We start from the raw sequence: 130,299 nt of genomic DNA, 5'->3' as shown, positions 1-130,299 counted from the left end.
AACAACAAAGTCTCCAATGGAGACGTTACTGGGCCCCCTCGAGCAAATCGACGATCAACGGGAGGGCCCTAAATGCAAGTGTCCATAATGACTTTCCAATTGGCCCTGAAGTTCTAGCATGTTAATTCTTCACTCCTGGACTATGCCTTTCAGTGGGAGATGGAAGTTTTTCAGAACTGAACTGTGGAAAATGACATTTCCTTAACTTGACGCTACTTTTAAAATCTGAGGGTATGGACCAAAAGAAGAGGAATATCAGATTGGAAATGATTTGACAGCTATTATGAGAGTAATGACTAACTCCAAAGATGGCTTCACTGAAGAGAAAGCATTTTAAGATTAAGGAGAGATTTTATCAGAAGATCCCAGAAAAGTTCTTTTATTAGCAGGTAAAGTTATTCCTGCAGAAGTGTATACAACAGAACACTGCTATGTTTTATATATTGTTTGTATTTTTTGGCCTGAGATATGGGTTTTAAATGGACATTGTCTGTACCAGCTTCATTAAAATAAACAAAATATTTGTAAAAACCGTAAAAAAAAATAATCAAAAGGACACAAAAGCGACTAAAGAAAAAGTGTATATGATGGGATCCTTTCTTCAAGAGAGCACATCATCTCTTAGAGGAGATCACAAATCACAAATCACAAATCATCCTGTAATTCGTTGATTACCTCGAGCAGGCCCCAGTAACGTCTCCTTCATCCTAGCCCTGAGATTATATTCAAGGCTCTTTAGGAGAATGAGACCCATCATTGTTACTGGTATTTGGCATATTGGGTACGCCACGGGGAGTTTGCCAGACTCTGCCGTGTGGGCAGGCTACATTCGGTAGCCTGCCAGTTTGTCAAAGTAGGAATGAGATGTCATAACAAGATGCCGAAGCCGCGAGGTTCCGGGAGCTGGTTTTTATAGTCTCTGAGTCTTGGCCGCTGATGGGATTACATGGCGCCAGGGGGCCAGTTAGTGGGTGTAACCCCCGCCTACTGGAATTTGGAGGATCTGGGTGGAGGATCCTCCACCCAGATCCTTTGAGGAGATAAACCTGTAAATAAGCCAGATTCGTGGCTCCTATTCTAAAATATTAAAAAAATGTTTTATATTGCTCGAGATAAAGGCCCTCCCGTTGTTCATCGATTTGCTAGAGCGGGCCCAGTAACGTCTCCATTGAAGACTTTGTTGTTACTGTGTTTGGCATATCTGTCGTGCAGGCGAGATACTCTCGGTAGCATATATAGTTGATGTTATTATATGTTATTATATGCCTGTAGCACTGTAGCACTGTCCTCCCGTTGTTCATCGATTTGCTCGAGTGGCCCCAGTAATGTCTCCAATGTGAGACTTGTTACTGTATTTGGCATATCGAATACATCAAGGGTAGCTTGCCAGGCTTTGCCGTGCGGGTGAGATACTCTCGGTAGCTTGCGGGACTCTCCGAGAGGGGTGGAGGAATCGAATTCAGGTCGGCCATGTTGGCTGCATGCAAGGCAAACGCCCTACCGCTGTGCTATCGCTCCAGCCATGTAGTTTTATATTATTGTTGAAATAAACAATCAAGATCAAATTTAATTTGGCATGTCAAATATTATAATTTTTGAGAGGCATAAAGAAAACTTCATTAAATTGTGATGCTTAGCCTGGTTCCTAGAAAATAAATAAAATAGGATAGACATGAAAAAGCAAAACAAAATAAAAAAAAAACTGTTCTATATTTTGCTTCATTAGAATTAAATTCATTCTCTCTCCCCTTGTTTCCAAACTCTAAAATAAAGTCTTTTTTGACTGTCTAATGTCTTGCTGTGCAAGCTTTACTTTTATGCCTTTAATTTCAGGCCAATAGAGACGCTTCCTTATTCAATTTAACTCTAAAACACGACATAGTCTGTTTCCTATGTTTCATTTTCATATGTCTGTTTCATATACACTCTCCTCACAATGATCAGATTTTGATTTTCTACAATGAGTCACCTCTGCAGTAAATACTTTATCCCCTCCTTCGGTTTCTGATTCACTACCCAAGTTCACCCCTCTGAAGGGCATATTCCTGGCACCTAAACCTTACTCTGTGCCAATAGATCGCCCTCACCTCGCAACACAGGCACCTACCATTCTTTGCCTACACAACACTTTTAGGACTTAACTGTTGAAAATGGAAGAGAAAGAAAGAAGTGTGACACTGCTGGCCAGGAACAATAACTAAAGAAGTAAAGCCTCCTCCACCTCCACCCTCACCAGATAAGACTCTTCTGTCACTGCCAGGAACCCCAAAACCCCACTGGCTGCCACACCACCAGTCAGGAGCACCAACAAAAGCCACCTCTCCATAGTTTATGATGATAACAACCCTTGTGAAGGAGAGACACGTCTGAGATCCTGTTATGGCAGGCAACTGTGTCCACTTTCCCCACCATTATCAATATTGTTTGGAAGTCTTTGCCACAATAGTAAGACAGGAAAATGAAATAAAAGTCATTTAAGTTGGAAAATAGACATTAAATTATCATTCTTTGTAATGACATGATACTACACAGAGAAGATACTAAAGACCACACACATACAACACACACACACCAAAAAAATACCTATACCTAAAAAATCAATGCAAACAAATGAACTAGAAGAGAAAGAAATCAAAAGGACAATTCCACTTAAAATAATGTCCAAAACCATCATGAACCAAGAAATCAACAAGGGATATGAAGGCTTGTACATTAAAAATTGTGACACTTTTGAAAGAAATAAAAAGGGATATCAGGAAATGGAAAAATATACCATATTTATGAATTGACATAATTAACCATCCTACACGAAACATTGCACAGAATCAACACCATCCCCACAAATATACAAATGATATTCTTCAAGGAGTTAGAACAAATGATATTAAAATTTGTATGGAATAATAGCACTCCAAGAATAGAATCAATTATGAAAAATATAAGTTGGGAGATTACACTATTAGTTTTCGATTATATCACACATTTATAGTAAACAAAACTGTGTGGTTCTGGAATAAAAATAGCCTCTCAGATAAATGTAATAGAATTGGGAACCCAGAAATAATCCCTCAGATTGATCCATGACGAAGGAGCTGAGGAAAATGAAATTGAGCAAAGAGAGTTGCCCCAACCAATTATGGTGGACAAACATAATAATCACTTGTATAATAAAAAATTGTATATGTATCTCACAGTATGCATAAAAGTTAACTCAACATGAATTAAAGATCCTGATGAGATCAGAATCTATATAAACACACATTTAGGAAAACATGGAATTCTCCTGAAAGTAGATCTCAACAGTGTCTTCAGTAGTTTGGCTCTATGACCAGAGACAACAAAAACAAAAACTAATGAAAGCTAACTAAAAAAGTTTTACACGGCATAATAAATACTGGCCAAAATTAATGCTCTAACACTAAGAAACGTAATTTTTATTTTGCTTATTTGGTCACACCCAGTGATGCTCATGGGTTACTCCTGGCTCTGCACTCAGGAATTACTTCTGGCGGTGCTTGGAGGACCATAGGGATGCCAGGAATCAAGTCAGCCCTGTGCAAAGCAAACCCCTTGCCCAAATGACCTGTCGCTCTGGCCCAAAGAGACATAAAATTAATGAAATAGTTTTACTCATTAAATATTAAGTTGCAATGATGCAACATTAAGATATACAAAACTATTGTTTAAACACAATAAAAGCAAAATGCAAGATCTTATATAAAAATAAATGTGAATATAAATAAAAGTTGTAAGAATATGTAAAATATAAATACTTCAGATGTTAGAAAAAGTACAACTGTAATTTTTAGAGTTAATTTTTACTAAAATCACCATGATTCTAAATAAATAAATAAATGAAATGAAAAAAATGCCCTACTGAGTGGAAGAAAATATTTGCACACAATATATCAGGTAATACACAAATATCCAAGATATATAAGGCATTTACCAAGCTCGACAACAACAAAATAACTCCATCCATAAATGGGGAGAGGACAGGACTAGAGAAGTGGTATCAGGATTAAGGCACTTGCCTTGCACATGAATGACACACAGTCGATCCACAGCACTGTGTTTGGTCCTCTGTGCATATCCAGGACTGAGCTCTGAGTACAGAGGTTATAGTAAGTCTTGCACATCCACTAAGTCTCAACCCCAACACCCCTCCTCAAACACACACCCACCAAATGAGAAGAGATGAACAGACACTTCCATGAAAATGACATACAGATGCTCAGTATTCAGCATATGAAATACAGTTTATTATCACTTGTTATCAGGGAACTGTAAATCAAAATGAGAATATCACACCAGTAAGAATAGCATATATCAAAAAATATTTGAAATAGATATCTGGTGAAAAAGGAAACCCTCTTTCACTGTTATTGAGAATGTCATCTAGTTCAGGCTTCATAGAAACAATATGGAGACCTTTTTATAAACTTAGAACAGCACTTCTATATGATCCCATGGTCCCATTTCTTAGCATACATCAAAAAATACCAAAACACTAACTTAGAAAGGTGTATACACATGGGTATGGTCCGCCAGCAGGTCAACCTGTGCCTATGGAGTGAGTGCATCAGCAGCCTGATGGTGCCTTCAGACTCCCAGATACCTCAAAATTGCTGCTGCGCCTTTGGCTAGACCCCCAACAACTTGGGGCCAAGTTTACCAAGAAATTAAATGGCCAAAATTTAGGCATGTGGGAGCCATACCCACAAACCACCTCCGGCCCAGCTATATAAGCTCATTTATTGACCTTATTTCAGAGACCCATAAGTCTCGAAAGAGATCAAAAGATGCAGTTAGGGCCTGTAGTGCGGAAGCAGGTGAGAATTCGTTACTGAGATCCCCAGCCCACTTGGATCGGGACTGGGCTTCCTCCCCAAAGGTTCCCAGTTTTTCAGTAGCTTGACAGTCACACCCACAGACTGCCCCCACACCATGCAATCTTATCAATGGCTAAGATGTAGAGACTATAAACTGAAGCTTCCGGAAGAGAATGACACAGAATTTTCTGGACATTATATTCTATCCATAACAAGCAATACAAAACAAATTGTCTAGCATTGCCTTTTTGGCAAGTTTGAGTGGTGGTGAAATTAGTGTCAAAATATCAAATGTAACCAAAGTAGAGAGAGAATATGGGGAGAAATTATCTGTCGCACAACCAGGAGAAGGGTTGGAATGAGGGGATGGGGAAGGGGAATACTGAGGATTTTGGTGATGGAAAATGTGCACTTATGAAGGGATGGTGTTTGATGATTGTGACTGAAGCTCAAAAATAAAAGCTGTGTAACTGTTTTTCACGGTGAATCAAAAAAAGGGGTAGGGGAAATAATAATAAAATACTAAAATAAAATTAAATATTCTGAATAGAAAAAGAAAAAATAATGTAGAGTTCATGCCCAATTCAATCAGCTTAATCAATGGCTGAATTAATAGCAATAGTCCTACATAATATATATACATATATACATATATAAAAAAAAAGCACTGTAGCACTGTCCTCCTGTTGTTCATCGATTTTCTCAAGTGGGCACCAGTAATGTCTTCATTGCGAAACTTTGTTGTTACTATTTTTGGCATATCGAATACGTCACAGGTAGCTTGCCAGGCTTTGCCCCGAGGGGCAGAAGAATCGAACCCAGTTCAGCTGCGTGCAAGGCAAACACCCTACCCACTATGCTATCGCTCTGCCCTCCCCCCCCCAAAAAAATGGTGTATATAACTCTATGCTCATTGTAGCACTAAATATGGTACCCAAGACATGGGAAGAAGTCAAACATTCAATAAGAGATGATTGGATGGCATATATATATATATATATATATATATATATATATATACATACAGTGGGGTACTACACAGCTGTAAGGAAAAAAATGAAATCATACAGTTCATTACAACTTGGATAGGACTGAAGAGCACTGCGATAGGTGAAATAAGTCAAAAGGAGAAGGACAAACACCAGGTGATCTCATTCATCTGTGGTATATTGAAAAACAAAACAAGGCAAGAGAAAATATAGAAAGAAGACAAACCATTGACTTTTGATTTCAAAACAGAAATTACCAAACAGTGAGGTAACGGGGAATTGGAGGAGAAAGAAGGGAACAGGAAATGACATAGCATAGTGTAGGTGGTAGAAGGTCTTGGGCATAATATTTCATTGTTTGGAGGGCTTTGGAGGTCACTTTCTGATTCAAACTTGGGGCTTACTCCTGGTTCTGTGTTCTGTGGGGACCATATGCAGTGTCAGAGACTGAACCAGGTCAGCTGCTTTAACCCTTGTGCTATCTCTCTGACCCTTCTGAACACTTTGATGGTGGTAATGATGCAATCATTTTGTTAATCAAAACCATGAAAGTTAACATTATTGTGCTTATGTCACCTAAACTTGAAATAAATAAGTAAACAGAAATATTCAAAGGGTGAGAGAAAGAAAGTGCAAGAGAAAATGTTCATTTTATGCCTGACATACTTACAATGACTGGGTATTAGAGCTGTTTCAGAGCATTTGTGAGAAAGTAAGGCACTTAACTTATACTCAGTCAATAAAGGTTTGGTCCCCGGTACCACATATGATCCCCTGAGCCCATCAGGAATTATCTCTGAACACAGAGCCAGGAGAAAGCTCTGAATACCACCAGGTGTGAATCCCACAGAAGAAAATGAATGCTTAGGGAGAAGTTCTAAAACCTACTGATGCTTAACTATAACCTTGGAGATAAATTATTACCCAATAGCAGTCTTATGCATCAATTTTTATAAAGTTACTAGATTAAGTTAAGATGGAGTCTATGTCGAAAGTCACCACCCTATAAGGAACAATTAGAGAATTGTAGGAAGGTAGAGGATTTTGAGGATCTGGAGAAAGAAGCAAATAAGAAAGACCATCTAATGGTTTCACCTTTATCCATCAGAGAAAGAGATGCCTCAGGTAGAGTGACTGGGAGTCAAAATTGTCAGGAGAGTGAGAACAGGCAATTAACAAAATAATTCTTATTAAGAAAGGGAGAAATAAATCTAATAAAATACTGGCAGATTATTAGGAACCACATATTGCACATTTAAAATTCTAAGTTTCAGGTCCTGATAAAAAATTTTCAATGTAATTGTTTTAAATTTATTTTTAATATTTTAATTTATTTTTAAGCAAAATATAGAAACAACTAAAAAGAATAAACAATAAAAATTGTGTTTGAATAGTATGGTTTTCCTTTCATATATTCTGCATTTCTTAAATTTGAAAATGAGGGTTCAAAAAAAAAGGAAAAAAGAAGAGAAAAATTATTAAAACTATAGTAAAATGCATTAAGTTCTGTGCCCATTTATTCCTGGCAATAATTATGAAGTAAGATTTCTCTGATTTGCCAAACACTAAAACATAGCTTATGGGGCTGGAGAGATAGTACATCGGGTAAGTGCCTGCCTTGCACATGCTTGAACCAGGATGGATCACTGACATCCCAGAAGGTCTCCCGAGCCCAGAGTGTTCCCTGAGCACAGAGTCAGGAATAAGCCCAGAGCATTGTAGAGGGGACTCTAAAACAGACAAAAATAAAAATAAAAAACATTCAAATAGCTTTTTAAAAGAAAGAAAATGAAGGGTTTGGAGAGACATTACAGCAAGTACGGAGCTTGCCTTATATGAGGCCAACCCAGGGTCTCAAGCTTCAGCAGGGTTGAAGAGCCAAGAGTAAGTGTCCTGAGAACAACCAGGCATGACCCTCAAACAAACAAGTTTTTAAAATGAACTTTTATCATGTTCATAATATAAGTAACTAACTACTCTATAATTTTCAAAATGAAATAAAATAAATGATGTTTCAGCACACAGCAATTTCTGGACAGACGTAACAAGTACCACAGAGTTAATTAATCCAGAAATTTATTTACTCAGAATTCTGCACACTAAAATTCTAAGATCACTATTTGTGAAAGTGGTTTCTTCTGAGACTCTTGGGTTTAGAGATGATTGGCTTCTCCCTGTGTTTCACATGATCTTCTCCAGCATGTCTCTGTGCACTAATCACTTCTAATGAAAAAAAAATCCATCATGCCATATGAAGGGCTTCTATAGGGGAAAGTTTCAGGAGATCTCCCCATTGCCTCCTTAGGTCCTTTCACTAGTACTAAAATAAATTGAAACAGAAAAAATAGGAAGAGAAAAACTCCAATTTAATTTCATGCACAAGAACACCCACAAGTTATGGAACCTAGAAAAGAAACAAAGCATTCTTGTTTATATACAGCCATTTAGACAACAAAGCAGGAAATGGACAGGGAAAGACCAAAGTTTTGGTTTAAACAACCAATTCAGTGAGGTAGCAGAGCTGGTTTTCACACTTCCTATCTGCCTCTGACAACAGCGTGCTACTCCATTGGTACAAGGAGGTTATGCTCCACATGAAGATTTATTTCCTGATTTAGGGACAACCTAAAAGAGCTCTGGAAAAAAATTCTTGCTTTTAGAGAAAATGGTATTTAGAGTTTCATTTATTCATCAAAAGTTTGTTTAGTTGGAAAGAATCAATACGTTACTTTGGCATATTTCGTGGCATCCTGATCTTCAAACACATTGTGAGCTGCCATGGCTTATCTGGAGGCAGCACATCTTAACTGGAGACAGATGCTTTGATCAAACTGAGTGTTACCCCAATATTTCTATTCTTGCAGTTTTTTTCTATATTTTTGATTCACAATTTATTAACCATATGACTTAAAACTTCATCCGGTGAATAGTTTCTAATTATTGCTTTACTTTATTGATAATTTTCTGTGCTGGTAATTTATTATGTTTACAACTTCCATCACTGAAATAGCTGTGCAGTAAAGTGAAACTAAAGTTACTTGTTTTGCATTTCCTGGAATTTCCTCATTCTTAGGCTGTGCAGTTCCCACACAGCCTCAAAGAGCAAGAGGCTCCGGGACCAGAAAAGCCTTTAAAACTTACGCCTTCATTTTTGAAAAGACTCTGATAATCAACTCTCTCCTAACCATCAGAAGATAAATAAGAGAGCAAATGCTAAATTAGCCATTTCAAATTTCTGATTAAAAGTGGAAGTTTTCAGGAAAATCCTGGTAAGTATCTGAATTGTTATACTCTTCTGCTTATGAGGGTAACTTTTTTTATAAATTCCAGATTTCTTCTTTTTATAAAATAAACGTGTTGTAGATAAACCATGACTCATAAAAATCAAGAGTAAGTAGAAATATTAGTTGATTAAAGTATATCAGTATACGTAACCAAGGTAACTTTGGTTTGGGTTTGTTGTTGTTGCTTGTTTGTTGGGGGTTTTTTTAGTCACCTTAAAATACACAGTTACAAAACTATTCATGACCTCCACAATGTAACCTTGTAAATTTCCTTCTGAAGACCAAAGTACTGTCAAGTGCACTTAGAACAGTGAGCCAGTAGTGGGAAAGATTACAAAGGGACAGTGCAAAAAGTTTAGGAGTCTGAGCATCCCTTCAAAATGATGAAATAAAATGAAATTACAGGCTTAATTTCAGGAAAATAAAACTGAACTTGCCTGTATGTGGTTTTACTTAGTCAGACCATCAGAGGATGTGTGTTAACACAACTAGAGTCAGAATTTTTCTCACACAGTCAGTCTAAGAAAGAATTCTGCAGATCAGAGCAGTTTCTCAGAGCATGGATTCATGAGGTGCTACCCTGGAATTGAGGTAGGGTAGGCATACATCCTCACCAAGCTCTGTTGATTTGGTACTTGTCATTCAATAATTTAAAAGGGAGAATAAGAGTTATCTCTTGAAAATGGAATCAATTCTTTTGAAATGATTAGTTCTATTACTTAGAAGATTTGTGCCACAGTTGATTCAGAAAAGAAATCCGGGTTTGATCTTCAAGCCCGTGTTTTCCTTTGAACACGTATCTCACTTGCCTGCTTTTCTATATCTTTGCTTGCTTTTTTCACCCAGAGAAGCCCATGTTCTCTTGTACAGCCTTTTCTCTTTTCCCCTCTTATCTAAGCAAGTTTCATTCAGTAAAATCTATCTTGCTTTTTCACAAAAAGAGGAGGATCCCTAGAATAGCAAGAATTATTTTCAAGTATGCTCATAATTTGTACATAACAGTTGTGATAGTATTTATCCTTACTTCATGCCAACAACAGATGCTCTTAAATTAATAAACTTTAAAACAATAAACTATTCCTTGATGAAGGGGTGGAGATGGGGGCGGGTATTGATGGAGGGAAGTAAATACTGGTAAAGGAATTAGTGTTGAAATATTGTATCTTGAAACCAAATCATTAATAACCTTGTAATTTCATGGTGACTAAAGTTAAGTATATTTTTAAATGATGAACTATTCTAAGAGCAAATATAAAGTGAATGCAATAAACTCAATAAACTCAGATCACTGTATGTTCATAACTGCTATCATGTGGATGGTAAGAAACTTCTAATAATAGGTCCAAGTATATTACTATTATTATTATTATCGAGGTTGTGTTATACCGGGGTTCTAGATTTCCTGTTCAGAGAGACCAGTTCCACATGCGAGAATGCAAAAGCAAAGGGACCTTTTATTTCTAGCTCATGCTAGGGTCCAAAGCTCATCCAACACAGTGGAGTCTTGACCAGGACCCCGACTCTAGTTCCAGGGAACATTATATGCCATATCGTTACATAAGCAATGTTGGCAGTTTTCCCAAGAATTGCGATAAAGCAGTCACAAGTCTATGAGCTAATTGGTCATGCCCACCTGCTGTGCCCAGAGATATCTTACTTATCACAGGACTGGCTAGAGGCATCCAGTGGATTTCCAGCTTCAACCAAGGACAGTCTAATGGATTTCTTTGGGGTAAACTGAAACTTAGGCCTACTGCGCTTTTTTTTTTTTTTTTTTGCTGAAGTGCAGCCTACCAGTGACACATGTGAGGTTCTTTCTCGGCCTCACAGTTGGGATGGATGGGGCGACACTCTGCTATTCTCAGGCTCTGTGTTCAAGGAAGGGAACTATACGTGGTGCAGTAATACCCCTCTGGTCCAAGTGTATTATTGAAGAGTTTTGTATATCTTATTATTATAAGTTATCGTCAAATTTTTCATTTGATGCAGGGAAAATACCAGATTAGGAAATATATGCCAGAGACTTCTATTTGAGAATAATACTTTTATCTTTCTAGACCCTGTTGGCAAAATTTGAAGAAAATTTGAATATACCCAAGTGGGTGTGTAGAGAATGGGTGTAAGAGGAAAGAATAGACTGCCAAGGGGAATTTCCAATATGCAACTTTCTTTCTAGAATGTTGGGACTTTATTAAAACTGCTCAACTTCCTACTTTCCCTTCTAGCTAAAATAGAAGGGAAAATCCAAAGTCTATCCTTCATGGTTTAGAGAGGTTGATGTTCACAAATCACAAATCATCCTGTTAATCATCAATTGCCTTGAGCAAGCCCCAGTAACGTCTCCTTCATCCTAGCCCTGAGATTATATTCAAGGCTCTTTAGGAGAATGAGACCCATCATAGTTACTGGTATTTGACATATTGGGTACGCCACGGGGAGTTTGCCAGACTCTGCCCTGTGGGCAGGCTACATTCGGTAGCCTGCCAGTTTGTCCAAAGTAGGAATGAGATAATAAGATGTCATAATAAGATGTCCGGGAGCTGGATTTTATAGTCTCCGAGTCTTGGCCGTTGATGGGATTACACGGCGCCAGGAGGCCAGTTGGTGGGTGTGACCCCGCCTACTGGAATTTGGAGGATCTAGGTGGAGGATGCTCGGCCCAAATCCGAGTAGGCTTGGAGATCTCGGCCCCGGAACCCAAGTGACTTTGTTCAAATTACTGAAAATAAGACTGGTTCAGAAAATGTGCTCCTTAGATGGGAAGAGAGTATATCTACGAAGATGGCTGAACCAGGACAGAGAAGAGTTACTCATATAAAAGCAGCTGATCGAAACAGTGGAGGGGCTGAGATCTCTAACACTAAGAACTCAAGAGTAGAAAGGGACAAGCTCTGTGGGCTACCAAGTATTTGAGAAATAGGAATGACCCAACAAAAACTGATTTTGAAATGTCAACAGTATTATGAAGTTGGTTCACTCAGAGGGAAGACAGGAAAAGAACATATGTCTTAATTTTCCTCTCCCCTAGATAAATCTTCCTTTTTTGCTCTTTTTGACTGGGTGATTGAAACTAGAGTTATTTCAGTTCTGGACTAATAGTAAGAACAGTAAAGTTATTTCACTAGGTTTCTGTCTGAAATTCAAATCAAGTTAATTGATTAACAAAATAAGCAAAGCACTTTAACCCTCAGACGTTGCTATCTTCAAAAATTCATTACTTTCAAGTCACGGCCATGGTCCTCCCGTTGTTCATCTATTTGCTCGAGTGGGCCCAGTAACGTCTCCATCGTGACACTTGTTACTGTGTTTGGCATATTGAATAGCTTGCCAGGCTCTGCCGTGCAGGCTAGATACTCTCGGTAGATTGCCGGGCTCTCCGAGAGGGGTGGAGGAATTAAACTCGGGTCGGCCATATTGGCTTCATGCAAGGAAAACGCCCTACCTGCTGTGCTATCGCTCCAGTCCAAAGAGAAAATTCTATTTATTCAGCAATCTGAACTTAGAAGCTACAAGGCCCCAGGCACTCAAAAATAGTGAACAAAACATTTAAAACTCTTGTTGTCCTCATGAAACACGCAGAATCATGCCTAGGGCAGACCACTAGTGATAAATCAGTTAAAATAGATCACGGTCACGGTCCTCCCGTTGTTCATCGATTTGCTCGAGCGGGCCCAGTAACATCTCCATCGTGAGACTTGTTGTTACTGTGTTTGGCATATCGAATACATCATGGGGAGCTTGCCAAGCTCTGCCGTGCAGGCGAGATACTCTCGGTAGCTTGCCGGGTTCTCCAAGAGGGGCGGAGGAATTGAACTCGGGTCAGCCATGTTGGCCGCTGGTAAGGCAAACGCCCTACCGCTGTGCTATCGCTCCAGCCCAAAGAGAGAATTCTATTTATTCAGCAATCTGAACTTAGAAGCTACAAGATTCCAGGCACTCAAAAATAGTGAACAAAACATTTAAAACTCTTGTTGTTCTCATGAAACACGCAGAATCATACTTAGGACAGACCATTAGTGATAAATCAGTTAAAATAGATGAAATATTTTATTATGATAATCCTTCAGTAGTTTTCTTTTGGGCTTCAAAAGGGACAAAAAATATTGAAAAATAGGTCAAAATTTTCAGTAGGCTGGCCAAACATGGCCTGTGTGAGAAGGTGACATTTGAAATAAGAGTAGAGGAAAGTGTTGGGGTGAGGTCTGATTTCTGGCAGAGGAACCAAGATTAGCACCAGAAGCAGAAGTAAGGAAACTGGCCTAGATTCAGAGAAATAAAAGTAAGGTGTAATAATAAGAGGATAAAGGGTGCTGGGTTATCTCAGGAGTCCTAGTAGCTCATAATTGGGAGTTCAGCTTTCACTTCAGATCAAAGAGAAATCTCTTGCAGACATTGAATGGTACATTGGTGTGCTGTTCACATGGAGGAAAGTTCATCAGAGAATCCTAACAGTGAGAGGGAGCTGGTGAGTGCGCTACTCCTATAAACTCAGGAGAAAAGATGGAGGGTTTTGCACAGTTAGTGGCGATGGAGGTGGGAGCTAGTGGGTAGATCCTAAACAGGTGTTAAAGATAAAATGCCTATAGGATTTTCTCCACATAAAAGCAGAGAAAGAGAATATCTTCCTGCAACATATTTTGGATGATTATTTTACTAAAATTATTTTAACACACAAAGAGATGCTTTCTAGGTAAAAGATGTTCCTTTTATTTCTTTTCCAAATTTTCTATATGTTTAAAAACTTTTATGGTAGAAAAGGAAGTGTGAGGTCTGCTCCATGAACAATTTCTAAGCAAAGTTCAATTAATTGTAAAATAAATTGTTCTAATCTCTCTATATCCCTCTCATTCTTCTCTCTTTTCCTTTTCTTTCACTTGTTCACTCACTTTCTCTCTGTTGCTCTTGCTCTCTCTATTATAGCTCTTCTGTAGAAAAACTGGAAAAAATATACAATATTACTATATTTATACATCCTCATAGATGCCCTCTAGGGTGACTTGCAAATTTTTGATAAAAGACAACAAAACTTTCATTTTGTGATCAAAGAATACTGAGGCCTTATTTCAAGATGCTGAAATAAAAAATGAAAACTTTCAGAAAAGTTCGGCATGTTTGAAGATACTGAATATTAGCTTCATCAATTTCTTTTATCAGCCATATTCAGGTAGATGATAAGTCCATTGTGGTGGGAAAAATTTTGTCATTGGCCGTGGGCCTAGTGTAGTACCATAGTACCCCTAAAATAACCATTTATACTCTTGTAAACCAATGTTGTCACAATAAAAAATAAATTTAATGAAGATAAGAGCTCTTTTTAAAAAGTAGGTCTTAAAACTAAGGCAAAACTTAAAAAACAAATATACTTTAAAGCATATATAAGTTATTTCAACAATTTTTTAATTTCAGAATCATGATTTACAATATTGCTAATAATAAATTCCCAGGCATATAATGTCCCAACATTACACCCACCATCATAGTTTTAGTGTCCCTCAACTATTCTCTTCACAGTCTCCCTATCAACCCACAATCCCCACCCCACCCCTTGGGCAAACAGTTTTGTAAACCAGCTCTCAGGGTTTGTTACCAGTGGCCAATTTTTATTTCCTTATTATGCTTCTTTATATTCCAATTTGTTCTTCTCCCTCTGACTGACCATTCAACATGATACCTTCTAGTTCCAACCATATTGCAACAAATTGCATGACTTCCTCCTTTTAGTTTGAGTCACTTTCTATTCTATTTCTATTTCACAGTTTATTTTTCCTTTAATTGTTCTTGGACACTTGGATTGTTTCCAGATCTTAGAATAGTGAATAGTGTAGCAAAAGAGGCACTTTTTTTTTCAAAATTTGTTTTTGAGCTCTTAGGGTAGATGCAAGAAGTAAAATTTCTGGTCATGTGGAAGCTCAATTCTTAATGTTTTCAGGTCCCATATTATTTTCCATAGAGGCTTACTCAGAGAACATTCCTACCACCAGTAAACAGGGATTCCTTTTCCCCATGTCCCCACCAAAGCAGAGGTTGTTTCTACTCTATTCGATGGGTACCAGTGTAACTAGACCAGAGTGCTATGTCACTACTTTTGTGATTTGTGTTTCCCTCATGATAAGCAGTGATGAGCGATATATTTCCATGTGTTTACTAACTATCTGTATGTCTTCTTTGAGAAAATGCCAAGACAATTTTTAAAGGACTGAGAAAAATCAGTGCTTTGATACATACAGCACAAGATGCAGCTTGTACTGACAACAGAATTCTTTTTGAAAAAAATTTTTAACTAAGAAAGCAAGGAAAAGAAACTTTACAGAGAACATAGTGTTTTGGAGGTGGAAGTCTCTGGGGATAAGGCTGGCTGCCACAGGAAAAACGTAGATTAATTGTTCAGTAATTCAAGTACACCAAAAAAATTGATGCATGTGCATCTGTGCCAAACTCTATATGCCACATAGCTCAAAAATATACCTAAAGTTTATGACTAGGAGACCCGGAGAGGTAACACAGCAGGTGGGGTGCTTGCCTGGCTTGTGGCCAACCTGAGTTTAATCCCCACGACTCCATATAGTCCCAGCATCACCAGATGTGGTTCCTATGTGTAGAGTCAGGAGAAACCTCTGAACATCCCCAGGTTGGCCCAAAAATAAATAAAAAGTTTATAACTAAAAATCAAACCCTCCTAAGTTGAGTCATCATTTTACCTAAGGCTTTACTTCACTGCTAACTTGCACAGAAACAACCTGAAGAAGTACATTGTAAAAACATGCCCTTCTGGAAAAGGAAACTAACTTGCTTTTAAGTTTCGGTTTCCTGGGAATATCAGAGCAGAATGTGGGCCAGTATTGCTGGAACATACTTTTCTGAGAGGCTTGAATACTGAGCCAGCTACTGAGGCCCAGATCAGGTGGGCACTTGGTGATTCCCCTGACAGCTATTCACAGATCCTTTCTGATCATACCCAAAGAAAGTGGTAAAAAGTGATCCTGAAATTAAGTACTCGCAAGAAGAGCTCTAGAGTTGAAAATTTTCCCAGGACAGAATAAAGAAATAAAGTTAAAGTCTGACTCCAGTCAGAGCAACTGACATCTTTGCCTATTTTAGACAGAGGTTTCAGGTGCTTTTCTTTTGAAGAGACATTATACAAACAGGCAGCAACAGAAGAAATCCTTCCATATTAAAAACAGACAAACAGATTGGCTGAGAGGAAAGAGAACAGCATTTTTTTAATTCATAACTCTTTTCCTTTTGTTTATGCTATGAAGTTTCTTATAAAATATAAAGGTTCTTTGTGTTTAAAAAATGTACCAACCTGGGGCCAGAAGAGATACAGCTCTTGTAGCAGTCTTGCTTCACATTCTCACTTGTGGCCTAAGTTTCACTCCTAGCAATGCATGGCACCTCCCAGAGGGCCTGAACAACCCAGGACCAATCACTGCACCTCCGGAAGTAATCCGTACAAAAATGAATATTTGTAGGGCCAAAGGGGTAGCCCAAAAATCTTAAGTGCAAGCTTTTCATGGAGGGAGCCCAGATTTGACCCATGGAACCACATGTTCCCCTGAGTACTGCCAGAAGTATTGCCCCAAATTACCAAATCAGGAGTAGGCCCTAATCACTGTCAGTTCTGGTCTTAATACCAAAATAATAACAATAATTATATATGCCAACCTTACAGTGTAGAAATACAAAGAACAATCATATAATGTTTAGGACTGTGAAAGTAAAAAATAGTGAGGAATATTAAATTTCTCTATACATATCAACAATCCATCATCTAAGAGAAGGTACATTTATTGAACCAAGTAATTATATCAAATCATTACATAAAATACTTTTGTTGAAATTATTGGCATCTTGACAGAATTCCAGCCAAATATAAATTATGTCATATAAATGTTGGTAAAATTGTTAGAGTGCATAAATCACACATTGAAATGTTACTAAGTATATCAAATTACTCTACTATCTCCATTCCCAGGGTGAGGGATGGCTGCTGCAGGTTTTTGTTTGTTTTTGGTTTTGGTTTCCTTTTTTAACATTGTAACGGGTCTTCATTTTTGAACAAAGGGAGATAAAATAGAGATAAAAATATGGGTTTGAGGTTGGGGAGATAACTCAATTGACTGAGTGCATGCTTTGAATGCAGGTCCTCCATTCAATTTCCAGAACCACGTGGTCCCCAGAGCACCTCCAGGAATTATCCCCAAATACTACTCTGGTTGTAGCTCTGGAGCACTGACATGTGTGGCTCCAAAACAAACACATAAATAAAATCTAATCTCTATTTTTCAAAGAAGTAGTTAGGGAGGATAAATGACAATTACACTACTTGAGAAGGATACTTCCAGCTCCCTGGTTGTTTTTGACAGAATTTAAGCAATTTTAAGAAAGAGTGAAAACTGTATCCTGTGAGAAGACACAAAGACAAGGCCTTCTATCATGCCCTCCACACATACATGCACATGTATGGATGTGTGTACACAGTGTCTTTGGAAGGAAGCTGGTAAACAGAAAACCATGTGTACTTCTTGCAGAGTTCTAGAATCTAGTTGGAATGGCTGCTATAACTTGATAAAGCTTAAGAGAAAAACATCTTTCTTAACAATTTGAAAGTTGCTCCAATAAGTGAGTATCTTGAATTACTCAGAGAAGAGACTACTTCAGCTAAACAGGGTATATGGAGAGTGATAAAAAGCATCTCCAGAGGATGGTTCATTTAACCCAGAGCAATGAGAGAAGTTAAGTACCACAAGATAGTATTGAGGCCCTGTGGGTTGTGATGACTAATATTGGTAGAAAATCTTGTAGGAGAAGCATACTTCTTGGGGGATTGTAAGAGAGATAGCAAAAGTTGATAAAGCCTATTAAGAAACTCAGCCCTTCAGATAGAGAAGGGAACACCAAATAAAAGTGTTGGGAGGATCCTCCCAGGATGGGAGAAACATGCTAAAAGTAGACTATAGACTAAACATGATTGTCACCCATTGCCTCTTTTGCAAACCACAACACCCAATAAGAGAGAGAGAACAAAAGGGAATGCCCTGCCACAGAGGCAGGGTGGGATGGGGGGATGAGGGGTGGGAGGGATACAGGGAACTGTGGTGGTGGGAAATGGGCACTGGTGGAGGGGTGGGTATTTGATCATTGTACAATTGAAACCCAAGCACAAAAATGTGTAAGTCTGCAATTGTAACTCATGATGTCTCACTATAAAAAAAAAAAAAAAGAAACTCAGCCTTGTAAATTTGCCTAAATTTGAAAAACATGTGCTTATTGAAATTTTCTATTCCTTAAATGTATCACAATGGAGACATTACTGGGCCCACTCGAGCAAACTGATGAACAAGGGAGGAAAGTGCTACAGTGCTAAATGTATCTGATATAGGTAGATTCTTTGTGTGTAAATGTCAAGAGACTTTGAAAAGCTGTAAGACAATACTCCGTAAAGTAAATAAATACAAAAATGAAATATTTAGCAGCTTAAAAGCAAAAATAAATCACTTTTTTTTTTTGCTTTTTGGGTCATACCCAGCAATGCTGAGGGGTTACTCCTGGCTCTGCAGTTAGGAATTACTCCTGACTGTGCTTGGGGGACCATATGATGGGAAGTGAACTCGGGTCAGCCACGTGCAAGGCAAACACCCTACCTGCTGTATCATCACTCCAGCCCCCAAAATAAACCACTTTTAAGAATAGATTGGATAAACATATGCCAAGACAAATTTAAAATATCTAGTTTTTCCTTGTTTTTTTTTTTAAAAATCACTGAGCTCACAAGTTGTATAAAAGCAAGTTGTGATGTTTTGCCTCAGATCAATAATTTACCAACTCCTATTTTGATTGTAAACACTAATGTTATATATAAGATTAAAATGCTTTATTAAAATTAAAAATATATATCTAGTTTTTCCTTTGCACTCATTTTTAAAAATTTAAACCATGCCAATACCATACAAGAAATACAAGGATCATCATATAGAAATTAATAATGGTGCTATTCCATATCAACCAGCAGGTAGGGCATTTGCCTTGCATGTGATCAACCTGGCCGACCCAGGTTTGATTCCTCCGCCCCTCTCGGCTACTAAGAGTATCTCGCCCTCATGGCAAAGCCTGGCAAGCTACCCGTGACGTATTCGATATGCCAAACACAGTAACAAGTGTCACAATGGAGACGTTACTGGGCCTGCTCGAGCAAATCAATTAACAATGGGAGGACAGTGACATTGACAGCCATATCAACAAAATGAAGGATTATAACTATGACTATCACAAAAAATATGGAATAAGGATCTGACAAGATTCAATGCCCATTTTTTTAATACAAATAAATAAGCATAGAAAGAAAGTACATCAATATCACAAACTCCATATGTAGTTATATTTGATCTAGTTTCATGTTATATAGTAAAAATTTGAAAGCTTTTCTTATAAAATCAGGAAAAAATAATAATTTCTGCAATCCAAGATACTAATCAGCAGAGTTTTAGAATTGTTGCTGTTCTGTGGCTTTCAAAATCCTTTCCTGATTGCTTCTAATTGAATTTGTATCTTGGAAGTTTGGCTTACTTTAAAATATGAGCAATCTTGATCTTTGGTAAGAAGTTATAAGTGTAAATAAAGGGAGACAACTTTGACTAAAAAAACAATAGTATCTGTCCTCTCATCGAGCAATTAAGTAATAAAAAGAGATAAAAGACATAAAGACAGGAAGAAATAAAACTGTAACTATTTACAGATGACATGATTCTACCCTCAGAAAACCCAAAAATATTAAAACAAGATATTATAAATAATAATGAGAAAACTTACAAGAAATTATATTTCTTTATGCAAAAAAATGAGAGCCACCAGAAAGAAATTTAAGGGAAAAAAAACCATTTGCAATGGCATCATAAAGAATAATACAGTAAACTACAAGATACATCTGGAAAAATTGAAATTATAAATTAAGATGAGATATTCCATGCTGATGGAAAATTAATATTGTTGAAATTCACATTGTTTAACATTGTTTTATAATTTTTACCTTGGAAATTGTAGAAAACAAATGAGGCATAACTAGAATATATAATCATAACATGATCTTAAATAGTCAAAACAATCCAAGAAATAAAGAACCAAACTGGAGTTATTACACACCCCATATTTGAACTATCCTACCAACCAAGAAGTGACTCTTGAACAGAGAGCTGGGAGTAGCCCCCAATCTTCTACCAGGTATGGTCCAAATGCCCCAAAAGAAAAGATGTTCATAATTTCTTATTATTATGAAAATGAAAGCCAAAAACTACATTGAGATGGTTCCTCATACCTGTTAGAATGACTAGTAAACAAAAAACAAGAAATAGCAATGGTTGAACAGAATGTAGAAAAAGAAACCTTTGTCCATATTCATGTAAATGGGATACCAGTGAACACAGCCCGCTCAGAGAGAAGTAGGCAAACAATTCCAGTCTAGCCCTGCCCTGCTACAGGACCTGAAAGCTTAAAAGACAGGCAGGCATTGAAGGCTGGTTTGAACCCAGGTACCAATAAACCATTCCTGCGAAGAGTGTAGAAGCCCTGCTAGGCTCAGCAGCTACGCACTTCTTTACCTCTTCATAACTCTCTTCTAGCATAAAAAGACATTCTAACACAGGCTCCTAACCACACAAAAACACAAAATAACTCCAAATTACAAAGGTCACAGTGGTAAAGCAAGGCAGAAACCCACCAGGTTTGGTGAGTAAAGCCACTAGCCCAGTTGATTCAATCAATAATAATGAGGTATATAATCTCTCCAATAAGGAATTTAGAGTGGAACTGTTAAGGATGCATAAGGAACTCAAAGAAACAATGGAATGCACTGTTAATAAAACACAAGAAGACATGAAAGCAGAAAACAGGAAAATACAAACAAAAATACAATCAGAAATGACAGATCTCTTATTAGTGGGAGTATATTATTGCACATTGTGAAAAAAACTGTATTAACATTCCTCAAAAGATTAAGAATAAAAACTCTATATGACACATTTATCTCATTATGAACACTCCCAAAGTTTAAGACCCACTAACTTGATGAGACCTATTCATGCTCATGATTACTGAAACACTATTTGCAGCATCCAAGAGCTGGAAGCTACATAATGGATGCTTAGATAGAAAGAATGTGGTATATATACACAATGGAATATTGCCTTAGAGACGTAGATATAGACAACATGGTGACATAGAGGGTATTATGCTTAGTGAAATAAGTTAGAAGGAAAAAGACAAGCACCACATTATTTTACATATTACTTGACCACATAAATAAACTAACACAATAACAAAAATAGGAGACTAACACCCAAGAATGGCCAAGATTAGTACCAGGAATTTTACTCCATGTCTTGGAGGCCAACCACACATTCTAGGGGAAAAGGGAGCTCAGATAGAGAAGGGAACACCAAATAAAGGTGTTGGGAGGATCCTCCCAGGATGGAAGAAGCATGCTGAAAGTAGACTATAGACTAAACATGATTGTCACCCATTGCCTCTTTTGCAAACCACAACACCCAATAAGAGAGAGAGAACAAAAGGGAATGTCCTGCCACAGAGGCCGGGTGGGATGGGGGGATGAGTGGTGGGAGGGATACTGGGAACCGTGGTGGTGGGAAATGGGCACTAGTGGAGGGATGGGTATTTGATCATTGTACAATTGAAACCCAAGCACAAAAATGTGTAAGTCTGCAACTGTACCTCATGATGTCTCACTATTAAAAATTTTTTTAAAAAAAGGAAGAAGAGAAAACTTCTAGGCAATCAATTGGTCAAATAATATCTTAGACTATTAAGCAATACAACATCTAATACCATTTAATTAAAATAATAGATTTTTAAAATAATGGACTTTTTAGCAAATATACGGAGATATAACTGCAAAAAAGGTTAATTCTTTTTATTAATTTGTTTAGCAGAACTTATGAGGAACCATATAGGGTAGTCAGAATGAAAACCTCTTGCAGACAAAGCATGCAAACCTCCCTTTAAGCCATCTTCACAGCCCCCAAGCTTAGTTCTTTTATCATTAGAAAACCTTGTTTACTTTGTTTACTTAAGTAATCAAACATTAAGTATACAAGTAAGTAGGCATAACATGAAATACAAGATATTATCTGTGTTATTCATATGTGATTGAGCTAAGATTAGAATCATTTTAACATGGCTTTATAAATGCTAAAAGGACAATTTTCAAGATTTTTCTCATATGCCTTTCACAAGTCTCTATTTATTTTAGTTTGTCATTTATTCCCCTTTTTATTTAGAAATAATTACTTTTCATCATTTGCATTTCCCTTAACAAAAAGTATCATTAATTCTAACTTCTCTTACTGAAAATATACATACTACTTTCTTGCATATAGAGTTATCCCTTTACAATTCTGTTATCTCTGACCAAATATATTAATTGGAATTTTTCATCTTTGAAAACTTAAATTTTCCATGAAGGGTAATAATTACATTGTGAACTATATGTTATATAGCATTTTATGTTGAGAAAATTTTACAAATACTTTTCATAATTTCTAGAATCATTATTTCTCCAAGCACAAATTTTCAATAAGGCAAAAAAATTCTTCACAACTAGACCCAAATCTTTTAAGCTTTTTAAATATGAGGCCAAAAGTAATTAAACTTAGACTTATTTAACAATGTTTCAGTGTTTTATCCTGCTTGGGTGTGATCTGGACATTCAATTATTTTTTTCCATTGTTTAACTTTACTTAGTGAAACTTCAAATAAATAAAATATTTTGAACCTAATATCAAGTAGACATGTCATAAAACAACAAAATTTTTAAAGTTGATCTATGCCCTCATCTCAGTACACCTATTTAAATAATTTATTATCATTATTGAAGTTTGAAAACTAAATAAGACAAAGCTAGGCATTATCCTATTATTTTTATTAGTGAAAACTTTGTAACCTAAGAAAACATAACATTACTTGACTAATGATCCCAGACTGAAAGATGACTGTATCACATTTAATATTCATATCCTGAAGACATGTCTATATAAATTAAACCAATTTAAGCTAGCTTTTATTTATTGAAAGATATCCTAGGTCATAAGCTTGAAAAAAGATTTTGGATGTGTTTTAATATGCCAGAAAATTTTAGGAATTTTAATGGGAAAGAATTTTCAACTTTTGTGTATGTCATTGGCGATTGGTAGAGAGAACACATAGTACGTGGTGCACAGGGATCACCAGGTGTTACTCAGGGGAAAATCTTAAGTGCCAAGACCATGTTTTCCTCTTGGATAGCATTCCCATAAGCCTGGCGTTTTCTATTACTGAAAACTTAAGTTACTTTTTGTAAGAAACTTTGGCAAGCATCTGCCCCGTGAAGTCACAGTACAAGAAAGGCAAGGATTCACTGTATGCCTGGGAAAGACGGCGTTATGACAGGAAGCATAGTGGTTATGGAGTTCAGACTAAGCCAGTTTTCCAGAAAAAGGCTAAAACTACAAAGATTGCGATGAGGCTTGAATGTGTCCACACTCAGACTTGAGTCCAACTGCGGTTCTAAGATAATGCTAGCCATTAAGAAATGCAAGCATTTTGAACAGGGAGAAGAAAAAAAGAGGAGACAGGTGATCCAGTTCGAAGCATCATCTTTTATTATGAAGACAGAAGTCCTGGGCTCTATAGGAAACAAATAGTGTTTAGGGAGGGAAATGAAGTAATATCATGAATAAACTCCCTGAGAGGGAAAAAAATGAAAATGACAAAGAGTGCCAGGATCAAATATCTTGGCTATTGTAAATAACATTTCAATGAAATATAAGGGTACATATATCTCTTTAAATTATCAGTTTTTATTCTTTAGATTAGTTATAATTAGGAGTTGACTTGATATGATAGATCTACTTTTAGTTAATTTGAGAAATCTCTATTCTGTTTGCTTTAGAGACTGGACCAATTTACTTTCCATTAACAGTGTGTTAGAGTTCTGTTTTTCTCTTTATACCTGCCAAGACCTGCTGGTTCTGGCGTTTTTAATGGTGTCCGTTTTGAAAGAAGATAGTATCTCATAGTGATTGTGATTTGTATTGACCTCATGATAATGATAATGAGCATTTCTCATGTGCCTGCTGACCATTTGTATATTCTCTTTGGCAAAGTGTCCTAATATATTCAGTCCTTTTAACTATTGAGGGGAGCACATGCCACACATTTCGCAGTACTCGGGAGCTATACCTGGCTTTATGTCAAGAGCCACGCCCGGTGGTGCCATACATAGATAGTTCTGGAATTTCAGCTATCATTGCAGTGGCATGCAAGGCAAATTACTTAACCTCTGTACTCTCTCTCTCTCTCTCTCTCTCTCTCTCTCTCTCTCTCTCTCTCTCTCTCTGCCTGGCCCTCTTATCACTATTTGTTTTGTGGAACTTTCTTTTAGAGTTTTGTAAGATTCTTTTAAATCATATATTAGCCCTTTGCCAAATGTACTTTTTGTGATGCAAATACTTTTGCCTATTTAGTAGGATTTTTTAATTTTAATTATAGCTTCTTTTGCTGCGAAGAGGTTTACAGTTTGGTGATTTTCATTTTTTCCCTCTTTCATGGAGTTAAATCCCTGAAGACATCACTGAATCAATATGAAGGGGTGTTTACTTATGAAATCTTCAATGTTTTTACAGTTTTGATTTAATATTCAAGTCTTTAATACATTTGAGTTAACTTCTTGTTCTGGCATGATATGGTGATCTACTTTTTCTTTTGGATTTGGCAATCTAGATATTCTAACACCAACTAATTTTCCTGTACAATCTACATTTTTTAACACCAATAGAGGAAAAAGACCCTCCTTTCAACATTTTTTCCTTCTCCACATACTCCTTTAACCCTTAACATAAATTAGTTGTATTATAAATATAAGTGAGGATTTAATTCTGGGTTTTTAATTCTATTCTACTCTGTATGTCTATTTTTATTCCTATACCACACTTCTTTCTTAAGGATGGGGACAAAATGCCAGGGATTAAACCTTAGGGCCTCCCATAAGCAAGGTGAACACTCTACTACTGAACAACATTCCCAATCCCAATATCACATCCTCTTGATAACTATTGATTTCCTCATAATATATTTTGCAGTTGAGAAGAATGATGTCTCCATAATTTATTCCCCACCATACTCATAATTGTTTTACATTTGAGGGATTGTTGTGATTCCATGTGTATTTCAGAGCCATCTGTTCTATTTCCTAGAAGAATGCCACTGGGACTCTGATAAGACTTGCATTGAATTTATATAATGTGCTGTATAGGATGACTATTTTAATAATGTTAATTCTTTCACACATGAATACTGAATATCTTTTTATATTTTTTATTTTTTATTTAGATTTTTATTAGTGAAACACCATGAGGTACAGTTGTAGATTTACAAATTTTTGTTCTTGGGTTTCAGTTATACAATAATCGAATACCCATCCCTCCACCACCACTGATCCCAGTATCCCTCCCACTCCCCATCCCCCCCATCCCACCCTGTCTCTGTCTTCCATTTCTTTCAATCATCACGTATAGTTTTTGATATACAAGACTTTTACCTTTTTCATTAAGTTTATTCCTAAGTACTTAATTCTTTTTAATTAAATTGAAAATGATATTTAAATCACATTTTAAAAAATCTTTTACTAAGTTAATCCTAAAAGAGAAAATCATTATAAGAATAAAATGGGTGTAACCTTAGTTAAAAATCATTTGCTTTTCTCATAATAACAATGGCAATCATCTAAGATATCAAAGCACTGATTAGGACTATACAATACTTAAATCTCAAACAGTTTAATACATGAACTTTAAGCTTTTATATATGTTGCTTATAAGATTAAACACATAATTGTGTGACTAGACTAATAAAGTATAATGTTAAAATAATATACAATATTGTTACTTTTTCCAAGGAAGAAATTTGCAGCATTGCTATGGCTATGAGTGAACATATAAATCTACCTGAAATGACCAAAGACTGGACCAAAGAGGATGTGAAACAATGGGTAACAAAAGAGCTTAAGATTGCTGAGGAATATGGACAGATTCTGCTTAATGAAGAAGTGTCAGGATTATCCCTTCAAGAAGCAACTGAGGAAGACCTTAGAGAAATGGGACTTCCACGAGGTCCAGCACTTTTGATAAAACGCGCTTACAACAAATTGAATAATACTTCTCCTGAAAGTAACTCTCCAAATTCTAGACAATTAGATTCTACAAACCTCTCCAAAAAGAAAAGTAAAAAAAGGTCACAAAAAATAAAAGAGGAAAACTCAGTGTCATCCAATAGTGATCATGATCTAAAGGATTCATTAAATACCAAGGAACAAGAATCAGTTCCTATAGACAAAGATCCATTAAACTATCAAGCAATAGCTGAAGACCAAAAGGGTAAGCTAAAAACAGAACAGTCCACTTGTGTGCCATATCCTTTTGATCAGTTCCATGACAGTCGATGTTATATAGAACATCATATTCTACAACCTGAAACAGGACCACGCAATCTCATAGACCCAATACACGAGTTCAAAGCCCTCACAAATACAGAATCAGTTGAAGAAAAAGACATTCAAATGAAATTCAGCAATGAAGTCTTCCGATTTGCATCGGCTTGTATGAATTCACGGACCAATGGCACCATTCATTTTGGAGTTCTAGACAAACCCCAGGGAGAAATTGTAGGTGTGAAAGTGACCAGGAAGGATTCTTTCATTGACCACTTTAATAAAATGATCAAACGTTATTTTGAAGATAGTGAAATCAAAGAAGCCAGGAAATGCATTCGTGAGCCAAGGTTTGTGGAAGTCCTACTGCAGAATAACACATTGTCTGACAGATTTGTTATTGAAGTAGATGTTATCCCAAAACACTCTGTATGTCAAGATAAGTATTTCTACACCAAGATGCAAGAACTAGAAGATGGAATATGGAAACAAACTGAAAACACTTCGCTGTTTGTGAGGGAGGGAGCTAGCACTAAAGATATTCTGGCCAATGAAAGGACCCGTGATGTAGCTTTCAAAGCATTTCTGCAAGATTTAAAGTCACTAATGACAATGAGAAAAGAGGCTGAAGAAAAATATGAGGTGAAAGTAAATAAGCAGGAAAGTGAAGGACAGAAGTTGATTAAACTTCTCATCGGAAATCGAGATTCACTAGATAGTTCATACTACAATTGGTACATTCTTGTAACAAATAAATGCCATCCAAACCAAACAAAGTTCTTAGATTTTCTGAAAGAAATAAATTGGTTTGCTGTGTTGGACTTTGATCCTGAATCTGTTAGTAAGGGGGTAGTAAAAGCTTTCAAAGAAAGTCGAGCAGCAAATCTTCATTTTCCAAGTCAATATGTGGAGGGGAAATCAACACAAAATGAGACTGTTTGTAGCCTGAATCTTTATCAACAAACCAGCTGGATTTTCTGCAATGGCAGATCAGACTTGAAAGATGAAATATATAGGCCTCTAGAACCTCATTTATGGAATAGAAAAAGAGCTTCAGAAGTCACAAAACTGACATTATTTCTCACAGATGAGAGTATAATGGCAAGAGGAAAATTTCTGGTAGTATTTCTATTACTCTCTCCTGTAGAAAGCCCAGGAGATCCACTCATCGAAACTTTCTGTGCTTTCTATAAAGCTCTCAATGGAATGGAAAACATACTGTGTATCTGTGTAAATTTAGATATTTATCAACGATGGAAAGATCTACTACAGGCAAGATTGATATTGGAAAATGAATTAGCAAACCACACTATTTCCACCTTAAATTTAGAATTCCTGAACAGTACTATCCTGAAACTAAAATCAGTGACACGATCCTCAAGAAGGTTTTTGCCCTCCTATGGGTCCTCTTCAGTTATTCTTGAAAAAAAAGAAGAAGATATTTTGACTGCACTGGAAATTCTCTGTGAAAATGAGTGTGAAGACACTGACATAGAAAAAAATAGAACTAAATTTCAAGAATTTAAAAAATCGAAAGAAGAACAGTTTTATCGGGGTAGTAAAGTGTCTTGGTGGAATTTCTACTTTTCTTCTGAAAACTATTCTTCAGCTTTTGTCAAAAGGGATAGTTATGAAAACCTAAAGAAGCTTATAGAAGATTGGGCAGAGTCTCCTAAACCATTATTTGCAAAAATTATCAATCTGTATCATCATCCAGGTTGTGGGGGTACTACATTGGCAATGAATGTTCTCTGGGAGCTCAGAAAAAAATTCAGGTGTGCTGTACTAAAAAACATAACAGCTGACTTTGCAGAAATTGGAGAACAAGTGACCAAACTGATTACCTATAAGGCAAGCAGTCATCAGGACTACATTCCTGTACTTCTTCTTGTGGATGACTTTGAAGAACAAGAAAATGTCTGCAATCTACAAGATGCCATCCATTTCAGTTTAGCAGAGAAGGATTTACGATATGAAAAAACGCTAGTAATTATTTTAAACTGCATGAGATCCCAAAATCCTGAAGAAAGTGCAAAGTTAGCAGACAGTATTGCACTAACATACCAACTTTCTCTCAAAGAACAGAGAGCTTTCGGGGCCAAACTGGAAGAAATTGAAAAAGAACACAAGAACTTTGAGAACTTTTATTCCTTCATGATCGTGAAAAGTAATTTTGATGACAAATATGTAGAAAACGTGGTTAGAAATATTTTTAAAGGACATAATGCTGACAGCAAAGAAACACAGCTCATTTCTTATTTAGCTCTACTCAACTCCTATGTTACTGATTCTACAATTTCAGTGCCACAGTGTGAAATATTTTTGGGAATCAGGCACACTCCATCACCTTGGGTGCCTGAAAGCATAGAAGACAAGATGGGAACATACTCTACACTTATAATAAAAACAGAAGTCAAAGAATATGGATATGAGGGCGTACGCATCATTCATTCCTTGATTGCTCTTTGCTGTCTAAAAGAGTTGGAAAAAAGCTATCGCTTGGATAAGAGTCGAATTGCACTGAATATGTTAAGGGAGAAACTATTCTATGATTCCGGGATAGGAAAAGACAAGTTTCAACATGATGTGCAAACTCTTCTTCTTACAAGACAGCGTAAAGAGCATGGAGATGAAACAGATACTTTGTTTTCCCCACTAATTGAAGGTTTAGACAAGGAAGATGTTGAAACTGTCTTAACTGCAGGAAGCGATAGGTTCCCCAATAATGCATTCATTTGTCAAGCCTTAGCAAGACATTTCTACATTAAGAAGAAGAACTTTGACACTGCTCTGCTTTGGGCAAATCAGGCCAAAATGAAAGCACCTAACAACTCCTATATCTCAGATACACTCGGTCAAGTCTACAAAAGTGAAATCAAATGGTGGCTGGAAAAAAATAAAAACTGCAAAACAATTTCTGTTAGTGATCTAACATATTTCCTAGAAGCTGCTGAAAAAGCCTCAAAAGCTTTTAAATTGTCCCAAGAGCAAACTGATAAGAAAAACTGTGAAACAGAGGATTGGTTACTAAAGAGGTTCCCAAGAAAATATGACATGTATAATACAGCTGGCTTCTTGGGTGAAATAGAAGTTGGTCTTTTTGCTATTCAGATTCTCCAGCTCATTCCCTGTTTTCACAAAGAAAATGAATTATCAGAAAAACTTATGGCAAAATTTTTATTGGGAAAGGTAAATGTTCCCACAAATCCAAAAAGTGATTATTATTTGGCTCTTGGAAAATTTACATCTTACTTACAAAATTTACAACCAGACTTAAAAAGGTGCTTTGACTTTTTTGCAGATTATATGGTTTTTTTGAAAACAAGGACTGTCCATAAAGAAATTACAGAAATCTCATTAAGAAAGAAAATCGGTCGTTGTTTCATGAGCTATATAAGCATTTTCAGTCACTCAGAATTGGGTACAACACAAGCTCAAGAGAATCTGTTACTCCAAGAGGAAAAGTGCAGGAAAAAACTAGAAGGATGGAGAGCAGATAGGTTTTCTTTACTCCTAGAATATCTTAATCCAAATCATAAAGATGCTGCAGCCACCATAGAAAATATAGTCAAAGAATATACCTTCTTATTGCAGCAAAATCCTCAAAACCCAATGAGAAAGGAGAAACAAAACTTCATCTTGGCCAACATTATTCTTAGTTGTCTAAACCCCAACTCAGAATTTATTGAACCACTTGACACATTGAAGGAACTTCTCCGGGAAGTGTTACAACTTGCAAAACTAGATCATCATTATCCAGATCCTTTTTTCTTAGCCTGCCTCCTGTTTTGGCCAGAAAATCAAGTGCTAGATCAAGATTCCCGATTACTGGAAAAGTATGTTGCATCCTTAAAGAAATCTTTCAACAGACAGTATAGGCGCATGTGCAGGTCCAAGAAGGCAAGCACACTCTTCTATCTAGGGAACAGAAAGGGCCTCAAAGGTCTTGTTCACAAGTCTGAGATAGAGCAGTACTTCAGTAAAGTACCAAATACTAATATTCTATGGCAGAATGGAGATGTATGGAAGAAAAAAGAAGTCAAAAGCCTCTTGTGTCGTCTAACTGGTCAGGCTGAAGGCAAGCAAATTTCTATACAATATGGAACAGAGGAAAAAATAAATATACCAGTGATATCTGTTTATTCAGGACCACTCAGAAGTGGTAGGCACATACAAAATGTATCTTTCTACTTAGGATTTTCCATGGAAGGTCCTTTAGCATATGATATAGAGTTTATCTGAGGGGAAAAAAATTAGTTCAAATATATTTAGTCATATACGTATCATTTTCCCTCTGTTCTCATAGCATATTGATGAAATGACTAACTTACTTCTAATCACAGTGCTATTGTCTCCTCCAAAGAATAAGCCTTTATAGGACTTAGCAGAGTTGGCACAAGTCAAGTTGTTTGTAAACATGCATTTCAAAAGAATGATAGAAGAGTGCATTCTCATATGGAATTTGTTGAATTTGAACATAATTTTGATATTCTGAATTTATAAAATACTATGACAGTACAAACTAACAAAGTGACACAAATACTAAACTTTATTACTGACATCACTATAAGTACATTGGGGAGGAGCCAGAGAGACAGTACAGTTAGTAGGGCATTTGCCTTCCACAAAGCCAACCCAGGTTCAATTCCCAGCATTCCATATGGTCTCTCGAGCCCGCCAGGAGGAATTCCTGAATGCAGAATCAGGAGTAACCTCTGAGCATTGATGGGTATGGCCCAAAAATCAAAAGAAGAAGCAGAATAGGAGGAGATTCAGAAAACTAAACAATCAGAAAAGTCAACTTTAAAGAAAAATAGAGGGATATGAGAAGCTCTTTCAATATTTCTATAGCTGTTCAATGTAATGATAGCTAGTTTATTTTGTGTTATTTCAAGATAGTATCAAATCTATTACAAATCAAATGAAGATTTATTTCTACTAAGGACAAGGAGACACTCTCTACTACTAAGAATCACAGATGTTCAATGTTGGAAGCAGCTTCCTAGAAAAGCAGATGAACTTCTAGTGACTTGATGGGTTCAAGCCAAAACGGAATAATCATCTGGAAAGTGTGCTATAAAATAGGATGTCAAACTCACTGTGATTAGGGGACAGTTCTCCAATTCATTGTGGCCCAATATTTTATAAATTGCAATAAAACTAAATTGGAAGAAATGAGAAAGAAAAAATATAAGTTCTGTGTTTTGGAGACACAGAAGTTGGGTCACACTGACTGTGCTCAGGGATTACTCTTGGTTTTGTACTCAGGGATCACCTGTGTTGAGGTTCAAACCCAGCACACAAGGCAAGATAATACAAATGCTGAAACTGCAGTACTATCCCTACAGCCTTAAAGTTTAGTATTTTAATTTTCATATTTAATCAAGAAAAAGTTAAATTTCTATTATTAGCATTAGAGCAAACAGAAAAGGGAAACATAAAAGAATAACTAAAACTGGGATTCATTGTAAATGTATTTTTAAGATAAATATGGAAAAATTCACCCTGAGTATTTTATTGTCTTCAAAGGCAACAGAAAAAAATTATGAGTGATTTAGAAATTTAGTGATTTAGAAATATAGTATATTTTATGCATATAGAAATATATGCATACATTAGATAAGCAATAAGCATGTTCAAATCTTTAGTGTTCAGTGTGAAAAATGAGCTTGTTTCTAACATAGATCATATTGACAACAGTGCAATTTTCAAAGAATGATGTAAATCTAACCTAATTCTCTGTTTTTATTTTTAATATCTTTCATAATGAAAAAATCAGCTTTACGAAGTGAAGATGATATGAATGGGAAAAAGAAATTTTAGGGCCTGTATGCAACCCAGAGATGGAGCACTTGTCTCACATGTATTAGGCTCTGGATTTTATTCCTAGAACTGCAAAAAAAAAAAAAAGAAAGAAAGAAAAAGAAGAAAAGAAAAAGAATTTCATCATGCTCAGAATATTTGTTCAGAATGATGCAAGTGAAGCTGTATTTTTAAAATTCACTTAAAATTCTCTAATAGTTACTGTTAGAACAGTGTATCATATACATTTATAATTGTCATTTTTAATTCAATGAATTTTATATCTAAGAAAAATTAAATATGGATTTTCATTGAATATTTAAGAAGTATCAATTACATATTCTGATCACTTTATGACTTATTATAGGCCAATAAATCTTTAAAATTTATTTTGTTGTTATGAATTATTTATTTATATATTTTGTTTGTTTGGGGGGGTCACACCCAGCCATTCTCAGGGGTTACTACTGGCTCTGCACTCAGGAATCACTCCTGGTGGCTATTGGGAGCATAATTTACTAAAAAAAAAGTAACAAAGACAACTTATTTGATAGAAATTAGACAAAACATTCTCAAAAGAGAATACTATTCAATGAAAAATAAAATAACTGATATGTAAAACACTGAGGTCCATCTCAGTAACATTGCACTAAATAAAAAAGACAAATCACAAAACACTGCATAGCACTTGTGTTCAGTGTATCTGAACATATATATGTGGGTCAGGTAAAAGTAGTCTAACAGTGAGCAAAGCAGTAAGAGTGCTTCCCTTCGCAGGGAATTAGGAGTGATTAAGAAAGGACAGGGAATATTATCCATGGTGGTGGAAAATGGGCACTGGTGGAGGGATGGGTATTTGATCATTGTATGACCGAAACCCAAGCACAAAGATTTGTAAATCTACAACTGTACCTCATGGTGCTTCACTAATAAAAAAAATATATAATAAAAAAAAAAGAAAGGGCAGGGAATGTCAGAAAAGGTCTGTATTTAGACTGAGGTGTGAATTACTATACATTAACTGAAGTGTATAGTCTGTCAATTTGTCAAATTTTTACATTTCATGTGGGGGCTCTCCAATTTTATCTCTACAAAGGTAAAACCAGAATAAGGAATGTAAAACTAAAGAGTCCACAGCAGAAAGTTAATAGTTTTTAAGCTGTCTTCTGCCCCCGCGCCTGGCTGTTCCTCGCCGGGGCCCCTTGGAGGGAAGCGGGTTGAGCTTTCCTCCCCGCCCCGACCAGGGCTTCGGCAGCCGAAGACCTTCAGGACCAGCCACCACCATGCTGAGACCACTCTCCACACACATGAAGGTACTGGCAGAGGGACAAAGCCACGCGGGTTCCGGGGCCGAGATCTCCAAGCCTACTCGGATTGGAGTTGAGCATCTCAGATCCTCCAAATTCCAGTAGGCGGGGGTCACACCCACCACCTGGCCCCCTGGCGCGGTGTAATCCCATCAAAGGCCAAGACTGAGAGACCATAAAATCCAGCTCCCGGAACCGCGCGGCCGCGGGACATCTTTTATGACATTTTATTATTTCATTCCTACTTTGAACAAACTTGCAGGCTATTGAATGTAGCCTCCCCACAGGGCAGAGTCTGGCAAACTCCCCGTGGCATACCAAATATGCCAAATACCAGTAACAATGATGGGTCTCATTCTCCTAAAGAGCCTTGAATATAATCTCAGGGCTAGGATGAAAGAGACGTTACTGGGGCCTGCTCGAGGCAATCGACGAATAACAGGATGATGAAATGAAAAAAATGAAAAAAGCTGAATAATGGAAGAAGCAAGGGTTCATTATGCTATTCTGTTTATTTGGCTTACATTTGAAATTTTCCAAAGAAAATATTTGTATATTATGCTACAATAGTCTATAAATGATGTGAGAAGTGGAGGGAAATCGCGCGCGTGTGTGTGTGTGTGTGTGTGTGTGTGTGTGTGTGCATATTCATAGACTCTAGATGTTAGCAATTTTTTGTTTTTGTTTTTGCTTTTTGGGTCACACCCAGCCGATGCTCAGGGGTAACTCCTGGCTCTTCACTCAGGAATAACTCCTGGAGGTGCTTGGGGGACCATATGGGATGCTGGGAATCGAACCTGGGTGGGCCATGTGCAAGGCAAACGCCCTACCCACTGCGATATTGATCCAACCCCTAGACTGTTAGTAATTGTGAATGGAACATAAATGGTATCTATGCATTGTTTGCTTGTATTTATTGTTGTTTCTAACTTTTTATATGTTTATGTTAAAAGTTTTAAATTTTGTTTTATTTAGAACCAGATTGAGTAGTGCTTAAAAATGATTCCCAGCTTTTTGCTGGTATTGCTCCAGGCAGTGCAGTACTCAAGGGAAAATGTAGTGCTGGGATGAACTCAGGGCTCCCCTAATCAAAGAATGCACTGTAAGCATCTTGAGCATACGTTCTACCCAACCCTGTTTCTAGCTTTTGAAATTAAATACATATTAACTTTTGGATTTAGAAAAATACCATGAGTATTTTTAAAGGAGTAACTACCAAAAGAAAAGATGATCTGAATCAATAAAGAGAGGAAAAAATGTGTTGAAGACTCAGGGTAAAACTTTTCTCAGGTTGAGCAACATGCTGCAGAGTGCTTCCGGATCTTGAACACAGTTGTCCCATCTGAAGCAATGTGAAAATGGACAGGTGAGTCACAGGCTCAGATGAGCCTCATCCATGAGTGAATCTTCTGAGAAACTTGGCTATGCAGGTTTTGTGACCACAATCTATAGACTCACATGAAGTCAGGAATGGGCAACCTCCCCCATCTCCCTGTTCTTCCAGGAGCCTGGCAGTCATACCCATGAACTGCCTCTGACGCTATATAAGCCCATTAATGGCCATGCTCTAGAGACTCACAAATAAATCTCAGAAGAGAAAGAGAGCAACATATTGCAAAGATGCCTCTGGACCCCAAAGTCACCATCCAGTTAAAAAATTAACTCCAGCTTTATCACCCAATTAAAATTTTTAATCTCTTGGAGTGACATCTCATACTTTGTACAACTGGAGTACCGAGAGTAGCACACCACCACATTTGATGTAGTATAAAGTAGAAGGCAACCAACCTCTATCTATCTATCTTTCTCCATATATATGCATATATATATGTACATTCATAGATACACACACAGGGCTCAGTCTTTAACAACATGTTAGTAATATCTTATACAAGGACTTAATGACTCCAGAGTGAGGGTGAGATGTAATAATGTTCACAGACTTTCCTCTAAGGAAACATTTTTGAATCATTTTAGCAGATTATCCATAACAAGCAATATGAAATAAATTATTTAGGTTCTGCTTTGGGGACAGGCTTTGGAGGTTGAGGTAGAAAAATTCAAATTATGGTGTTGGATGGTGTAATAGTTATGGGATTGGTGTTGGAATGTTGAATGTGATGAATTATTGTGAAAAACTTTAAAAAATAAATTTTAAAAATTAAAAAATATGAAACCTTAATAAAAACTTTCCTCAGGTTAAGAAGCTTCTTGAAGTTTTATAAGATAGCAGTATAGTAGTTCTTTTGTTGGGGGAAAAAGAAGGATATGAAAAACGTAAAACTTTTTGAAGTTCTGTTTCCAAGAAAAATTTTAGAGGAATTCAATAAAAAAGAAATCTTCTAAAATATCTTTCTAGGTCTTGACAAAATTTTCTGTCCTTGTTATTTTTAATAATTATGCCAGAGAATAGAGGAAACATTTTCCTTCTTCTGCAAAGCCCTAAAATTTGTTAAAATAAAAATGTTGATCAAATTGTATCCAAAGAGCTTATGTTGAAATAATCTTCTCTTATGAAAGTTTTAGTATAAAAGAAGAAATTTCCTTGATGTTTAGGAGAGAATTCCCTCAAACATATATTGTATCCTTGAGAGAGACAAAACAGAATCCAGGATAAGTGAGCTTAATTGAAACAGGAAATGGATGATGAATGGAAAACCAGGTTGAGGTCACAGATGGCAGGGGTGTGGGGACGAAATTCAACAACTGAGTCTATTCCTTCAGGTGGTAAGGCATAACTGGTTTCGTTTTCCTACAGTGTTGTTTCAGAACCAATTAGCTCAAGAAGTTCATATGCAATAGCAACACTGGCCAAAGGACAGATGAAACAACAAAATCCACAGACAATATATACAAGTCATATTCATTTTTGTTAAGGGCAGGTGGTACTTTACATCCAAGGGTTGAAATTGGTCTGAGGAAGCAAAAATATTGTACATAAAAATTATTTTAGAGACATTTTAAGTTAAAACATACCCTTTGTCCTCACATACAAACAGCCTTCAATACTATTAAATTGGTATATTACAAACAGCCTCCAATACTATTAAATTGGAAATCTTTTCAGACCACGATGCACTGAGGATAGAAGTGAATCACACACAGACACAGAGAACCAAATCAAACACCTGGAAACTAAACAACTCACAACTGAACAAAGAGTGAGTCAGGAAGGAAGTCAAGGATGAAATCCAAAGGTACCTGGAAACAAATCAGAATGAAGACTCGAGCTACCAGAATTTATAGGATGCAGCGAAAGCTGTATTAAGGGGAAAATTTATAGCCCTGCAAGCATATCTAAGGATGGAAGAAAGGATGCACATAAGCAACTTGACTTCACAGCTCAAGATCTAGAAAAGGATCAACAGTAGGAGCCCAATTCGGGCAGAAGGAAAGAGATCATAAAACTTAGAGCAGAAATCAACGACATGGAAAACAAAGAAACAATCTGAAAGATCAGTGAAACCAAGAGCTGGTTCTTTGAGAAAATAAACAAGATAGAGAAACCACTAGCAACACTCACAAAGAAGCAGAGAGAGAGAGAACCCTAATAAACCGAATCAGAAATAAGAATGGAGATATCACAACGGAAACCAAAGAAATTCAAAAGATCATCAGAGACTACTTTGAAAGTCAGTATGCCATTAAACAAGAGAACCTAGAAGAAATGGATAAAATCCTGGATTCCTATAATCTCCCAAAGCTGAGTCAAAAAGATATATAATACCTGAATAGATGTATTAACATCAAGGAAATTGAAACTGTAATCAAAAGTCTTCCCAAAAACAAAAGCCCAGGTCCAGATGGATTCACTAGCAAATCTTTCCAAACATTTAAAGAGGACCTACTGCCAGTCCTTCTTAAGCTTTTCCAGGAAATTGAAAAAACAGAATCTCTCCCAAACAGTTTCTATGAAGCCCATATCTCCCTAACACCAAAAGGAAACAAAGAAGCCACAAGAAAATAAAACTACAGGCCGATATCCCTGATGAACATGGAAGAGAAGATTCTGAACAAAATACTAGCTAATAGAATTCAACAACTCATCAAAAAGAGCATATACCATGACCAAGTGGGATTCATCCTGGGGGTGCAAGGATGGTTTAACATTCGGAAATCAATCAACATAATAAATCATATCACTGTCACTGTCACTGTCCTCCCCTTGTTCATCGATTTGCTCGAGCAGGCCCAGTAATTTCTCCATCACGAGACTTATTTATTACTGTGTTTGGCATATCGAATATGTCACGGATAGCTTGCCAGGCTTTGCTGTGCGGGCAAGATACTCTTGGTAGCTTACCAGGCACTCCGAGAGGGGCGGAGGAATAGAACTTGGGTCGGCCATGTTGGCTGCTTACAAGGCAAATGCCCTACTTGCTGTGCTATCGCTCCAGCCCAATCCATCATAGCAACAAAAGAAAAGATAAAAATCATATGGTCATATCAATAGATGCAGAGAAAGCATTTGACAAAGATCCAGCACCCATTTATGATGAAAACCCTTGCCAAATTGTGGATAGAGGGGACTTTCCTCAAAATAGTTAAAGCCATCTACAAGCCTACAGCAAGCATCATCCTCAGTGGGGAAAAACTGAGAGCCTTTCCCCTAAGATCTGGGACAAGAGAAGGATGCCCACTGTCTCCACTACTGTTCAGCAAAGTACTGGAAATACTAGCAATAGCAATTAGGCAAGAAAAAGAGATTAAGGGCATCCAAATAGGAAAGGTAGAAATCAAGCTCTCACTATTCGCAGATGATATGATACTATACTTAGAGAACCCTAAAATCTCTACCAAAAAACTCCTAGAAACGATAGACTTGTATAGTAAAGTTTCAGGCTATAAAATCAATACCCAAAAGTCCATGGCTTTCCTATAGGCAAATAGTGAGAGAGAAGAAAGTGACATGAAGAAAACAATCCCATTCACAATTGTACGCCAGAAAATCAACTACCTAGAAATTAGTTTAACTAAGGAAGTAAAGGACCTGTAAAAAAAAACTACAAAACACTGCTTCTTGAAATAAAAGAGGACGCGAGGAAATGAAAACAATATCCCCTGTTCATGGATCAGGAGAATTGATATTGTCAAAATGGCAATACTTCCTAAAGCACTGTACAAATTCAATGCGATCCCTATTAGGACACCTATGACATTCTTCAAAGAAATGAAGCAAACACTCCTGAAATTTATATGGAACAATAAGCCCCCGCAAATAGCTAAAGCAATTCTTGGGAAAAAGAAAATGGGAGGAATTAACCGCCTGAACCTCAAACTCTACTACAAAACTCTACTACAAAGCAGTAATAATTAAAACAGGATGGTAATGGAACATAGGCAGAGCTGCAGACCTATGAAACAGGGTTGAATATACTGACATCTTCCCTCAAACATATGATCATCTAATCTTTGATAAAGGGGAAAGAAATGCGAAGTGGAGTAAGGAAAGCCTTTTTAAAAAATAGTGCTGGCAAAACTGGACGACTAAATGCAAAAAACTGGACTTAGATCTGTGCCTAACACCATGTAGAAAAGTAATATCAAAATGAATCAAATACCTCAACATCAGACTGGAATCCATAAGGTATATTGAAGACAAAGTTGGCAAAATCCTCCATGACATTGAAGCTAATGGTATCTTCAAAGATGTTACGCCACTGGCCAAGCAAGTGAAAACAGAGATAGACAAATGGAACTATCTTAAACTAAGCTTCTGCACCTCAAAAGAAACAGTGACCAAAATACAAATACAGTTTACAGAATGGGAAAGGATACTTTCCAAATACACATCTGACAAGGGGTTGATATCAAGGATATACAAAATACTACTTAAACTCCACAAGAAGAAAACATCCAACCCAATCAAAAAGTGGGGCAATGAAATGAACAGAGACTTTCTCAGAGAAGAAATCTGAATGGCTAAAAGGCACATGAAAAAATGCTCCACATCATTAATCATCAGGGAGATGCAGATCAAAACAACAATGAGATATCATTTCACACCACAGAGACTGGCCCACATTCAAAAGAACAAAAGCAACCTGTGTTGGCGCGGATGTGGCGAGAAAGGGACCCTCCTTCACTGCTGATGGGAATGCCAACTGGTTCAACCCTTTTGGAAAACAGTATGGTCGATTCTAAAAAAATTAGAAATTGAGCTCCCATTTGACCCAGCAATACCACTCCTGGGAATATACCCCGGAGAGGCAAAAAATTATCGTCAAAGTGACATCTGCACTTGTTTGTTCATTGCAGCACTGTTTACAATAGCTAGAATATGGAAAAAACCTGAGTGCCCAAGAACAGATGATTGGTTAAAGAAACTTTGGTATATCTACACAATGGAGTACTGTGTAGCAGTTAGAAAAAATGAAGTCATGAAATTTACATACAAGTGGTACTACATGGAAAATATCATGCTAAGCGAAATGAGTCAGAAAGAGAGGGACAGACATAGAAAAATTGCATTCGTCTGGGTAACATAAAGTAACAAAATAAGAGACTAACACCTAAGAACAGATGTGATAAATACCAGGTCATTCATTCCATGACTTAGAGGCCAGCCGCACACTCTAGGGGTAAAGGCAGCTCAGATATAGAAGGGAGCACCAAATAAAGGGTGCTGGGAAGATCTGCCCAGGATGGGATATGCATGCTGAAAGTAATCTATAGACCAAACATGATTGCAACCCAATGTCTCTTCTGCAGACCACAGCACCAAAAAGGAGAGATGGAACAAAAGGGAGTGCCCTGCCACAGAGGCAGGATGGGATGGGGGATGGGGGTTCGGAGGGATACTGGGGTTGGTGGGGGTGGAGAATGGGCACTTGTGGTGGGATGGGTACTTGATCATTGTATAACTGAAACCCAAGCACAACAACTTGTCAGTCTACAACTGTACCTCATGGTGTTTCACTAATGAAACAAAACAAAACAAACAAAAACACCAGCTAGTATTAGAATAAAGACAGACCCACAGATCAATAGAACAGTGCTAAATATTCTGAAAATGGCCCTCAAATATATGAACACCTAATAAAGAAGCAAGAAATATTAAGTGGAGAAAGGAAAGACTTTTCAACAAGTGGTGCTGGGAAAACTGGTCAGCTAAGTAAAAAAAGAAATAAACTCAGACCTTTTTGTAATGCCAGACACAAAAGTCAGATCAAAATGGATAAAATACCTCAATAATAGACCTGAATCCATAAAGTTCATGGAGGAAAATGTGGGCAGAACCCTCAATGATATTGAAGCTAAAGGCATTTTCAAAGATGAAACACCACTGACCAAGGAAGTGGAAGCAAAGATAAACAAATGGGACTACATTAAATCAAGAAGCTTCTTCACCTCAAAAGAAACAGTGACCAAGATACAAAGACATCCCACAGATTGGGAAAAAATATTTACCCAATACCCAAATGATAAGGGGTTAATATCCAAGATATATAAGGCACTGGTAGAACTTTACAAGTAAAAAACAACAAACTCCACCAAAAAATGGAGAGAAGTTATGAACAGAAACTTTCTCAAAGAAACAATACAAATCACCAAAGACATATGAAAAAACTTCTTGATTACTTTCAAATTTTGCCACTCTGTGGTCGCTATTTTTCAATTTTTATTCAGATACCATGATATACAATGTTTTTCATTACATCATTTACGGCATATAGGTACACAATGTTCTGGCACTATGTCCATCCCCAAATGATCAGTATTACTCCATCAATATCTCGATGTCCTTTATCACCAACCATTACCTACTTTGCAACCTGTTTTGGCAAGTTGGTGTCTGGACTTTGGTTTTCAGCTTCTTTATGTAAATATGAAAGCATGTGATAGCTGAGTCACATATGATAAGATTAGGTTTTGTTTTGCGAGAAGTCACCAGTATTTGTTCAAATTGGCTATATCGGATTTGTATCCTCAACAGGAACTAAGGAGAGTTCCTGTTGCTTCACATGCACACCAGCCTTTGGTGTCACTGTTATGAATTTGGGCCATGTAATTAGGTGTACAGTGGTATCTCACTGTTGTAATCCATAATTACCTAAATGGCATGTGATGCTTTTAGATGTCAGACAAAACCATACATAAACAGGTGTACCCTATATCTCTAGGAGTAAGATTTCCAAGAGAGAACAAATATGAGGCGGGAAAGTCATTCTTTAAGAATGCAATAACAGAATTTGAAAAATGGGGAAACATTGATTTGGGTGAACTGAGAGGCAACATGATGAAAGTGACATACAAGAAGAGGAAAGGACTGTTCAGGAAGATATGGGACCAGTCCTTACCCTGAGTCTGAAGAACTAGTTAAGTCAGTGAAATAAAATTTATTGTGGGAAGATGAGCAGAAATATAACCTCATCTGGGTTTTATTATAACCTCATCAGAGTTCGCCAGAGAAATATAATATATATGTGCATGTGTAAATATGGGCTGGAGCGATAGCACGGTAGGTAGGGCATTTGCCTTGCACACGGGCCGACCCGGGTTCAATTCCTCTGTCCCTCTTGGAGAGCCCAGCAAGCTATGGAGAGTATCCCACTCGTGCGGCAGAGCCTGGCAAGCTCCCTGTGGCATATTAGATATGCCAAAACAGTAACAAGTCTCACAATGGAGACGTTACTGGTGCCCGCTCAAGCAAATCAGTGAACAACAGGAGGACAGTGCTACAGTGCTATGTGTGAATATGAACATATTATGTATACACACACACACACTTGACAATCACACTAACCTCTCTGCCTGAATATGAACATATTACATACACACACACACTTGACAATCACACTAACCTCTCTGCCTCACTTTTACCAGCAATAAAGTGGAGATATCAATAGAATCTATCTCAGAGGATTATTTTGAAGAGTAAATAAGTTAATATAAGTACTTTGAACAGTGCAGGTACAAAATAGAGCAAATGACCACTAAAACTTTAAAAAATATAAAACTTGGGGGCTAGAGCTCTAGTACAGCAGCTAGGGTCTTTTCCTTGCACATCATGGACCGGGTTTGATCCCACTTAGTTCCTTGAGCCCACCAGGAGTCCCTGAGCACAAGGCCAGGAGAAAGTTCTGAGCACTGAATTTGGTTCAGTTTATTTGGCTCAAAACCAACAAACCCTTGAAACCAGTGTGAGTCAGCAGTGCAAAGGCAGAAAACAAAGGTAATTGAATCAGTATTCTTGCTGTAAAATATTAAGTCAAGTAATCTTATCTATCAGTTCCAGGTAATTCTGTATCTGACTGTGCTTAGAAAAAGTAGCTCTTGAAATCTCCCCCACGGGAAGAACCCAGGGCCTTCAGCATGGGGAGTTAATAAAAGGGAGGGGGGTCCTTAAAGTCCATTCCTATAGGAAAAGCAGAAAGCAGCGGACCTATGGTTCGATGGTTCGTTCACCCTGGAAGAACAATGAACTGCCAACACAAACAATTCCCTATGTGGCGCTCCACCACCACCACCACTACTAGGGGCCATAGCCAGCAAGTGTTGGCCAGGGAGTCTTTCAGATTGTCTCAGTTTGTGACTGAGTTCCCTGCAGCCTATACAGAACAGATGTTAAACCTTTGGGTTTTAATCAAACAGTCCAGAAGGTGGCAGAGTGATGGCTTGCAACAATAGCATTTCGGGAGGACTTGGGTAAATTCAGAGAAACGAAAGTCAAGGAAACTGAAATAAAGCGCGGGGCTCCCTTCCTGCCTAAGCCAGCCACACCCCTTCCCCATCCGCCCGTCCAGCCCCTCCCTCATGTTCAGAGTACTTTACCTTGCTGCAGCTGAGCCCTGGAAAACTCAGACGCGGGAGTAGCGCTGGATGAACACTGGATTGATGCAAATATTTTCTCTTAAATCCTAGGAGGGATACGTTAGAGGTTTTCTACGATGAAATGCATGGTTCCTCCCTCTTTTAGATAGAAGAAAACTTGGAAGACAGTCTCGGTAAGTACATCTATCACTAGTGTTGTTGTTATTGTTGTTGTTGTTGTTTCTTCTACTACTGGTATTCTATAGAAGCATTTTATTGAATAAGAGGAAATCTATTATTCCATGTAAAATTGAATTATACCCATAATAAAATAATCTTTTAGGAATTGAAATTCTAGACTATTCATTATTGTGACAGAGTGCTTTATTTTTGTTGATTTGATAAAATCTGATATTTGATAAAAGCTGCAGTTAAAAACTAGCAACACTTTTATTGATTAAATCCTCCAAGACTTTAGTATCATCTTCAGAAAGAACGTATAATATACATTTAAAGATGTGCATTCAAAAAATGTGCGTTATTCAAAGATCTTTTCCACCATCTATTCCAAACAGCAGTTAAAAAATAAAATGAAAAATAGCTTCTCAGATATTAGTGTCAAATGTAACTCAGACAGACAGAAAAATAGCGACAGACAGATTACTTCCGGAAGTCCTGAACTTGCCCCAGACCTGTAAGGGGACTGGGAGAAAGGATTACATTTTTGAGCAAGGGTTTGATGTTCAATTTCCTTTTAAAAAGCTGAAAAACTCTACAGTTCAATTATTGTGTGTGAATTCCATCCTGTAACAAATTACCTTTCTGGAGGGTGGAGGGGTGATTGTTATTAAGAATCTGGGGAATAAAAAATTCAAACCACTTCTAGTCAAGTATGTGAAATTGAAAGCAATTTTTTGGCATTAATTTTACTCCACAGGTTCACTGTATCTCCCAGTACTTATATTATAACCTTCTCCCTGATTTCATTACCTAAGAATTTCATGTGTGTGACTTGTATCACTTTCTAAATTACCATTTAAAATGTTTTGGAACAGGAGAGAGTATAAAGAGTTGATTAATTTGAGAAATACCTATACACAATGGCATAAATGGGAAAACCACAGGTGCTAAACATCCTAGAATACATTTCCCAGGAGTGCATCTTCAGCAAAATTTATATATATATAAATTTAAAACATAAAATATACGCTTTATAAAGCATATTTTGAAAGGCACATTTAACAAAACTCTGGCAAAGACTTAGGAGACTACATAAGAAAGTAAGAGCTGTTGAGTCACAACTGAAAGATCCAGTGTAGTGAGGAAAACAGTCAAAAGTCAATTCTACTTATTTGCTCACTTTTCTACCCAGACATCCAGGCACAATTTCCCATTGCACCAACGCTAATGTGAAAAGCTGCCTTGATTTTTATAGGTGTATAATGCATAAAGTAAACAATCCATCTAATTTACCACTTAATCTAATCTGAATTATGATGTTTCCCTGAGGAGGCATGGGCTGAGTTTATAAAACTAAGTGCTAGAAAACAGAGGAAAACCAGGAGACCGGTATAATGAGACAGTAAGTGGATGAGGAATTAGAACCCAAGATGAACACTCATGGTGTCCAGAATTGAATTAATCAGCAACCATGGATCATGACATATGATGACCTTTTTCTGTTCCAGTTCCTCTTTTTTATTTTGTTTTGTTGGCAGTTCACAGCTGGTGGTGCTCAGGGCTAACTCCTGGCTCTGTGCTCAGCGATCACTCCTGGCAGGCTCAAGGGACCATACAGAGTACCAGGGATTAAGCCTGGTCTTCCTTGTGCAAGGCAAGTATCCTACTCACTGTATTATTGCTCCAGCCCCTCCAATTACTCTTTTATTTCATTTGTATGTTTATCTTATTACCTATTTTGGAGAAATTTGCTTTTGGAGTGGAGTGTAATGTGTATGAAATGATCAAATCTCCAGCGCCAACCTCCATAAAAATACTTTATTTATTCGTCAGTTTGGCCACTAACCGTATCAAGATACAGATATTTTTTATCAAACCAAAATTTAAAGTGATCTATATGTCACCATAACAATATTAGTGTATTATAAATCTAACTATATTTTTCTTTATAAAGAATTTCACATTTTAATGTTGTCAGCCTATTTTTATTTCTACAGAAACACCTAAATTTAGAATGTTTTGTGTGACAGTTCTTTTCTATGGTCAGGTATTATTCCTGACAGTGCTTGGGGACCATATGCAGTGCTTGAATTCAAAAACAGGTTAGTTAAACATAAGGCAATCAACCTTATTATTATTAGCTCTCAGTCCATTTAAAAGATAGGTCTTACAATTGATGATGTGGGAACAAGTTGTCACAGCTTCCCTCACCCAAGATAAAACATAATTTACATATAAACATTGGTTTGTTCATCTAGAGAAGTGCATTATTTCTAACAAGTTTAAACTTAAGTTGAATGGACTCCATTATATAAAAACACACATATACTCATACATATTACTTTAAGATGATAATGCATGTATTATGCTTCTATTGGGGTTGGAGCGATAGCACAACCGGTAGGGCGTTCGCCTTACACGCGGCCAACATGGCCGACCCGAGTTCGATTCCTCCGCCCCTCTCGGAGAGCCCGGCAAGCTACCGAGAGTATTCGATATGCCAGACACAGTAACAACAAAGTCTCCAATGGAGACGTTACTGGGCCCACTCGAGCAAATCGATGATCAACGGGAGGGCCTTTACCTTTATGCTTCTATTTGACTAAAATTGATTAAAATTTTATTAAAAATTGCTATCTTCAAATATCAATCTGATTTTGGAGATGAACTGAGATATACAGTGTATAATTCTAATATCTATTTTAGCCACCTCATATGATTACTGGGCTGGAGTCATAGCACAGCGGGTAAGGGCATTTGCCTTGCAAGCGGCCAACATGGCCAACTGGAATTCGATTCCTCTGCCCCTCTCAGATAGCCCAGCAAGCTACCGAGAGTATTTCACTTGCATGGCAAAGCCTGGCAAGCTACCCGTGACATATTCGATATGCCAAACACAGTAACAGTTGTCACAATGGAGACGTTACTGGGCCTGCTCGAGCAAACCAATGAACAATGGTGACAGTGACAGTGACATATGATTAACATCTTATGGGCCTACAGTATATTTAAGGATGCTGATTAGGAGTCTGATCTTGTATTAAATTTAATCAGATATCTGGCACTGTCTCCTCCTCCCAGAATCCTTTGGTCAAAAGTTTCACATTGTGAACAGTGAAAAGACCTGATTATACTCCAAGTTTTACCATTATTTCCTGAAGGAAATTGAATCAGTACCATGTACTTTTTAAATTTTATCACTCTGAAAATTGCTCTAAAATAAAAACATTTGCTACCATACTTAAAACTTAGAGGAAAAGAAAGTCTGTAGGGTAAGAGGTAAACATATAAAAAGTCTAATTGCCAACGCCTGTGTGTGTTGAACAGCAGTGCAACTGCTCAATTTGCCTTCCAAGTCAGAATAACAAGAATAAAATTCTCAGGCTTGAATTTTCTACTATGCATAGATTCCATCAGTGATGGTGTTCTCTGCTTTAGCACAATATGATGCACACATGCATACACACACGTACACAACATGTACACACATACACATACCATGCCCAGGTGCTGGATAACTGCTCAGATAACACGTATTATAATTTCTTTCTTTTTCTTTCTTGCTTTTTGGGTCACACTCAGCAGTGCACTCAGGAATTACTCCTGGCGGTGCTTGGGGGACCATATAGGATGCTGGGAATCGAACCCGGGTCGGCCATGTGCAAGGCAAATGCCCTACCAGCTGTGCTATCACTCCAGCCTGATGTATTATGATTTCTTGTAGTTCCTCACAACTAAAGTTCAGAGGGCAGGAACAGGCTGAGATTACACATGTTTGTTGTCTTTCTGCACAAATTAAAACCAACATTGTTTTTTGATTACTTTGAATCACATTGCATTTTCCCAGTGTGACTACTTTGAACCTCCACAACACTGATGCCATCCCTGCACATAACAAGCGTCCCATTCACAGATCAGTACTTGTTCCATTGCAGGTTATTATACACTCTAAGTGCTCTGATCAACCTCATATTCTACCTTTTGTTTGTAAAAATCTTTATCTCTTCTTCATTTTTCAAGGACAAAGTTGCAGGGTATTTCTGGTTGACAGAGGTTCCCTTCACCACAGTATTTTGTACATATAATTTCATTCTTTTCTTTTTTTAAATGTAGGAGTACTGCTATTTATTCAGACACTGTTTAAGCTAACTGAAGCAATCATGACTCCACATTACTTTTATAAAAAAATAATTTTATTGAATATTCATTATTCATTACAAAGATTGATTATTAAAAAGCTGTTCTTAATTGGGTTTCAGTTTTCATACAATGATCCAACACCTATCCCTCCACCAGTGTACATTTCCCACCACCAATGTCTCCTGTTTCCCTCCCACCATCCCCCAACACCCCAACCCCACCCCCAAGCCTCCATCTATGGCAGGCACTTTTTTTTTGTACCCTCTCTCTCTTTTTCCTTTTGTTCATTATGGTTTGCAGTACAGTTACCAAGAGGTCATCATATTTGTTCAAGATATTCAGTATTTTTATCTGGACAGTAGTAAGGCTGGAGTGGCTTTTTAATTGGGTGGCAGCTTTGAGGTGTGGACATGACTGCTGGGCTTCTGGAAGTACAGGGAGATGGGAAAAGGTAGCCATCCCAACCCCAGAAAGCCTGGAGATTTCAGTCAAAAAACCCGCATACCTGAATTTTTAGCAGATTATATCTCTGTGAGGACTATCCTGAGATAGTGGAGTCAAACTGAGGGCATGAGGGTGTTTTTGGATTGTGGAAGCAAGCAGCTGTGGGGATTTCTGCTTGGGTGGGCACCAGGCTAACTCACCTCCTTCGATTTTCCCTGGTCTGTTCAGCCTTGCATGGGTTTGAGATAAACTGTGGCTTTTGATCTCTTTCAATATTTATTTATGGGTCTCTGAAGCAAGGTCAATATAAGAGCTTATATGGTAGTGCTGGAGTTGGTTTGTGGGGTAACTGCTGGTGCTTCTAGGAATATAAGGAAGTGGGGGGAGGTAGCCCATCCCAACTCCAAGAAAGCCTGGAGATTTCAGTCACAAAACCCGCATATTCAAATTTTCAACAGGTTAATATTTTGCTGCAATCTGTCCTTATCTGGTGGAATCCACCAGGGGCATGAAGGCATTTTTGGATTTTGGGAGCAAGTGAATGCTGGGGGCTCTGCTTGAGTGGGCATCAGGATAATCCACTGCCCTCCCCCTCCAGTTTTACTGATCTGCTCAGCCTTGCACAGGTCCGAGATTAACTGCAGCTTTTGATCTCTTTCAAGATTTATTTATGGGTCTCTGAAGCAAGACTGATAAATGAACTTATATAGCTGAGCCGGAGGTGGTTTGTAGGCATGGCTCCAACATACCTAATTTTTGGCCATTTAATTTCTCAGGAAACTTGGTCTCGAGTTGTTGGGGTTTGGCTAGAGGCACAGTGGCAATTTTGGGATATCAGGAAGTCTGAAGGCACCATCAGGCTGTTGATGCACTTGCCCCTCAGGTAGGTTGACTGCCTAGCAGCACTATCCCCACCCCCATCTCATTCTCTTCTAAATTTTGAGGGTTTTTTATTTTTTCTATTTTAAAATTCTCTTATCTTTGATTTTTTAAAATTTGTGGTGGTGGAGAACACACCAAGCAATGCATATGGATTACTCCTGGCTCTATGCTTGGGGGGGTCACCCCCTATGGTGCTTGGGGAACCATAGTGCTGGAACTTGAAATGGTAACTTGCACGCAAGGTAAGTGCTCTCTCTGTATGAATATCCGTATATGACAGCATTGTATAAGAGAGCGCCCTGTGTGCTTTCTCTGGCCCTACATTTTTAATTTTAGATAATTTTATTATGTTGCATCTTAGAAAAATATTTGAGGGTTGAAATTTTGGGGAAACTGTGAGCTTTGTGTATTAATTTATCCAAATGTCTCCCCACATTTGGGAAAATTTCAATCATCATTCTTTGAATGTCTTCTTCCTTTTTCCTCATCTCTTATTCTAGCATCTAGTCATGCATAGATATTACATTTAATGGTATTACTACTTCCTCATTTGACATAGCCTTTATTTATTTATTTATTTATTTATTTGCTCTTTGGGTCATACCTGGCAATGCACAGGGGTTACTTCTGGGTTTGCACTCCGGAATTATTCCTGGTGGTGCTCGGGGGACAGTATGGGATGCTGGGAATTGAACCCGGGTCAGCCGTGTGCAAGGCAAACGCCCTACCTACTGTACTATCACTTGTAACATAGATTTTATTAACCAGTTTTTATTTTATTTTTGCCTTTTATTTTCCCAATTGCAAGAATTTCAAGTGCCTAATTTCAAGGTCACTGACTGGATGATCTGATATTAAAGCTCTCTCTTGAGTTCTCCAATTTAATGATTCTTTATTATTTATATTTCTTTGTTGAATCTTTTGTCTGTTCATATATTGTTTTTCTGATTATATCTAATTATCCATAATAAATACATAATTATCTAATTATATATTTTTCTTGTAGTTCCTGAATTTTCTTCAGGAGTATCATTCTGAATTCTTTTGACAGTTTTGAGATCAGTTATTAGAACTTTGATAATTTTCTTTGGTGTTATTATTAATTGTTCATGATTCACGATTCATGGAGAATTGCATTCTATTGTGGAGGGCACTCCAGGTAGTGCTTGAATAACTACTTACAGTAGTGTATGGAGTTCCCCAGAACTACACCTTGTAGTGCATGGGTAGGAATGAGGTCATGTTGTGCTGGGCCTTGCACATGCAAAGCACGGACCCTGTCACTTAAGCTACATCCCTGGTCCAGTCTTGCATTCTTGTCTAAGCACTTGAAGAAGTCAGTTTCTCTTCCTGTCCTTATAGACTGGCTTAACAGAGAAAGTCCTTTACCATCAACTTGTCCAGAGATTCTCCGTGGGCTGTCTCATACAGTCTGAGCATGACTTTACTATTAGAACTTTTGGGATGAACTGGTGTTTGGGTTTGTAGGGGAAGCTTGACAATTTAATTCATTTGGGTCGGTTCTAGTCCTGAGTTCATATTGGAGGTTTTGGGGTTCAGTTCCATGTCAGTGGACCTGGACCCTGGCACCAAAGAAGTTGATCTATCAATGAGGCCAGAAGGTGAGCCTGGAGACTGAGTTTATGGAATTGTTTCTGCTACTGGGATGATCCATGTGCCTGTTACTCAGAAGCCAGCATAAAGTTGGTAGAGTGGGTTTATAGGGCCTAACTGAGCCCTGGGGAAAACAGAGAGCGTCAAGAAAATCTAACGTCATAGAGGTGGATCCATAGTTTGTAGGAGTCTTCCTAGAGGCCTGGGCCTCAAGGACTGCCTGACACTAAGGTAAGGTAGGAGTCTGTATCCATGGGAGTTACCTGAAGTCTAGGTCTACAGGGTCTTTGATACTAGAGTAGTGATAGCTTCTAAAATAACTGTGAATTCCTCCCTCTTTTACTGTTATCGAGAAGAGGTTGAGTAGAATCAGAGTTGATTCTTTAAATGTTAGAATTTCCAGTGAATCTGAATTTAGCGCTTTTCCTTTGGGAAACCACCTTTTTTTTTTTTATTGAATCACTGTGGGAAAGGTTACAAAGCTTTCAGGTTTAGATCTCAGTCATGCAAATATCAAACACATTTCCCTTTACCAATACTTATTTTTTACCATGAAGAACCCCAATAAAACCCCACCCCCACCCCTCCCCATCCGTGTGAGGCAGATGAATTCTAGTTAACACTCTATCTGCTTTGATTAGATTCATTGTTTCAATAAAAGATTCACCACTATTATTTAGAGTTTACCCCCCCCCCAAATCAGACATGCTGAAAAAGCATTGTGAAATGATTTGCTTTCTACAGCTGGGTTCAAGAATTAAATGTTGGTTTTGGATTTCTGTTATTTTACCTGTTGACCCTGGAAGTATTTCTACTGAAAGTCAGATAGTTAAGAAATTGGTTTCTGTGTTCTGGAGTCGTGGCCGTGCTGGAGAGCCGCTCGTCGGGGGCAACTGGTGGCCTCGGTAGGGCGTGAAGGGCGAACCGAAACGCCCCCCTTCCCATGAGGTTTTAGTCGCCCCCACACCCCCGGCTCGTACCTGCTGTCCACAAGGCTCCCATGTGGCTGCCATCTTTCTTTCCAGAGAGGAGAGGGTGAATGGGGCAACACCCTTTCCCCTCCGGCAGACTTGATGGCCTGGATTAACGCATAGTCCGTTCACTTTTCTGCTCCAAGCTGCCGGGTTCTGCATTAAGTCCTTGTGCTTCTGGGGCCGTGGCTGTGCTGGAGAGGCGCTCGCAGGGGGCGACCGGTGACCTCGGTAGGGTGTGAAGGACTGACCGGAACGCCCCCCTTCCCATGAGGTTTTAATCGCCCCCACACCCCCGGCTCATACCTGCTGTCCACAAGGCTCCCATGTGGCCGCCATCTTTCTTTCCAGAGGGAGGAGGGCGGAAGGGAGCAACACCCTTTCCCCTCTGGGCAGACATGATTGCCTGGATTAACGCATAGTCCATTCACTTTTCTGCTCCAAGCTGCTGGGTTCTGCATTAAGTCCTTGTGTTTCTGGGGCTGTGGCCGTGCTCCAAACTTAACTCTGATTTTCAGGGAGAAAGATTGGGTGGTTTACTTCCCATTGATCACTTTGTATATAGAGAGATGGAGAGAGGTTTTGAGAAAAAGTCCTAGTTCCCGCATACTCGAGCTGTGTTTGTAGAGGCTTCTGGTCACCTGGGTTCCATCTGGGGGAGGCGGGATGCGGCACCTACCCCATCTGGGACTTGCCGGTGATCTCGGCTCTTTTTGGAACCTGTTTTTTTTTTCCCCCTCGGGAAACCACCTTTAAACTAAAAGTCCAGTTGTTTTCTTGCTTATTAAGTTATCAATCAAATGATACATTTCATACTGAGTTGTAGCAGTTTGTGTTTTATGAAGAATTGGTTTGTTGCATTTGAGTTGTAAAATGTATATGTAAATATATGTGTATGAATTGTCCATATTTCCTTGTCCTTTGATATCTACATCGGTTTGAATTGTTATCTATTGTTTCATTTCTGATGTTAGTAATTTGTCTCTTTTTCATTATCATTCTTACTAAAGGTACACCAATTTTAATTATCTTTTAAAGCAGTATTTTTGAGCAATTATTTTACTGATTTTACCTGATTTTTACCTATTTTTTCCATTTTCTGTTTTTAGTTTAGTTTATTTCTGCTCTTATTATTTCTTTCCATCTGCTCTGGTTTTATTTTGTTTCACTTTCTAGAGGTTTTGTACTTTTTTTGAAGTTAGATTTTAGGTTATTTTTAGGTTTCTTTTTTCAGTAGTTCTATTTATTGATAAAACTTCTGACACTATTATTGTGTTTCCTAGAAATTTTGATATGCTTTATTTTTATTCACTGCAATATATATATGTATATATTTTCATTTGAGTCTGTTACTTAGATTATTTTAACTTATGATTATTTAGAATGGTGGTTTTAGTGTTTAGTGTATTCCTCTTTATTTTTCTCTTATCATTTACTAGATTTTATTTGTGTTGGCAGACATTCGGTATGATTTTAATTACTTGAAATTTTTCTTATGATTTATGATATGGTCCATCTTGGGAACTTAAAAAAGAGAGATCTTCGATTGTTGAATTGAGTGTTCCATAAACACAGTTGGAAATTTGGGGGTTATATTGTTAAATTCTTCTATATCTGTACTAACATTTGCTCAAGTTTCAGATCCCCAGTTGTAGAGAGACCAAGTCCACACATGATAATGCAAAAGCAAAGGAACTTTATTACTAGCCCGAGCCAGCACTAGCTCAAGCTAGGGTCCACGTCTCATCCAACACAGTGGAGTCTTCACAAGAACCTCAACTCCAAATCACAAGCAGTTTAGATAGGGTTCAGAGTTAAAAACAGTCTATATACTGAGTTATTTTTAGCATTGGCCTTAATACAACAGTGGTCAGCAATTAGGCAATGGTTAGTAGCAGTTTCTAAGGAAGGTACAGTGACCCTTCATGACTGGCCAGACCCAACTTCCCTATTCCATATCTTGGCAAATTACTCAACTGGGAGTTTACCAGAAACTGCAAGTCCTGCTTTGGGGATGCTGTAACTGAGGCCTAAGTGAGATTTCATGTTGGCTACAGCTTGTCATGGCATCAGTTCTGACATCACGCATTCACTCTAGTTGTTCTAATAAATGTTGAAAGAGAGGTGTTGAAATTTCAACTATAATTTTTGTTTTGTTTAAGATCTGCAAGTGGGGGTGGAGAGATAGGGGAAGGGCTAAAGTGCTGGGTTTGCACGCAGTTGACCCCAGTTCAGTCTGTAACACCACATTTGGTCCCCTGAACGCTTTCAAGAGTGATTCCTGAGCACAGAATCAGAAGTCAGACTTGAGCACTGCCAGGTGTGACACCAGCCCCCGCCAAAAAAAAAAAAAAGTTTAAAAGTTCTGTCATTGTTTGCTTCAATTTTCAGCTGTTTGTGGCATGAACTTTCAGAATTGTTATGCTATCTTAATGAATCGTCCCATTTATCATTATGCAACATCCTCTGAGAAGGAAGTATCATTTTGAACTCTGAAGTTTTCTTTTTCTGACACTAATATTCCTATTTTTAATGTTTACTATCTATACTACTTGTATTACTTGTGTTTTGTATTTTCATTATATATATATGTTTAATATATATCTATTTTAATCAAATCTCTTCTAAATTAGCTGGGTCATTTTTTCAGCCAATTTTATTATTTGTCTTTTTAAGTTTTGTTTTTAGAGCTTTTATATTGAATGTAATTATTGATATTTTAGACTTATACCTACCATTTAATTTTTTTGTTTCTATTTGTTCTTTTAGAGTCCTTAAAATATTTTTCACAATTTCATTTTTATCAGCTTTTTTTTGGGGGGGGGGGATCACTCCTTGGCTCTGCACTCAAGGATCAATTTTGGTGGTGACTGAGGGATTATGTGTCTTGCTGGGGATTAAACTGGATCAGCCACAGGTAAGGCAATTACCTTGACTCCTGTGCTTTACTCTCAAGCATATATATATATATATATATATATATATATATATATATATCACTTTGTATGACTCTTTTTAGTGGTTGCTCTAAAAAGTTGCATTATAGCACAGCGGGTAGGGCGTTCACCTTACAAGCGGCCAACATGGCCGACCCGAGTTCGATTCCTCCACCCTTCTCGGAGAGCCCGGCAAGCTACCGAGAGTATTCGATATGCCAGACACAGTAACAACAAAGTCTCCAATGGAGACGTTACTGGGCCCGCTCGAGCAAATCAACGATCAACGGGAGGGCCTTAATTTATATAAAAGTATGACAGCCTAATGGTTCTAGTATGAATGAAGTTTAGAAATCTAACTTCCCTTTGTATTCCCTCACTCTTTCTATTTATAATATAATGGTCTTAAAAACAGTCACAACGGGGTATGATGCCGCCTGCAGGTCAATCTGTACCTGTGAGGCAAGTGCATCAGCAGCCTGATGGCGCCTTCAAACTTCCAGATACCCCAAAATTGCTGCTGTGCTTTTGGCCAGAACCCAAAAACTCGGGGCAAAGTTTACCAAGAAAGTAAACGGTCAAAAGTTAGGTATGTGGGAAACACACCCACAAACCACCTCCGGCTCAGCTATATAATTGGAGGTATGGCCTCTCTGGTTTCTGATTGAACTACTTAATGGCTATGATCCCAGAGACTCAGAAACAAATCTCGAAAGCCAGCGACTTTTAGAAGAAATGTGTCCGGTCCCTGCAGTTACCGGTTACTGGTGCTGGGCCAACCCAGGTGGGAATAGGTTTTGTGCCTTGGCCTGTTCCCCCTGGTGGCCCAGTGGCCGCCATCCTCCAGAGGCTAATGGACAGTCAGGTTTGGGCCCGCAGTGACGAGACACGCAGGGCCTCACAGGATGGGGGTGGAAACGGTCCTGTTCTCCCCACCCCAACGAGACCCCAAGTCACCGCCCACGAACAGCCTTTCTGGCTCCTGATCAAGCTGCTTAACGGCCATGATCCCAGAGACTCAGGAGAAGATTTCAGAACCCAGCAGGTTTTGGCAGAAATCCCTCCAGACTTAAGTGTTAAAATTTCGGAATTTCAAAATCATGCAGCCACTACTGCAGCCACGCGACATCATCATATGTTATTCATAACCAGCAATAGAAAACAAATTGTCTACTGTTGCCTTTTCAGCAGATCTGAGTGTTAGGGTAAAATCTCAAATAATAATAGTGGGTCTGGTGTCAAAATACTGAATGTGATCAAAGTAGAGAGAGAGTAATGTGGAAATCATCTGCCCCAGAGGTATGGGGAGGGTGTGGGATGGGGGTATACTGGGGTTGTTGGGGGTGGAGAATGGGCACTGGTGAAGGTACAGATGTTTCATTTTATGACCGAGACTTAGACCCGAAAGCTTTGTAACTACTCTAATGGTGATTCAATAAATAAAATTATAAAAAATGAAAAAAAAAGTAAGGTGGAGCGCATGCACAATTCAATCAGCTAATCAGTGGCTGAATGAATAGCAGTACTCCTACATTAAAAAAAAATAGCCACAACACATGATTTTAAAACCACATTAGATAGAACTTTAGCAATCAAACTAATTTAGGAAATCAAAAGACATTTAGTCTATTATATTTACCAGAATTTTTGATTACTGGCCTTTATTCCCTTCCAAAGTTCTAAGGTTATTCTATCGTCATATTCCTTAGAGAAACTACAGAGGAAGTCCTGAAGAAACTATAACAATTAGACTTTAACCATAATTTTGGTTGCATAGAATGAATCTTTTCACATTCCCACCAAGAACAAAAGGGTTTCTTCCAATTTCTTCACACTTTAACCAAAAATGTTATTTTCTGTTTTGTATAATCATCATTGTAATGTATGTGAAATCAGTTGTCATTGGGGTTCTGATTTATGCTTTTTTTTTAGTTTTGGGTATGGTGATACTTTTAACTGTGATTGACATTTGTAGGAATGTGTTATCAAAACCTTAAGCTGTTTTTTTAGTTTGTTTGTTTGTTTTTTATTAGTGAAGCACGAGGTACAGTTGTAGATTTACAAATCCTTGTGCCTGAGTTTCGGTCATACAATGATCAAATACCCATCCCTCCACCAGTGCCCATTTCCCCCCACCCCCCCTCCCACCCTGCCTCTGTGGCAGGGCATTCCCCTTTGTTCTCTCTCTCCTTTTGGGTGTTGTGGTCTGCAAAAGAGGCATTGAGTGGCAATCATGTTCAGTCCATAGTCTACTTTCAACATGCATTTCCCCTCCTGGGAGGATCGTCCAAACACCTTTCATTTGGTGTTCCCTTCTCTATCTGAACTGCCCTTTCCCCTAGAATATCCGGCTGGCCTCTAAGTTATGGAGTAATCCTCCTGGTGTTGATCTCAGCTATTCTTAGGTATTGATCTCATATTTTGTTGCTTTATATCCCCCAGATGAATGCAATTTTTCTATGTCTATCCCTCTCTTTCTGACTCATTTCGCTTAGCATGATACTTTCCATATTGTACCACTTGTATGTAAATTTCATGACTTCATCTTTTCTAAGAGCTACATAGTACTCCATTGTGTAGATGCACCAGAGTTTCTTTAACCGGTCATCTGTTCTTGGGCTGGCTATTGTAAAGAGTGCTGCAATGAACAAACAAGTGCAGATGTCACTTCGACTACACATTTTTGCCTCTCTGGGGTATATTCCCAGGAGTGGTATTGCTGGGTCAAATGGGAGCTCAATTTCTAATTTTTTGAGAAACGTCCATACTGTTTTCCAAAAGGGCTGAACTAGTCGACATTCCCACCAACAGTGAAGGAGTGTCCCTTTCTCGCCACATCCGCGCCAGCATCGGTTGCTTTTGTTCTTTTGAATGTGGGCCAGTCTCTGAGGTGTGAGACGGTATCTCGTTGTGGTTTTGATCTGCATCTCCCTGATGATTAATGATGTAGAGCATTTTCTCATGTGCTTTTTTGCCATTCGGATTTCTTCTTTGAGAAAGTTTCTGTTCATTTCATTGCCCCATTCTTGGAAGGGGTTGGATGTTTTCTTCTTGTGGAGTTCCACCAGTATTTTGTATATCCTTGTTATTAGCCCCTTGTCAGATGTGTATTCAGCGAATATCCTTTCCCATTCTGTAGACTGTCTTTGTATTTTGGTCACTGTTTCTTTGGAGGTGCAGAAGGTTCTTAGTTTAAGATAGTCCCATTTATCTATCTCTGTTTTTACTTGCTCGGCCAGTGGTGTGGCATCTTTGAAAGTACCATTAGCCTCAATGTCATGGAGGGTTTTGCCAACTTTGTCTTCAATGTACCTTATAGTTTCTGGTCTGATGTTGAGGTCTTTAATCCATTTTGATCTTATTTTTGTACATGGTGTTAGGCAGAGTTCTGAGCCCATTTTTTTTGCATGTAGCCGTCCAGTGATGCCAGCACAATTTGTTAAAGAGGCTTTCCTTACTCCACTTCACATTTCTTGCACCTTTATCAAAGATTAGATGATCATATGATTGAGGGGAGATGTCAGTGTATTCAACCCTGTTCCATTGGTCTGCAGTTCTGCTTTTGTTCCAGTACCATACTGTTTTAATTATTACTGCTTTGTAGTAGAGTTTGAAGTTAGGGAGGTTGATTCCTCCCATTTTCCTTTTCCCAAGAATTGCTTTAGCTATTCGTGGGGGCTTACTGTTCCATATAAATTTCAGGAGTGTTTGCTCCATTTCTTTGAAGAATGTCATGGGTATCCTTATAGGGATTGCATTGAATTTATACAATGCTTTCGGTAGTATTGCCATTTTGACAATGTTCACTCTCCCGACCCATGAGCAGGAGATATCTTTCCATTTCTTCATGTCCTCTTTTATTTCCTGAAGTAACGTTTTGTAGTTTTCTTTGTACAGGTCCTTTACTTCCTTAGTTAAGCTGATTCCTAGGTACTTGATTTTCTGGGGCACAATTGTGAACGGGATTGTTTTTTTCATGTTCTTTCTTCTCTCTCACTGTTTGCGTATAGGAAAGCCATGGACTTTTGGGTATTGATTTTATAGCCTGCAACTTTACTATACGAGTCTATTGTTTCTAGGAGTTTTTTGGTGGAGGTTATTGGGTTCTCTAAGTATAGTAACATATCATCTGCGAATAGTGAGAGCTTGATTTCTTCCTTTGCTACCTGAATGCCCTTAATATCTTTTTCTTGCCTAATCGCTATTGCAAGTACTTCCAGTACTATATTGAACAGCAGTGGAGAGAGTGGGCATCCTTGTCTCGTCCCTGATCTTAGAGTGAAGGTTCTCAGTTTTTCCCCATTGAGGATGATGCTTGCTGTAGGCTTGTGGTAGATGGCTTTAACTATGTTGAGGAAAGTCCCCTCTATACCCATTTTGGCTAGGGTTTTCATCATAAAGGGGTGCTGGACCTTGTCAAATGCTTTCTCTGCATCTATTGATATGATCATATGCTTTTTATCTTTTCTTTTGTTGATATGGTGGATTATGTTGATTGATTTCCGAATGTTGAACCATCCTTGCATCCCTGGGATGAATCCTACTTGGTCATGGTGTATGATCTTTTTGATGAGTAGTTGGATTCTATTTGCTAGTAGTTTGTTGAGGATCTTTGCATCTGTGTTCATCAGGGATATCGGCCTGTAATTCTCTTTCTTTGTGGTATCTCTGTCTGCTTTTGGTATCAGTGTGATATTCGCTTCGTAGAAACTATTCGGAAGTGTTTTTGATATTTCAATTTCGTGGAAAAGCTTAAAGAGGATTGGGAGTAAGTCTTCTTTAAAGATTTGGAAGAATTCACTAGTGAATCCATCCGGGCCAGGGCTTTTGTGCTTGGGGAGACGTTTTATTACCATTTCAATTTCCTTGATGGTGATAGGTCTGTTCAGGTATTCCAGGTCTTCTTGGTTCAGCCTTGGGAGTCTGTAGGAGTCTAGGAATTTATCCATTTCCTCGAGGTTTTGATGTTCCGTGGCATAAAGCTTCTCAAAGTATTCCCTGAGGATCCTTTGAATTTCTGTAGTTTCTGTTGTGATGACCCCCTTTTCATTTCTGATTCGGTTTATTAGGGTTTTCTCTCTCCCCTTCTTTGTGAGTTTTGCTAGAGGCTTATCGATCTTGTTAATTTTCTCAAAGAACCAGCTCTTGGTTTCATTGATCTTTCGGATTGTTTTATGGGTTTCCATCTCGTTAATCTCTGCTCTGAGTTTTATTATTTCCTTCCTCCTGTTCGGGTTGTGCTCCTTTTGTTGGTCCTTCTCCAAGCTCTTAAGCTGTGAGGTTAGTTTATTTATGTGGGCTCACTCCTCCTTTCTGAGGAATGCTTGTAGAGCTATAAACTTTCCTCTTAAGACAGCTTTTGCTGTGTCCCATAAGTTTTGGTTACTCGTGTCCTCATTTTCATTCGTTTCTAGGAATCTTTTGATTTCCTCTTTGATTTCCATTCTAAGCCACTCATTGTTCAGTAGCGCACTGTTTAATTTCCAGGTGTTTGATTTAGTTTTCTGTTTTTGTGCGTGATTTACTTCTAATTTAAGTGCATTGTGGTCTGAGAAGATTGTTGATACAATCTCTATCTTCTTAATTTTATGGAGGCATGTTTTGTGGCTCAGCATGTGGTCTATCTTGGAGAATGTTCCATGTACGCTTGAGAAGAATGTGTATTCAGCCTTTTGAGGATGAAGTGTCCTGTATATATCTACTAAGTCCCTTTCTTCCATTGTTTCCCTCAGATTAAGTATGTCCTTGCTAAGTTTGAGTCTGGTTGATCTATCCAGAGGTGACAAAGCTGTGTTGAAGTCTCCCACTAGTATTGTGTTGCTATTGATGTCTTTTTCCAAATCTATGAGTAGTTGTTTTAAGTACTTTGCTGGTCTCTCATTAGGTGCATATACATTTATTATTGTAAGTTCTTCCTGTTGTACACATCCTTTGATCACTAAGAAATGGCCTTCACTGTCTCTTATGACCTTCTTCACTCTGAAATCGATGTGGTCTGATATTAAGGTGGCTACCCCAGCTTTTTTATGGGAGCTGTTTGCCTGTAGGATTGTTTTCCAGCCTTTGACTCTGAGTCTGTGTTTGCTTTGACTATTAAGGTGTGTTTCTTGCAGGCAGCAGAATGTTGGGTTCAATTTTCTAATCCATCCAGCCACTCTGTGTCTTTTAATTGGTGCGTTTAGCCCATTGACATTGAGAGAGATTACTGTTATGGGATTTTTGTCCCATTGTTCTGTTGAAATTAGGTGTATTTGAGGGGCCTGTCCTGTCTTAAAGTAGCCCATTTAGTTGTACTTGTAACCATGGTCTTGAGTCTATGAAGTTCCTGATCTGTTGTTTGTCTGTGAAACTGTGTGTTGTTCCTTCTATTATGAATGAAAGTCTCGCTGGGTAAAGTATTTTTGGAGAGGCATTTATTTCATTGAGTTTTCTCACTATGTCCCACCACTGTTTTCGGGCCCTGAGGGTTTCATCAGAAAAATCAGCTGTGAATTTTAAGGATGCTCCTTTGTAAGAGATTTCTTTTTTCGATCTTGCTGCTTTCAGAATTTTGTCTCTGTCTAAAGTTTTGGTCATTTTGATCAGGATGTGTCTTGGGGTATTTTTGTTCGGATTTCTTCTAGCTGGTACCCTTCGGGCCTCCTGAATGTGGTCACAAGTTTTCTTCAGCTCTGGAAATGTTGTAGCAATGATGTCTTTGACAGTTTCTTCTTCATCAGGGTTTTCTTCCTGTCCCTCTGGGACTCCAATAATTCTTATGTTACCCCTCTTGGCTTCATCACGATCTTCTCTTGCCATCTGTTCCCGAACTGTGAGTCTCTTTTCCATTTTCTGCTCTTTTCTGGCGAGTCTCTGAACTTCATCTTCAAGCTCACTGATTCTGTTCTCAGCAGCTGTTACTCTGCTTCTGAGGCCTTCCACTGAGGTTTTCAATTCGCCTACCAGGGTTTTCAGGTCTGACATTTCCGATTGCATTTTTCTCATTTCTGCCTTCAAATCCTCTTGTCTTTTATTGGCATTCTTTCCATTGTTTCTTTTAGTTCCCTAAGCATCCTAACTAGCTCCCTTCTGAATTCCTTGTCAGAGAGGTTGTCTAATACTACAATACTGTTGGTGTCTTCTGGGCTTGCCTCTTCAATAAGAAAGTTTGGTGGGCTTTTGTGTTGCTTTACCATTGTGACCAGTGTGCTTTAGTCCTTCACCTTCACTGTTACTATTCTGGTTGAGTGAGGAGAGAGTTCCCGGATCCCTTCAGCTTTGTTGCGGCGGGATCTGATGTTGCCTCAGTTCCCGTCCTACGCAGGTCAAGGGAGAAAACCGGCAATTCTAGGGGATCAAGCTAGCTGCGCATTCCCTGGGGGAGTCTCAAGCCCTGGGGCAGGCTGTACCTGGTTGAATGAGGAGAGACTGCCAGGAGCCGTTCAGTTTTGTTGCCAAACAATGGGCTCGGTTCCGTCCAGCACAGGTTATACTATTCTCTCTTATAGTGGGAAGGGATTATGGATAAATTTTTCTTAAGCTGTTTTTAAATTGGTTTATGTGGGGTTTTTTGACTTCTTATTGTTCAGTTTATCCATTTTGCATAACTCTTTATTAATCTCTTACTAGATATATGGCATATGACTTACAAATATTTTCTACCACTTGTCATTTCATTCTGTTCTTTGAATCTTTTGATGCACAGTTGTTTTGTTGTTCTTCTTGCCTTATAATTGGCTTACAGTGTATAGCATTCCAAGAGTAAAGCTTCAAACTTTCATGTATGTTTAATTGTCACCATTCCCATCACCAAAATAACACCTTTCCTCATTATTTTTCCTTCTTCCCCTTTTGCTCTAGTGACCACCATAAGTTTTGCAAAGTCTAGTAGTTAGTTTTGTTCTTTTTTACTAGCTTATTTGAGTTAGTCATTTATATTTCACATATGAGTGAAACCATCTCGTGATTGTTTTTTAGCTCATTCCATTTCATTTCACACTATCATTCCAGGAACATCAATTTTTTCCATAAGATAAATTTTCTCTTTTTTAATGCCAGAATCATATTTTATAACTTATATATTCAACCGTCTGTCAATGGGCATTTAGGTTGGTTTATGCCATCTTTTGACCATTGCTGAAGATTTTGTTAGCTTCTGTTTCTTTTTTCATGTGAAAGAATTCTTTGAACATTTCTTGTGGTGGTGGCAAATTCTACAAGTAAAGTCATTTATTTGTTCCCAACCAGGACCCAGCTTCTATAAATTACTATGTGAAAAGTAACTTGACAAAATAGTATCCTCATAATTCAGTACCCAGCAAACAATCCAGCAAACTATCTCAAAGCAGTGGAGCAGAATGGCACACAGAACATCTTTCTTTATATGCTTGAGGCACATGCCCTATTACTTTCATTAAAATACACCCCCCAAAAGTAGGGACAAATGAATGGGTAATATACATTAGGTAAGTTGCAGTAAAAGTAGAAGGATCTCATTACCTAAACTATTTGTTCATTTATTCTCTTTCTGCCCCTGTTTTATAAACATTCTCGATTTTATAATTTTGACATTTTAGGATTTTAGGTAAGTGATTTTGATATTTTAGGATTTTAGGTTATTTTACCAGATTCTAGGTAAGTCAATGGATTCGACAGATATAAATCGTGGACACTGGCAGAGACTCATTATAATCACAAAACAAAGAGCTATATATGCCTGACCAAAGCTGTAGCTCATCAGTTAGCCTGACAACATACTCTGGATTTTATATTTGTTTCTTGAGTGGTGAAATGAAAAGGATCAGAAGTGGGTGTTTGGCTATTGCAACAGACAACCCAACTGAAACTTCAAATATATTAAGTGCTTCAAGTATACCTCATGAATATCTAATATCTACATGGCTTTCTTATTGCTTCCTCACTATGTTTAACAGTGTGTGCTCCATTCCTCTACTTCTGTTAATGCCTTTCATAAATTATGAAAGTATTACTTTATACCTAATTTTATACACCCTGTTTTATACATTTTCCTCCATTTAGCTTTATGTAGTCTCCATTGTTTATCTTTTTAAAAATTTTAACAGCAGAATTGAATTTGGTGGGAGAAAGTTGGGGCCATACTTGGCAATGCTCAGGGCTTAGTCCTGGCTCCATCCTTAAGGATCACTTCTCATGGAGTTCAGGGTACCATACATCATGCTGGAGATCGAAGCATGGTCACCTACATACAAAGTAAATTTCTTAACCACTCTAATATCTCTCCAGTCCAAGCAGAATGGAATAATTTTAAGTAATACAGACAACACATACTATTGCAAAAAAAAAATTAACAATGATGAAACCTCTCTTATAAACTGACTGAAATTATCTCCAAGATACAGTTAGTGAAAAAAGAAAAATGAGAAAAATGTTTGATATGTTGCCATTTGTATGGGTTAAATATTTGTATTTGGTAGCATTTCTCTGGAAGATGAAATATTTGTATTTGATAGTATTTGTCTAGAAGGATACAAAAGAACTAGTAATGGTAACTTTCTCTTAGGAGCATAATCACGGTCATTTGTACTATGACTATAATAGGCAATTATAAATTTAAGAAATAGGACCATTTGTTGGAAAAAGTAACTGATTTTTACTTATAAAAATAATAAATATAATTTTTTTTACATTCAGGTAAAATAATGGCAGCACTACCGAATCTATCAGAAAATCCAGATGACTGGACAAAAGAGGATGTAAATATATGGCTAGAAAAACATAACATTGACAAAAAATACAGAGAAATCTTGGTTGCACAAGATGTGAAAGGAGTTGTCTTGAAGTGGTTAACTAAAATGGCTCTTGTTGATATGGGTATACCACATGGACCAGCTATCCAAATAGAAAATTTGTTCAAAGAATTTCAAAAAACATCCTCTGAAAATTCTATCCAGACACATGAGAGGAAAACAAACAGTAAAAATATTCCTGAAGTACAAACTTTGAGTCAAAGTGAAAATGAAGAAAAGTCAAAGAAAAAGCAAAAGGATAAAGAGAAATCACATACAGTTGGCACTGCTACAACACACACAGTAGCCAAAGGTTCTAAGTCACTCAAAAATGAGTTCATAGAAGATGATATACAGGAAAAACAGGTCTCTACAGAAGTGACATGCATAGCATACCCTTTTGATGAATTCAATGACCCATATCGGTACAAAGAGAATTTTATTCTACAGCCTGAAACCGGACCACTCAATCTTATTGATCCAATACATGAATTCAAAGCCTTCAAAAATATAGAAAAGGGCACAGAAGAGGATATTAAAATGAAATTTAGCAACGAGGTTTTTCGATTTGCTTCAGCTTGTATGAATTCACGTACCAATGGCACAATTCACTTTGGAGTCGAAGACAAGCCCCATGGAAAAATTATTGGTGTCAGATTCACTGCTATCACCAAGGAAGCCCTCATAGACCACTTCAACCAGATAATCGACCAGTATTTTGAAGAGGGCCAGGTCCAAAAAGCAAAGAACTGTGTACGAACACCAAGATTTGTAGAAGTCTTACCGTCAGACAGTACTCCATCTAACAAATATGTTATTGAAGTGGATATCATTCCAAAATACTCTGAATGTAAACATGATTATTTCCAGATTAAAATGCAAAATTTCAACAATAATACCTGGAATAGAAGTCCAAGATTTTCAGTCTTTGTGAGAGATGGTGCCAGCTGTAAGGACCTCATAAAAAATAATGCAGACTTCAGAGCATATAAATTAGATTTAAAATCATTAGCGGAATCTAGAAAAGAGGCAGAAGAAAACTCCAGACTAAAAACAAGCAAAAAAGAGAGTGAGGGACCAAAGCTTGTTAGAATGTTGACAGGAAATCAGGACTCGTTAGATAATTCATACTACAGTTTATACATCCTTGTAACAAATAAATGCCATCAAAATCAAGTAAATCATTTGGATTTCCTAAAGGAAATTAAATGGTTTGCTGCTTTGGAGTTTGATCCTGAATCTGCAAGCAAGGGAGTAGTCAAAGCCTATAAAGAAAGTCGAGTAGCAAACCTTCACTTTCCAAGTCAATATGTGGAGGAGAAAACTACAACAGATGAGAAGATTACTGAACTGAATCTTCACCAACAACCCAGCTGGATTTTCTGCAATGGTAGATTAGACCTTGACAGTGATAAATATAAGCCCTTAGACCCAAGTTCCTGGCAAAGAGAAAAGGCTTCTGAAGTCAGGAAATTGATTTCATTTCTTACACATGAAGACGTATTGCCAAGGGGGAAGTTTTTAGTAGTATTTCTGCTGCTTTCTTCTGTGGATGACCCAAGAGACCCCCTTATTGAGACCTTCTGTGCTTTTTACCAAGATCTCAAAGGACTTGAAAATATATTGTGTATTTGTCTTAACTCACACCTATGTCAGAGATGGAAGGATCTACTTGAAGCAAGATTAAAAATACCACAAGATGAATTAGCAAACCAGTGCATTTCTGCTTTAAGCCTTGAAGAGATAAATGGTACTATTCTTAAATTGAAATCTGTGACTCAACCTGAAAAAAAATTTTTGCCATCTGTTGGCTCAACTACTGTACTTCTTAAAAAGGAAGAAGATATCATGACTGCTCTGGAAATTCTCTGTGAAAATGAATGTGAAGGTACTCTCTTAGAAAAGGACAAAAATAAATTCCACACATTCAAGACATTAAAAGAGGAAGACTTTTATCGAGGTGGTAAAGTATCTTGGTGGAACTTTTATTTTTCTTTGAAACACTATTCTTCAACTTTTGTCAAAAGGGATAAATATGAAAAACTTAAAGATATGATTCAAAACTCAGATTCTCCTAAATCAACATGTGTCAAAATTATTCAGCTGTATCATCATCCAGGCTGTGGTGGGACCACCTTGGCTATGCATATTCTCTGGGATCTAAGGAATCAATTCAGATGTGCTGTTCTAAAAAACAAGACAGTGGATTTTTCTGAAATTGGAAAACAAATTACTGATTTAATTACATATGGGACGAGTCATCAGGAATACTTACCTGTATTGCTCCTTGTTGATGATTTTGAAGAACAAGAAAATGTCTATCTCCTACAGTCCTCTATTCAAAAAGCTATTTCTAATAAGTATATTAGATATGAAAAACCTTTAGTAATCATCCTAAATTGCATGAGATCACAGAATCCTCAAAACTGTGCAAAGAACTTCTCAAATAGTATTGCCCTAATACAACAACTATCTCCCAATGAACAGAGGGCTTTTGAGCGTAAATTGAAAGAAATTGAAAAGCAACATAAAAACTTTAAAGACTTTTATTCTTTCATGATCATGAAAACCAATTTTGATAAAAGGTACATAGAAAATGTGGTAAATAATATCCTGAAAAAGCAGGACATCAGCACCAAAGAAGCAACGCTCTTTTCTTTTTTGGCTCTTCTCAATTCATATGTGCCAGAGACAACTATTTCACTATCACAGTGTGAACAGTTTTTAGGAATCACAAACAGGAAGGTTTTCTGGGAACCAGAGAAACTTGAAGACAAGATGGGCACCTACTCTACAATTCTGATAAAAACAGATGTGGTAGAATGTGGGAACTACTGTGGAGTGCGTATTATTCATCCTTTAATTGCTATTCGCTCCTTGGAAGAATTGAAGCTAAGCTATGACTTGAATAAAAGCCGAATTATGTTGAATATGCTAAGGGAAAATTTGTTCTATGATAGAGGTATAGGAAGAACAAAATTCATCCAAGATATGCACACACTGTTGCTCACAAGACAACGCAATGAACATGAAGGTGAAACAGAAACTTGGTTTTCCCCATTCATTGAAGCATTACACAAAGATGAAGGAAATGAGGCAGTTAAAGAAGTTTTGATTGAAGGTATTGACCGGTTCAAACAAAATGCTTTCATTTGCCAGGCTTTAGCAAGACACTTTTACATTAAAGAAAAAGATTTTGAAAGTGCTCTAAAATGGGCAAAAAAGGCAAAGAACATAGAACCTTACAATTCTTATATCTCAGACACACTAGGTCAAGTCTACAAAAGTAAAATAAGATGGTGGATAGATGATAATGGACGAAACAGAACTATTTCAGTTGCTGATCTAACTATGCTTTTAGAATTAGCAGTAGATGCCTCAAATGCATTTAAGGAATCTCAAAGGCAAAGTGAATATAAAGAATGTGAAGCGAAGGAAAAGTTTCATAAGAAATCCAAAAGGCGGTATGATACTTACAATATAGCTGGTTATCAAGGGGAGATAGAAGTTGGACTCTACACAATTCAGATTCTCCAGCTTATTCCTTTTTTTGACAATAAAAATGAACTATTTAAAAAAGATATGATCAATTTTATATCAGGTAGTAGTGCTATTCCTGGAGATGCCAACAATGAATTTAAGTTAGCCCTCAACAATTTTATTCCTTATCTAACTAATTTGCGGCATTCTTTGAAAAAATGTTTTGGGTTTTTTGATGATTATTTTGTTCTTTTAAAACCCAGAAACAACATTAAGCAAAATGAACAAGATAAAACTCGGGGAAAGGTGGCTGGATATTTTAAGAAATATGGAGATATATTTGATCTCTTTCATGAAACAAAAAACAAAGATTTTGGATCAAATCTCAGTTTGCCACTTCAGCTAGAGTTGTTTCGGAGTAAACTAGAAGGTTTAAAAGCAGACAAATTTTCTGGGCTTTTGGGATATCTTGTCAAAAATCAAAACTATACTATAGAAACCATGGAATATATAGTGAAACAATATTCTTTTTTTTTGGAAAAATGTGCTGTCAGGATTCAACCAAAGGAAAAACAAAATTTCATCTTGGCCAACATTATTCTCTGCTGTGTTAAAGCTTCTTCCAAATTATTCAGCCCAGTTAAAAAGTTGAAAGAGCAGCTTCGAGAAATTCTACAACAAGTGGGAACAAATTATCGATGTCCAGAACCTTACTTCTTAGCTTCCCTCTTATTCTGGCCAGAAACCCAAAATTTAGATCAAGATTCTAAACAAATGGAAAAGTATGCTCACTCACTGGAAACTTCTTTCAGGGGGACATATAGACATATGTATCGTACAAAACAACCAATTGCATATTTCTTTCTTGGGAAAGGTAGAAATATAAACAGACTTGTTCACAAAGGAAAAATTGATCAATGTTTTGGGAAGACTGATATTAATTCCTTGTGGCAGAATGGAGATGTATGGAAAGAGAGAAAAGTCCAAGACCTTTTGCTTCCTTTAAAGGGACGAGCTGAAAATAATTGTGTATACATAGAATATGGAATCAACGAAAAAATAACAATACCCATCACACCAGCTTTCTTTGGTCAGCTTAGAAGTGGCAGAAGCATAGAAAAGGTGTCTTTTTACCTGGGATTTTCCATTGGAGGACCACTAGCTTATGACATCAAGATTATTTGAGAGCTTGATCTCTCTACAGGAATTTTATCTCAATACCAACTAACTTTTTATTTAGCTTAAGACATATCTTTTAAATTGGCAACTTTATGACTATAACTCATGATTTTTTTATCCTTGAAATACTTATTTATGTTATCTCTTAAGCATATTATGAGTTCCGAACAGATTTGGTGAAGAAGGAAAGATAAATAGAGAGAATATCAGATAGTTTTCTTGGTTTATATTATACAATCAAAACAAATGTAATAACTTAGCTCTAAAGAAAACAATCACTTCACCTAAATAAATATCTAATCAGGCATATATTGGTAAATTTGTCTACTTTATTCTCAAATGAATTTTTTTTTTTTTAGAATAGGAAAAAATTTATGGTCCCAAGACATTACAGTAGTTAGGAAAAAATTCACTAATGACTGCCTAAAATGACTTCTCAAACTTGAGGAACAACATTAATTTTCATCAAGCAGGCTAGGAATGTACTGTGTAATACCCAAGAGTCTTTCAAAGCAAAGGACCAATCAAATTCTCTAAAGATTTTACCTGTAGAGAACAACAGATCTTGACAAAGTATTCTGGATTGAACAGCCTTTGTGTATTTGGGAGCAGTAGTAAAATTATCTATGGCTAGTAAACTTTTAAACCCCCAAACATCCAAAGCTGATGAATGAAAAAGTTGATGAATAGAAAAGACTGATGAATGAAAAAGACTGATGAAGGAAAAAGACTCTTTTGAAATAACTCATCCACAGGATTCGAACAAATTAGGAGGATAGTGAACAGACACAACCAGTGAGATATAATCAAACTGTACTTTTGCCTAATAAATTTTGCATATGAGCAATTGTCAGTCAGTGGTTACCAAAATGATATAAAATGGATAAAGAACCTAATAAAAGATAAACCAAACTTTCCTTAATCCTGACTAATGTTAACATTATTTTGCCTTAATTTACTGTTGTCTGCATGAAATATTGTAACAATAGTTCCATTATCTTTAGAGTTAATGACAAACCCTGTTGCAGTTCATTTTCATGAATGCCGACTCAGATAATATCTATATGGGGCTGACATCTGAGTCAATGTTTACCTCAGATACTTTGGGGCACTTGCTTCTTTTTTTTTTTCCTGTTTCCTTGTTTGATCGATTTATTCTTTCGTTTATTTTTTAATTTATTTATTGAATCACTGTGGGAAAAGTTACAAAGCTTTCAGGTTTAAGTCTCGGTCATGCAATTATCAAACACATTTCCCTTCACCAATATTTATTTTTCACCACCAAGAACCCCAAAAAACCCCTCCCTCCCAACCCTCCCAATGCCTGTGAGGCAGATGAATTCTAGTTAACACTCTATCGACTTTGATTAGATTCATTGTTTCAACAAAAGATGCACTATTATTATTTAGAGTTTACACCCCCAAATCAGACATGCTGAAAAGGCATTGTGAAATAATTTGTTTTCTACAGCTGGTTACAAGAATCAAATTAGGTCACCCGGCAGTAATAGCGGCTGCGCAATTTTGGATTTCTGGTATTTTACTTATTAAGCCTGGAAGTATTTCGCTGAGAGTCAGATAATTATGAGATTGGTTTCTGTGCTCTGGAGCCATGGCCGTGCTGGAGAGCTGCTTGTGGGGAGCAACTCGTGACCTCTGTAGGGCGCGAAGGACGAGCCAGTAACTCCCCCCCTTCCCATGAGGTTTCAGTCGCCCCATCATGACCCGCTCATACCTGGATTTCCACAGAGCTCTGAAGTGGCTGCCATCTTTCTTTCCAGAGGGAAAAAGGTGGAAGGGAGCAACACCCTTTCCCCTCCAGGCAGGCATGGTGGTGTGGATTAATGCATAGTCCATTCACTTTTCTGCCGCAAGCTGCCGGACTCTGCATTAAGTCCTTTTGCTTCTGGAGCCATGGGGTGCAACTCATGACCTCAGCAGGGCGTGAAGGACGAGCCGGAAACGCCCCCCTTCCCATGAGGTTTCAGTCGTGGGGCGCTTGCTTCTTAACCAACTTTCTAGTATGTAAGCTATTTCTTACTCATCTGACTTGGTTAGCATGGTACGGACAATATAGGTGACCACAGTGAAATTTTGCATGATATCCATACATTCACAATTCAGATCCTAACAGAAAGTCAAAAGTTTATGCGGTCCTGGTATAAAACTGTGAATATAAGGCCCTAGGATATGGTTCAGTGGTAAGGTGCCTGCCTTGTAGGAATGGGGCCATGAATTCAAACTCCAGCACTACTCAATAAGTGAAATGCAAGGCCAGTGGTAGTCCTATTTGTGATCCCCAGGTCTACAACAAAGTGCAAGCACCAAAGCATGTGAGCATCACAAATAAGCGTGTGAGCACGTCAGCCATGTATGTGCAACCATCAGCTATTGAAAAAAAAAACAAAATAATGAAAAATAAAAATTTTGAATATATACTGCTGTCTATTTGTGATCCCTTTACCTCCATAGAACTTGAATACAAGTCATTGGCTATGAAGATTCCCTCAAACTTGTGCCTGAATTTATTTCAAGGTTCTATATAGAAAACGTTAATCTGTAAAGGAAGTTGCAATTAGGGAAGCTATGTGGCTGGATTTTTGACAATTTATTGCCATTTTAAACATTCTTCTGAACGTTGGTTTTGATTATACCTCCCTTGGTAATTCCTTCAGATTCAGGGTCGATTTGTTTATTTAAGAGTTTTCTTTGGTCGTTTATTAATGTGAGCCTGTATCGCAATAAATTTTCCCCAACACTGATTTTACTGCTTTCCCTTGAATCTGATAACCTTCTTCTGTTTTTTTTTTATTGTTCTTCGGGTAATTTTTTATTTTTCCTTTGACTTTTTCACTGATCCAAATGTTAGTTGGAACCATGTATTATTATATAGTCTCTAAATCTTGTTTTTCTTGCTTTATTTTTGCTGTTGAGTTTCAGTCTCTTACCGCTTTCTGAAAAGATGCTTGAAATAATTTAAATCTTGTGTGTTTATCAAGATTTTCTTTGTGACATTAGAACTTGAGAATTTGTTTGCAGAATTGGTCTTATCAAGGGTATTATGGTTGACATTAGTTAGGAGGGTACCCTGACACAATGGTGGAGACATTACAGGTAAAACACTCAAATGGAGGGTGTGGAGCTAGAACATTATATGCATGACACCTTGTCATTAACAAACAGAATTGTAAATCATGGTACTTTAAATTTTAAAAGTAAAACATTATTTGAAATTACCAGCACATGATCTGTCTTTTGAGAATATTCCATGTGCACTTGTGAAAAACATGCATTTATTTGTGGGGCAGGAATAGAAGTTTCTCTGTATATTTATAAACTCATCGCAATTATATTAATGCCACTATTTCCTTACCAATTGTTGGTCTAGATGACCTTTCTAAAACTAACTTGTTGAGGTTCCAACAATTAGTGTATTTCTCTCAATGCGTTCTTTGGGGTCTATTAACCACTGTTTTGTATATTTTGGTGTGCATACAAAGTCTCCAATGGAGATGTTACTGGGCCCGCTCGAGCAAATCGATGATCAACGGGAGGGTCTTTACTTTACTTTACTTTATATGTGGATATATATTCATGATGAATTAACCCCTGAACTATTATATAATGCCTGCCTTGTCTATTATTACCATTTTTATTTGAAAGCTAATTTTATCAGATTATGGGAATAAGAGTTCCTGCTCTGTTCTACTTTTCTGCCTTCAAACACTTTGTTTCACTCTTTCTCTCTGAGTCTTTGTCTTTCTATCTGATGTAAGACTCTTGTATATGAAGTATTAATAGATCCTGCTTTTTTATTTGTTCTGTTTTATATATTTTTTGATTGGTATGTTCAGTCGCATTTAAAGTGATTACATATGGGGATAAAATCTTTTTTCTGACTGTTTGGTATTTCTATTATTTCTTTTTCTATTTGTTTATGTATGTCATTTCAAGTGCATGGTTTCCCCAGATAATTATCTTAATTTTTTCATTTTCCTTAAAAGTGTCTCTGCTCCATACTTTTCTTTGTAGTATCAAATCACTATAATTAAAATAGGAGGATGTTGTCCTCATATCAGCTCATTGTCATTCAATCTCCATAGACTCTATTCCTTTCACATTTTGTTGTTATCTCATGTCACTGTTATTTCTGTTTCTACTTCAGCATTGATATTTATTGCCTTACTCAAAGTTTTATGCTCATTTCTTTTCATGTGGAATTTCTCCCAATATTTGTTATAGTGTAGACCTGATGGTGAAAAATTACAATAACTTTTGTCTGGAAAAATATCTTTATTTATACACCATAATTATTATTATTTTTTAAAATTTTATTGAATCACCGTGAGATAGTTACAAGTTTTCATGTTTGGGTTACAATCACACAATGATCAAACATCCATCCCTCCACCAGTGCACATTCCCCACCACCAATATCCCCGGTATACCCCCCCTTTCCCACCCTCCCCCTGCCTCCATGGCAGATATGATTCCCCATAATCTCTCTCTACTTTTGGGCATTATGGTTTGCAATACAGACCCTGAGAGGTTATCATGTTTGGTCCTTTATCTACTTTCTGCACACATCTCCCATCCCGGCCGATTCCTCCAGCCATCTTTTTCTTAGTGATCCCTTCTCTATTCCAGCTGCCTTCCTTCTCACCTTTGCTCATGAGGCAGGCTTCCAGCTACGGAGAAATCTATCTGTCCCTTAGGTGTCAGCTTTATGTTATGTTGTTTTATACTCCACAAATGAGTGCAGTCCTTCTATTTCTGTCCCTCTCTTTATGACTCATTTCACTTAGCATGATACTCTCCATGTCTATCCATTTATAAGCAAAGTTCATGACTTCATCTTTCATGACGGCTGCATAGTATTCCATTGTGTAGATGTACCAAAGTTTCTTTAACCAGTCATCTGTTTAGGGCACTTGAGTTGTTTCCAGATTGGATATTGTGAACAGTGCTGCAATGAACGTATAGGTACAGATGTCATTTCTACTGTGCTTTTCTGTATCCTCGGGATATATTCCCAAAGTGGTATTGTAGGGTCATACGGAAGCTCAATTTCTAGTTTTTGAAGGACTGTCCATATTGTTTTCCAGAAAGGCTAGAATAGTGGGCATTCCCACAAACAGTGAAAGAGTTTCCATTTTTCCCCCACATCCACCTCAGCACTGGTTGCTTTTGTTCTTTTGAATGTGTGCCAGTCTCTGTGGTGTGAGATGATATCTCATTGTTGTTTTGATTTGCAGCTCCCTGATGGCTAGCAATGTGGAGCATTTTTTCATGTGCCTTTTGGCCATTTGTATTTCTTTTTTGAGGAAACTTCTGTGCATTTCTTCTCCCCATTTTTTGATGGGGTTGGAGGTTTTTTTCTTGTACGATTCTACTGGTGTCTTGTGTATCCTGAATATTCATCCCTTATCAGATGGGTATTGGGTAAATATTCTTTCCCATTCTATGGGCTCTTCCTGTATTTTGGTCACTGTTTCTTTTGAAGTGCAGAAGCTTCTTAGTTTGCTGTAGTCCCTTTTGTTTATGTTTGGTTCCACCTGCATGGTCAGTGCTTTTTCATCCTTAAAAATGTTTTTAGCTTCAGTGTCATGGAGAGTTCTGCCTACATTTTCCTCTATGTTCATTATGGATTCTTGTCTTATATTGAGGTCTTTAATCCACTTTGATCTGACTTTTGTGCCTGGCATTAGACAGAGGTCAGAGTTCATTTTTTTCAGGTAGCTATCCAGTTTTCCCAGCACTACTTGTCGAAGAGGCTTTCCTTGTTCCACTTAACATTTCTTGCTCCTTTGTCACAGATTAACTGGTCATATATTTGGGGGTCTGTGACAGAATATTCAACTCTGTTCCATTGGTCTGCAGGTCTGTTTCTAGGCTAGGACCATGCTGTATCAATCCATGCTGTCTTAATTACTACTGCTTTGTAGTACAATTTGAGGTTGGGGAGGGTGATGCCACCTATCTTCTTTTTCCCAAGGATTGCTTTAGCTATTCATGGGGGTTTATTGTTCCACCTATATGAATTTCAGGAGTGTTTTGTCTATTTCTTTGAAAAATATCATGGGTATCCTGATAGGGACCACATTGAATTTGTATAGTGTTTGAGCAGTATTGCCATTTTGATAACGTTAACCCTCCCTATCCATGAGCAGGGGACATGTCTCCATTTCCTAGTATCCTCTTTTATTTCTTGAAGTAGTGTTTTGTAATTTTCCTCTTTGATTCGTAATTAAACTCTTTGGTTAAGCTGATTCCTTGATTTTCTCGGGTACTATTGTGGACTGGATTTTTTTTAATTAATCAATTTATTTCGAATACCCATCCCTCCAACAGTGCCCATTTCCCACCATCACAGATCCCAGTATCCCTCCCACCCTCCAATCCCCCCATCCCACCCTTCCTCTGTGGCAGGGCATTCCCATCTGTACTCTCTCTCCTTTTGTGTGTTGTGGTTTGCAAAAGAGTTAAGCCTGATTTCCAGGGAGAAACGTTGGATAACTTACTTTCCATTGATCACTTTGTATATAAGGAGATGTCGCACAGCCACGTAAGCAGCCAAGCGGTTTGGGAAAAATGTCCTGGTTCCCGCATGCCATAGCTATGCTTGTAGAGGCTCATGGTCACCGGAGTTCCATCTGGAGAAGGTGGGATACAGCACCTACCCCATCTGGAACCTCCCGGTGATATCGGCTCTGTTTGGGACCTGGAGCATTCTCCGGGAGCTGTGGGGCCCTCCAGCGGCATTGTTTTTTAATGTCTATTTCTTCTCTTTCGTTATTTGAATATAAGAAAGCCATGGACTTTTGGGTGTCGATTTTGTAGCCTGTCACTTTACTAAACTGACCTATTGTTTCTAGGAGCTTTTCTATAGAATCTTTAGGGTTTTCTAAGAATAGTATCATATTGTCTGCAAATAGTGATAGTTTGATCTCTTCTGCAAATAGTGATAGTTTGACCTCTTCCTTTCCTATCTGTATTCCCTTGATACCTTTCTCTTGCCTAACTGCAATGGCCAGGACTTCTAGTACTACATTAAATAGGAGTGGCGAAAGTGGGCAACCTTGTCTTATGCTCAATCTTAGAGGGAAGGCTCTTAGTTTTTCCCCATTGAAAATTATATTTCCCATGGGCTTGTGGTAGATGGCTTTGACTATATTGAGGAAAGTTCCTTCGATGCCTATTTTCATGAGAGTTTTCATCATAAACGGTGCTGGATCTTGTCAAATGCTTTCTCTGTCTATTGATAAAATCATATGGTTTTTATCTTTTCTTTTGTTGATATGATGGATTTTGTTGATTGATTTCTGAATCCCTGGGCTGAATCCTACTTGGTCATGGTATATGATCTTTGATGAGTCATTGGATTCTATTTGCTAATAGTTTGTTGAGAATCTTTGAGTCTGTGTTCATCAGGGATATTGGCCTGTAATTTTCTTTGTGGTATCTCTGTCTGCTTTTGTATAAGGGTGATATTTGCTTCATAGAAACAGTTTGGAAGTGTTTTTGATATTTCAATTTCATGGAAAAGTTTAAAGAGGGTTAGGAGTAAGTCCTCTTTAAATATTTGGAAGAATTCACTAGTGAATCCATCTGGGCCAAGACTTTTGTGCTTGGGGAAACTTTTTATTACCGTTTCAATTTCCTTGATGGTGATAGGTCTGTTCAGGTATTCCAGGTCTTCTTGGTTCAGCCTTGGGAGGCTATAGGAATCTAGGAATTTATCCGTTTTCTCAAGGTTTTCGTGTACCGTGGCATAAAGCTTCTCAAAGTACTCCCTGAGGATCCTTTGAATTTCTGTAGTTTCTGTTGCAATGACCCCCTTTTTATTTCTGATTCAGTTTATTAGTTTTCTCTCTCCCTTTCTTTGTGAGTTTTGCTAGAGGCTTATTGATCTTGTTAATTTTCTCAAAGAACCAGCTCTTGGTTTCCTTGATCTTTCGGATTGTTTTTTGGGTTTCCCTCTCGTTAATCTCTGCTATGAGTTTCATTATTTCCTTCCTTCCTCCTGTTCAGATTGGTTTCCTTTTGTTGGTCATTCTCCAAGCTCTTAAGCTGTGATGTTAGGTACTTAAGTGGGCTCGCTCCTCCTTCCTGAGCAATGCTTGTAGAGCTATAAACTTTTAACACAGCTTTTGCTGTTTTGATAACATAACTCATGTCCTCATTTTCATTTGTTTCCAGGAATTTTTTGATATCCTCTTTGATTTCCTTTCTAAGCTACTCATTGTCCAATAGTGAACTGTTTAATTGCTAGGTGTTTGATTTAGTTTTCTGTTTGTGTGTGTGTGATTTACTTCTAATTTCAGCACATTGTGGTGTGTACACATTTGAGAAGAACGTGCATTCAGCTTTTTGAGGATGAAATGCCCTGTATATATCTACTAAGTCCCTTTCTTCCATTTTTTCCCTCAGATGAAGTATGTCCTTGCTAAGCTTGAGTCTGGTTGATCTACCAAGAGGTGATAAAGAAGTGTTGAAGTCTCCCACTAGTATTGTGTTGCTATCGATGTCTTTCTCCAAGTCTATGAGTAGTTCTTTTAAGTACTTTGATGGTCCCTCATTAGATGCATATCCATTTAGTATTTTAAGTTCTTCCTGTTGTACAGATCCCTTGATCAATAAGAAATGGCCTTCACTGTCTCTTGTGACCTTCTTCAGTCTGAAATCAATGTGGTCTGATACTAGGATGGCTACCCCTGCTTTTTTAGGGACTTGTTTGACTCTGAGATTGTTTTCCAGCCTTTGACTCTGAGTGTGTGTTTGCTTTGACTATTGAGATGTGTTTCTTTCAGGCAGCAGAATGTTGGGTTCAATTTTCTAATCCATCTGCCACTCTATGTCTTTCATTTGGTGCATTTAGCACATTGGTGTTGAGAGATATTATTGTTATAGGGTTTTGTCCCATTTTTCTGTTGAAATTTGGTGTATTTCAGGGGTCTGTCTTGTCTTAAAGTAGCCCATTCAGTTGTTCTTGTAATCATGGTTTTGAGTCTATGAAGTTCCTGAGCTGTTGTTAGTCTGTGAAACTGTGTGTTGTTCCTTCTGTTATGAATGAGAGTCTTGCTGGGTAAGGTATTTTTGGTGAGGCATTTATTTCATTGAGTTTTTTCAGTATATGCCACCACTGTTTTCAGGCCATGAGGGTTTCATCAAACAAATCAACTGTGAATCTTAAGGATGCTCCTTTATAGGAAAATTATTTCTTTGATCTTGCTTCTTTCAGAACTTTGTCTCTAAGGTTTTTGTCATTTTGATCAGGATGTGTCTTGGGGTATTTTTATTCGGATTTCTTCTAGCTGGTACCCTTCAGGCCTCCTGAATGTGGTCTCATGTTTTCTTCATCTCTGGAAATGTCGTAGTAATGATGTCTTTGACAGTTTATTCTTCATCAGGGTTTTCTTCCTGTCCCTCTGGGACTCCAATAATTCTTATGTTACCCCTCTTGGCTTCATCACAATCTTCTCTTGCCATCTGTTCCTGGATTCTGAGTCTCTTTTCCATTTTCTGCTCTTTTCTGGAGAGTCTCTGGACTTCATCTTCGAGCTCACTGATTCTGTCCTCTGCTGCCGAGGCCTTCCACTGAGTTTTTCAATTTGCTGACCAAGTTTTTCAGGTATGACATGTCTGTTTTGTAATTTTGTTTGCATTTTCCTCATTTCTACCTTCAAATCCTCCTGTCTTTTATTGTCATATCTTTCCATTGTTTATTTTAGCTCCCTAAGCATCCTCAGTATCTCCCATATAAAATCCTTGTCAGAGAGGCTGTCTAGCCCTTCATTACTGTTGGGGTCTTCTGGGCTAGCCTCTTCAATAAGTAAGCTTGGTGAGCTTCTGTGTTGCTTTACCATTGTGACCTGTGTGGTTTACACCTTCACGCTCACTGTTACTATTCTTCTCATGATACAGAATTAATTGAGATGGGCTTAATGAATTATTGGCTAATGTGTTTCTGGTGGTTGAGCTAACCTAGTGAAAGTTCCATCTAAGAGAGTAACTTATGGTTCCTATAGGATATGTAGGGGGAGAATAAGTTGCGGCCACATTAGCGGCCATGGTTCCGGGAAGGGGCCCTGTCACCAGATGGGTAGTTGGATGAGTGAGCAGAGGGTGCCCGGAATGGTTCAGCTTTGGGTGCACACGGTGTGAGTCAATTCCTGTCCCCCGCAGACCAAGGATTAAAACTGGCTGTTCTCTGGGGGTGTAGTTAGATGTGCAGCCCCATGACGTGTGGGCCCTGCCATCATGTGGGTACCTGGATGAGTGAGAAGAGGATGCCTGGAATGGTTCAGCTTTGGGTACGCGCGGTGTGCCTAAATTCCCGTCCCCTACAGACCAAGGATGAGAACTTGCCATTCTCTGGGAGTCTAGTTAGACATGCAGCTTATACACCATAATTAAATAATATTTTTTACAGGGCAACGTGTTAGAGGACAGCTTTTATTTTTTTAGTAATAGAAATATGACATTCCACTGTATATTAATCTGTTGAATTTCTTCTGAGAAATCTGGTGAAACCTTGATAGAAGTATCTTTGTATAATACTTTTTTCCCTCTCACGGCCTTTGATTCCTTTCTGTATCATTTTTTTTGATTATTTAACAGTGTTATATCTAGACGTTGATTATTTTGAAGTTCAAAATGTGTATCATTTTTTAGCTTCCTGAACATGTTTGGTTAGTTCTTTCCTGAAGTTTTGTAAATTCTCAGTGATATATTTGAACTTTGTCTCTCCCTATTTCTTTCTTTACCTTCGAAATGCACATTACCCTGATATTTATTCTGCTGATTTAATCTGATTTTATTCGTGGAGGTTATTTACTTTTCCTAAATTTTATTTATTCTCTTCCATTTGGGTTAATACTGCCACGTTATCTTTGATATCTGATGTTATTTTCCTTATAATATACTTGCTTTCCATTTTAGATTGAACTTCACTCTACCTGTTTTTTTTTCTTTTTGAGTCACACCTGGTGATGCACAAGGGTTACTCCTGGCTCTATCTCAGGAATTACTCCTGTTAGTTCTCAGGGGATCATATGGGATGCTGGGAATCGAACCTGGGCAGGCTGCATGCAAGGCAACTGCCCTACCTGCTGTGCTTTTTTATACCAAGAATTTTATTTTCTTTTTGAGTCACACCCGGCGATGCACAGGGTTTTTTTTCCCTTGCTCATGCACTCAGGAATTATTCCTGGCAGTGCTTGGGGGACCATATGGGATGCTGGGAATCGAACCCAGTTGTGCCACATACAAGGCAAATGCCCTACCGGCTGTGCTATCAGTCCAGCCCCTCTTTTAACAGTTTTAAAAATATTTTTTCAATTATTTGCAGATATCCAGTGATTTTGTGCCATAAATAACAATATGACTTTGCTCAGGGATTACTCTTGGAGGGCTCAGGGATCAAATCCAGATTGGTGGTGAGTATGTGCTACCAAGAGGTCAACCTGTACCTACGGGGCTAGTGCATCAGCAGCCTGATATTGCCTTCAGGCTTACTGATACCCCAAAATTGCCGCTGTGCCCTTGACCAGAACCCAACAACTTGGGAACAAGTTTACCAAAAAATTAAACGGCCAAATCTTAGGTATGTGGGAGTCACACCCACAAACCACCTCCAGCCCAGCTATATAAGCTCACTCAGAGTCGGGATCAGCTACCTCCCCCACTTCCCAATACACATGGGAGAACTGGCAGTCACCTCCACGAACCAACTCCAGCACCACCCTGTAAGCTCTACTATTGGTCTTTCTCAGAGACCACTAAATAAATCTCGAAAGAGATCAAAAGCCGTAGTTAAGCTCAGACCCATACATGGCTGAACAGTCCAGAGTAAATTGGAGGGGGCAGGTTGGCCTGTGCCCACTCAAGCAGAGTCTCCTTAGCCACTTGCTTCCACAATCCAAAATTGCTGCCATACCCCAAGTCTGACTCCACTGTCTCACCAAGATATAATCTGCTGAAAATTTGTAATGTGGATCTTAGCGAACCAGCAGCCCTGGCCCAGACACACAGCAGCAAGTCCCAGAAGACACCACAGTGCCAGAGATCTCTCTGGGCCCCATACTGAGCCAATATCACCAGGACACTCCAGATGGAGCAGGTGTAGTCTCCCCGCCTACTTTAGATGGAATCCTGGTGACCAAGAACTTCCACAAACAAGGCCCAGGTATGCAGGTTCCAGGACTACATCTCCAGGCCACATGGCGGCAGAGGACCTGGGCTGTCCCTCCCTGGGTCCCTGCCCACCTAGAAGACTGGCCATCATCTCCACAATTAGCCTCTGGGCACCCTCTCAGCACACCAACAACCCTGGCCCAGAGACACAGCAGCAAGTCCCAGATGACACCAGAGCACCAGAGATCTCCCCGGGTCCCATATTGAGCCAATATCACCAGGACACCCCAGATGAAGCAGGTGCAGTCTCCCTGCCTACTCCAAATGGAATCCTAGTGACCAGGAGCTTTCAAAGCAAGGTCCAGGTATGCAGGTTCAGGACTAAATCTGCAGGCCGCATGGTGGCAGAGGACCTGGGCTGTCCTTCTCTGGGTCACCACCTGCCCAGAAGATTGGCTGTCATGCCCACAATCGGCCTCCAGGTGCCATCTTAGAACACCAATTGCCCTGGCTTAGAGGCTCCCAATTGAATCCCAAAATGGATTAGTGCCATACAGAGATGTCTCTTGAACCCAACCATTTACAATCTAGAAATTTACATTTATATTCACACCCGTGTGAGCTCTCGTGACATTCAAAATGAACTGTAGAAAATATTTTATCTAGTGTCTGCTCCTGGAAGGTAGGCTTGAATGGTGGTGGGGAAATTCAAGTAAAATTAAAGCCCCAAATTAGAGAGAGAGTATTGGGGAAATTGTCTGCCATAGAGTCAGGGTGAGGACTGCGATGTGTATATATGTGAAGGGGGGGGTGATACTTGGGACATTGGTGATGGAAAAGGTGCACTGGGGGAAGGATGGGTGTTTCATCATTGTATGGCTGAATCTCAAACATGAAAGCTTTAAACCTCTATCTCACGGTGATACAATAAAATAAAAAAGTAATGTGAAGTTCATGCCCAATTCAATCAGCTTATCTACAGCTGAACAAATAGCAGTACTCCTACATTATTTAAAAATTAAAAAATACAGATTGACCTCATGCAAGGCAAAAGTTCTATCCACAGTACTATGTCGCTCTGACATGCTGGGGTAAATGATACTGACCAAGGAGCTGGCCCTGGGAGCCCGCCTCACTCCGTTGCTCACGGTGCCCAAAGAGGGGGACAGCCTATTGAGAGAGTGAGCACACCGAGCCGCAAGAAAAGATATGCACTGGGACCGGAGCGATAGCACTGCGGGTAGGGTGTTTGCCTTGCACACAGCCGACCCGGATTCGATCCCTGGTATCCCATATGGTCCCCCAAGCACTGCCAGGAGTAATTCCTGAGTGCAAATCCAGGAGTAACCCCTGAGCATTGCTGGGTGTGACCCAAAAAGCAAAAAAAAAAAAAAAAGATATGCACTCCAGAGCCTTTGTAGGGAAAAACTCAATTTATCTCAAGAAGGGTCAGGTTTATATACATCAAGAAACAGGGAACAAACTTTTTGTGGGAAGTAGGGACAAACTTTTGATCGAGCTATCCAGTACACATTTGCCAAAAGGATTAGTAGGATGCTGCAGTTTGTCATTCCTTCTTGGTTGGGGGTCTGTTTGCTCAGTGGTTCCCCTGGCCCACCTAGGTGATTGGATGTTAAGGCTGGCCAGAGGGGTGAGGGGAGGAGAGGGAGGAGGGGCCACTGCTGGAAAATCAAAAGGGGAAACTATGGGGATGGCCTACGACCATTCATTCTGTTCAGGCCAAGACGTGGTGGCTCCATCCTCCCCCCAGTTGCTCCCCAGTTACTCCTTGCAACATCCACAATACTATCACTCTAGCCCCTATAGATATCTATCTTTGATTTATTTATTTGTTTTTATTTAGGATTGTCTATCAGACACAGTAACAACAAAGTCTCCAATGGAGACGTTACTGGGCCTGCTCGAGCAAATCGATGATCAACGGGAGGGCCTTTACCTTTACCTTTAGGATTGTCTAGGGCTGGAGCGATAGCACAGCGATAGGGCGTTTGCTTTGCACGCAGCCAACATGGTCGACCTGAGTTCTATTCCTCCGCCCCTCTCCGAGAGCCCGGCAAGCTACCGAGAGTATCTCGCCCCCATGGCAGAGCCTGGCAAGCTACCCGTGACGTATTCGATATGCTAAACACAACAAGTCTCAAAATGGAGACGTTACTGGACCCGCTTGAGCAAATCGATGAACAACGGGAGGACAGTGCTACAGTGAAGAATTGTCTAATTAATCATTACATTTTATCAGATTAATCTTTTTCTGTTACATCCTCCAGCCTATTTCTTTTTAATTGTCACTTGAGGCTCGTAATTTTCTTTTAGGTATTCCTTTTTTCCTTTTTTCTCTCTCTCTCTTTCTCTCTCTCTCTCTCTCTCTCTCTCTCTCTCTCTCTCTCTTTTTTGTGGTTGCCTTCAGATGTTTTTTTCTGCACTCACATTTGCATTACCTTCTATTTTCCTATAGGTGGTGCTATGGCTTCAGAGTTGGATTTCTACCTTGTTTATAAACAGAAAGGGAAGAGAGCAATGAGGAAATTGGGAACTCTGATAAACCACTTTGCAACGAGAGGAGAGACTAAGAAGCAAGCAGTACAGAGGGAAAGTTCCACTCTGCCCTTCCACCTCCATGTCTGTTCCTGAGCCAATTTATGCTGGGTGCTACATTCATATGTCATCATTTTATGGCAGTGTTCTACAGTCAAATTCTTTAGAGGGAGGGGTGGATGGATGGAGCAAGTTAGTTCAGCTGCTGCTAGTAGCTTCAAACACCAGTACTCAATTTGTGTGTGTAACATTTTTCAGTAATATTTTCGTAATTTATTTTTTCTTTCCCTTTGTAGTTGTTTCAATGACTAAAATTCGCACACATGCTTGGTTGTGGTGCTCGCACACAGCACTCACCAGGGGTTGCACATCTGATTGCAGAGCTTGCACTGTGGCCACAGGGCTCTCCTAGGGTCACACTCTCTGACTGTGATACTAATTATGTGTGTTAGTATCACAGTGGATGCCTTGATCGTGATACCTGTGCATACTCTAATCGCTGTGTTTACCAGAGATCTCATTCCTAGTTACACTGCTTACACATCTTTTCTTTCCAGAACTTGTGAGATATTATTCATTTTCTTTTACTTTGATAAGGAAGTGTTTGGGACACACCAGTAGATACTCTGGAGCTGTTTCTGGCTCTTCTCAGAGGTGAGCTCTCACAGTGCTTGAGGGACATCATGAGGTGCGGGGATTGAACTGAGGTCAGTCACATGCAGGGAAGATGCCTTACCCCCTGTACTTCTTCTACAGCTCCTGTTGTACACTTTATTTGGAAATTCTCTTACTGCAAATCTGACTGTGTGCTAAAGATTACACATTCTGCTGTGGCACCAGCTGTTGAGACTGTAGAACCATTGGGATTCCACTGAATACATTTGGGTGGCAGTAGTGATTGAACTCATGATCTCTCACTTTTTAAAAAGGTGCTTCTGGGATAGAGATAGTACAGCAGGTAAGGAGCTTACCTTGAAGTGGTCAACCTATATTCCACCCCCAGGACCACACATGGTCCCCTGAGCATGCCAGGGGTGATCCCTGAATGCAGATCCAGGAATAAGTACCACTGGGTGTGGATCAAAAGCAAAAAACAAGACGAAAGAAAGAAAGAAAGAAAGAAAGAAAGAAAGAAAGAAAGAAAGAAAGAAAGGAAGGAAGGAAGGAAGGAAGGAAGGAAAGAGAGAGAGAGAGAGAGAAGAAAAAAGAAAGAGGAAGGAAGGAAGGAAGGAAGGAAGGAAGGAAGGAAGGAAGGAAGGAAGGAAGGAAGATTGATTCTTCTTTTTCCACTGAGCCATCTTCTGAGGTCCACTACTCAGTTTTCTGTCTCAGAGTTTAGTTTCTGCCAGCAACACAGGCTGTCTCAGTTGTCTGGAATGTCACTGATATTACACACTTTAATGACTGTCTCTATCCTCCCTGAGAAGGATCAAGTCTGTCTATGTTAATGGCAGCTGTCAAACACCAACCGCAACCCTGAAGTTCTCCACCTCTATATATTGCAATAGCTAATTTTCCAGTATACAGATGCATGTGCCTCTCACGCAATGAGCTAGTGAAGTTTGTCTATTTGTAATTGATATCTGATTGTGTTTTAGTGGGTAGCATTGCTCGCCAGCATGTAATGTGTCATTTTAACAAATAGTTTTAAGGAAAGTTCTGCCAAAACATGGCATGATTTTTAGATATAGACAAGATTATTGTAAAAATTATAAGGAAATGGCAAAGGAAATAGATTTGGTAGAACTATGTTCAAAAGAAGAATGAACCATCAGTTTACCTAATTTCAAGATTTATTTAGTCATTCAGACTGTTGTACCAACAGGTTGAAAGAGAGAAACATGAATCAATGAAACAGAATAAAGAACTTATAAATTGGCCTACAAAAATATTCTCAGTTGTTTTTTGACAAAGTAATAAAAGTGGCTCAATGAAGGGCTATTAGCTTCTCCAATAGCTGGTCAGGGAACATTGGACATCACAGGTAAAACATTACTCCCAAATCTAAACCTTACATGTTATGTAAAACAACATAAAATGGAAATTTTCTGTTCTGAATTTTAGGTTTAGGGTTAATGATTAAATTTCATGAGTTCATAAAACCTTTAAGCAGAAAAGGAAAAAATATTTGGTCTAGAACTTCTTTAAATTTAGAAAATCTAGTTGCACTCATTTGTGGAATATAAAGTAACAAAATGGAAGCTAACACTCAAGAATGGTAGAGATAAGTGCCAGAAGGATTACTCCACAGCTTAGAAGCCTGCCTCACATGTTGGGGGAAAAGGCAACTCAGATAAAAAAGGGAACACCAAGTAAAGGGTGCAAGGAGAGTCTGCTTGGGATGGGAGATGCATGCTGAAAGTAGACTATAGACCAAACATGATGGCCACCCAATGCCTCTTTTGCAAACTATAACACCCAAAAGGAGAGAGAGAGAGAGAGAGAGAGAGAGAGAGAGAGAGAGAAAGAGAGAGAGAGAGAGCAAAAGGCACTACCACAGAGGTGGGGTGGGGTGGGGTGGGGTGGGGAGGATGGAGTGGGGGTGGTGAGAGGGATGCTGGGACCACTGGTGGTGGAAAATGGGCACTGGTGGAGGGATGGGTATGACTGAAATGCAAGCACGAAAGTTTGTAAGTCTGTATGTAAATGTACCTCATGGTGATTCACTAATAAAAAACTTTATAAAAAATTTAAAAATCTAGTAATAAATATTTGTCATATTTGTCACCAAAGTTCCATCAGTTAAAAGAAAATATAGGTAAATTGTATTTAATCAGAATAAAAACATTTGTTCTGTGAAAGATTCTTCTATAAGGATGAAATGAAATACAGAATAGAAGAAAATATTTGTATGTGACATAACTCATAAAGGACCAATATTCAGGATAGGCATAGAATTTTCAAGACTCAATGTGTTTTAAAAAATCTTATTAGAGGGCTTGGAGAGATAGTACAACAGTAAAGGCCCTTGTCTTGCACATTGCTTGGCCCAGATTTGATCCCTGACACCATATATGGTCCGCTGAGCCCTGCTAGGAGTGATCACTGAGCGAAGAACCAGGAGTAATCTCTTAGCACTGCTGAGTGTGACCCAGCTCGCCCCCAATCTAATTAGAAATAATCAAAAGGCATGAAAAATTATTGAGATATTTCATCAGTGAGGAAGTACAGATGGCAAATAAACAGGGGAAATTGTTCAACATCATTAACTTTAGAGAAATGCAGACTAAAGCATAATGTGGTATCATTATCACCTATCTGAAAGATAAATGGAAAAATAGTATTAACAGAAAATTCAAGCAGGAAGCAGAGGAACTCATGCATCACAGATAGGATATAAAATGATAAGAAAATTTCTGAAGAGAAGGTAAGCAGTTTTTATAAAGTCTAGCTGCATAACAGTTGTGACCTAGCCTCATTTATCGTAACCTCATTTGCAGAGGCCAGGGATGCTGGCATTGTAACCCAGAGCCTCAGACAAGCAGTGCACATGCTCTTCCACTGAGCCACAACCCAAGCCATTTGTGATGTGAATTTTGTTTGTTTGTGTGCCACATCTGGCAGATCTCAGGACTCTTGTTTCAATGGTCACTCCTGACAAGACTGGGGATCAAATTAAGGTGAACCTTAACCCAATACTATCTCTCCTGCCCCAAGAACTGCTAAGGATTTTAATATTTCTGTTGCACTATTTACAATAGCCAAAATCTGGAAAAAACCCGAGTGCCCAAGAACAGATGACTGGTTAAAGAAACTTTGGTACATCTACACAATGGAGTACTATGTAGCTGTTAGAAAAGATGAATGAAGTCATGAAATTTACATATAAGTGGTACTCCATGGAAAGTATCATGCTAAGTGAAATGAGTCAGAAAGAGAGGGCCAGACATAGAAAGACTGCATTCATCTGGGGAACATAAAGTAACAAAATAGGAGACTAATACCCAAGAATAGCCAAAGATAAGTTGACCAGGAGATTCATTCCTTGGCTTGGAAGCCAGCCACACATGCTGGGGAAGAAGGCAGCTCAGATAGAGAGGGGATTACCAAGTAAAGAGTGTTGGAAGGATCCTCCCAGGATGAGACATGCAAGCTGAAAGTAGACTATAGACCGAACATGATTGCCACTCAATGCCTCTTTTGCAAACCGCAGCACCCAAAAGGATAGAGAGAACAAGGGGGAATGCCCTGCCACAGGGGTGAGATGGGATGGGGGCGGGGGGTGTGGGGGGTGGAAGGGATGTTGGGAGCATTGGAGGTGGGGAATGGGCACTGATGGAGGGATGGGTACTCAGTCATTGTATAACTGAAACCCAAGCACAAAAATTTGTAAGTCTACAACTGTACCCCATGATGTTTCACTAATAAAAATTTAAAAAAAAAAAAGAAAGAAGAAATCAAAGGAGAAAAACCACAAAAAAAGATTTTAATATTTCCCAGCAACTGAGAAGCATGTGACTATAAAATCTGTTTAACAAAAATATTTTGCAAGTCGGGCTGGAGCGATAGCACAGTGGGGAGGGCGTTTGCCTTGCACGCAGCCAACATGGCCGACCCGAGTTCGATTCCTCCGCCCCTCTCGGAGAGCCCGGCAAGCTACCGAGAGTATTCAATATGCCAGACACAGTAACAACAAAGTCTCCAATGGAGACGTTACTGGGCCCGCTCGAGCAAATCGATGATCAACGGGAGGGCCTTTATTTTGCAAGTCAGTCTAAATCTAGCTTTCAAAAAAATTGAAGGTAGATTTGAGAGATCATTGAAATAACTTTTATAATTATATATATTTTTTGTTATCTACAGCTTACAGAGATCAAATAATTGGTAGGGGATTAGCAAAAACAAAAACAAAAACTCTGTTACTGTCTACATTTAATTTTTAAAAAGTCAATTTTTTTATAATTATTTTTGGAACATACTCAGTGATGCTCAGGGAGTCGTGTGATGTCAAAGACCAAATGTGGAACTCCAGCTGCAGGCCAAATATTTCAGCCCTTTGACTCACCTTCCGGTCTCCTACCTGCTTTTTTTTTTTAAGGTGAAGAGGTTTTCAACAGCTTCAGCTTGAACAATAAAAAGCAAGATAAAATTGACGCTAAACATATCTTTCTTACAGTGACTCTTGTCTTTTATAGTACATAAATTCAATTTCAAAAATATCAAATATATTCCTATTAGGTGTATACTTTTAATAAAATTTTATACTTAAGAACTATTAACCAAAATATCATTCACTACTTTGGGGTTAGGAAAAAAATGTTTTTTAGAGGTTTGATATACATTTTGCTGTATAAATATTTCAGGAAACTTGATAAAATATTTTCAAATATCAAATAAATGTATTAAGATAAAATTGTGAAGTATAATGGGAAAATAAGTTTAAGAAAAATAAAAAACTGCAAAATTTCTGACTTTCATACAATAAAGTTTCTTACTATTCTTTGTGGTACCAACAAACCTCATCTGACATTTAAAATATTGCATTTAAAATAACAATACTTACAATAAACCAAAATTATATAAAATAAAATAAATATATACTTTAAAGTGGTACAGAAAAGAAATTTTTCAAATTCTTAATCCAATAGATCATGGGAAAAGATAGGATTGAATGCAAAGAAAAACAATAGTTAATTAAAAACACAAAATTAGGTGATGGCATTTACCTACATATACAAACCATGCATCTATATTACACATAGCAATAAACAAAATATACAAGTAAAGAAGATAAACTTACCTATTGAAAGAAAGTCTTAAATTTATTTTTAAGGTGACCACTATGACTTATAAGTCTCACACGTTACACAAAATAACAGAAAAAGTTTAGAAATAAAATGGCTTCAGAAATATGAGGAAAACTCCTTTCTAAAAAGACTTATTGATCTGTATGAATATAACTAAGTAATTTATTTTAATTAATGAATAAAAAGTAATTCAGGGCAAAGGGTAATAAAGAACATAAGATGAAACAATATAATTGAAAATGAGAATTTCAGTATACACATTCAGCAGCTATTAATTTGTACGCATTTAATAGCATATCTACAATAGCAAAAGGCTGATCAAAGTATGAGAGTTAATAAACTACATCATAAAGGAAGACTTTTATGATAAATTGATGATAAACTGGATAACATGATAAATTGGATAATTTTACCAATTCTAAATCCTTAGACTACAGAAAATTTGAGCTACCAATTCATTCCACAAAATAAATCTTGGGGAAACAAAGTAAAATAAAAACAAAGCACATATGTTCTTTCAGGCACACATCAGTGACAGAGGCTAGCAGGGTTTGTCTCAACAAACTTCAACTCATTCATAGATCACATTCCAGTACCACATTTAAATTAAATTATAAAGCAATAAGATGTACATTTTGAGGACTACCATATATAAAATTTCAAGTTTATTCTTGAAGAAAAGAAGGAATACTCACGTGGGGGAGCTAAATGTGTTTATGCTCACCTTCAAGTGGCAGCAGTACCACGTGAAATCCACTGGGTGTCAGTGCTATTTCATAGTTGCTCTCGTTTGCCTGCGTGGTGGAGTGAAAAGACACTGAAAAGTAGCGTCTAAAAGATTAGATTGCAGACCCAGATAGATTTCTCTACCCTTTAAGGTTCAAATGAGTCTACCCTTTAAGGTTCAAATGAGGAAATGTTCAGTAAATATTTCTAATGTGCTATGCACACATGTGTTTTTTTTGTTTTTTGTTTTTTGTTTTTTTTGCTTTTTGGGTCATACCCGGCAATGCACAGGGGTTACTCCTGGCTCATGCACTCAGGAATTACTCCTGGTGGTGCTCGGGGGGCCATACGAGATGCTGGGAACACACATATGCTTTAATCACGCAATAGTTTTCTAAATCTCTCTCGATATATCCTCCATAAATTATTTTTTAGCTTATTATTTCAGCTTTTATGATTGTTGTAGGTCTTCTACTAGACAAAGACATGAAAGAATACATTTTTTTAAAATCATTTTTGGTGACAATTCCTAGCTTTTTGTTGAAAGATAGATTTTCTTCACAAATTGCCTTTAATTGCTAGATGTACATAAGGTTTCTCTTAGAAACACAGTACTTGCAAGCATGAGGCTGTAAGTTTGATCCCCAATGCCCGCTTCATGTACTGAGCACAGTTCTCATAGCTCTGAGACAGCTGATCATGCCACAAAAGAGTATGTGATCTCTGTTCCATCACCAAAGAATATGTGATCTCTGTCCCATGCAGCACTAGTAAGATATATGAACCCTGATAATCAAGGCATCTAAAAGGATATGGGGGTAAAATAGCAAGGACTGTGACCCCTGGCAAGCATATGTGTGAAATATGCCATCTTGTGAGTCTCCTAACCAGAATGAGCCAATACACTACAACTAAGAGACTGTTACCACAGGCAAACCGTGTATAAGCACTGCAGGTAAAGGTGTGTGGACCCTCTCCACCACCCCTTGCATCCTGCCCCAGGCACACAGCAGCCAAGTGTGTGAGCACTGCCACTCAGTGCATGAGCATCACAACAAGTGGACAACAGAATGAAGGGATCAAAAAGTATACAACCCTATGACAAAAGTTGTGCTAATATTAAAAGAGATCTGCGAGAGCATCAGTTCTAACTGCCTGCATCTTAAAAACTGACAAATGGAAGAGTCATTCTATTTTCAGAGGTTGCAGGGAAGGAAATCATCCGTCAGGAAGTTTTCCCTGTCAAATTCAAATCCCTTCTGGTGAAGTACATTATCATTTCCTTTACTGTGAGCCTTTCCGGTGAGAATAAAGGAATAAGCTGCTCACCATGTACAGAATAAATGCTCACATCCTGTAATATACATATACAGTGTATTAATGCAGGGCTCTCATGAACTACAAATTGGACCTCAAAGAGGGAAGCAGCAATGAGCAGGAAAATGAATAACAGCCCCAAACCCATCACAGTAAGAGGCTTTTGTTAAGTAAAGAGATCTGACACTGAAGTAAAGAAATATGGATTCTGATTTCCACTCTACTAACATACCTTTGTGGGGTTGGGTTAAATGTAAGCATGATTGACCACCTACTATGAACAAGATATTTTATCAAGTCTTAAAATCCTTAGAAGACACACAGATTAAGAGGGGTTATTATCAGCATCAGTACTGTAATGTTTGGGACTGTTTTTCAAATAATCACACTCAGGCTCAAGAACATTCATTGTTTTGACCCAGTGCACACAACTAGTACATAACAGAACTAGGTTTTCAGTTCTATTTCTCTTCTAAGCTCTGCCTATACACTATAGAATAATTCCCCACTTTTCAGAGATTCAAGATAGCTCTCCCTTTTTTTAATGAAAGACCTGAATTTGTACCTATTTTTATGAAACCAAAAGAAATCAAAGAGGATTTAACAAAAGACAAGTAGAAACAACGACCTTCAGCATTTGCAGTGAACACCTTGTGTAGAGAGTTGCACTGTCAAGCCACTTTGTATTGGCTGTAATGTTTACATAGCACTTCCATGTTGTCATATGTTCCTGTCATTTTAGGTTTTCTGTGTCATTTGGTATGATTTTCAAGGCTATTTGGGACTCTGGAAATGCTCAAATATTTTTCATATAACCATAATAATTGCTTCTTTTCCATATGATATTTTTGAAACAATGCTCTACTTTGGGGTAGTGGGGTTGAGAACTCACACCATTGCTCTTGAGTTCCTCAAGCCTTTCAACATGATGGAATCTAGGACAGGAAACAAAAAACTGAAAGTAGTGGTGAGGGTGAAGTCTCCACTCTTCCCTGCATTAAGACTGTACAAGTCTTTATATGAATATAGATCATCATTGTTTCTACCCCAGAGACAACTGTATTTAGATATAAGGAAACAATACCCAACACTTCATTACATGTGAAATGGTTTCCAAGGAAGGATGTAGAATCTATTACTATGCCTAAAGAAATAAGATATATTCCCAGTTTTTTGCAGTCTAGGGGCTAGAGAGATAGTACTGTGTGTAAGGTGCTCGTCTTGCACATGGCTTACCCAGTTTAATCCCTGGTGTCCCCTGAGCACTGATAAGAAGTGGCTCCTGAGCACAAAGACAAGAGTAAGATCTCGGTGTGACCCAAAAACAAGAAACAGAAAAAACAAATAAACAAAACATTGTTTTGAAGTGTCAAATTCAGCCCACCTGAAGTCAAGGTATGCACCAGATAGGCTCATTCCTCCAAGTGCTGACCAGTCTAAATAGCAATGATTCCTAGTCCATTGTGCAGATAACTATTGGCGCGTTCATTCTTCCCCTTATCTCTTTCTTCTTTATTCCCTTATTCCTCCCTTCTTCTTTCCCTTCCTTCCATTTGGTCATTCTTTTTAAAATTGCAAACAGATCACACATTTATTGAAAAGAAAGATCAAACAATACGGGCAGGAATAAAGCAAGATTGAAGTTCTCATCTCTCAGTCACCAGGGGGTAAGTGATAGTAATACTTTGGTGTGCAGGGTATTTTTAACCCAGGTATAAAGTCAAAGGAAAAAAGAGAAGAATGGGAGTTCTTTCTACAAAACTGGGATTACAATGTACATGTTGTCCTGACGTCTGCTCCTGTGACACAAAATTCATAGAAAATGTGCATATGCTCCCTTTTAACAGCTGCATGATATTTGTTAAGATAAATGTCCAATAACTTGTTAACCATTTCCCTATTGATGCATATATAAACTGTCTCCAATTTGTTCTTATTCCAAATTATACTGTAGAGATCATTGTCTGTATGTATTCTTTTTTCATTTTGGGGGTAGTGGTCAGGGCCTACTCCTGACTCTGTGCTCAGCAATCACTCCTAAAAGTGCTCAGGGGACTGTATGTGGTCCCAAGGATCAAGGTAACAGCATGTGAGGCAAGTACCTCAACCCCTGTAGTCTATCTCCAGTTTTAGCTGTATATCTTTACTCACTTAATGTGAATGTTCCAGAGATCATTTTCTACACAGTGAATTAGTAGGTCAGAGAACTATTAGCATTTGATGGTGTCAGTGTTCTGGGTTTGGGTCATTCTGGAAAATGCAGTGATGCAGCTTGTTGTTTTAATTTGCCATTCTTTTAATTATATTTATTTATTTATTTATTTATTTTCCTTTTTTGGGTCACACCCAGTGATGCACAGGGATTATTTCTGACACTGCACTCAGGAATTACTCCTGGCTGTGCTTGGGACCAAATGGGATGCTGGGAATTGAACCCGGGTCAGCCACGTGCAAGGCAAACGCCCTACCCTCTATGCTATTTCTCCAGCCCCTCTTTTAACATTCTTATATTTCATATTCTCCTTTGTTGAATTATATATTAAAATTTTTGACCCATTGTTTATATTTGTCTTTTTCCTTCCTTCCCTCCTTTTTCCCTCCCACTCTCCCTCCCTTCTTCCTTATTATTATTTAAATTTATTAAATAATAAATTTAATTATTATTTATATAATAATTTAATATTAAATTAAATTAAAAGTACAATCTTCAAATTTTTAAACTAAGCAACAATACTAAGAAAAAAATGTGGTATATTTACCCTCCTATTTTTTTTAAGAAAATTATTTTCAGTGTTTTCATTCCTTCTGTTGATATGTCTATAGTTCATTTCCTATTAGTGTGAAAGTTTCCTTTAATGTATCATTAATAGGTCAGATTTTACCTTCATTCTGAAAGATAGTTTTTGAGAAATATAGAATTCTCGGTGACTGAATTTATCATTCAACATGTAAATAATTTTCTTTGATATACCTCTCTACCATTTCTGTTAGAAATTGGGAATTCTCTATCACTGTCCCTTTATATAATATTTTTCCTTCTGACAGCTTTTCAAAAGTTCATCTTTGTCATGATTTTAAGAAATCTGGCTAACCTATGTCTAGACATGGTTTACTTTATATTTATTTTGCTTGGGATTTGCTGAGATGCTTAGTTTTGTAACTTGATGTTTCCTTCAAATTTGGGAAATTTCCATTTTTAATAGCTTTTTTCTCTTTCATTTCTTTTCTCTTCTCCTGAGAATCTGATTACTTGCATGATATGTTTGATATTTTCCATAGGAGTTAGAATTTCTTATCACATATATTTCAACCTTTTTTCCCCTTTTTTGTGCTTCAGATTGTATAGCTTTTATTGGTGACTAAAAATGTCTTATTTTTTCATAACCTCTCAGTTGAATTTTACTTTAAATATTGTGCAATTGGCGTCATAGAGATAATACGGTGGATATTTGCCTTGCATTCAGATGACCCAGGTTTAATCCCTGGCACCCTCTATGACCTCCCTGAGCACCATCAGGAGTGATTCTTGAATGAAGATATAGGAGCATGGCCTGAGCACTCCCTTGGTTGAACCCAAAGCAAAAAACAAACAATGCAGTAAGAAATATTATGCTATTAAGTTCTAGAATTTACTTTAGGTTCATTTTTTTTTTGTTTTCATTTTTTTTCCTCCTTTTTGCTCTAATTCCCCACCCATCTGCTCCTATGACTATCTTATCCAGCAAGTCGATGAATAAATTATAACTACATTAAAGTTTCTGTAACATTTGGGTCATCTGAATTGTTTCTGATTTTTCATATGTTTAGTCATTTTTATTGCATAAGACATTGTAGAAGACACATTGTATACTCTGATTTGGGTTTGTTGTTGTTGTCTACATTTAATTTAATTTCTCTCTTCATTGCACTTAAAGAGTTGTCTTTTGATATTTTTTCCAGTTTGTTATCATTACCAATAAGGATTATTAGATAAAAACCACTAGCCAAAGCCAGAATCAGAACATACAGAAGCAACTTTTCATTTGATATCCTTTAAGTGAGAACTGCTTTCTTTGCTGCTAACAACAAAGATGACAGTATCTTGAAATTTAGTCATGAGCTTTGAATTTTTGCATAACTGGTTTCTACTTCCAGTTCCTCATGGATTTAATAAAATATAGACGACCTAAAGAGAAAACTTGTCTCCTACCATTTTTGAGACAATCTCAACTGAAAACTCGCGTAGAGAGAAACTTAAACCTCAGCTTTCTAAGACTCTTCAGCCTTAGAGCTATGAGTTTGCGGCCAGCGTCATCTCCCAGTTTTACAAATAGTCTTTTAAAACCATCCCCACGATTGACCATTTCTGTGAATAATTAAATTAAAGCATTTCTCTTTTAATTAACTTTACTGGGCATACTGCACAAATTAAGGAAAAAAGAGCCAGGTGGAAGAATTTGGTGAGCTGAGAAATGCGGGTTGTTTATTTTGTAGAATATAGTTTAGAGATTCCTGGTTGGAATGGCCAATACCATGAGAGTTCCGGGTGGGTGCCATGCCACACAGGAAACAATTGCAGCCTGCCCCTGGGAGTAAGCCAGAGAGCGAACAAATTCAGTGTGCATTGAAATGCTTCATCAACACGCCTTCTGCCGGGCCTGCCCTCTCTGCTGGGTCACTGACCTTTATAAGTGCACAGTCATGGCCACCGCCTGACAGGCATGAAAAGAAGACAGACAATGGACTAGAAGGAGACATGCACAGAGGGGGAAAATGCACTCATTCAAGGGATTTACTGGTCAGAGATGTCATGTCCTGTGTCCAGCTCCAGAATGCAATTGCCTGTGTTTAAACCATGCATATCAGGACAAATGAATATAAGAAATAATTATTGCCAACATTAAAATATCCCTGAGAATCAAGATCAATTTTGTAACAGTACAGAACACTGTAGAAAGTTGTTCTTTATTATAAAAATCTCACCAAAGTCTAAAGCTTTAGATCATTAAAATTGATTGGAGTGTCATACAACTTGATTTCAAAGGCATTCCAGACTTTGGAGACAGCAACATACAGTGGCTTGTAAGAAGAACAACACAAAAAAAGGAATTTGTGTCATCAGTTTGTCACAAAGTAGCAGCATAACCTTTGGCCACTTGTGGCAAGCCATCATCCTCCATTTGTATATCAAGTAAGTGCACTCATAGCACAGTGATCCATTTCCCTGATATTTTAAGACATCTATGTTTGTTACAATTCCTTTGCATTCTCAATTTGTATAGCTTCTTGTTCAGGAAGTTTAAAGTCCATGTTAACACAGTAATTTTCAAAAGGAGCTCCTAGAACCTTAAAATGTTCCCTAGAGAAAATAAAATAGCCTAATATTATTCCAAATATTGAAGTTCAATGCAGACTTTTATTAATTCTAATTAGAAGTTCCTTACAAAGGAGAAAAACATTTGGAAATGCGTTCTCAAGAACATTCCTTCTATCTCCACAGTTCTATAATTCTTGGGGAAAAAGCATAAATTTATAGCTTTTATAAATATTTTATTCTATCAAGTGATACAAATTACAAATATTTTCAGTTGATTCTTGGCTAAAATACTACTCTGATTAAATATATATATATATATATAAAACTACTGATACTTTTGTAAGTACACATGTGTTCTGAGAAATGTAAGCCAGAGTGGTAACAATGCTAGATTGTATACTTACCCTTTTCCACAGAACAATGTTTGATTCATACAATTCTGTTCATGTTATTTTATGGTCTTGAATTCTTATTACCCTCACATGGTTATGTTAGTCTAACAATATCTCAAAAATACCATATTGTCTATCATTCCATTGCTATATACCTTAACAGTTCATCTGTATCTTTAAAAAACTCTCAATTACCAATTGATAAGGGAAAACTGATGTAATAGTAACAGTAAGCCTAAACTTAACTACCTGCATATATCTACAGAATTGTAGCATATGATGATCTATCTCAAAACCAAATACAAGTGCTTTCTATTATTAATCTTTGCCACTACTCCTTAAAGGTAGTAGTGACAAGGAAACCTAAAGAGGTAATGCACTTGAGTGGTCTGCAAATGGAGCTCCTAAATTTACCACATTCATTGGATATTTACAGGAGTTTTCAGAAGAGAATCCACCCCCATATGTGGTAGTAATTCTTTTTTAATCACCACTCTACAAAAGTAAAGGAATGCAATTCAGGAGAGAATGGCATCAAAGTATTTTTTAATATATAAATAAATGTTCATCACAGCTAAAAACTAAACTCAGTGACAGAACAGAAATGTCTGAAAAAGTGTTTAAGTGAAAGAGTTGTCCATTTTCTGGAGAAACAGAATGATATATTCTGATCAACTCCTAAGCCTATGTGATTGGATTAAGTGGTCCAAGGGCTTCGTGAGAAATCCTAGAAGAGTGAGCACTATATTTAATGTACTCACTCTCTGAATACAAGAATGTTGAACTACCTTCCAGAAGCTATAATTCTATTGTAAAAAACTCAGCTAACAGTCTCATAATCAAAATATTCCATACCCCTACACTGAACACTTTACACAGGTCTTGGGGGGTTATTTTTAGTTCTATGATTTCTCTATTCCTTTTAAACTTTTTTTTCTTTCTCACTGGGAGAGAGGGGTGGTCACATTAAATATATTAGAGATGACTGTTAGAATTCTGAGGGAAGTGAGTGTACTCACTCCACCCAATTCAGGAGAAACTTCCTGTGTGAGGTGAGATTTGAGTCATATTAATTTGTCCCAGACCACACCAAAATTAAGCTGTTCAAGTCTGAAACATTCCATGAATTCAGTTGCGAGGAGGAATTTGTTCAGCCATGTTATGGATTCATATTTCTCTCCTCTCCCAAGAAGGTCTGGGTATCCTTATAAGGGAGAAGGCCTCCGTTTCCCACAGCGTGGAGAGCTAAATAAATACTCTCTCACAGTCAATGCAGAGGTAACTTTTTTTTAATGGATTAAAAAAAAAAGGAGTTCTGAGAGTCCATCACTGTTTCAGCATCCCCATTCAGAGAGGGAGCTTTTGTCTCTCTCTCAGTGGGAGCTGCCATTTTAATGGGGCCTCCAGCGGGGCCTAGTTTGATGATGTGAAGTAGGCCTGGAAGAATTGAGGAATTTTTTTAAATTTAGATTTTGGTTAATTTAACCATCCTGGATTTCAATTGAAGTGAAATTTAAAAGTGAATCCACTCTACATGTTCCTCCAAGGCGGCTGCCAGATGAGTTCAGCCATTTCTCATTTCTGAATGTGTCTCATGTGAAAACAAATCCCTTAAAGTTCGAATCAACCTTACTCGCACCCCTCCCCCATCTATTCGCAAAGATGAAAATCAAGAGAATTCTTTCTTTAGAAATATGCTTACAAATACAAGCAGAACTGGACACAAACATGCCTTCCCTAACTGCAAGATGAAAGCATCATCCAGAAATTGCTGATTGGTGATGCCAAGCCAGACCTGGGATGGCTTTGTGGTAATTCTGGGGTTTCCCTCTGGCCTGAGTCAGCACACAAAGGTACATGGAGTACTCCCCCACCCCCTAGCTTCGGGAGTGCCAAGCTGCTCCCCAGGCCATTGCCCTGCAGGGAGGTCCTTACGCCTCCAAAAGCACACTTTCTAGAGCAAATTCTTACTCTGGGTAACCAAGCTAAAGCCAGAGTAGCCAAAATGGCCTGCGGGTCCCTTTCCGCAGACCCCAGGAGCTCTGCCGGCCCACCCCCGGGGCCCCTACGGCCACGTGGCCACACACTGGCTGCGCCTGGCAGCTGAGCGCCCGGATGCCAACCGCTGGAATGTGTTTTAAGTTCCCGCGTCCCTGCCCAGTGGGCCGCGGGGGCAAGACGCTCCAGCTCTGGGCTTCTGCAGCAGGGGAACTGACATGCGATCAGTTTACAGATGAGCCGCCTACTCTTCAAGGAGCAGTTTGCCTGCACGCATTCCAGGGAGCACACACTGCGCTCCTTTGTAGGGGCACCAGACAACCGTATGGTCTTCCAGCCTAGATTGGCTTAGCAAATGCCTACAATATTCTCCAAATACCCAATCATTCTTCTGTGTTCTGCGTGCACGCGTGTCTGTGTGTAACAAACTCACATGCATCACAACAGTGATGAATATTTGAGAAAGAGGCTGGAAGACCTGACCTGCAGCTCGGAAAGGCAAATATCTAGAAAGGCAAATATCATGGCAGGCGCAATATGTTGTTAAATCTATCCATGGAGCCATTACTGAGGGATTAATGTAGGCAAACAGTAAGCGAGAAGGTGTGCGTGTGTGTGTGTCCGCTGCGGTGGGTGGCGGTGGAGGTGGGGGAGCTACCTACTTAGAATAGTATAAAATTCAGCTTTGTGCTTTCACCAATAATTGTTCTATCCAGAACTATGAGTGTGGGAAGGAAAAGATTAAAATTAGTTCTGGAGCTGAGCTTCTCAGAAGCCTTTACAAAGTATTGTGGGAGATCTGTGTTGATTCCATACATGAAGTTTTTGTTTATTATATGTGGCTAATAAAAATATTAATTCTAATTTGGGGGGGTGGTTTGGAACAGTTGGGACTTACCTGGTGATACTCAGGATTTTGTGCTCAAGGATCACTTCTGGTGGGTCTCCTGGACCATGTGAATGCCAGGGATAGAAGCTGTATTGGCTGCATGCTAAACAAAAGCCATACCTGCTGAAATGCGTCTCCAGATCTGGGAAATATTAATGAGTGGGTGTACATGTTTGAGGGTAGGGTACATGGGAAATCTCAGTATGTTTCACTCTTTTTCTATTAAATCTAAACTACACTAATAAAGTTTTGGGTTTTTTGTTGTTGTTTTTTTTTTTTTTTTTTTGCTTTTTGGGTCACACCCGGCAATGCACAGGGGTTACTCCTGGCTCATGCACTCAGGAATCACTCCTGACGGTGCCTGGGGGACCATATGAGATGCCGGGAATCGAACCCGGGTCGGCTGCATGCAAGGCAAACGTTCTACCCGCTGTGCTATCGCTCCAGTTGTGAAAAACTCATTTTTAAGGGTTTGATTTGGCATATGTTTTCTCAGAGGTTTAGTTTGGCCTATATCCTTTCTCGAGATAGCATAGCTGTACATAGGAAAAGTTGTCTTCAATTTTATAACTAAGCTGGACTTGGAACTGGATCCACCACACAACTTTGAATTAATGAAGATAAGAATAGTCCTAGCAACTGTTCAATTGGTGCTCAGCAACTGAAAATGTCTGCTACAAACCTAAACTTGATAGTTAAAATGTGCATTTTCTTCAGTTTACACTCCTACTCCTTTCTTTTACTTTACTTTTTGTATATTCTTGTTAAAGAGAGTTTTACAGCCTTCTTATTGGACCTAGATATTTCTTTATTCATTGACTTTTTTTCACTGCTGTGTAGGATTCTTGTACCTAGGGTCTCATATTTGCAAAGCATGTCCTGGCCTTTTATTTACTTATCAATTGCACATGGGGTATAGAAGAGCTCAAGAACTCTCAGTATCCAAGGGAAAAAGTGTACACAGAGAAAACTTGTAATGCTTTACTGTTGGAGCCAGTGATCATTTTTATACATATATTTTGAGTCTTTTTAAAAATTATTCATGGAAATGGAGACTAAAGGAGGAATAACAAATGTTTTTGTTATAAATTTTAATAAGAAGTTAAACAGCAAATTCAAATTTGTATTCTATATTCTCTTGCTTTTGTAGGTATATAACTCAAAACGATGACTTTATTATATTGTGCCAAATATTTGTTTTTATCTGATTAAAATATACATTTTATATATATATAGATAGATACATACATATATTGTATGTTACTCAAAATAACAATCTTGTCAAGGGCTGCCATCTCCTGTGACATAGAAGTATGGATCATATCTATATTATAGCTACAAATTATACATTTCAAATATGTTTTTAATAAATTTTAGTTTACAATGTTCCTGATTCTTTTTGTTTGGAGCATTATCAAAGTACAGTATTTTTCTTATTTTGCTGTTTTTGGGTCACACCCAGCAGTTTTCAAGGGTTACTCCTGGCTCTGCACTCAGGAATTACTTCTGGCAGTTCTTGGGGGACCATATAGAATGCTAGGGATTGAACCTGGGTTAGCCAAGTGCAAGGCAAACACCCTACCCACTGTACTATCACTCCGGCCCTATTTTTCAAATTTTTAAAAGCTAATAACTCTTTTGATGGATGACTTTCATTTGCTTTGTTCTCTAAGTTCAAAACACTTTTTGTTTATATTTATGAATATAAATAAGCAGTCTTCCTGTTCTCATTTCTATATCAGGTATTTTCTTTAATTATTTTTACAAACACTCCTACCTTTAGCATTTATTCACTTATAAAGTGTACCAAGAACATTTTTTTATTAGTTAAACACCATGAGGTACAGTTGTAGACTTACAAACTTTGCCAAGCACATTTTTAAGCTATGAAAAGGATACTCATTCTCTTAGCACAAAGAAATGGTTTAACTTTTTATTTTTTTTTTATGTCACACCTGGCAATGCACAGGGGATACTCCTGGCTCTGTACTTAGGAATTATCCCTGGTGGTGCTCAGGGTGCCATATGGGATGCTGGGAATTGAACCCGGGTCAGCCACGTGCAGGGCAAGCGCCCTACCCACTGTGCTATTGCTCCAGCCCCAGAAATGGTTTAACTTTTTATTGCAAAATATTGCCTGATGAAATTCTTCCTGTTGAATGACTAACCTCCATGAGGAAACCGTATTTTCTATTTGTGCTTAGAAATAAACTGTTCATTCATTGATTATTGAGTTCAAGGAAAATATTCATCTAAGTATTGTTACTAAAGATTCATATCTCATTTTCATGATGAATTTCACGATCATTGTTAGACCTTCAACGCTGCTGTGTCATTGCTCTCATCTTCTATTTTAACAAATGATGTTTCACTTTGTCAGCTTCCTTTCTTTTGCCATTTATTGGAACAAGGAATAATTTAATTCTTTAATGGTTTTCAACAAAGTTCCAAAATACTCATAATATCAGTATTTCCGTACTTTTTTTATTCTTGATTTTTAAGTGATGTGATACTTTGGACAGCAAAGTAAAAAAACTAAAGCTTGATGAAAAAGTGATGATTCATTCATTTAATTTCTTCCAGATGCATTATTCTTTCATTTTCTTTTTTTTTAATCTTTTTCTAGCACAGTTGGGAATGATTAATAAGAAACAAAAAGTCACCCCTATTATGTTAAAAGAACGAAACATAAAAATAGGATCACTAACCTTGCGTGAGACCCTAGTTTAACCCTTCATACAGTTAAAGAAATAAGTATTATTAATATTCTACAATGTAATACAGTTTATAGAGAGTCTAATGGAACCATATATTAATTACAAGGGAGAATGGGTTTTATTCTACTAAAAATAATCAATTTCCTCTTTGTTTTTTGGAAGACCTTATGAACAAAAATCATAAAATATCAATTTTTATAAAATTTATAAGTAAAAATTCAACTAAAATTGGATGTGATGGACTTTTTTGGGTATAGTAGACCCTTATACCAAGGAATAAGGTGTGAATATATCCTGTGAGTTTCATCACAACCTCTTTTCCAAGTCAAGGAGATTCAGGAGTTAGTAAGTGGTTAATAAGAAAGGTGTCCAACCAATGATTCGCTATAACCTCTGAAATAATGAGCACTGGCTAAGAATGAAGTCAGTTGTATTAATAGTAAGAAATTAGGAATTATTTCATTTCATTTATTTATTTTTGGTCTTCTCAGGCAGTGCCCAGAGGCCCAGGTTTCCACTCAATGATTCCCAGACAACTGGACCAGCAGCTCATTGCAAGGATCTGAGGGTGTGATGCTGCTTGTTCCCTGTGGTACCAAGGATAATCAAGCCACCATGCATGCTGAGGGCCTTCAGAGGCAAACCCGGAGATGTGTGCCATGTGAGAGCCATGTGATGCCAGTAATCAAATCTGGTGGTGGTATTTGGGTAACATACATTTTAAAGTAGTGTGATATTATTCCCTTAAATCATATACTCTCCTGCAATTAAACATTATAACCACTACCAACAACAAATGAAACGCAATTAATCTTTGGCTAGACACTACTTTATTTTATTAATTTTTTTTTGCTTTTTGGGTCATGCCTGGCAATACACAGTGATTACTTCTGGCTCTGCACTCAGCAATTACTCCTGCTGGTGCTCAGGGAACCATATGGAATGCTGGGGATCAAATGTGGGTCAGCCTCATGAAAGGCAAACGACCTACTAGCTGTACTATAGCTCCAGCCCCATGACACTACTTTAAAAATAAACTTTGGGTGGAGTTCATGCCCAATTCAAACAGCTTAATCAACGGCTGAATAAACAGCAGCGCTCCATCATTAAAAAAATAATAATAAACTTCGGGAGCACAGAGAGAGTACAGAGGTTAAGGTGTTCACCTTGCATGTGGCCAACCCAGTTTCAAATTGCCAGCATTACATATGTTTCCCTAAGGACTGTCAGGAGTTATCCCCAAGCTCAGAGACAGGAGGAAGCCCTAAGTACTGCCAGGTGTGCCTCAAAAATCCCAAAACAACATAAAAACCTTACTATAAGTTTTATATATGTGTGTGCGCTATATAAATATGCTCATGTATAGGTTGAAAAGCAATATTAATTGTTAGAGATGATTTATAAGAGAAATAAAACGTCTCTTTGCAATATAAAGAGATGTACCCTTTGCCCTTTCATTTTAGATTTATAGTGATAGGGAGTCTGTCCTGGCTGGGTTTGCTTTCAGGAAGGGCTTGAGGGCAAATTCTTCACATGCCACCTTGCTATATCCAAATGGTCACTGAACATCTTAAGCAAATAAAAATCCGAGATTGTAAGGAAGTCGCACAAATCATTTTGCAAATCGGACCCAAATGGTGACCCTAGGTTTGTTACATTTTTCCTTCCCCCTATTTCAGGTAAAGTTTTACAGTTCTGGCCTCTACCCACGCTCTTCCTATTGCAGTCTTACTCTCCCCAACACATAGTTGCTGAAATGATTATACACATAACAGTATCAGATACTCACACACATAAATGCTAACATACATAACAGTATCAGATACTGTTTAGCTTTGTAAACCTCTTTCTCATGGCTGATTCATCCTACTGAATAGGACTAATTACTACAGTTCAGAAATTCTTCCACCAGCAGTCAGCTCCATTTTAATGGCTTATTCCTGCCTCCTCCAAGAAGCACATACCCCCTAGGAACCCCATGGTACTACCAAGCTCCTTCCCTACTGTTCAGCTATTCTGAAAATCATTTGTGTTCTTTCTATATGTCAATATTATTTTATTTGGTTTTTTATTGAATCACTGTGAGATACACGGTTACAAAGTTGTTTATGATTAGGTGTCAGCCGTAGGATACTCCAATGCCCATCCCTTGACCAATGCACATTTCCCACCACTAATTTGTAGGTTATTGTGGGGAATGCTAAAATTCTTTCCCTTGTATGTTAATAGTAATTAATGGTAATAGTCTTACACTATGTAGGATGTGTCATTTGTGTTTATTAATTCTAAATACTCGAGAAATACTTGTACTGTAGCACTGTAGCACTGTCCTCCCATTGTTCATCGATTTGCTTGAGCGGGCACCAGTAACGTTTCCATTGTGAGAATTTTTACTGTTTTTGGCATATCGAATACGCTACGGGGAACTTTCCAGGCTCTGCTGTGTGGGAAGGATACTCTCGGTAGCTTACTGCATTCTCCAAGAGGGACGGAGGAATCGAACCCAGGTCGGCCACGTGCAAGGCAAATGCCCTACCCGCTGTTCTACTGCTCCAGCCCACTTTTACTGTATTCCTATGAAACTTTACATAAACAAAAAGTGAAAAGACTTCTATCATCTTTACATAATTTCAGTTCTTGCCTCTGATATGATATTCATTCTCCCATATCTTCTCCCACAGTTTATTAATATTTTTTATAAACCAAAGCCAATGGTTAGCCATTGTTTGTATGATCTATTTCATTGTTTGATCTCTTTATATTTGAAAAATTAGTGAGATCACTTGTTATTTGTTATTTTCCTCTTATTCTCCTTCATACTTTCCTTGATACCCTCCATTTCCATTCATGTTGCAGAACTTCATGATTTTATCTCTCTTATAGCTGCATTTTATTCCACTGTATGTCTAAATGCTCATCTGTGGTTCACTTTTTTTCATATCTTGGCCATTTTACTAAGCACTGCAATGAACATCAGTCTGCACATGTTGTTTTGAATTAATGTTTTTTATTTGGTGAGATAGGTGCTGACAGTTGGCTATTCCTGGCTTTGTATTCAGGAGTGATCCCTGGTGGTACTTAGGGGACCTTGTGAGTACTAGGGATCAAGCCAGGGTCAGCTGTGAATCCAGTGTCCTTACCTGCCTGTGCCATCACTTCAGTTCCTCAGTAAAATTCTTCAGAAAAGTGCAACTTTCCATTTTTCCAGAATATTAATCATTATCATGAACAAATAATTCAGTTATAATACATTTTACAATCTTTGTTATTCTCACTTCACCATCTCCACAAAATACAAAATAAAACATAATGATCTATAAAGAGGAAGATGCCTGGAAAATATTTATTTCCCACCCTCCATAATTACAAGTATTAGAAATCTAACCATTTTTGCTTATTAGAATCAAAATTTCACAAGTATAGATATATTATCAGATTCTAAAGCTTTGGACAAGTACCAAATACTTAGCTCAGTGCTTTATACATAGCAGGTGTTCAATCAAAGTTTAGTAGATTAACAAAACGCTTTTAGGTTTCTTAGCATCATTTAATAATGCAAATTTAGTAGGTCCTGGAATAAAATCAGTCTGCTCAATGTTATTTAAAAATAATGTTGATAAAAAAAGTCTGTTCCTGGCCAAGGTCACTATTTTTGTAGATTTTGCAGATTCTATCCACAATTCTGTGGATAGAACTCCAATTTCTCTCACATCCCAAATATATGCATGTTAGGTTCACTGGCATGTTAGGTTCTGTTGCCAAAGACAGTGTGTGTGTGTGTGTGTGTGTGTGTGAGTGCATGCGTGCATGTGTGTGTGTGTGCATGAGTGTGTGTGTATGTGTGTGTATGTGTGTGCCCTGTGATGGAAGGATCTCCTGTCCAGGGTTGGTTTCTACCTTCAGTTTTAGTTGCAGGATAGGCTATTGCCACGCACCACACTGATCTAAATGAACAAGTTGGGAAATAAGCAAATATTATAAGTGAAATCTTTAGACATTTGGTGATGTTTCCCTGGAAAGAATTAGGCAACAAGAACATAACTCTTGTTTTGCAGTTATACAAGTGTTAAAATTGGTGTCATTATGAGTCCTTTTTCTTGTTAACTATTTCCAGGAAGTCAACAAATAGTATCATCTGCATTCCAATCACTAAAAATTTTAGCTCACAATGTCCACTTGATGTCGCAAATATGCTAGTTTCCTCCCTCCCCCCATGCACACACACTCAATTACACTTACCAGCTTCAATAAAAATTAATTTTTCCAAGAAAAGGTTTTATCTGGGAAGACAAAGGTCATTTTAGGAAGAAGAACATACAAGGGAAAAACAAAGGTAATAATGACTGCATTCATTTACTGAGTTCTAACTGGCAACTGACAGTGTCTTGTTTAAGCTTCATGCCAACAGGATGAGGTTATTTCCATTTATCAGATAAAGAAACTGAGCCTTACTGACTTGAAGTAACTTTCCCAATGTCATTCAGTTAATACAAAGGAATGCTAAGTTTTCAAACAGTTTTCTGACCCTAAAGTTTTTTTTTCCTAAGGGGCACAGGATTCTCAGCACAGGGAGAGGTAAACTGGAAGCAGAAAGAAATGAAAACTGGTGCTGCTAACAGACCAGTCTTATCTATATCATTAGGTTGTCTAGAGTGCGCTCTGTTGAGGCAAAAACATATAAATACTCGTAGAGTTTAATTATCCAACTTTTACTTCTGCAAGAAGGTCACATAGGATCAGTCTAGGAAATTAGAACAAGGTAGAATACGTCCACCTTTAGAAACTTACAATGAAATACTGGAATTCGTTCAGGAAATGTTATACTGAGACAAGTAACTATTTTAGCAAATATAAATTACTCATATTATGAGTATCTTTTATTCTCTACCACTGGGGTTTGCTCAGTTACTTACTTTAGCATCTTCTCAGTATGATGAGAAAGCAAAAGCAAATAAGAAAGGTAGTTTCTGTGTAGGATGTTTATGAAAGTCTCTTGTACTGTATACACAGATTTTGATAAGCACAAACTCAGTCAGAGACACATGCCAGGAGATGTAGACCCCATAAGCAGAGAGGTATGACTCTACACACAGTAGGATGCAATCATATCAGGCAAGTCTAATTAGCCAGAGGAAATGGTTTTGGGAGTTTACTTCTGTGAGGGTTTGTAACTGAAGAACCAGAGGAGAAAGTGGGCTTCTACAGGAAGTAAAATTCACATTAAAATAGTGTGTTTTGTGGATTCTAGTTCTTCATACAAGTATGAACCCTGTTGTAATAGTAACTGAAGGAAGAGTTTTCTAGAAGGAACTACAGAGATGGGGAGGTATGAGATGTACCACCTGGGACCTGGAGACCAGATAGAATAGCACAGTAGGAAGAGGTTCCTTGGATTGGGATTGGTTGCACCACATGCTCACTAGAGTGTAGTGGGGGTAGGGGAGAGTGGAATTGCTGACAGGCTCTAGCACCCTCAAAGCATCAAGATAACTTTATTTCCAGTAAGACCGTCATTGATCCCACATGTGCAGTGGCAGTGGAATGCTGGTACCATTCAATGCCCTCAAAGGTGGCAGAAACTATAAATCTATAGCAAAACTGTATGAGGTTATCAAGTGTGAGCTACCTTTGAATGCCCCCAAGGCCTCTCTGAATAAATGGGTGAAATTCCAAGGTTGTAAAAATAGTTGTGGTTGGAGATGGCTGAAAGAAGTAGGTGCCTTGAATAATTATTTAAAATTTGTACCTTACAGAATTTTCGGGAAAATGGAATTTTATGTTTAAAAAAATGCATTCTCAAAGGCCCTGGCCCTGACCCATTTATGGGGAAAAAAATGGCCTGGATCTTCTCAATTCCTTAGCACCTTTTTTTATCAGCAACTGTCACTTTCTGTCATTCTGATTTGTCAATGTACACCTCACTATATCCTGGTGATAGAAGCATTGACTTCTGCTTTGAGACATTTTTTTCTTGATCACTGTTGATTCTAGATTATGACACCCCACCACTCCTCCAAGGAGGAGCCCCATGGGGCAGGAGCAATAGTACAATTGATAGGGTGCTTGCCTTGCACACAGCCAACCTAATTTTATCCCCAGCATCTCATTTGGTCCCCTGAGCCTTTCAGGATGATTCTGAATGCAGGCTCAGGAGTAACTCCTGACCACCACTCAGTGTGTGGACCCAAATCCCCAAAAATAAAATAATATAGTAGGAGGATATATATTCATAATAATAATATAGTAGGAAGAATATATTCTTCCTCCTAGCTTTATCTTGCCCCTTATAGTGAAGTTATAAAGTAAAATAGATAGAGAAATCTTTGCCCATATTTAGTGAAAGCAGACAGCAAGAAATTGAGACCCTTCCTCATAAATGCAAAATATAAAGATGTGTTGTTTACATGGTACATGCTTCTAGGCTCAAGGACTGTATATAACAAACATGAATGACATTTTAGAGAAGAAAATTGTATATATTATAATTCCTAACACTGGAAACCAAGAATGTTAGGAGTCCCCTAAAGAAGGAAGAGATTGTCTGTGGGTTTATGACAAGAAGCAGATGGAACAGCATCTGAGAAATTCTTGAAAGTTTCCTTTTCTGATATGAGTATTAATTCCAATATCATTGCCATAATCTCAAAAGAGAAGAGTGTTCTTAAATCCTAATTGACACAGCATTTAGGAGGCACCACAGAATCTAGGAAGTACCCTAGTGACTTGTATCAGCTATTTTCCTTGATTATATACCAGTTCATGTATTGTCAGATGTAATTCTGTACCTTATCCAGGGAACCCCAGCTAGGAGAATTGTTATGGTGGAAGTAGAGAGGGGAGGAAGAAAGGTGCCAAAATTGAGGTGCCAATACAATTTATAGTATTAAATCTACTTACGTAAGATACAACCAGTCATATAGATGATAAAAATGACTAGGGTCTGGCATAAATATGAACATAAAAAGGATAAGAGGCAGTATTTCTCATTTATGTGGTCCCCATATGAAGGAAAGTCAAATGACAAAGAGCAGAGGGACAATGGGCCTCAATGGACAGCCACAGCACCCTAGACACAAATTCCAGAGCAGCAGACCTCAGACCAGGAGGACAGTGAAGGCACAGGTCACCTCAGAATGAGCCATATTGTACACTGGAAAGGTCAGCTTGGGAACAGGATGAGTGACATTGTCCAAAAGCTCACAAAGAAAGAGACCTGGATATTGACAAGAGACCTAGAACTACCTACTTAAAGCATGTAATAAAGAAACTTTAATATCCTAAATACCTGGACTTCTAGATAAGCTAATTTTTACATAAAAACTCAAAAACACTCAAGAGTTAGCCTGTTCCACAGTAAGAAGAACTATATGTTTTCCTTCCTTCTTTCTTTCCCATTAGTGATGGGAAAGTCACTATTCACTTTACCGTCTATGACAGGTTGTTTTAGAAGTTTTTCACAGCATTCCAACGGTTTTTAAATGTGAAGGATCATACAAAATGAGTAAATTGTCTCACTTTTTATCAAGAGACCTTGGATTTATACATGTGTCTTACAACACAAGCGTTACCAATTATATCATGGGTCTTCCGAAGAGAGTCCTGAGAGTCCTTGGAATCTGCATTTCAGAATACCCTCCAGTTATTCTTTTATACACTTTAGATGTGAAAATAACAACCCCAGAATATTATAGCTTTCTATTAAAAATATGGAGGAGCTGGAGAGATAGTATAGCAAATAAGGTGCTTGCCTTGTACTCAATCAACCCAGATTCAATTCCTGGCACCTCCTAAGGTCCCTTGAGACCCATCAGTGATTTCTGAGTATAGAGCCAGGAGTAATCCCTGAGTATTACCAGGCACCCAAACAAACAAATGAAAATGAGAAAATAAATATTGGGTAGACAGCAAAAGTGAGAAATTCATGACTTGTATGCTCAAGGTCCCAACTTCAATCCCTCATACAATATACCTCCCATCAGATCACCCAGTGCTGACAGATGAGCATTACCAGGCTGAGTATCACTAGTACTGATCCTTAGATGCCAAGTACCACAAAGGATACTCCCTGATATATGTATGTATGTATTATATATACATATATATGAATGAAAGGAAATGCTCTACAAATACTGTTAAATTCCTCCTACTATCTTGAAAGTTAAAATGAGAATAAAGATATCTGTTGTTTCACTCATGATCTTCTATTTTATTTTTGAAGTGCAGTGAAAATTTGTAAATAGCTGAAAAAGAAAGCATGCCTAATAGAGATCTAAAGAAATTATCTAAAGTGGGATTGATATTAAAGAACTTACACATTTTTTTTACAACATGGATTAAACCTGTTCCATGGTGTCATACATTTAGAATTCGTGAGGTTAGGATTACTTTGCTGGGAAATCAAAGCAAAACAACTTCCAAAATATCATATTTCTTTTCCCACAGATAAAATGCACAAAAAAACTATTTAGGCAAATTCACCCAATGGACATTGCTTATTACAACATACTTTCAGTAAAGCGGCTTTAGACTAGATCAGCTCCTAACAGCTTGGAATGGAATGCCCAAACATTGAAACAGCTGCTCTGTAAGTAAAATATCTTGTTACATTTTCACTCAGGAACCAGCTCTTCAGAATGTCTTGTCAGAGTGTCATACATACAAAGTTCTATGAAACTATTTCATTGCTGCTAAACTCTAGTAAAGAGGAAGAGCTACTTCTCCTGAGAGAGCTCACATTTGATCAGAAAGCCTTTTCCAAGCATCCTTTGCTCAGGTTTGCAGAATGAACCCATTTATTTAATGGCTTGTTTGCTGGACTTTGGTCTACCATTTGCCTCAGAATCTTCGTGAAGCTCTCAGTGATAGCTCCTCTTGCACCTGAAACATCGAGGTTTCAGAGGCTTCAGAATGACATCTGACTGAAAACCCCAAATATAAAAGATTTAGGCTCTTAGAAGGCTCTTGGAAAGACGTACAACGCCCAAGACTCCAATTTCGTCCTGAGCTTCCATGGGGAAAAGACTCTGAGTGCACAAACAAGTAGCCAGGACAGTTCTAGTTCCTTTTTTTTGCTTGTTGAAGTAATTGTAATGTAATACAGAAATTCTTAACAAGGAGTTCCTGACCAGGTATCACTAACTCCACAAAATGTTTCAGATTGTATGTTAACATGTCTGTACAAATGTTTACATGTATAACCCGCAGGCAATCCTACCTCTCCCTACAGGCTGTGACCTTTAAGGTAACAATCTTCACGTCTGAAGTTTAATGTAATAGATTTGGGTTATTTATTTCTAAATTTTGTGCTGGGGGATAGGGTCAGTGGGTCACATTAGGCAGTGTGTGAGGCAATGGCCTTAACCCTACTGTCTCTCTGGCCCCTCTCCTTGTATTTATTGTTGACTTTCGAGTTTGAGTGTTCACTTCATATATATATATATATATATATACATATATATCATATATATGAGAAAAAGTAAGCAGTTTGCCTTCTACATCAGTGAGGAACTGGTTTTGCCTGGTTAAAACACAGAGCCTGTCACAGCGGCTTTAACAAATTAGGGATTTTCTTCTTCTTCTTCTTCTTCTCCTTCTCCTTCTCCTTCTTCTTCTTCTCCTTCTTTTATTTCACTGTAAAAGAAATCTGGGAAAGAAAATCCAGAGTTTTTCTGAAGCCGACCAAATGCTGTTAAGAGATGTGGGCTGCTTCTTTCTGATATCTGCAGCACCCAGTTGTACTTGTACAAGAGAGCAACTGTTTGTCCCTTTTCTTTGAAGGAAACTTCCAACATATTCCACCAGATACGTTGACTTTACATCCTATCGGCCAAAAGTTAGCAGTGGGAGGGTGAGAAACAAACGCTTTTAACAGGCAACTTCCTTCTCCCACCCCCCACACCCTTGGCCCCCAATCAGGATTTTGTTGCTAAGGAAGAAGGGGAAAATTTATTCAGTAGGGAAGTAGCAGTCTGTTCTGTCTTTTTATGAGAACAGATGTTAGTGAAGTTATTGTCTACTTAGGGTTTTTGCGGGGGGGGGGGGGGGAGGGGGGGGAGAAGTTTTGAAACACTGATTTATTCAAAAGAGCAAAAAACATGTCTGTAGGGTATACTGCCCTGCATACTCGAGAATCTCCGGCTCTTGTCTGGGTTCTTTCTCTTTTAAGCACGTGCTGATGCCAACGCGCCTGAAACCCATTAAAGGCCAGGGCACGCCTCACCTCACGTTCCCTGATACACATTACTCGGTGTGGATGCAGGGACGCAGGGATTCCCTTCATCCTGCTGCTGTTTTTCTCAGTTGGTGGGGGAAAGTTGGGGAAGATGCCATCTATGCCACGGGAGAGAAGTCCTTTGCTTTCTCCTTTTGTCATAGCTTGCCTGCCCTTCCTTGCATCCGTCGGGGGTAGGGGTTGGGGGACATCCTGATCAGGTGAGTCCACTTCATTAAAGCCCAGTTTAGAGGACAGAGGCAGTCAGAGCCCGGAGGTCTGCCTGTTACCCATCTTCTGCCTCAGGATGATTTCCATGGCACATCTGATAGACTGTGTTAGGCGAATGTGATAAACACTACACTATGGATAGCACAGCCAGTAGGGCATTTGCCTTACAGCAGCCGACCTGGGTTTGATTCCTCCGTCCCTCTAGGAGAGCCCAGCAAGCTACTGAGAGTATCCTGCCTGCTCGGCAGAGCCTGGGAAGCTCCCCGTGGCACATTCCATATGCCAAAAAACAGTAACAAGTCTCACAATGGAGACGTTACTGGTATCCGCTCCAGCCAATCGATGAACAATGGGAGGCAGGTGCTACAGTGCTACCTGATAGGCTGCATTCTGCCTCTTGTGAGAAAGCACCCAGACTGCATTCTTCTTCCCCTTAAATGATTCAGATTTATTTTGATGAGGATAAGCTCTCCGGATGACATCAGCCCGTCCATGGGCATGAGGTACGCATGTCCTGAAAAGGACATATTCATGGTCAGAGAAAAGGCAGTGTTATCAGGCCAAATATCTCTGTGTCCTTGAGGTAACCATTTGGGCACACTAGACGAACACCTCCTTCCACATAGGTAGAATGGTAGTGATGCCATTTATTCCGAATGTAGTGAGATGAAGCTTTCTCGTCTGAAAAATAGCATTTCCCCTTCCTGGTGGCCTCCTTGTAGCTCCTTCAAGCTGGAGAGCAACCCCATAGAAGAACCGCAGTCCTGATGTCACCTCTGGTCCTTGTCCCAGAGGGGGCTGTGTTTGCTGCAGGGGACAGTGAAGAGACCAGGTCCCAATCCGTGGAGGAAAGCACGCACAAGGCCCCCACCATCACATAGAGTTTGTCACATCTGTTCAGCCAACCAGCCGATAGCTGTGGAATGAGCCCTGAACTACATGAGAGGTACAGTTAGGGGGGGAAATGGAACCCCTGGGAATGAATGTGGTCATTCTTAGGACAAAGTAAGGGATGGCTTTTGTCCAGAGTCATTTCTCTGTTTGGTTTTCTGCCTTGAGAACTATATGTATAAGGGTCACAAAAGCTGTATGGAAAGGGGACTCTTTAAAAACAATTAAACTGAAAGTCCCTAGATGCTGCTGGCTGAGTCGGCTCTTCCTCTGCCTGCCAGAGAATACAACCCTGTCTGACTTCCTGTGAAGCTAGTCAGGGCAGAACATCTTTTCTCCGGATCCTCTTCTCAGCAGCAGCCACAGCAGTAAATCTTCAGAGAGGCCTCATTAGGCAAGTTCCTTTTTTGAACTCCTTCCACCCCACCCCACCCCACCCCCAGACCTCTCAAAAACCACCACCACCATTCTAGCATGTTATTATTTTTTCCTCCTAAGCTTGCATTTTTTTCCTTCTCTCTTGGCACCTAGACCTTCTTACACTGCCCTCACTTTCCTTAACGGACTCTTCTCTAGCTGGAATCTCTCCAAAGAGTGTGTTTGTGCAATCAAAAGCTTCCCTTTTTGTTTTATCACATCACTGAACATTCCAGATAAGGCCCACGGAGGGAGGGAGGGAGGGAGAGGGGAAGGAGGGAGGGAGGGAAGAAAGAATGATGGGAGGGAGGGAAGAGGAGTAAGGCTGAGCTAGGGAGGAAAGAGGTCAGGTAAAAGGGGCCAAAGGAAGGAAGCCGGGGATACCTTCACATCAGCTCTTAGGACCATGCGGGGCAAGCAAACCCAAACATGAGGGCATGTGGTGTGACCTTTCCTGTTTGTCCCCACCTGCCTCTCTGAAAGCTACACACCCACTTTCAAACCTGTAGCAAATGACTGTCCTCAACTTGCAGAGATCATATAGAACACACCATGCACCCGAGAGAGAGAAAGAGAGAGAGAGTGAAACCCACACCCCAAGTCATTAAATAGTTAATTTTCAGCACACTCAAATTGTATTTCCATCATGTGCAAGCAGTCAGCTGCTATTGTAGGTCACCAAGATACAACGCATTATTTCTACAGTTTGTGGAAAACATTAGGCAGCTGTAATAAAGTCAATGGTATTTCCTTCCTTACTGAAACATGACTTCAGTAAATCCCCGTTTAAATTTTTTCCCCTTTCTAAACATTTCTCTCCATCTGTACGATAAGTCAATAAAAGAAATTAAAAGTTAAAATGCCTAATGAAATTTTATCAGGCATGAAATAGCATTTAAGCCAGAGTTGCCACCCGGGCTTAGATGCATGAAAACTGACCCAAGCTTGAGGGGTTATAAAAAGCAGGGGGACGGTAACAGCAAGTTTCAGTGGCCTTTATGTATTTCAGCCACTGAGAAAAAATCATTCCAAAGAGGCATTCCATGAAACCAAGACTCTGAGCAGTTAAGATTTTTACAGGAGGTATATCATTTCTATAAACTTCCACATTCTTTGGGAGGCTACCATTCTTTTTATTTGCTTCTTTGCTCTGACATGCTTATTTTGAAGTAAATCTTCATCTATGTGCCTCCATTATGATCCCAGGAAAAGTGGCAGGAAGAAAGCCTGAGAACAGTTTTACAAAAGAAGAAACAGATGGATGGGAAGGGATGTGATTCTTAATCTTTCCTAGAGAATTGGGATGTTCCCTGTGAGCTCAGATTTTTAAATAAATGGGCCAGAGGGAAAGATCATTCTTCATTGTATAAAATTGTTTATTTTAATAATTACTTACTCCCCATTCTTAGGTCAGAATAGACAACTCATGTTCAGAGGAACTCAAAAAGTATGTTGCCTTTTGATGGGTGTGTATGTAGACTTTTCCCAGATGGACAAGTTTAAACATTACATTTCTTTAAAAGCAAAGCCTCATGCAAGACATCCATTGACTTTAAGAGTAATGTGTCCTAAGAAGGGAAAACAGAGTTGGACACATTAACTGAAAAGCATCTGAAGAACTTCCAGCAAAGTTTTATTTATAATCAGAGGACTTTGTTTCAAAGTGGTTGTCCTTACTGATTGCCTTGGTGAAAAAGAGGTCGTCTATTCCGCAAGACAGGAAAAGAGACTCTGCATTTCAAGTGGAAATCAGCATGGGCTGGTGATTTTCCCACAGTGTGTTCCATCCAACTGCACATTGAAAAGCTCATGGTGGGAGGGTGGAGCCCAAGCAGTGCAGACGTAGGTGCTTGCCTTCATCCTGAAACCAGGAGTCAGGCAGATAGGAAAGTGTGTACATACAAAGTATTGAGATTGTGAACAGACTGTATAGTACCAGTGCCAAATCAACCTGGTAGTACTAAAATTTCCTTAAATTATGTAAGATGCGCTGTTCTCAATTATTTGCAGTTTTAAGTACCTTCTGAGTTTTCTGAATCATCAAAGCAAACAGGGTCCAAGAAAGAGCTTGCTTAATTAAAAAAAAATAGTGTTGATTCTTCTCATTCCCCCCCCCCCCCCAAGTGTTGCTTTAGCTATTCAGGTGGGCTTATTGTTCCATATGAATTTCAGGAGTGTTTGCTCATTTCTTTGAAAAATGTCATAGATATTGTCATAGGGGTCGCATTGAATTTGTACAATATTTTGGGGAGTATTGCCACTTTGACAATGTTAATTCTCCCGATCCAAGAGCAGGGGATATCATTCCATTTTCTCGTGTCCTCTTTTATTTCCTGAAGTAGTGTTTTGTAGTTTTCTTTGTACAGGTCTTTTACTTCCTTAGTTAAGCTAATTCCTATTGATTTTCTGGGGCATAATTGTGAACGGGATTTTTTTTTTCATGTCACTTTCTTCTCTCTCACTATTTGCGTAAAGGAAAGTCATGGACTTTTGGGTATTGATCTTATAGCCTGCAATTTTACTATACAAGTCTATTGTTTCTAGGAGTTCCTTGGAAGAGGTTTTAGGGTTCTCTAAGCAAAGTATCATATCATCTGCGAATAGTGAGAGCTTGATTTCTTCCTTTCCTACCTGGATGCCCTTAATATCTTTTTCTTGCCTAATCGCTATTGCAAGTACTTCCAGTACTATATTGAACAGCAGTGGAGATAGTGGGCACCCTTGTCTCATCCCTGATCTTAGAGGAAAGGCTCTCAGTTTTTCCCCATTGAGGATGATGTTTGCTGTAGTCTTGTGGTGAATGGCTTTAACTATATTGAGGAAAGTCCCCTCTATACCCATTTTGGCAAGGGTTTTCATCATAAACGGGTGCTGGATCTTGTCAAATGCTTTCTCTGCATCTATTGATATGATCATATGGTTTTTATTTTTTCTTTTCTTGATATGATGGATTATGTTGATTGATTTTCGAATGTTAAATCATCCTTTCATCCCTGGGATGAATCCCCCTTGGTCATGGTATATGATCTTTTTGATGAGTTGCTGAATTCTATTTGCTAGTATTTTGTTGAGAATCTTCACATCCATGTTCATCAGGGACATTGGCCTGTAGTTTTCTTTTTTTGTGGTGTCTTAGTTTCCTTTTGGTATTAGAGAGATATGAACTTCATAGAAACTGTTTGGAAGAGTTTCTGTTTCTTCAATTTCATGGAAAATCTTGAGAAGAACTGGCAATAGGTCCTCTTTAAATGTTTGGAAAAATTCGCTAGTGAATCCATCTGGACCTGGGATTTTGTTTTGGGGAAGACTTTTGATTACAGTTTCAATTTCCTTGGTGTTAATAGAACTATTCAGGTACTCTAGATCTTCTTAATTCAGCCTTGGGAGATTATAGGAATCCAGGAATTTATCTATTTCTTCTGGGTTCTCTTGTTTCATGGCATACAGACATTCAAAGCAGTCTCTGATGATCTTTTGAATTTCTTTGGTTTCTGTTGTGATATCCCCTTTCTCATTCCTGATTTGGTTTATTATGGTTCTCGCTCTCTCTCTTTCTTTGTGAGTCTTCAAACTCTACTACAAAGCAGTAATAATTAAAACAGCATGGTACTGGAACAAAGGCAGAGCTGCAGACCAACGGAACAAAGGGTTGAATATACTGATAACTCCCCCCAAACATATGATCATCTAATCATTGATAAGGGAACAAGAAATGTGAAGCGGAGCAAGGAAAACCTCTTTAACAAATTGTGTTGGCAAAACTGGACAGCTACATGGAAAAAAAATGGGCTCAGATCTCTGCCTAACACCATGTACAAAAGTAAGATCAAAATGGATTAAAGATGTCAACATCAGACCAGAATCCATAAGGTACAATGAAGACAAGGTTGGCAAAACACTCAACAACATTGAAGCTAATGGTATCTTCAAAGATGACACGCCATTGGCCAAGCAAGTGAAAACAGAGATTGACAAATGGGACTATCTTAAACTAAGAAGCTTCTGCACCACAAAAGGAACAGTGACCAAAATACAACGACAGTCTACAGAATGGGAAAGGATATTCACCCAATACTCATCTGACAAGGGGTTGCTATCAAGGATATACAAAGTACTGGTTGAATTCCACAAGAAGAAAACATCCAACCCCGTCAAAAAATGGGGCAACGAAATGAACAGAAACTTTCACAAAGAAGAAATCTGAATGGCAAAAGGGCACATGAGGAAATGCTCTACATCATAAATCATCAGGGAGATGCAGATCAAAACAACAATGAGATATAATTTCACACCACAGAGACTGGCCCACATCCAAAAGAACAAAAGCATCCAGTGTTGGCGTAGATGTCGTGAGAAAGGGACCCTCCTTCACTCCTGGTGGAAATGCCGACTGGTTCAGCCCTTTAGGAAAACAGTACGTACGATTCTCAAAAAATTAGAAATTGAGCTCCCATTTGACACAGCAATACCACTTCTGGGAATATATCCTGGAGAGGCAAAAAAGTATAGCCGAAATGACATCTGCACTTGTATGTTCATTGCTGCACTGTTCAAAACAGCCAAATTCTGGAAAAAACCCGAGTACCCGAGAACAGATGACTGGTTAAAGAAACTTTGGTACATCAACACAATGGAGTACTATGCAGCTGTTAGAAAAGATGAAGTCATGAAATTTACATACAAGTGGTACTACATGGAAAGTATCATGCTAAGTGAAATGAATCAGAAAGAGAGGGACAGACATAGAAGGATTACATTCATCTGTGGAATATAAAGTAACAAAATAGAAGACTAACACCCAAGAATAGCCGAGATAAGTACCAGGAGGTTCACTCCATGGCTTGGAGGCCAGTCACACATGCTAGAGGAAAAGGCAGCTCAGGTAGAGAAGGAAGCACCAAGTAAAGGGTGTTGGGAGGATCATTCCAGGATGGGAGATGCATGCTGAAAGGAGACTATGGACCGAACATGACTGCCACTCAATGCCTCTTTTGCAAACCACAGCACGCAAAAGGAGACAGAGAACAAAAGGGAATGCCCTGCCACAGAGGTGGGGTGGGGTGGGGGAAATAAGGGCGTGGGAGGGATACTGGGATCATTCATTAGTGGTGGAGAATGGGAACTGGTGGAGGAATGGGTACTCAATCATTGTATAACTGAAACCCAAGCACAAAAATTTGTAAGTCTCATCTGTACCTCATGGTGTTTCACTAATAAAAATTAAAAAATAAATAAATATATGAAAGGCAAAAAAAATAGTGTTGACTTTTTATAGTAGAATACTTTGCCTGAACTTTTCAAACCTTTAGCTTTCAAATACAGCCTCAGAATATCTATGGCATTAACGATTTTTGATATTCAAATACACAAAATGCTTCCCTTGTTAATATTTGAAGGACAATTGACCAGAGGAGTGGGGGAAAAGCAACTTCTGTGTAATGGGTACATAAAACTCCAAGGATTAGAAGTACTTAAGATTTGCTATTCTGCACAATTTTCCTGTGTTGAATGCCCCATAGTTTAAACTTCAAGCAAAGTTTCTTAGTGCTTATTTGCACAGACTAGATGTATGCAGAATGCCTAAACCACTGTTGGTTGCTATATGATGGAAAGAGGGATTCGTGATTTACCCTGAAATGTAAGAGATAAATAGATCAGCCTCACAGAGAAATTAAGACTATTTAAGGAAATTTTCTTTCCCTACAAACACACCAAGCATACTTTCAGGCAGCACAGTAGAGTTTTAGAAACGAAAAAAAACTAGGTAAGCAGAAGAAGCAAAAGTATAATGTTTAGTTGTGCGTACTATAGAAAAGGCGACAGTCTACAAATCAGCTGTTTTTGTTTTGCTTGCCACAGGTAGAAAGCCCATTAGCAGTGGTGGGCAAAGTCATTGGAGGACAGATGCTTACTTGATATTAATGTCTTCTTTAAGAAAAAAAATTCTAAAAATAAGTATGAAATTATGTATGTATGTAAAGTTTTTATTAGATTCAATTATAAGTTTTATTAGGTTTATTTATCACATCCATGTAAGTGAAAGTCCCTGATATTTAAACTACATTAGCTTATTTTAGGACATCCACCAATGACAACATTGCCTTTCCTACAAAACTAATTCTGTGTAAATACAGATCAGTCAGCCGTACAATGTTCCGAAACTAAAAGATGAGTTATGCCCAAGAGCAGATGACTGGTTAAAGAAACGTTGGCACATTTATACAATGGAGTACTATGTAGCTGTTAGAAAAGATGAAGTTATGAAATTTACATACAAGTGGTACTACATGGAAAGTATCATGTTAAGCGAAATGAGTCAGAAAGAGTGGGATAGACACAGAAAGATTGCATTCATATGGGGAACATAAAGCAACAAAAAGGGAGACTAACACTCAGGAATGGCTGAGATTAGTACCAGGAATTTTGCTCCATGAATGGAAGGCCAGCCACACGTTCTAGGTGAAAAGGAAGCTCAGATAGAGAAGAGAGCACCAAATGAAGGGTGTTGTGAGGACCCTCCCAGGGTGGGAGAAGCATGCTAAAAGTAGTCTATAGACCAAACATGATTGCCACTCAATGCCTCTCTTGCAAAACACAGTACCCAAAAGAAGAGAGAGAGAACAAGGGGGAATACCCTGCCACAGAGGCAGGATGGGACGGGGGGGATGGGGGGGTGAGGGGGATGCTGGGACCCGTGGTGATGGATGACGGGCACTGGTGGAGGGATGGGCACTTGATCATTGTATAACTGAAACCCAAGCACAAAATTTGTAAGCCTATAACTGTACCTCATGGTGTTTCACTAATAAAAAAAAGAAAATAAATAAATAAATAAATAAATAAAAGATGAGTTATGTCTCTGCTTTGAGAAACTAACACAATTATACAAAAGTTTGTGTTGTGTTGGACTTTTCAATTTCATATAGTTAACACTTCAGCTTGTCTTTGTGACTATCAGGATAGGCACTTTATCTTGAATTAGAGTCTCACAGGTATCATAACTTTGAAATTGTCTCAATTGGAAGGACATGCATATTGAGCAATTAAGTGCTAAGACATATCCTCTGAGTACACAAAGAAATTGTCAAAGATCTTGTACTGGAATCTTTCATGAAATTCTGCACTCTTTTAAATTCTCTGCACCTGTAATTTTTTTATGTAGGAGTACTGCTATTTATTCAGCCACTGATTAGCTGATTGAATTGGGCATGAACTCCACCTTACTTTTTTCATAAAGTTGGGATCTCGTTGGGATGGGGAGGAAAGGGCTGGTTCCACCCCCATCTGCTGAGTCCCTGTGTGTCTCGTCACTGCAGGCCCAAACCTGACTGTCCAGTGGCCTCTGGAGGATGGCAGTCACTGGGCCGCCAGGGGGAACAGGCCAAGGCACGAAACCTATTCCCACCTAGAGTGGCCCAGTGCCAGTAACCTACTGCAGGAACAGGACGCATTTCTGCCAAAAGCCTTTGAGTTCTGAGATTCATTTCTGAGTCTCTGGGATCATGGCCGTTAAGCAGTTCGATCAGAAACCAGAGAAACCGTACCTCCAATTATATATAGCTGAGCCGGAGGTGGTTTGTGGGTGTGTCTCCCACATACCTAAATTTTGGTCATTTACTTTCTTGGTAAGCTTTGCCCCAAGTTTTTGGGGTATGACCAAAGGCACAGCAGCAATTTGGGGGTATCTGAAAGTCTGACGGTGCTATCAGGCTGCTGATGCACTTGCCTCACAAGTACAGATTTACCTGCTGGTGGCACCATAACCCCAGCACCTGTAAATTTTGTCTCTGGCATTATAAAATGGTCTAAGCATTTATAATTGTCTGATAGTTTGCTGTCATTTTTGTTTTGTTTTGTTTGGGGGCTACACCTAGCAGTGTTCAGGATTTACTCCTGGCTCTGTGCTTGGGGGTTATTCCTGGAAGGGATTCAGGGGCCATATAAGGGTGATGGGATCAAACTCAAGTCTATCATGTGCAACCCAAGTCACTTACCCACTTATCACTCTTGCCTGCAATTTTTTGTTAATTTACAAACAAAATCTATTCTGAGTCAGTTTGGAGATCTAAACTAATCACACCAAGCTACATCTGTATCTAGAAAATAAAATAGGTCACAGAATTAAGCATACGTATCTAAGCTATTAAACTTCTAGGGAGATAAATAGAAGGAAATCTTTGTTACCTTGGGTTTGGCTAGTATAATTTTAGGACATTAAAATCATGAATCATAAAGGAAAAATGGGTCTGAAGAGATAGTGCAGCAGGCAGGGAGCTTGCCTTGCATGCAGTCAACCCAACTTTGATCCGTAGCACAGCATATGGTCCCATGAGCACTGCCTAGAGTGATCGCTGAGCTTACAGACTGCAATGAGCCCTGAGCATTGCTGGGAGTGGCTTCATCACCACCAACACTCCAACCTTAAAAAAAGGGGATAAGTTGGACTTGATTAACTTAAAATTTCTGCTTTTTTAAAGACAGTACTAAGAAAATAAAAAGCAAGAAGGAGACCCTCATAAATATTTACAAATAACAGTCTAATAAAGGGAAAATTTAAGAAAATAACTCTCAAAACTTAAACAAACCATCCATTTTTAAAAAATAGTCAAAAATATATTTCACCAATGCATAAAATAGATACCAAATAAATACATGTAAATATGTTCAATATCACTAGTCACTGGGAAAATTTAAGTTGAAATTGTGATGTAGTCCTATAACACACCATCAGTGATTATAATTTGAAAAAAAATATTTATAGCAAGTTTGGTTGACACAACCAGTTTTAGAAAAATTTAACAATTAAACATTAAATTTAATCATAAATTTTCCATAGAGTATGGCAATTCTTCTTCTATAAATTTATCCAAAAGAAACGACATTATTAATAGTCACCAAAATCTGGTAACATCCTAAAAGTTCAATAACTGGTGAGTGGGTAAAAATAGGCTAGAAAGTGATAGATCATTACAATGAATGCTACTCAAAAATAGCAACCTATTGATATTCACAATGTTGTTGGTGGACCTCAGAGCACTGTGCAGAATAAAAGAGGCCAAACTGATGTTGATTGATTTCATGCATATAATTTCATACTTCTGAATTCTTTAATCTAATTAGGACTTAAGCACAATACAGGGGTATATTGAATAATTCTTTGTTTATGTGACCATTTTCTATTTGATTAAATTCATCTTTATTACCCCTACTTAACTGAATTACTTATCTATAGAACTTCAAAAGCTTCTCTTGAAAGACAGCCAGAAGCTTTTGACCATCAGATCTTCAGTATTGGAAAGATAGTGCTTGGTGACACTTGGTTAATTCAAACAACTTCTCTACACTTTGAAAATGTCCTAAATTTTACCTTATATTGAAACCTAATCACATTGACGAAGACTGCAGTTAACATGGCTGGAAAGGTGTTTGTAAAGAAGGATGGTAGTCTGTACCAGGCTAAAATGTCACAGTTTAAAACAGAAACCCTTGTGTGGTGGTGGGGTCACTCCACAAAATCCTCAGTGAATTTTCTTTGCCTTGTCAACACATTCCTGAACCCATTTTAATGACATGTGATTCATTTCTACAAGGTATATAAGTAGTTAATTTTTTAAAAAATTTTAACTATTGCGGTATACAATGGGTCTCATTCTCCTAAAGAGCCTTGAACATAATCTCAGGGCTAGGATGAAGGAGACGTTACTGGGGCCTGCTCGAGGCAATCGACGAATAACAGGATGATCTGTGATCTGATACAATACTGCCAGTAATAAGGCTTTGTGCATAATGCATACCAGCAAAGCACTCTTCACCAGTGTTCTTTCCCTCCACCTTTACCCCAGTGCTGTTCCCATTTTCCTATTGACCCCCTGTACTAAGCTTCATATTAAAGATCAGATCTCAGTTTTTGTATCCTTGTGGTATTTGTCATATCCCACTTTGTTTATCTATATACCACTTATGACAGAGATCATTCTGAATCTATGCCTCTAACTTCTGACTGACTTCACTAGCATGATACTCTCCATATCCATCTATGGTGGAAGTCTGGAAGCCTTTCCTTAAGATCAGGCACAAGACAAGGTGGCCCACTCCCACACTACTATTCAAGTCCTTGCCATAGTAAATAGCCAAAGAATAGATATTAGGGCATCCAAATAGGAAAATAAAAAAGTTTTTTTCTCACTATCTGCAGATGACATGACATTGTGCTTAGAAAACCCTAAGAACTCTACAAAGAAGCTCCAAGAAATAATAGACTTCTCTGGTAAAGTAGCAGACTGCTAAATCAAAACACAGAAATCCATGGATTTTTTGTAGCACTGTATCACTGTCCTCCCGTTGTTCATCAATTTGCTCAAACAGACCCAGTAACATCTCCATTGTGAGACTTGTTGTTACCGTGTTTGGAATATCGAATATGTCACGGGTAGCTTGCCAGGCTTTGCCATGTGGGTGAGAAACTCTCAGTAGTTTGCGGGACTCTCTGAGGGGGTGGAGGAATCAAACCTGGGTTGGCCAGGTCAGCCACATGCAAGGCAAATGTCCCTACCTGCTGTACTATAAGCCCAAGGAAAAGTAATGGGGCCTTTATATGCATATTTTGAGGAGAGGATCCAGGAATCTAATATAAAGTGCAAAGCTTGCACTTTATCACCAAACCATACCCCTCCGGTCTTAGATGGTGCTACATGCAAAAAAATGAAATCGAAGAAAGTTTAGAAAATCTCATTTATAATTGTGCCTCAGAAAATCAAGTACTTACTCTTTCTTTCAAAGTGAGAACAAGATGAAAACAAAGGTCATCATTAAGAAGCAATAATGTGGTCCTTCATGCCTTACCGAGGTCACAAGTTGCTCCCCACGAGTGGCGCTCTGGCACAGCCATCACTCCAGAGGCACAAGGACTTAATGCAGAGCCCAGCAGCTTGCAATAGAAAAGTGAATGGACTATGCCTTAATCCACGGTACCCTGCCTACCCGGGAGGAAAGGGGTGTAGCTCCCTCCCGCCTTTTTCCCCCTGGGCAGCAAGCTGGTGGCCGCCTCGGAGCTTATAGGAAAGTCAGGTATAAGCCAGCAGTGACAGGACAACTACAACCTCATGGGAAAGGGGACATTCCCGGCTGGTCCTTCACACCCTACCGAGGTCACAAATTACCCCCCACGAGCTGCTCTCCCGCAGGGCCATGGCTCCAGAGCCAGAGAAACCAATCTCATAATTATCTGACTCTTGGCAGAAATCCCTCCAGACTTAATAGGCAAAATATCAGAAATCCGAAATCGTGCAGCCGCTATTGCAACCACGCGTAATCATATGGTTCTCATAACCAGCTGTAGAAAACAAATTATTTCACAATGCCTTTTCAGCAGTTCTGATTGTTGGGTGTAAACTCTAAACAATGATGTTGCATCTTTTGTCGAAATAATGAATGTAATCAAAGTAAACAGAGAGTTAAGTAGAATTTATCTGCCTCACAGGCATTGGGAGGGGTAAGAGGGGTGGGAGGGGGGTATATTGGGGTCCTTGGTGATGGAAAATGAGTACTTCCCTTGGTGGTGAAGGGAAAGGTGTTTGATCATTGCATTACCAAGACTTAAACCTGAAAGCTTTGTAACTTTTCCCACAGTTATTCAATAAATACATATAAAAAAGAAGAAATAAAGAAAAAAAAGAAGCAATAATGTACTGATTACCAGGATAATACACAATACTGCTTTGAAGTATTTCAAAACAAAGTAAGATAATATATTAAAGTATCTTGTAGAATTGCTGGTCAATACTCAAAATGTAGTCACCAAATTTTGTTTTCCTTAATTTATGCAAAGAATATTTCTAGAACTGAAAAGGCATCAAAAGTCATCTTCTCAATGCTTTAAGTTTACAGATGAGAAAATTAAGCCCAATGAAATTAAATGATCTGCTTGAACTCAACATTTTTTTCCCTTAAATTTTTATTAGTGAAACACCATGAGGTACAGTTGTAGACTTACAAATTTTTGTGCTTGGGTTTCAGATATACAATGATCGAATACCCATCCCTCTACCAGTGCCCATTCTCCACGACCACCAGTCCCAGTATCCCTCCCACCCCTCTTCCCCCCATCCCCCATCCCACCCTACAACTGTGGCAGGGCATTCCCTTTTGTTATCTCTCTCCTTTTGAGTGCTGTGGTTTGCGAAAGAGATATTGAGTGTCAATCTTGTTCGGACTATAGTCTACTCTCATCACGCATTTCCCATCCTGAGAGGAACCTCCCAACACCTTTTATTTGGTGCTCCCTTCTCTGTCTGAGTTGTCTTTTCCCCTAGCGTGTACAGTTGTCCTCAAAGCCATGGAGTAATCCGCCTGGTACTTATCTCGGCTATTCTTGGGTGTTAGTCTCCTATTTTGTAACTTTATGCTACCCAGATGAATGCAATCTTTCTATGTCTATCCCTCTCATTCTGACTCATTTCACTTAGCATGATACTTTCCATGTAGTAACACTTGTATGTAAATTTCATGACTTCATCCTTTCTGACAGCTACATAGTATTCCACTGTGTAGATGTACCAAAGCTTCTTTAACCAGTCATCTGTTTGGGGGCACTCAGATTTTTTCCAGATTCTAGCTATTGTAAACAGAGCTGCAATGAACAGACAACTACAGATGTCGCTTCGACTATACTTTTTTGCCTCTCCGGGGTATATTCCCAGGAGTGAAATTGCTGGGTCAAATGGGAGCTCAATTTCTAGTTTTTTGAGAATCGTCCATACTGTTTTCCAGAAGGGCTGAACCAGTCGGCATTCTCACCAGCAGTGAAGGAGGGTCCCTTTCTGGCCACATCCGCGCCAGCACCGGTTGCTTTTGTTCTTTTGGATGTGGGCCAGTCTCTGCGGTGTGAAATGATATCTCATTGTTGTATTGATCTGCATCTCCTTGATGATTAATGATGTAGAGCATTTTCTCATGTGTCTTTTAGCCATTCGAATTTCATCTTTGATGAAGTTTCTGTTCATTTCACCGCACCATTTTCTGATAGGGTTGGATGTTTTCTTCTTGTGGAGTTAAACCAGTACTTTGTATATCCTTGATATCAACCCCTAGTCAGATGTGTATTGGGTGAATATCCTTTCCCATTCTGTAGACTGTCTTTGTATTTTGATCACTGTTTCTTTTGAGGTGCAGAAGCTTCTTAGTTTAAGATAGTCCCATTTGTCTATCTCTGTTTTCACTTGCTTAGCCAGTGGCGTGACATCTTTGAAGACACCATTATCTTCAATATCATGGAGGGTTTTGCCGACTTTGTCATCTATGTACCTTATGGATTCCGGTCTGACGTTGAGGTCTTTAATCCATTTTTATCTTACTTTTGTACATGGTGTTAGGCAGAGATCCGAGCCCATTTTTTGCACGTAGCTGTCCAGTTTTGCCGGCACCATTTTTTAAAAAGGCTTTCCTTACTCCACTTCGCGTTTCTTGCTCCTTTATCAAAGATTAGGTGATCATATGTTTGGGGGGAGATGTCAGTATATTCAACTCTGTTCCATTGGTCTGCTGTTCTGCCTTTGTTCCAGTACCATGCTTTTTTAATTATTACTGCTTTGTAGTAGAGTTTGAAGTTAGGGAGGTTGATTCCTCCCATTTTCTTTTTCCCAAGAATTGCTTTAGCTATACGTGGAGTCTTATTGTTTCATATAAATTTCAGGAGTGTTTGCTCCAGTTCTTTGAAGAATGTCATGGGTATCCTAATAGGGATCACATTGAATTTGTACAGTGCTTTGGGAAGTATTGCCATTTTGACAATGTTAATCCTCCCGATCCATGAACAGGGGATATTTTTCCATTTCCTTGTGTCCTCTTTTATTTCCTGAAGTAGCGTTTTGTAGTTTTCTTTGTACAGGTCCTTTACTTCTTTAGTTAAGCTAATTCCTAGGTAGTTGAATTTCTGGGGCACAGTTGTGAACGGAATTGCTTTCTTCATGTCATTTTCTTCTCTCTCACTATTTGCATATAGGAAAGCCATGGACTTTTGGGTATTTATTTTATAGCCTGCAACTTTACTATACAAGTTTATTGTTTCTAGGAGTTTCTTGGTACAGGTTTTAGGGTTCTCTAAGTATAGCATCATATCATCTGCGAATAGTGAGAGCTTGATTTCTTCCTTCCCTACTTGGATGCCACTTAATCTCTTTTTTCTTGTCTAATCGCTATTGCAAGTACTTCCAGTACTATATTGAACAGTAGTGGAGAGAGTGGGCATCCTTGTCTGGTCCCTGATCTTAAGGGTAAGGCTCTTAGTTTTCCCCATGGAGGATGATGCTTGCTGTATGCTTGTGGTAGATGGCTTTAACTATATTGAGGAGAGTCCCCTCTATCCCCAATTTGGCAAGGGTTTTCATCATAAACGGGTGCTCGATCTTGTCAAATGCTTTCTCTGCATCTATTGATATGATCATATGATTTTTATCTTTTCTTTTGTTGATATGATGGATTATGTTGATTGATTTCCGAATGTTAAACCATCCTTGCATCCCTGGGATGAATCCCACTTAGTCATAGTGTATGATCTTTTTGATGAGTTGTTGAATTCTATTTGCTAGTATTTTGTTGAGAATCTTCTCATCCGTGTTCATCAGGAATATAGGCCTGTAGTTTTCTTTTTTGTGGTATCTTTGTTTCTTTTTGGTATTAGGGAAATATGGGCTTCATAGAAACTGTTTGGGAGGATGAACTCAACATTTAAGTCCAACTCCAGTTGACATGCATTTTTTCACTTAAATCACATTCCTTCAAACTGTGGTGCTCTCAGTAGCAGAGCTCAGGGGAAGAATTCAGAAGAGTTCTGGTTGATGTATTTAGGGACCATTAACTCTTGCTTATAGATCTAAGATTGCTTTACCTACTTTCTTTTTTCTTCTAGAATGGGAGAAAATGGAAAACCTTTGTCTGTAAGTACTATGATGGCCAGATTGACAAGTAAAATGCAATACACACAGATTGGAATTTCTTATAATCATCATATTTTTTCAGTTCCATGAACTGTTTGGGACATGCTTTTATAGGGACTAAACTGTATGTGGTCCCCAACTTTGAACAGTTTCTTCTTTCCTAAGGCAAGTAAGCAATGGCAAAATGGTCACTACCACCATTCATGTATTTTGACTTCTTGCTGATTCTTTTCCCATGCCTGGAAAATAATTATCACCTGGAATCACAACACTTGGTTAACTGTGAGCAAGTATGAGTCTGATACTTAGGGTGATGAGAAAAGAAAATGTTGATGCTACATCTAAGTAGAATGTAAGGACACCGTTTTCCATGTAGGTCACAATTCTTTCAAACAGGACAAAAATTCAGATTCTTCTCTGTCTTACTCATTGTATGGGTTACATTACATTGAGCAAGTTGCTTATAAATTTCCCCATTCCCACCTACTTGTGGAAACTACATTTTCCTTCATAAAATAAAAATACCCTTAAGTTTTAATGAAATATGATACTAGGAAGCACAAATTACTATTACTAGACTATAATGACTAATTTTATAAAGTATAATTCTTAGACTTTACATATACTTTATACATACTTTTCTATTCTATTTAGTTACAATTCAATTATTTAAGCAAAATTACCATATTGGAAACAGACTAAATAGGGTTATGAGTGCCAATGTGTAGATTTGACATGCTAAATGCTATTCTATGTTATGGGGAATCTTTTTTAGCTACACAATTTTGAGCGTACAGATTTACAAATTCCATTCCAGGTTAGAAAATCTTAT

The 130,299-nt window shown here is 38.3% G+C and overlaps 2 protein-coding genes across 3 annotated transcripts; both read left to right on the top strand.

Annotated features, from left to right (window-relative positions):
* The first annotated feature begins 8,952 nt into the window (after positions 1-8,952).
* Positions 8,953-30,962, top strand: SAMD9L (sterile alpha motif domain containing 9 like). 2 transcript variants are annotated; one of them, XM_056118116.1, is made up of 2 exons: positions 8,953-9,090; positions 26,048-30,962. In XM_056118116.1, the coding sequence occupies exon 2, from the start codon at positions 26,069-26,071 to the stop codon at positions 30,818-30,820; it is 4,752 nt and encodes a 1,583-aa protein (XP_055974091.1). In that variant the 5' UTR covers positions 8,953-9,090; positions 26,048-26,068; the 3' UTR covers positions 30,821-30,962. The 2 variants fall into 2 exon arrangements, with proteins under 2 accessions (XP_055974091.1, XP_055974092.1); XM_056118117.1 differs by having other exon boundaries at positions 8,957-9,090; positions 26,052-30,962.
* Positions 30,963-43,528: 12,566 nt separating this feature from the next.
* Positions 43,529-69,923, top strand: SAMD9 (sterile alpha motif domain containing 9). The gene is made up of 3 exons (XM_056118118.1): positions 43,529-43,634; positions 48,981-49,087; positions 64,259-69,923. Exon 3 carries the CDS (start codon positions 64,267-64,269, stop codon positions 69,016-69,018), a length of 4,752 nt encoding a protein of 1,583 aa, XP_055974093.1. The 5' UTR covers positions 43,529-43,634; positions 48,981-49,087; positions 64,259-64,266; the 3' UTR covers positions 69,019-69,923.
* Positions 69,924-130,299: the final 60,376 nt, after the last annotated feature.

The sequence above is a fragment of the Sorex fumeus genome, unplaced genomic scaffold (genome assembly GCF_029834395.1).
Source record: "Sorex fumeus unplaced genomic scaffold, SorFum_2.1 ptg000037l, whole genome shotgun sequence".
NCBI classification, from domain to species: Eukaryota; Metazoa; Chordata; class Mammalia; order Eulipotyphla; family Soricidae; genus Sorex; species Sorex fumeus.
The sequence above is the reverse complement of the archived record's forward strand: the minus strand, read 5'-3'. Positions and strand labels throughout refer to the sequence as shown.

What these genes read in the sequence shown, in the direction of transcription:
- SAMD9L (XM_056118116.1), top strand. Translation starts at nt 26,069, where the DNA reads ATGGCTATGAGTGAACATATAAATCTACCTGAAATGACCAAAGACTGG.
- SAMD9 (XM_056118118.1), top strand. Translation starts at nt 64,267, where the DNA reads ATGGCAGCACTACCGAATCTATCAGAAAATCCAGATGACTGGACAAAA.